The following is a 144,179-nucleotide window of genomic DNA, read 5'->3' on the forward strand; positions in this document are numbered from 1 at the left end:
GAAGAGCCTTGGCTTCGTGATGTCTAAGGTCTCTTATAGGCCACATCAAAGTTTTAATGGCTTCTTGTTCTTTTATCCTTTCTTAAAGAATGTAGCCATTCTGTAATGTTTGGGGGAGAAGTGTGCAGATAGTTGAGGTCATAATGGAATTTCAAACCAGCAGATATTTTTGGAGCAGGGAATTTTACTTAAATAACACAAAAGTGAGTAAAACACGGACCCTTGCTTTCTGCAAGTCTAATACGTGAGATCAGTTAAGCAGTATGTTACAGCACATGTGTGCATAAAATTTCTTGGAGAAGTAAAGTTCAGTTTCAAAAATCACTTCCTGTGGGTGGCCCTCCATGATTGTTATGTTAGTCTAAGGCCCTGTTATACTATGATAATATGTATGAAAATAGTAATACCTATTATTTACTGAATACTAGAAACCATTCTAAGTGCTTTATATCTACTAATTTATTTAGTTCTTATAAAAGCCCTACAAAATTTTGTTACCATTATCATTAGCAAAAATGGACAATGTGAGGCTCAAAGAATTTAAGTTTTCCCCCCAAATCCACACAGCTGCTAAGAGTCAGAGTCAGGACTAAAGCTTAAGACCTTGATTCTCACACATTTTTCTCCCAAGTACATTTCACTGTGATTTTTATTTTTATTTATTTATTTTTAATGTTTATTTATTTTTGAGAGAGAGAGAGAGACAGAGCATGAGTGTGGCAGGAGCAGAGAAAGGGAGACACAGAATCCAAAGCAGGCTCCAGGCTCTGAGCTGTCAGTACAGAGCCCGACAAGGGGCTCAAACTTACGAACCGTGAGATCATCGCCTGAGCCTAAGTCAGATGCTTAACCTACTGAGCCACTCCAGTGCCCCTTCACTGTGAATTTGTAAAAACAAAAAAAAAAAACAAAAAAAAAAACATACACACTGCTCTCAGTTTCATAATTCAAGGAAACACTAATATAAATAGATTAGAGTTTTTGTTCTTTGCCTGACTATTGCCTCCAAATTTTAGAATTCTATTTGTAAAATTTGAAATATATAGAAATGTAGGGTGTACTATAAAATAACTTTTACTTTTATGAAACTCATCAATTATAGTTTTGCTACCCAAATTCTAGAGTAATTTTAATTCAGTATCCACTACTTACATATTTTTAATGAAAATAAATCTTTCTACACAAGAGACCCAATCTTCTATTTTAAAATGTTTTCTTCCTTGGTTAATTAACTTTTACTGTACACTGTTCTTTCAAACAGAAGATGAATTGTTGACAGCGGTGGGCATTTTGTTTTCCTGAAACTTGGATGTTTATTATAATGGAAACAAAACGTCTGTCTATGTCTTTCGTTTTCTGCTTCCTCTACCTCCGTGCCCTCAGATGGGGACATTCTCTTCCTTAAGGTGATCCTTTGGAAGTAGCACAAAGGTTTTTAGAATTGTTATTCTAACACATTTTGAAGTTTGAGAACACAGCTCTAGTCTACATTATCTTTATTCGGAAACTTTTAAATGAATATTGTTACTTTTTTGTTAGAATAAGCTATCATTTGAATTAATTAACTTTGTAAAAATCATAAATTCTTGGGATTGTTTTCAGTTGAAAGGAAAACAGAAGCAGACATTGTATGATGATCACTGTCATTTAGTAAACTGATCACAAAAATCAATTATATTAAAAATTAACACTTTTCTTATAGTAAGTTTTTAAAAAAGATAATTTCATTAAAGGACTAAATAATTTTACATTTTATATCATAATTAAGGAGTCTATTTACCAGGAAGATCTAACAATTGTAAACATTTATGCTCCAAACGTGAAAGAACCCAAATATATAAATCAATTAATCACAAACAACAAGAAATTCATTGATAACAATATGGTAATAGTTGAGGATTCAACACCCTACTTACAGCAATGGACAGATCATCTGAAACAGAAAATCAACACGGAAACAATGTCTTTGAATGACACATTGTACCGGGTGGACTTAACAGACATACACAGAACATTTCATCCTAAAGCAGCGGAATATACATTCTTCTCCAGTGCATATGGAACATCCTCCAGAATAGACTACATACTGGGACACAAATCAGCCCTCAGCAAGTACAAAAAGATCAAGATCATACGATGAATATTTTCAGACCACAATGCTATGAAACTTGAAATCAACCACAATAAAAAATTTGGAAAGAGAACAAATACTTGGAGACTAAAGAACATCCTACTAAAGGATGAATGGTTTAACCAAGAAGTTAAAGAGGAAATTAAAAAGTACATGGAAGCCAATGAAAATGGTAATACCACAGCCCAAAACTGCTGGGATGTGGCAAAAGGGGTCATAAGAGAGAAGTATATAGCAATTCAGGCCTCCCTAAATAAGGAGGAAAGTTCTCAGATATACAATCTAACCTTACACCTTACAGAGCTGGAAAAAGAAAAGCAAATAAAACCCCAAAACAGCAGAAGTCAGGAAATAAAGGATAGAGCAGAAATCAATGCTACCAAAACCAAAAAAACCAGTAGAACAGATCGATGAAACCAGAAGCTGGTTCTTTGAAAGAATTAACAAAATTGATAAACCCCCAGCCAGTTTGATCAAAAAGAAAAAGGAAAGGGCCCAAATAAATAAAATCAAGAATGAAAGAGGAGAGATCACAACCAACACAGCAGAGAGACAAGCCACAGTTCTTTATCAAATTACTCTACTACTCCCTTTCTCTTACAAATCTCCCTTCCCTTTCAATCTTCTTTCTTTGGGTATGTCTGCAGGGATTTTTTAAAACAGTATCTGGGTATTTTTTATTATATCTGAAAAGTGGTGTATCCTGAGAAAATACTTTTTATCCCTCAGAAAATAATTCAATAACCTGTAGGTAACTGAATGAAATTCAGGGGAAAAAAGTACAAAGTGGTTAAGATGACATTTCCTTTTCTTTATGTTGCATTATGGATGAATTAAACAATTTAAAAATAATATCAAATGACAGATGCATTGCTAATACTTAAAGATACGAGAATCATGAAGTAAGGCTTTATTATAAGTCTTCAGGTAATGCAATAAGAGCATCTAGGCTCTTAAAGCTTAAGTATATTGAAATAATTGTCACGGGAATTTACTACTATGTAGCAGCTGTAAAACTGTGCCACATTAGTTCCACTGTTTACCAGTACATATTTATCTTCTGGGTTTGTGTTTCAAAATATTTTGTTTTCCCCAAGTCATAGCTATTATTAATTAACTACATGAATCCAACACCTGCATTCTGAATTCTCATAGTGCAAACAGAAAACCACTAATTATGATGGCAAGAAGAAATTTGGGACGATATGCAAATAAAGTCCATGAATAATGATCGTCAAGGAAACATATTGCCGGAAAGCTCAAAAAGATGAATGAGCTGAGACATTTTCCATGTTGAAACAGAAGATCTTATTCTATAACTTGAATTCTAATATTGAGCACCATTTATGCAACCTTGGTCACTACATAAAATGAGATATAGACCATTAACTTTAGGGTCTAATTTGTTGATTGGGTGTTAAGTAGGAAGCTTCGAGAGAACAGGACAGAACCCATTGAAGTGGGCTACAGTGTAGCTAATAAGATCATTTTTGTTCATGCTGACACATACTTCCAGTAAGGGCAATGCTTATACCTAAGAAGGACAGAGACTCAATGGGAATGAGGCCATTAAATAGCTGGTGAGGTCATCAGTAATTTCTCGTGCTGATAAACACTTCCAAAAAAACAAAAACAAAAACCAAACCACCTTATACACAGAAGAGCAGATAGTTCACAGCAATGTGCTCTTTGGAATGACAACAAGGTCTCCAGCAATAATCATGCTCTTCACAGTTGATTATGGTGTTGAAATTTCCACTGTATGTATATGTATTTATTTATTAAATTGAGGCACAAAACTTATCTAGAAAAACCTTTACAATTTTTTCTGGACAAATTGAACCTTTGGAAAGAGTAATGTATTGAACTTTCTCTAATTTGGTGGACACTAATCTAAGAGAATGGTCAGTCTTCCACAGAACTTGGATGAAGGCAGATTCTTGTGGCAAACGAGTTGGTAAAATTCATACTCCATCCAGAGCATTGGGCGATGACATGGGATAGGTACTATTCGTGAGGAGATCCTACCAAGTATGATAGAACGTGGATCTAAGTGGCTGAAGAATATGAAAGGGAACTATAAAATGTAAATATACATATTACTCTACTTACATAAAATATACAGAATAGGTAAATTCATAGAGACAGAACTTAGGTTAGAGGTTACCAAGGGTTAGGGGGAGGGGAAATGGGGAGTTAGTGCCTGGTGGGTACAAAGTTTCTACTTGGGGTGATAAAAATTTTGGAAATAGAGATGACAATTGCACAACATTCTGAATGTAATTAATGCCATGAATTTTACACTTAAAAATGTATTAAAATGGTGCATTTTATGCTGCATTTTATGCTTACCACTATAAAAGAAAAATAGAGGTAGCAAGAGAATTGAAGATAATCTATGTGTCCAGCATAATTTGGCCTAGGGTCAATCTGAGCTGATCTCGTCTTGGGGTTCTATTCTAAACACCCATATCAACATGTATTGTTCAAGCTCTCTTTTCTTTCTAGGCAAGGGCAATAACAGGTATATCCTGTTCTTGCTTTTAGGGATCTCATAGTCATGAAGGTTATTAAGTTATATAAAACAAACCTAACCTGTAATTTGGTGTTTGAAATATTGCCTTAAATTGTAATGTCTACACATTATTTGATTTAATAGACAAAGAATATAACACACTTCAAACAGATCTGTGCCGGTATAAATTAACTATTAAGCCTATACCAAATCTTACTATTCCTCTGCCGTCAACAATTCATATATTTCTATTTTCACTATTATTAAAATATTATTTTTATAGCCTATTAAGTGTGATATAACTTATTCACATAATCTGAGGAAATCATTTGTATGTGATACTTCTTTCAGTATTTGATTACTGAAATACTTCCCTCAAATTCCACTCTATTTCTCAGATATAGATACAGATTTTGCATACCCACACCAGAATATACACTTCAAGGAGACAATCATGGCTTAGAAGAAATTTAATTTGTATGTTATCTACACGTGGAAACTGAGAGAGAAAATTGAAGCCACTGTCTGTGTAATTTAATGGTCACTAAAAATACACAGATATTTGATTTTAAAGTCAAGGTTTGTATGACTTAAGTTTTGTTTTAATAAATTTATCATTATTTTAGAAATCATTGCATTCTCAAGACATACCTATATATGATATAGTCCAAATTAATCAATGTCCTGGCATATTGAGATTTTATTTTGAATATTTTGTGAATTATGAAAAATAAGAAATGAAACAGAATATATGCATATTTCCTTGCCCTCAATATATAAGTAACATCTATCAGGGAATTTAGCTATGGTTCCAGATTTAATTCAAGATATATACGCAGACCTAGTAGATGACGATCTGTAAGTTACTTCATTATTTCTTATTGTTATTGAAAAATTAGATTGGAAAAATTCAATTCTGTTCCCTTTTGAGATGTGAATTCTTTATCACATGTTTAAGCTGTGAAGAAGAGGAATTGATGGTAGAAAGCTATTGAGCTAATTATTCAGATGATTCAGTCTCTCGAATACTTTTTAAAAATACCTGGATAATTGAGACAAAAAGATCAGGATCTGTATGCTTGCCTCATTTCTGCTTTAATGAAAACTATAGCTCACTCAATTTTTAAAAATCTTCCCCTGAATCCCATGTAGACTAAAATACAGGAAACAAAATAAGCCACTGGTGAAGCAGAAGCGCAGGTCTCCATGCTTATGGGAATGATGAATTGTTATTCCAACTCAACATTGTACTAAAAAATCCCCCAAGGCCCATCATGTCTGCATCATTACTCTGCTGCTGCAGGCCGGGTTGACACGCACCTTCATTAGTTCGCCAAAGGTTCGTGGATCTGTGAATACAGAGAGGTTTTTCCCTGAGGCTCAGAGTAGGATGACCTCAAGTGGAAAAGGGGAACATCCATGTGACCTCTTTATACCTGAGAGGTGCTCCTCATCCCTTGCATGGGCAAACCTTTCCCTTCTTCTGGGCATTCACAGCTGTATCTCTATAAATGAGCTCCATGACATATATACCCACATTATAAAGGCTCTGGTGAGATGAACTAAGATACAGTTTATTTCATTCTGCCCTGTTGTTGCTTAACATTTCAGCTGCAGCATGATCTCGGGAGGATCAACGTCAAATGATTACATTTGCATTCTTTAGATTAAAATAGTCAAAAACCTCAGAGACCTCTCTCAACAGTGAAATACACACACACACACACACACACACACACACACACTCACCCTTATTTATCTTTGAACACAGTGTTCTAATTCATCTTAATTTAGCTTCTCAGAAACTAGCCTGAGCTAACTCAAATCCACAATCAGCACCTGTGATGGCCCATTTTATGTGTCAGCTTGACTGGGCTGAAGGATGCCCTGATCGCTGGTAAAGTATTTCTGGATGAGTCAGTGAGGGTGTCTCAGGAAGAGATTAGCACCTGAGTCAGTAGTCCAAGTAAAGAAGATTCCTCTCACCAGAGCTGGTGGGCATCATCCAATCCTGTGAGGGCTTGATTAGAACAACAAGGTGAGGGAACGGTGAAATCCCTTTTTCTGTTGGAGCTGAGACATTTACCTTCCCCTTGCCCTCAGACATAGGTGCATCTGGTTCTGGAGTTTTCAGACTCAGACCAGGACTTAACATCATTGGTCCCCAGATTCTTAGGAATTTGGATTCAGACTGAAATATACCATTGGCTTTTCTGGTTCTACAACTTGCAGATCGCCTCCACAGTGGCATGAGCAAATTCTTAAATCTTCTGATATGTGTGTGTGTGTGTGTATATATATATATCTCCATATCCATCCATCCCGTTGGTTGGTTTTTTCCAGGAAACCCTGACTAATGTAGCATCCATCCAATAACATTGGAAGGGATTATTTAATTTTTTAAGGCTAATAATAGCAGCAGGAATACCAACAGGGCATGTCTTCCTGAGTCTGGGCTGTTATAACAAAATGCCATAAACTAGTCGCATACACAATTCAGTTCTGAAGATTGGAAAACCTAAGATGAAGGTGTTGGGAGATTCAGTTCTTGATGATCAGGACATCATCCTGGTTTACAGACACCACTTTCTCATTGTGCACTTGGAGGGCCTTTTCTTGGCCTGTGTCTCTTCCTCTCCTTATAAGGGCACTAATCCCATCATCCTCATACACCTAATCTAAACCGAATTACCTCCCAGAGGCCCCATATCTAAATGCCATCACATTAGAGATTAAGACTTAACATGTGAATTTTGGAGGGACACAAACATTCAGCTCATAACAGGGCATAAACCTACCTTCTATGCCCTTCACTTCCTTCCTTCCTTCCTTCCTTCCTTCCTTCCTTCCTTCCTTCCTTCCTTCCTTATTCTTTCTTTTCTTTCTTTTTTCTTCCTTCCTTCCTTCCTTCCTTCCTTCCTTCCTTCCTTCCTTCCTTTCTTTCTTTCCTTTTCTCTCACAAATAACATACCTGGAGGAAATTTTAAGAATCACTGAAAAATGATGGAACAAACTTTGAGAACCACTAATATAAATAAATTAAAGCTTGGCAATGATGTTAAGCACCCCACCCTCATTTCTTACAATTGCACTACAGTTTTGAGATATGAGAATTCAGACTTTATTTCAGACTGTTGGGTCTCAGTTCATAAATACCATTATTGTAATACCATTGAGGTTATCAGTATAGATCATGCTGATGATAATTCGGTGATGTGCAGTCATGGTGATTGTAATCCAAATTGAAATCACAATCTCATTTCTTAAAAGAAACATAAATATAGGTTAATGTGTTATACTCATTAACCATCATCACCCCAGAGTTATTTTAGGCTTCCAAGCAAAGCGATCATCAAAATAATTATGCTTTGCAGTTTAGTGCTAGATTAAGGTCAACTGGCTGATTTTTGAAAAGAAAAAGGAAGTTTTTTACTTTTGGGAACAGTATCATGATTATACGTAGGGAATTGAAGCTTCCAGTATAAACTTAGCAAATATTATTGTATTTGCCAAAATGGAAAAATCCTTATAAATGTAGTAGAATTCTCATGGAAACTAAGGCACAGATCAAAAAACATTTGCCCATATTTAGTAATGTCCACCTTTCTTTGAATTGATAATAAAATATAACACATCTTTGGACTTACCATTCCATAGCAATAAAGAAAACTCATCAAAACAAATTGTCGTTCTGTTTGAAAAAATGGATTTAGCTGTGTTCAAATCTTTTGAATATTCTATGCAAATAAAAATAGTACTTTTATTTCAGTTTTTATGCTCATATTTTTCAAGACCTCAGTATGGCTTTTTTTTTACATTTCTCAAAGCAAAGAGAAGACAGTAATGCAAAATATTGCATTTAAATGCAAATATTAGATTGAATGTAACAGAAGGGATTTGGTGGAATGACTTGCCACAGATTCTTTGAATAAGGTCATTAATGCTGAAAAAGTACTGGTCCCATCATTTATGAATTCATTTTAAGAAATTACAACAAATGGGAATGTTCAGGTAGTTCATTAAATTCGATCTTACATATCTATTTATAGTCAAAGTATAGGCATAATGCCTTTACAAAAATACAACACCAGTCAGAGTGAATATTTCATCGTTAACATTTATATTCCAATTGCACAATATAAAGCTCAGAAGATTGAAAATAAAGATGAAAATTTGCATCATTTTGCAATTCCAGAAGCTAATATTTAATTTTATTAAAATCTTTCCAGAAATGAGCTGTGAGTGTTATATACCTAGAGAATTATGTTGGCCCTCAGTTGATGCGTTCTTTGCTTTTAGGACTAATACTCTTTTTCTCAAGTAAGAGATGAAGTTAGCAGACATATCCTTGTATATTTGTCTTTTTTCAGCCATATTAATGCCAAAAATTCCTGGAATTCTCAGTTTCACTCTAATGGGAACAAAATTCCCAATTCCATCTGGCAACATGCCTAGGACAGCAGCAGGTATATGATTCAGAAATTGATGTGCAGAAACCCACAGTGATGAATGTTCCCTCTAATGTTCTTAAACTTAGGAGGAACAATTCCTTTATTTGTTTTACCCAAAGCCTCTGTATATTCTTTGAAATTCTCCCAATTATTCCAGTACACAATAGTCTCATAAATCAAAACCCTGGAGTAGTCCAAGATATTCCATTTAATCTGACACACAATCCCCCCAAGACAATGAGATGGGGCAGCTTTTTGTATCTACTTAGAACAAAGTTTCTCATTGTCATTTCACAAGAGTATAATCCTTCTAAACATTTTCAATAGCTTCTGGCCCTGATAACAAATCATGCCAGTGTTTTGCCTTTATGGCTGCTTTGTAAAAGTCAGACTCAATAACCTTGGGAGTCCCTGTCTTTTGCCCATTTTGTTCTAGTTGTCTCCACTAAATCCTTCATCCAGCCATGAAGGTAAGAGCCTTTATCACACTAGGTGATTACTGTAGTTGTGGGGAGCAGGTAGGTAATCTGGGCACAAATTACATCACATGAATATTTATAGCAGGTTGAGTTTAATGATAACAGTTTTTTTCCCCATAGCTCTGTGCCTTCAATTGACATCAAACTTCCGGACTACAGAGACTTGAAACACTCATTAATCAGATAACAAGGAGACTTGTGCATAAAATAGGCTGCTCTTGTGATGTCAAATATTAAGGTCTTTTTCAATGACTCTAAGATGTTTTTATGTTGTCATTTTCTTCTGTAACTATTACATTCAATCACTGAGATGAACATGGAGCACAGTTTCCCTCAGATCGCCATGTTGTAAAGAATCATGGCTGCATATGCTGGAGTCACTAGCTACGTGGAAGAAAAAATTCAGTTATCTGGTGAGATGACCCTTCACTTTTGATACGCTGCCTGTCTATCCTTTAAATGGAAGCACTTCTTCTGCCAGTTATGCCCCTGGTGTCTCCTATTCCATACCTCCAAATGGTAACAGAACTGTATCTGTGCTGCCGCTGAACGAATTTTTCCTTCCCATGGGTCAGAACACGTAGCAAATGAAATGAACAAGGGGGCAAATCACAGTGATGTCATCTAAAGGATGAATGTTCCAATTAAATTTCAGGTGTTTGTGGCATAAGTCTCAAGAATCAACTGGCAAAAAATGACATTTTCTAGAATAAAGTACAGGCCAGTTCTCTCTCTCTCTAATTAGCAAAGGAGACAATGCAGTCATTTGCTGCTGAATAATAAAACTAAGAGTGGAGCAGAGATTTGTGTGAAACTGTGTATGACTGAGAATGACCTTTAAATGTAGAGCAAAAGTTCCAATCAGTCTCACTGAAGGCATATGCATATGAGTCCGAAGTCCTGAATGATGTTAAAGAATCACAATGTATTTGATTTTCATTTCTTTCTGGTATCCTCCCAGATTTTAGAAATCATCTTCAAGCATTAGCTTCCCTTAAAAATCTTCAGAACAGAAAAAAAAAACCCTTATTGGTGAATAGCTGTAATTTATTATTTTAAGTTATTCAAAAATATAAAATCCCTGTTGTACTCAAGTTACTATTTTGTGACAATTATAAATTTCATCTTGGTTTTTCACTGGGCAAATATACCATATTAATTTCAAAAAAAGAAAATTCAATATATGGACATACAGGTGTAGAAATAGAAATTTAAAATTAAAATTTATGCCTGTGATCACCTAGTAGGATATCCCCATTTTACAGTAGGAAAAGAGAATCCCTAAGGAATGAAGTGTCTTGTCCGATTGAGCTCTTACAGTCAGAGGACATCAGATTTCAAATCAAGAGATTGTGGAAGCCCAAGATTTGATATAGAAGTGCTACAATTTAATGAGTCCCTCTAGTTCTCTTCTACTAACTTTTAACAGTAATGAACATATAACCTATAAAACATTTCTGAATATCAGTTGTTACTTGTTCTGTGCCACACAATGCTCTTCTATTTAGAAGTCTACCTTCTGGAAACTTTACCACCATCGTTAGCATTATTATTGTCATTAATACAGATGCTATCATGTACGTGTTAGTCAAAGTTTCTATTTTCTTTTCTACAATCATGTGTGAAAATTTGGGGTTAAGTTTCAAAGTGCTTTTCATATGAACTGTTCAACTTCCATAACAAACCTCTACTTCCTTAGTATTCTTTATAATGGAGTTTCCTTTTAACCATCACAGAATTATAAAGTGCAATCATATTGTATTTAATTTTTTACTCAGCAGTAGGACTTTACAATTCATTCAGGTTGTTTCCTGTAGTTATATTACATTTATTATCGTGGCTACGTTATATTTCATCATATGGGTACACCACAAATTGTCCATTTTATATTTTATGGATCTTTTGGTTTGTTCTCGTTGGTGCTACGATTAAAATGATGCTCCAAAATTGTTATTACATGTTTCCTTGTGCACATTTTTTTACTTTGCAACCATAAAGTGTGATGAGAATAATATTTTATTGAATAAACATTCCATAGTATAGCCATTCTACTAAGTATGAACCACTGGGTCATTTCTAATTTTGGCTATTACAATTAGTGATGCTTGAGTATTGTATATTTCTTTTGTTGAAAAACCATATTCATTTTTGTGGAGTTGATACATAAGAGTGCTGGGACGTAGGATATGCATGTGTTTGGCATGATTTTTTTTCCAAAATGATTGTACCTGTTTGCCCTCTTATCTGCAGAGCATGATTCTTTGGGAGGCAGAGGGAGAGAAAGAATTTTTTTTTATTCCAAGATTTCATTTAAATTCAAGTTAGTTCACATATAATATTTATTTCAGGAGTGGAATTTAGTGAGAGAGGGAGAGAGAGAGAGAGAGAGAGAGAGAGAGAGGGAGAGAGAATCTTAAGCAGGCTCCATGCTCAGCACGGAGCCTGATGTGGGGCTCGATCCCACAATGTTGAGATCATGACCTGAGCTGAAATCAAGAGTTGGATGTTTAGCTGATTGTTAATGAGAAGAATTGCTTTTGGAAAGATGTACTCATCATTTTGACTTACCTATATTTTAAAGTGTCTATTTTTCTTACCTACTTTCCTTTTGTGTTGTCTTTCTTTTACTTAATGGTTTGTACAATATTCAGCTGTATTTTGCATGTGAACTTTTTGTTACTTATGTGTGTTGCAAGTAACTGTTCTCGTTCTATGACTTGAAATTCTCTCTTTATTAATGATGTCTTTTGATGAACTTTTCATAAACCTCAAATTTAAATTTTAAATGGAATGTAGTCTTTTATTTATGGCAATATTTTGTGCTTAAATCTGCCTACTCCAAAGTCATAAACATACGCTACTTTACATTCTAGAAGCTTTAGTGTTTTGCCTTTTAAATTTTTTTTTTTTAACGTTTATTTTTGAGACAGAGAGAGACAAAGCATGAACGGGGGAGGGTCAGAGAGAGGGAGACACAGAGTCTGAAACAGGCTCCAGGCTCTGAGCTGTCAGCACAGAGCCCGACGCGGGGCTCGAACTCACGGACTGTGAGATCATGACCTGAGCCGAAGTCGGCCGCTTAACCAACTGAGCCACCCAGGCACCCCATAGTGTTTTGCCTTTTATATTAAAATGTTATTGCACTTTATGTTGAGCAATCTTCATGTATCATGTGATTAAAGTCAAGATTCATTTTCTCCCATTGGATATCCATTTGACTCAGAACCTTTGTCGAAAATAGTATCTTTCTGTATTTATTTGCATTCTTTTTCTCCTAAATCAAGTGTCCACATATCTGTGTGTCTATTTCTGAGATATCTCTTCTCCAGTCCATCTATCTATCTATCTTCTACACTGGCTTAATTACTGCAGATTTACGATACATATTCATATAGAGTCAAACAACTCATATTTTGACATTCTTCTTCAAAAGTTGCTTGGCTATGCTTGATCCTCTGTGTTTCCAATGCAATTAACTTTCTTTTAAAAATTTTTTTTTAATGTTTATTTATTTTTGAGACAGAGAGAGACAGAGCATGAACGGGGGAGGGTCAGACAGAGAGGGAGACACAGAATCTGAAGCAGGCTCCAGGCTCTGAGCTGCCAGCACAGAGCCTGACACGGGGCTGGAACTCACGGACCGTGAGATCATGACCTGAGCCGAAGTCAGATGCTTAACCGACTGAGCCACCCAGGTGCCCCACAATTAACTTTCTACATCATATCCATTCTCTCCCTCTCTGCCTGGTGCACACACTCACACACACACACATACACAAACATACATACAGTTTGGATTTTGATTATAATTGTTTTGACTCCATAGATCTTTTAATAATGATAAATTTTACATTCTCACACTTAATTGGGATATAGAAATTCATAATATTGTGTATTTGTTTTTTTTTTTTTTAATTTGTCAACCTTGCTAAATTCTCTTATAAATGTTAGTAATTTTTCGGTAGATATTTTGTGTTTTTAATACACAATCCTGATTTTTAATATACAATCTGTTATACCTGTTCCTAATTAGACATTTCCCCCAATCTATCTGCTTGTATATGTGTGTGTGTGTTTCTTATGTTATTTGTCTTTATTCAATATTGAATAACAGGATAAGAAACATTTTTGAATCATTTCTAGATCTTAAAGAAAAATATTTCGTGGTTCACTACTTGACATGAAATTTGCTCTAATATTTTTGAGGATACCCTTTATCAGATCTTTGTATTCCTACTTTTTAAAATATTTCTTTGTAAAATTGTTATTAAATATGGATACCAAATGTTAAGTTCTTTTTCTGGATCCACTGAGGTGATATCATTTTTCCCTGTTATCTGTGCATATGTTTGTATGAGTCAGAGTCTCTCAGAAAACAGATGGCATGTTCACCTAGGGTAATTGAAGAGTTTAAAAAAGGGATTATTTGCAATAGAGTAGGCACAGTGTAGGGAACCCTAGAAGAGATGTCGAATCACTACAGACTAAAAACAGTTAGGATCCATTAACACTCTTACTTCTGAAGGGACAGTGAAAGGGACAACAAAATTAGCAGAATGTGGAAGAATACCGATGCTGTACGTGACAACCAACACACCTAAGCTTCAGGTTTCAGTAACAAAAAACAGCCCCCCGCCAAAGCCTACAATGAAGGAAGGGAATATAAGACTACGACATCATGTTTTTCCAGTCCTACAATTGCACTACCCATAGCCATGCCATCTATAAAAGTTAGCCTCCTAGGACACTTAATTGAGTGAAGAAAAATGGAGCATGGATCTAGAGAGACAAAAAGAGTGTGGTGGATGGATTCTCAGATATATCCCAAATATTCCTGCTTGCTAGTACTCACACCCTTGCATAGTCTCTCATTCAATGTGGGGAGGACAATTACGTTCCAAAATATTGTAAAGTCAGTCTTACTAGGAGACTCTCTCCTGTATTGGTTTAAATAAAACAGGAGGCCATGTTGGGAGAGCTCACAGGGGCAAATTGCAGAGGGCAGTCCTTTGCCAACAATCAACTAGGAACTAAGGGTGGCCTACAGCTAAAAGCTAGCAAGAAACTGAAGCCCTCAGTTCAACAGGCTGTGTGAAACTGAATCTTACCAACAACCATGTGGTTTGGAGGTAGCTTTTCCCAGGGTGAGGTGAGACGGTAGCCTGGACCAACACCTTGATTGCAACCTATGGATTCTGGAACAGAGGGCCCAGCTAAGTGGAGTCCAGAGTCCAGACCTACAGAAACTGTAATGTAATAAATGTGTATTCTTTTTTTTAATGTACGTGTGTATGTAGGTTTGTTTGTTTGTTTAGAGAAACCGTGCACAAGCAGGACAGGGGCAGAGAGAGGAGAGAGAGAGAGAGAGAGAGAGAGAGAATCCCAATCCAGAGAGAGAGAATCCCACAGTGGCTCAGTGTTGCCAGCACAGAGCCCAGCGTGGGGCTTGAGCTCATGAACTCTGAGATCATGACCTGAGCTAAAATTAAGAGTCGCTAGGGCGCCTGGGTGGCTCAGTCAGTTAAGCGTCTGACTCTTGGTCTCTGCTCCAGTCATGATCTCCTGGTTTCCTGAGTTTGAGCCCAGTATTGGACTCTGGGCTCTGGCTCCTGGACTCGGCTCCGGCTCTGTGCTGACAGGATGGACCCTGCTTGAGATTTTCTGTCTCCACTTTCTCTGCCCCTCTCTGCCCTTCCCCCACTTGCATTGCCTCTCTCTCTCTCTGTCTCTCAAAAATAAATACACTTAAAAAAATTAAAAAGAATTAAAAAAAGAGTCGGATGGCAAACTGACTGAGCCACCAAAGTGCCCCAAAATGTGCGTTCTTTTAAACCACTATTCATGGTAACATTGTTAGGCAGCAACAGATAAATAATAAAAGGGGAATATCTAGAACACTGGTGAATTATATGATTGAGATGATATTAATCTATTGATTTTTCAAAAACCTTTGTTTTTCTAATATTTGCAGTTTGGGTTACACTTTTTACTTAAAATGCTTTAAGATACAACCCACTATTTCTGTCATTCAGATAAAAAAAAAACCCTCTAATTTTTATTTTTTTAAAAAATTTTTTTTCTAATGTTTATTTTTGAGAGAGATACAGACAGAGCACAAGCAGGGGAGAGGCAGAGAGAGAGGGAGATACAGAATCTGAGGCAGACTCCAGGCTCCAAGCTGTTAACACAGAGCCCGATGTGGGGTTTGAACCCACGAACCGTGAGATCATGATCTAAGCTGAAGTCCCATGCTCAACCAATTGAGCCACCCAGGAGCCCCCAAACCCTCTAATTTTTAAAATGTTCTCTTTAATCATGGACTATTTACATACCATATTTGATGTCCTTAAGGTTTACATTGCAGTAAGAAAATATATTTTTTATCATTTTAGTTAGGCTTGTTGGTTTTTATTTATAATAAAGGCTACTTTATGTCCAGAATTTGGTTAATGTTTATTACACTATTTGTATATTTGAAACAGGTATATTCCACAGTTGTGGAGTACATACTTCCATAGTTGTCCTTGAGGATCAAATTATTAATTATGTTTTTAAAAACACCTATATCTTTACAGATTTTCTTTGATACAATAATCTTCTTCTTATTTGAGATTTCTTCTCCTATATTTTCCATTTCTAATTTTTAGAGTTTCCATACCTCTTTTGTTAGTCTAAATCTCTACCTAGTATTCCCATTAATTTTTGGAAGGTTCATTAACATATTAATCATAGTTTGTTTATAACACTCACCTGATAATTTCAAAATCTTGAAATTAATTTTGGTCTGTTTTAATTAATTATTAATATTAATAATTTATTAATATTAATATTGGTCTGTTTCCATTGATTGAATTTTGTTTTGACTCTAGAGATCACATTTTTCTGTCTTTTCTCCCAATATGTCTTTGATTTTATTTATTGTTTTATTGCATACTGGAAATTGTGGATGATACATTTACAGACATTTGTTAACTTTTGAGAGTTCTTGAGTTTTATCCTAGAAGATAATTCAACTACAAATGATCATGTTGATTTTGTGGGGTTAGCCTTTATGTTTTATTAAAGTGGGTTTATTTCCATTATGATAAATTATTTTACTGTGGCAAGGAGGATCAGACATTTATATTTTAAAAGCTTTTTATATGGTTTTTATATGTACTTTATGTCCACTCATAGTCCAACCAAATATTAATGACTTGATAAAAATAAGAATTTCCCTAAACAAAGATAGATTTTTCTATGTTTGATGTTTGATGTTATTTTCTGGATATGCTACAGTATTTATTTTTAGTTCAGTAACCTTTAGTCTTCTCAATTTTCTTTCATGAAGTAATGGAATCAGATAGAACCAGTGATATAATGTGGAACTATAAATATTTAGTTTACTAAGTAGCAAACCACATACAAAGTCAGAGTTAAAAGTTATACAGTTCAGAGAAAATTTCAGAGCACAAAGACCAAAATTACAGTTTATAAAATATTCAAGTTCATCTTTCCACCTCCACGTATGTCATTCTTTGTCCATTGAAAAAACCCATTCTGAAACATTGTACAGATATGCCTCAAGCTGGGAGTCTTTACATGACCTTTAAATGTGGATTTTCCAATTTTAAAATCATCAAATTAAGAATACTTATTTTGCACATGTAATACAAATTATTGCAGCCAATGTGGAAAATAATACAGAGGCTCCTCAAAAAATTAAAAATAAAATTACCATATGAGCCAGAAATTCCATTACTATTTACCCCCCAAAAAATGAAAACACTAATTCAAAACACTACATGCACCCCTATGTTCGTTGCAGCATTATTTACTATAGACAAAACATGTAAGCTACTCAATTGTCCATTGATAGATGAATGGATAAAAAAGATTATATATATATATATATATATATATATATATATATATATATTACCACATGATAAATAAAAAAATAGCCTCTTCTCTTAAATACAGAGAACAGGCTGGGATTGCCAGAGTGGAGGTGGGTGGGAAGATGGGTGAAATAGATTACAGGAATTAAGAATACACTTAGCAACTGGGCACCTGGGTGGCTCAGTCGGTTAAGCGTCTGACTTTGACTCAGGTCATGATCTCTTGGTTCTGTGGCTTCAAGCCCCACATCAGAACCCAGAGCCTGCTTCAGATTCTATGTCTCCCTCTCTCTCTGCCTTCCCCCCACTTGTACTCTGTCTCTCTCTACCAAAAATGAATAAACATTAAAAAAAAAATACACTTAGCATGACGAACACTGAGAATTGTAGAGAATTGTTGAATCATTGTATTATACACCTGAAACTATTACAACACTATATGTTAACTATACTTCGAGAAAAAAAAAATAATACTTACTATAACTGATCGAACTCCAGCTCTGATCCCAGCTTCACTATTGTGTTGGCAAGTAAAAAACTATTCGGAAGATTCTCTCTCTCTCTCTCTTTTTTTTTTTTTTTTTTGGTTTCTTTACAAAGTACTTCTGAGAATGTGCTTCTGTCTGCATTTACTAAATTAACTTCTTTCACTTAACACCAACTAGTTTTAATATTCTTTAGCCCTCTATTCTAACACTCAGTACTACTCATTCAACATTTACTTTCTGCTTTCTGTTCTTGAGTCAAGGATGGTCTATTTTGGCCCTTAGTCAATAAAAACACTATCTAATTTTATCCCAAAGATTCCTGCAGTTAGTCCATGACCTTTCACCATAACTTTGTGACCATGTTCAGTTCTTGACTAGAATTTTCTGTACCTCTGGAAACTCTACTCTCACTCCCCTCATCCACTTCTTGTTCTCCTGTTTAAATTTTGCAACTCTTGGGGTGCCTGGGTGGCTCCATCGGTCAAGCATCTGACTCTTGATTTGACTCAGGTCATGATCACAGGGTCATGGGATTGAGCCCCATGTCATGCTCCACACTGAGGGTGGAGACGGCCTAAGATTCTCTCTCTCTTTCTGCCCTTCTTCCCAGTTTGTGCTCTCTCTCTGTCTCTCTCTCTCTAAAAAAATTTTTTAAATAAAATTTATGAATTAAATCTATTAGCTAGTTTGTGTTATTTCTACTCTTTAGTGAAATTTAGCTTCTTGACCTGGACTTATAATAGACTTCGTTAGGGCTGAAAATAATGAAAAGATTACTTACATTAGAGAGTAGTCAAGTGTCCTTTATCCCAGGTTGTTACAAATATATGTGTAGGTAGCCGGAATGTGAAACCCCATCTTTATTGAAATCTCATCCATGCCATGTCATTTTCTTCCAATTTTCAAAAGTGGAGATTTCTTTTCAATTCTTATTTCAAAACAATTTTAGCATTTTGATTCTTTAGTAAAGGTGAATAGGGAAAAATACATACTTTGTACACCCGCACATAATTTTATGGTTTAATTAGTTCGAGAGAATATTGTGCTGGGTTGACAAATGCCTGATATTTTGACTTTTATCAGGAACACATTTTGCTCCTGGGGGATTTCTTAATCATTAGTCTACATACTCCTAAATATTAAAGCCAGGGAGAAAATCTGCCAGATTGAAGGCATAGATTTTTACTGAAAAATACATTTAAATTTTGTATTTATGTCCTGAACGTACAATACTACTAACAAAATATGACAAAATTAAAACTGGAAAATTGTCACAAAATAAGTATAGATTGGGTTTATGATATAAAGAGACGAATGAAAATAATGATAATGACAATAAGACACAACAGCAACCTTGGTGAACTCATTCTTCAGAAAGCAAGGGTATACTTAAGTACATTTCAGAAACCCATCTTTTTCTCAGTTGAAAATTGAAGTAACTATTTTGCTGGGGTTTTTTTGGAGAAAGTTTATTTCCAAACTATGGCATAGTCGGTAAAGAATCAAACTCTTATAACTTCCTTTTTTCCTGAGACATCATTAGGGCAAGTAAATGGAGAATGCCAGTGATGTCTGGACTAAAGGCTACAGAGTGAAGTCTAGAATTTAGGAATTCTAATCTCTGATGAGTGATTGCTTTTATGATCGTAGACTTGTCACTTCTGTCTTTTTTATCTTTTATCCTCACAGTGAGCTATTCACGATTCCAATCACACTTGCCTATTTCACTGTAGCACCAGAAGATTAATTGCTAAATGTCTGCCTAGAGCTCAGGGGAGGGAAAAAAAGCTAATAAAAAGAAGCTGCCAAAAATGTTGCACTGTCAATTTTTTAAAATATCAGAATATCTAGTAGGCTTTTCCACACATTTTCATCTGTCAAAATCTTACTCATTTTCCAAGGCTGTAGAAGATGTGACTTTACCTTTTTTTGGTGTGTGAACTTTTCCCTTGTCTTTAGTCAGAATAAATCAATATCTTCTCCTTAATATGCCCCAAAACTTTGTTTTCAACTTTTTTACATAACTGCTCACAGTCTTTTAGTCCCACAGTTGTATACGTGCCTGCATGTAAACACTTTCCTTCCATTTCAAATACCTTTCAAGGTGTGCTATTGAACACAAAATAAATACCAAAACATTCTAGGTCACCTTTAGAAGAACTCCAGTTTTACTTATTGTTGTATAAATTCCATAAACTGACTTAATTTAGGTTCTCTTATTATACCATTATCAAAGGTACATCTTTTACTTGAATGTACACCAAAGTGGAGAGTGCTGGTTGAGGAAAACATCTGGCAGAACACAAAGAAACAAAACAAGGGAGGAACAGAAGCAAACTGCACTTCTGATTGAGCTGACAAAGATGGCCTTTTGTAGACATCACCTGGGGAGTGATGATCTTCTACCAAATCCATTCTTTATTTCACTACTGGTCCTAGGAGGATTGAGTTTAGCAACAGGAAAATTAAACTTTTAGAGTATAAATATAAGCATGTATAAATGACTATTCAAAGTAATACCCAGGACTTACTCTGCACTGTTATTATAAAAATACTTTATGAAACAGATAGTATTTATCCTCCCTAATGCTAAGATTTATTGCCCCACCAAATCTCTGCTTGAGACTGTGGACATTCTTTTTCTCCAAATAAGTCTCTTCCAAATCTACATAAACCTTTTACCTTTTTTTCAGGGATCTTTCCTGATTTAGTAAGAGATTAATGAATGTTGGATGGTGATAGGAATGCCATTTGTATTAAAGTGTAGATTTCCTTCATTACTCCTTTAGGATAAGAAGACTCTAGTAGAGAACTTAATAACTATCTAAAGTGTATCTTTTAAATACCCAGATTTAGGTACCAGCTTTTTCCATGTCCTATCTTTTGTTCAACATCAATGTCATAACATTGCAATTCATGCTAAATTAATAAGTTTATTCTGAATAAGAATAAAAGAAACTCAATGTAAGACGTAGATATTACATTAAGTACTAATAGCACTCTGATAGGACATTAAGAATGTGAAGTTCAAATTAAAGAGCAAGGAAGGCATAAAATTAATATTCAAAATTTTCATATACAGTTATTGGTAGAGAATCCTTTCCCTCCATGGAGAAACACTGTGATGCATCAATCTTGCCCAATTTGCTTTGATTGATCACCTAGCTTGATATAATCAACTCTTTATGTGGAAGAAAAAGCAGCATATAATAACTATGGAAAGTCATTTCTTCAAGAAGATGGAAACAGTTTAAGAGAATCTTATTCAGGCAGGAGTTAACAGCCAAAATTAGATACATTTATTAAATTCCATTAAGGCCAAGTAAAATATAATTATATATTGTATATTATCAATAACTAAAGTGGAAAATTTAATATAAATTATTATCAAATGAATGAATAGTGGAATGTTTAGTATAGAAAAGTGATGCCATAAAATTTGATTTATATATTGGGAGGAAACATGCTAATTGTGTTATTGTTTGTTTATTTCATATCCTACAAGTAACATTCCTTATTTTACTTTGACAAAATTTTAAAGTGTTCATCATTGGAATTCATAAAACCCTATAAAGCATGATTTCTGGGTGACTTAGCTCATACTTATTTAAGTAAAGCAAATGGAGAATTTATCTTTATTCATATAACTCAAGGAAAATTCCAGAATCAGTAGACTTAGCTTTTTGTTTGTTTGTTTCATACAGATTCAGTGTTTTTCTTTTTAATGTTTATTTATTTTGGAGAGGGGGAGAGAGAGAGAGAGAGAGAGCGCACATGCTCAGGAGACGGGCAAATAGAGGGGGTCAAAAGATCCTAAGTAGGCTCTGTGCTGACAGCAGAGAGCCCGATCAGGGCTCGAACTTGGGAACCCTGAGCTAATGACCTGAAACAAAGTTGGATGCTTAATTGACTGAGCCATCCAGGTGCCCTCAATGCTTTTTATATTTATACAGTATTCTATCTTATAATTGGTAGATATATAGTCCTATTTGTTTCACATAGTATTCTACCAGTGAATATTCCTTCTTTACTTTTGGTTTAAAAAACAGTTACATGTAAAACACATATAACATTAATTTTGGCTAACTTATATTTGCCCTAATAAAGCAAATGAAGAGTTAATGATTTTTCAAATAACTCAAGGAGAATCCTATAATTAATAGATAGTAAAGGTAGCAATCTCTCATAAGTCTGTTTTCCCTGTTTGCTCTGCACTGATCATTCTTTTTTATTTTTGAAGCTAGCCAATTGACATTAAAAAAAAAAGAATTGTTACTCATTCAACAATTATTTATTATTTTATGTAAATAATAAAAACATTTACTCAAGAGCACAATCTGTTCTGGACTGTATGTGTGTATGTGGGAGGTGGGGTTTGACAGCCTTTTAAACACCTTATTGTATTCTTTATCACACTTCTCTGCCTCTAAGGCACTCTTCCTCTTAGGCCTATCCTCACACCTCTTCATTTAGACAATTGGTGTGTTTGGGCATAAGCCCTGTCTTCAGTATTTTCTCACCCACCCCATTCCTTCCTACATAGAATACACACAACTGTGCTTTGGTACATTTTTTCCTACTGCTGCTGTGGCCATATTATTTCCAGAGTCACCGCCCTCCTAGTATGTACAAGCTCCTAGATTACCAAATCTGTCTCCTTTCCTTGTAATTGATATATAATCGCTGCCCTTTCTCATGGGAATTCAACTTGTTTTTCTATCCTTATCCATAGTGAAGACAGGTGGTCAGTTCTCTGGCATTGTCAAAAAGGTGACAGAATTGTGCAAAGATAAACAATGCAAGCACAGGGTAAATTTGATTTGCCACCATAGAAATCATATTTGTTTTTATAGCGTGTGTGTGTGTGTGTATGTGTGTGCGCGCACCCATGGCGATGTTGGTAAAATCTTACCCGAGAGTCACACAGCAGTATTATGTATTTACTAAATATACACATATTTGTGTGTATGTGTGTATCAAGAATGATCAGGGGAATAATATATTTTAGTAAATATAGAAATACAATAATCATAATGAAAAGAATTGTAACACAAATAAGTTTAAATTACTTTGAAAAAAAAATCACAGCAATTGTTTGCCAACATATATTCTCCAGAAATTAAGATGTTTGAAGGATATACCTAATGAAATGAGTTTGTAAATATTGAGTTAAACAAATTACATGTAAGATATTCAGATGTCATTCAGCTGAATTTCTTCAAGCCTTTAGTATACTGATTAGTGTGACTGACTCTCTAAGGCAAGGTACAAAATTGTATATTTACAAAGTTTATTTGCTCATGGGATCCTGTTCTCTGCAAAATATCCTATAGAATTTATGTCCCGTAATATAAATATTTTGGGGTTCTAGTTTCATTAATCAGTTTTAAGAGATTCTGTTTTTGTGTGCGTGTGTGTGTGTGTAGTTTTTTTGTTTGTTTTTTTTAGTTTATTTATTTATCTTGATAGTGAGAGTGAGAGAGCACCCAAAAGGGAAGGGGCAGATAGAGAATCCCAAGCAGGCTCTACACTGTACAAAGCCAGATGCACAGCTCGAACTCATGAACCGTGAGATCATGACCTGAGCCAAAACCAAGAGTTGGACACTTAACTGACTGAGTTAAGGGCCACCCAAGTGCCCCTCAAGAGATTCTTGTTTAACTTTGGGACGTCATTATAAATGCTGGCTTTCATTTTTAAAAATGTGACCACTTTTTATGACATAACTTCAGTACAGGTGTTGTGGCCTCCTCACCTTTAGTTTATTTGTCTGCTACTCTTGAAAAGAAAAATAAAGGAATACAATGGAAAGATAGGTTGTAAATATTGATTTGGAAGAACGAATTTTTTATTATAATGAATTAAGCTAAAATTATATACATACCAGCGATGGTTGAAATACTGGACAGAAAAGACACATCAAGGCCTGAATTTATAGCCAAAATATAGAGTAGAAAATTCACCATAAATCCTGCAATCTGACTTTGATCTCAAGCATATTGACCTCTCCTGTGTTTATGTAAGAGGTTTTTTTGTAAATCTGAGGAAAAGTCATTTTACTTTAAACATATATTCATGTAAAATTTACCTCATTGTCAATGTCTTCCTTATTCCATTTAAACACTATTTCCAGCTAAATGGCTTATTTCATACATCAATAGTGACACAGGCAATAACAGAAAGTAAGTCTTGAGACAAAGATGTTTCATGTGAATATAAATGAACGTGTATAAAACAAGAAAAACTCTCTGAGTTTTGTAGGTGAGAGGGACATGAAGTAAGAGCTGGGATTTCAAACCAAAATAATTTTGCAAATAATAAAAAAATAAAATGGGTAAATATATTTATGATAATTTGTTTTATTTTCAAAAATGATTTTACATTACTCCTAAGGTTTTATTAATATTAAAATCAAATTAATTTTATAAAATTCCATATTTATCCTAATTTACAATTCATTTATTTAAAAATTTTTAAATGTGGGGGTGCCCGGGGGCACCTGTGTGGCTCAGTCGGTTAAGCGTCTGACTTCCGCTCAGGTCATGATCTCACGGTTCATGGGTTCGAGCCCCGCATCGGGCTCTGACAGTTCAGAGCCTGGAGCCTGCTTCGGATTCTTTGTCTCCCTCTATCTCTGGCCCTTCCCCCCCCCCCACCTCTCTCTCTCTCTTTCAAAAATAAATAAACATTACAAAAAATTTTAATGTTGGGGTGGCTGGGTGGCTCAGTTGGTTAGGCATCCGACTTTGGCTTAGGTCATGATCTCGCAGTTCATGAGCTCGGGTCCCAGGTTGGGCTTTGTGCGGACAACTGGGAGCCTGGAGCCTGCTTTGGATTCTGTCTGTCGCTCTCTCTCTCTCTTTCTCTGCCCCTCCCCTGCTCACATTCTGTCTTTCACTGTGTCTCAAAAATAAATAAACATTAATTTTTTTTTATTTTAATGTTTATTTATTTTTGGGAGAGAGAGCACAAGCTGGGGAAGGGCAGAGAGAGAAGGAGACACAGAATCTGAAGCAGGCTCCAGGTTGAGCTGTCAGCATAGAGCCTGATGCAGGACTTGAATTCACCAACTGTGAGATCATGACCTGAGCCAAAGTCGAACACTTAACTGACTGAGCCACCCAGGCGTCCCTCTATTTTATAGTTTTAAATACATGGTACTTATCTTTCAGACATAGAATGTTATATATAACATCTTTCATTTCTTTGTCTTCATTAATAGTGTCTCTTTAATAATACCAAAATGACATTCATTCTGAGATGTATTTCCATTAAATAGTGAGGATATGTATTTATTTATCTGTAGTTGTAACTTGATTTTATTTGACTATTAATGAATTTTAATGTTGATGAATTAGATTTCAGTATTGAAACTGTTGATACTGATTGGTCCTCATAGAGACCTAACCAATAACCTTGGTCTTGCTAGAACAATGCTCTCTGTATTTAAATAATATTTATGTATTTATTTATTTAGTTAGTTAGTTAGTTAGTTAGTTATGATGCATTTATTCACCCACAATTGCTAAATACCTATGATATGCCAGTCAGTGAAGAGAGATAAGACTTTCTTTCAAATGTAGGTTGCTTTTGATTGGGTGTGAAAGTCTGTATTTATCAATAAATAAAAAATGAAATATAAAGTATGACTCAGTAAAGATGAAAGCAAGGCGATGGACTAAAGATTGACCAAGTGGCTACTTCAGACCGAGAGGTCTGGTAAGCACCTCTGAGGAAATGATTCATTCAAATGCAAGAAGATGTTAGCCCAACAGGGCCAGGTTGGCTGGGGGAAAATGCCTTAGGGACAGAGGGAAGAGCTGAGGAAGGATTGAGTTTATATCTTTTAAAAATAACAAAAAGACCCATTTACTCTTAAAGCTGTAGGTTGGGGGAGAATAATAAGGGGTAAGATTGGAGAGGTAGCTGGGACCAACTTAGATAAAGATTGATAGGTTAGTGTAAATGTGTAGAAATTATTCTGAGTCCTATGGGAAACTGCTGTGTATATTTAACTCAGAGATGGCGTGGCTTGGTTGCATCAATTCTATAACATTATTCAAAGATAAAAAGTCACTGAGTTTGATTTTCATCATAATATCCCAATAGGTATTTATTCGAATAACCTTTAGTATCTTTGGATATTTTCTCCTCTACTTAAGAATTACAGTGATAATCTATGTGTATATACCATTTTATATTTCATAGATATTTTCACATATAATTGCTGTGAAAATCTTCATAATATCCTTACACAGTTTGTTTAGAGGTAATAAATGATGAGGGAGCATAATGCAAGCTGACAGGGCAGACACCTGAACCTCCCCCCTTACCCCCTCCCCCGCAGTGGGATAGATGTGATATTCCTTGGCTGCCGAAGGACAAAGCAAAGGGGAAAAACAAATAATTAACTGATAGAGATCACAGTCCTGCAGGACCTAAGTCTCCATCACCCTTCCTTAGTGATGTGGGAAACAAAGGCAGAGGAAAATGGCAGCTAGAACTCAATTTCCTTATAACCTGCAGCCCATTGACAAATGCTTGAGGCAGGCAGAGTAAAACCTTTCTCCAGGATCTCCCTACTGTCTTAATGCTAATGCTTTGCTGGAGGGAAGAACAGCCCTAGCTTGACTATAGCTAGGCCTCCACTATCCTGTGAGTCTTTAGCATATGAACGTCTCACTGGAAACTTCCCCTGGACCTTCCCCAACCCCATAGTATATAACCAGTGTCTCTTCATGGTTCCAGGGCTGCTCTTCCTGCCCACAAGTCGTGTTCCTGTGCTCTAATAAAATTACCACTTTGCACCAAAGATGTCTTCAAGAATTCTTTCTTGGCCACCGGCTCAGGACCCCATAAATCCCATTGTCACCCCCCAAAAAAACCTCATTAATAAATATGGCACTGTTTGACAGTGGGACTCTGGGACCAAATTAACATCTAAGTTCTACCACTTAATAACTATGTGACCTCGGACAAATTACTTTACATCTCTGTGTTTCTTATGCTTCATCCATATAAAACTCATTTTTTTGAGTACTCAGTGAGTTAATTTACTGACAGACCCCTAGGAGTGTGCTTTGTACCTTTTAATCATATTAGCTATTTTAAAAAAATATTTTAAAATAAGTATTTTTGAGAGAGAGAGAGAGCAGGGGAGGAGTAGAGAGACAGGGTGATAGAGAATCTGAAGCAGGCTCTCAGAGCCCGATGCGATCTCACGAACCATGAGATCAGGACCTGAGCTAAAGTTGGAGGCTTAACCTGTTGGGAAAATGAATAAAGTTTTACACCATTAAGACGGACAATGGGACTAAAACAAGCTCTGGTCTCTAGCTTAGAGACGCTTCTTCCTGGTTCTTCTTGCCCTGTTTGAGGCACCTGCAAATACCCACCACAGATATGGAAGCTGACAACTATAAATTACTTTCCCCCCTTCATTTGGGGCTCAGATCTTTGGAGAAACGGTCTCCTCTGAGCCGCCGGTGTTAAATAAATGTCCGCTCCACGAAGATCTCCAAGTGCTGCTTGGTTTTTCCGCCAGCGTTCCAGCCTGGTTCCATAACAAACTGACTGAGCCATCCAAGTGCCCTCATATTAGCTATTTTTATACCATACCTTCACATGGTATTATGAGTTTAGTGACATCCCTAAAATATGTTTCTAACAGGGTAACTGTGGTTCCTGGTCAATAAGTTTGGTTACTTCCTTTTCCCTGTTTAAATGGCAAAGCTAAATTTAGAGAAATGTAATGAATTCCCAAACTTTGTCTTGGGAACAAATAAGAGGTAAATTCACCCAGCACTTTAAATTTGACTTTTTTGGTTCCCTCAGCTGACAGGGAACACCACAATGTCAGTATTTAGTCGTGCATTAGTACAGAAATAGATCTCAGCTTTGAGACAATAACCAAGCTGAATAAATTAGACTGCAATAGATTTTATTTTCTATTAACATTTGTTGTTATTTTAGGATTTTCCCATTTCTTAGGCTATTCACAGTGTGCAAAAGGAAAATACACTGAAAAAAAAGGTCTACTGATTATTGCATCTACCTTTATTAGCAGGCACACAAATATTTAATTACCAACCAGGCTCTAGGGTGTTCTAACATAAGACTGTCTCAAATCATCAACATATCCTTACTGCATAAATACAAGTAGTTTTCTTTTTTTTCCTTTTGTAATATTTAGCAGTACCTGGATTTCTGCAGGACATTTAATTTTGCTTTCAAGTTAAATAAGGAGCTGAGTTTTAATAAATGAAATCAACTTTCCCCCCTAATTTAATCATGCTATTTATTTATGGCAATAGCATTTAGAGAAAATGAAGAAACCATGGGCCTGGTAATCATGGGATATTAATTTGGGGATATTACAAAGAACATGCCTCTGGGTGTATCTGAACACACACTCCCCGGTTCTCCTGTAATAGCGCTTCAGGAAGTCAATATTATATTATAATTTATTTCCTTCTACTCGCACTGTACGTGCTCTGCCTGTTTACTCTCAGATCCAGTTTTCTCTCTTAACCAACTATTTTCTTGGCAACTAGCCAATGATAGGCACTTGGCGGGGGCGGATCTAGAGTCAGAAGAAGGGAGAAGAAACACCTCTTTTTCTGCTGCAGGGCGTATTTTTAAATGTAACTGGATCGCATCTGTGGTTCTTCCCTCCAGTAGCTCTGCATCCAAGCTTTGCAGAATGTCACCTCCTCCCTAAGGCTTCATGGCACTGCTGATTACTACATTGCCTCACCATTTCCAGGCTTGACTCTTACCCCTCTCCATACTTCCAGCTTTTTGAGTCCTTAGAAACTATTTCATTCCATTGAGATGTTTGACTCTGGCTCTGTTTTTTGTTTTGTTTTGTTTTTTCCGACTGATACAGTGACCCCCTAGAATTAATATTGTGTGGGCACCATCTTTGCCTTCGTCGTGATACAAACCTGAAACCCTATTGGTTTGGAGTATTTATAATTCAAACAAAAAAAAATGTACTAAACCTATTGTTCAAGAAAAATTTCACAGTGTAAATGCACACCACAAAATTATCAAGTTGAAATAAGCATAAAAATGCCTGAGCACTTAAGGAAGGCTGGAAATTAGTTTCCTTACTTTGTTCTGCAAGAATCTAAGCCTACTTAAATTTGCATTGTTTTTAAAATTGAGATTGTTGTTTTAACTGGTTTCTTTGAAGTGTTTCATCGGCATTCTTTAGCAGACAAAGGATGTTGAATTCAGTGTCCTCAGGAGAGTAAAACTATGTCTGTTGAATATGAAGGAACAGGATTACCTTCTAGAAAATCAATGCAATACGAATCTCTGTCTTATAGAGACAAACAGCCCACGTATCAATGAATTATGGGCCTGTTATTCATCTCAGGGCTTTAGAATTGATGACCATGAAAAGAACCCCTAACCTAAGCCTTCAGGAGAGGTTAAACTACAGTCACTTATTCTAATCAATAAGTTAGGAAGTTATGCAAAAAAATCTTTAAATTATAGTACAAAATGTTTTGATGCTAAAATAACCTTTCAGTTTTTCAGAAACTCATCTGACAAATATGTTTTCTTAGAAAAAAAATAATAGCTTGCATTTATTATATTATGGAGTGGACAATGTTATGAGCATAGCAATACATTTTAGACATCTCAACATCCCTAAAAGGTAAGCACAATTATTATCCATGTTACTGATGAGAAACTGAGGCTCACAGTTAAGTGGCTTGCTCAAATTCACTTAGCTTACCCCAGAGACCATGCTTTTAACTTATCCAGAGTGTTCCTTCTCAATGTCCTGGTAAGTTGTTTAGAGGCACAGCTAAAGCTGGACAAACTCAGCCCATGCTAAATACCAGAAAAGAAAGTGTAACTAATACCAAATTAGTTCAAGACTAATTTAGGGGTAACCTCTCACCTCTAGTGCCTTTATTTTCATGAATAAAATCTTAGCATGTGTAATTGGCTCCATTGTCAATGGTTTGCCTGTTTATTCCTACATATAAATGAGTACCAGATTCACTGAGAGTAATTTTTCCTATAGTTTCCCCACCATCTCCTTTCATTTATGGGATCCGTTGGCTTTATGTGTTTAAAATGCCTGTGGAAAGCCAAGGAGTCTATAGTTTGACTTGTTATATATTGTCCAGATTTAGAACGAGTGCCGTGTACTTTGAGTTTCTTGAGGGTGAAGACCGTGTCTAAAGTGGTCCTGGTATAATAAGCTTTCAGTAAATGCTTGTTGGATACAGGAAGTGAGCAGGTCATCAGGATATATTCAATGATTGGGCATCGTAAAATATGAGGCAAGAAGGAGAATTCTGGAACTATTTTCTTTAGGAATCCATATCAGCTCTAGCAAAGGGGCTCCATTCAAAGGTCTCCTATCAGGACATTGGTAACATTGGGTATAACTCACTAGCACTCCCAGGAACATAGAGGAGAAACCATTGGGGCAGGAGTAAATTTCATGAGCTAGGAGTGAATTCGAGTTCACAACAAAGCTGACATCAGTGGATAAGGAAATGGGTAAATGTTACCACTTAGTGGCATACTAGAGAAGATGACCAAAGGCCAAGGCAAGGAGGGACTACGTGTCTGGGGAAACAGAACCAAGGCCAACACAGCTGGCCATGCACATCTTTCGTACTTGTGAATTGTAAGTTCTCCTTCTAAATTCATCTAAGATCTGTGGATATGGTAACGGCCTCTTTCAGAATCACTCATTAAGTTCTAGAGGTGCACGAGAACAGATGAGCATTAGCTCCTAGGAAGTGGATAGAAGAGACAATGTAGGAAAATTGAGAATCATTTACTTAGACCAAGGGCAGATGTGTCCTTGTGGTAGAGCCCCTCCCTCAGGAATGCAGTGGAGGCCTTCTCAGAACAAAGGAAGGCAATGTGCAACATGGCACAATCAACTTCTATACATGTATGAATGGTTCTGACATGACTGTGATGACTGTGTAATTTGGACTGTGTCCAATCAGGCTATATATATATATATATGGGAAACAAAGAAGTAGAAATTGCATCAAAGGCTACACCTTCCTGTGCTCGGGGCTCAGCCTTTTTGGGGTCTTAGCCTGCTGAGCCCGTGCCTGCACAAATAAAACTGCTTCTTGGAACCAACAGCCTAAGTGTCCCATCTCTCTGTGTGAGAATCCAGCTACATTTCTTGGGGGCTTGCTTCCAGGATTCAGACACGGTGCGTTTCCACTTCGTTTGTCACCAGGGTATGAACCTTGGGGCCCTGGGAGAGGTGATGTTGCCTGGTGCCAGCGAACCACTTGATCAGTAGGAGACTAACCCCTCCCAGCACGCCAGGGTCAGAACATCAGATGCACAACAGAACCCGGTGAGGCCCAGGAATCAGCTCAGGGAGTGCCACCCATCAGACTGGTAAGAACTCAGGTTCGTATGGGTAGACCTGCCCCTAAGAGGCAAAAGGGGACCCTGATCACCTCCCAGAGTTGTCCAACTAGTTCCATAAGGAATAAGGAATGAAACCACAACTCTAAGGTGCTGGGTGCTGGGTGGCGGGTTGGAGTCGCTGGGTGACTACGTGTGAATGTGACAGACGGCAGGAAGGTTCCGACCTGACCAAGGGCCCAAGTATAAAAAAATATATTATTTCAACCAAAAGGGCAGACAGCAGAATAATACACCCTTTTGAGTTGTTTTACCCAAGCCTTGGTTGAAATTGCCCCTCCTTTGATCCAAAGGCTGAGGAGACAGTGACAATGCCCTTGCTGCCAGCTTCCAAATGTTCCACATTTGTGTTATTTCTGTTTAACCAAGGAATGGATGCCTGTGCCATACAAAGGATAAATGACTATGATACATAAAGGGCTTTTACTGGAATACATAGGAGCCATTTTCCTACACTTAGCCCCATGTATGCCAATTAGCAACAACCTAGATACTCTAAAATGGATATCCACATGACTGGAACGTATTTCTGTGGGTACTGCTGAAAAAGGCAAGGGAATAGACCTCGGCTTTGGCCCTTTTAGCCCCCTTGACAGCCAGTTTTACCCTCACAAAAATTGGTTTTCGCCAGCCTTTTGAAATATATTTGTAAACAGGATTACTGTTTACAAATTTGGGGCCAAAATAAAATTAGTACATCCTCTACAACCAGGGAAGTCTTGCTTGGTCATAGTCAATATCACCAAAGTCCCACAGGCAGAAAACGGAGGGGCAGGAGGAATCAGAGAAGACAAGGTCAGCTCTCAGAGGTAGGGTCAAGCCTGGATAAGAGTGACTGCTCCTAGCACCTCGTGAGACTGACAAAGCTTTTGGCTGCCAGTCGGATAGCCAGACAAAATGCAGGGCCAGAAGATGAGGCTTCCCCTGACCAGCTATGGCAAATTAAGATAAAAGATGCCTCTTCTTCCTTTTTCCTATAGATGGGCAATTCCCCAACCAAGGCTAATACTCCTTTGGGATGTATTCTGAAAAACTGGGATGATTTTGATCCATAAACTCTGAGAAAAAAAAAATTATCATGGGGCTGGAGGTCCTATAGGGGACTTCCAGGTTCCTACTGGGGCCCAGGTAATTCCATTTTAAGATCCTAATTGGGAGTATGACCATCCCATTAAGAAATGGTATTGCCACCATTTCCAAGCTTGTGCTTTAGAAAAATTAAGGAGGTCTAAGGTTACGCCCTCAAATTATGCTAAATTAGCCACTATTTTACAAACACAGAATGAGAGCCAGATGGCCTTCCTGGAGAGGTTGAGGGAGGCTGTCATTAAATATATGGCTATTTCCCCTAATACCCTTCAGGCTGAGATGAATTTAAAGGACAAATTTTTCACTCAATCACCCCTAGATATTCAAAGGAAATGCAAAAATTGGCTGTTGGCCTGGAAGGGACCCTGGAGGAGCTCTTACAAGCTGACAATCGAGTATATTACAACCGAGATCAAAATAAAACAAGTAAACAAACAATCAAGAGAGGAGGCTTAAGAAAAATCTGAGGCCTTAGTTGTGGCCTTATGCACTATGTCACATCAGACTTCCTGAGGTCCTGGCACCAAATGCCACTTATGTGGGCAGTCAGGGCACGGGAAACAAGACTGCCTGCAGAAGGGACAACAGAAGTCAAAGCCCCACAAGCCATGCCCCTTGTGTGGAGACAGCCACTGGAGGTCTGAATGCTCTCGGGGACCTCCATCTGCAAATGCTCAGATAACCTGTGTTCCCGAAAGGGACTGATGGGGCCTGGGGCCCCAACTGTCTATCCGAAGCCCGGAGCCTCAAGCCTCGGGTAACTCTGGAAAACTCTGGTAACTAAAAGGCCAGTTCACTTCCTTGTTGATACTGGAGCCACCTTGTCTGTCCTCCTTTCCACTCCAGGCCAACTATCCAAACACAACATAATGATTGGAGGCATCTCCGGAAAACTTATAACTAAATTTTTCTCTCATCCCCTGGGATGCGTATGAGAAAAACTAATTTTTTCTCCTTTTCCTTGAGAATACCAGAGACTCTTACGCCTTTGCTAGTAAAGGACATTATAACTGAATTAAAGACTATAGTGCTACTAACTCCAGGACAGATAAACAATTGTGTGAGTTTTTGGATATTGTAGGCTGTAGATACCAGGGTTCAGGAAAATAGCTTGCCCGCTGTACCAATTATTAAAGGCGACTCAATCCCACCTACTCTCCCAAGGAAATAAACTGGGGTCTGACTCATGGACACTGTCTCTAGCCCTCGGATGGTTACAAACTGAGCAGGGGCAATTACTATTACTGAGCTCACAGTTAAAGATTGTTAGAGCACTGCACCAGGCCTTTTATTTAGGGAGGGATAAAACTTATCAAATGGCCCAAAGGATGTTTACTGGGAAAAATTTGTCAAGGACAGTTCAGCAAGTAGTATCAGCTTGTGAAGTACGTCTTAGAAACAATCTTCTTAACCACAAACTTGCTCTCCCAGATAATCAAGGAACTGGAAGCTATCCGGGGAAGACTGACCATTAGGTTTCACTCATATGCCAAGGTCGAAGGAATTCCAACATCTGTTGCTATGGGTTGGCACTTTTACTAATTCGGTAGAGGCCTTGCCCTAAAAAAAATGGAGAAGGCACAAAAAAATAATAAAAGCTCTGCTTTATAAAATAATATCCAGGTTCAGCTTACCTAAAAGTTTGCAAATTAATAATTGTAAATGGTGCCTTGACTCTTTCTCTGGTAGGACGCCCAGCTCTTGAAAACATTTTATACCTCGAAATAAAGCAAGCTGTCTGCTTATACTCAGCAAAACTGTAAAAAAGACACCTCACAAGCATTAGATGCTTTAAATGAAAACAATTAAAGTTACCGCAGATTCTGGGAGAATAGAGCCACCATTGATTACTCACTGCTCGTCCATCACCTGGGTTATGAGAGATTCCCTGACATGTGTTGGTTTCATATAACTGATAATTCTCACAGAGTTTTAGAACTGATAGATGATCTTCGGGCATAATTGGATAAAGTCAGGGTCTCTCCTGGATTGTGTGACTCATTTGGGAACTGGACACATTATCTTAAGATGCCATCTTGTTGGTCAGTATAATATTTATGTTTTTCTCTTTGTGTCTGCTAATGTTTGTGCCACCAAATGGCTGACAGCCTTCCTGTAGAATCATACCATGGGCCACTCAACTGACCACTGGGTAGACTAACTGCTGTCCCCCGACACCGTCCCTTTTCAGCTTGAAGAAGCCAGAACCGTCATCTTCCCTGTTCCCTAACAGAAGTTAAGGGCCCTATTCCAGGGGGAGGAATAAATAGGGAAAGGGTGAACTTTAGGCAGGGAGAGATAAGGGACCTTCAGGGAGGCAGACTGCAGCTGCAAATGGGACGCTGAAGAAGCAGATGGGGTTCTCCCCTTATGAAATCCTTTATGGGTGCCCTACCTCATTATCCTGGGCATAAGGGGGTATCTAAATGAGACAGGCAATCTAATCTTAAGGCAACAGATGCAGGCCCTTGGCTGTACTTAACCACCTGACATCACTGGGTTAGGGAGCAACTATCTGTGATTCTGACCACAGACGCTCACCCTTTAAACCAGGATATGCAGTATGGGTGAAGGAATGGAATGCCTAACCCCTAACACCCATCTAGAGGGGCCCATTCACTGTCATTTTGTCCACCCCTACTGCAGTAAAGGTAGACGAGGTGTATCCCTGGACTCATCACAGCAGAGTGAAGCCGGCATCTCAAAACCGCAGTGTGTTCCCGATTCATCAATGCCTTGCAAGCTGAGCAAACGGAAGAAGCAATCTGCAACCCCAGAGGCTCCGGGAGACTGCAGCCCTGCTTCAGTCACTCTGGAAGCTGACTAATGTACACACAGCAGGAGCCTGAGGAATCGATGGTCCGGTGGAACAAACAGACTGTCCTTACTTTCTATGTCTGTTTCCGTACCGTGATGCACTGTCACCCCTTGTTTCTCACTGTTATTGCGATTCTTGTTCCACTTTTGGCCATAGGGTTATCAGAGGCCGCCCCAGCTGGCCGGGAGTGTGGTGAGACATCTCTGCTAGCACTCGCCTTCCTTTTGTGGCTAGGACGCTTCGTTGGTATTAGTTGCTTCTAATCCGGACCCCGTCTGTAGACCTAGATTCCTCATCATGCGACCCATGTATTTGCATAACCAGGTCGGGCCAAGGAGTCACTTGGAACTTACTAAACCACACCCACTTCTGATGGCAGGGAAAGGTCCTGGGGACCTGCAGATACAATGAGACCACCTATTCTATCTGGCAACGGGAGAGTCAATACACTTGTTTCGACCCACAGTGCCCCCCAGCGGAGGAATGGCCAGAGGTCCGGAATCACCCCAAGACCGGCAACAGCAGTGTGTGCCGACTAATTAACAAAACTCAAATTACCAATCCAAATAGGCCGGTGTCTATATTCTTTGATATATGTACAGCCGTAGGTGACACATTGCCATATGGTTTGCCATGGGGAGGCCTGACATGGGAAGGAGAGTACCAACTCAATGACAAATAAATGTGTGACAGGTCTGGTGTGTGTGGCTCCTGGCCCCAGGCACCTGAATTCTTCTGTCGGTATTGGAGCTGTGTCATGTGGGCCACCTGACAGACTAAAAACAAAACAGCCCTCCTCCAAAAGGGTGTGGCTGAGTCAAACTGCCAATCAGGACTCTATAACCCTGTTAATGTTACCATCCTTAACCCAGGAGACTCAAAATAGAAAACCAACTGCCAGATTAGTATACTTATCTATGGGCAGAGCACAGACCCAGGAACCTTGTTATATTTTAATAGAGTTACAGTCACACATAAGGCCACGACCCACCAAGTCTTTCATTCCTTTACAAAGAAATGGAAGAGGGCCCTTCTCCTGTCTCTGTCACAATGAAAAATACGTTTCTAGCCCTAGCAGAGACTATAGCCAGACTCCAAAGGTCTCTTCTTGTTATGTATGAGGGGGAGCTAAAATGGGGGATCAATGGCCATGAGAAGCTAGAGAATTAGATCCCCGTGAACCTTGTAATGAACACAATACCCCAGTCCTACTACCAGGGTCTGGCTCCTCAAAACCTCAATTATTGGGAAAAACTGTCTTGCCTGGTGGGGAAGAAAGCTCACCGTCTCTGTTGGAAAGTTAATGTGCCTAGGCCAAATATTTTATAACTCAACTGCCTAGGAAACCCAATGGTGGGGGTCCCCAGATCACCTTGAGTCAGATCCCCCTCCCCTTGTCTACTTCTCTCATCTCTGAGAGGCCTGGGACAATGTTGATGCAGCCATCGAGTGGCAGGCCTCAGGTGGACTATACTGGATATGTGGAAGGACAGCCTGTACCGTACTTCCCTCAGGCTGGTCAGGGTCATGTGTGCTGGGAAGTATTTGTCCATCTTTCTTCCTGATCCCACCTGCCAGAGAGGAACATTTGGGAGTCCAAGTGTATGGGGACAGGGAGACTCGAAAGAAATGCCCTACAAATTGGCAATTGGAAAGATGATAAATGGCCTCCCAAGGGTAAAATTCAATATTATGGCCCTGCCAGCTGGGCAGAGGGTGGGTTCTGGGGGTAGCACACTCCCAGTCACATGCTAAACTGCATAATCAGACTACAAGCAATTGTCAAAATTATAACCAATGAAACTGCCAGAGCTCTTAACTTACTAGCCAAGCAGCAAACCAAATGTGCAATGCAATCTATCAAAATTGCTTGGCCTTAGATTACTTGCTTGCTTCTGAGTGAGGAGTTTGTGGAAAGTTTAACCTGAGCAACTGCTGCCTCCAGATAGATGATGAAGGAAAAGTCATAAAAGAGATCACAGATCAAATAAGAAATGTTTCTCATGTCCCAGTCCAGACCTTAAAAAGTTAGGACACAGGGGAGTTATTGGGAGGATGGTTTTCAACTCTTGGGGCATTCAAAACCTTCATGGGTATTATTCTCTTGATTTGGGGAGCTTGCTTAATCCTGCCTTGCTCAGCTCCCTGGTCTGTCTCCAACCTCACTGAGGCAATGGTCAAAAGGAAAATGGCCACACATGTGATGTCATCATGGAATTATAAACCTCTAAATCAAGATGATGCTCTTTGACCCAAAATAGGGGCTGTGAGCATCAAAGACGGGAATGTGGTGGAGCCCCTCCCTAAGGAACGTGGAGGAAGCCTTCTCAGAACAAAGAAAGCAATGTGCAACATGGCCCAATCAACTCCTATACACGTATGCATAACTGACACAACTCTAACTTATTATCAGACTATATGTGTCACCACATACGGCAGACAAAGAAGTAGAAATTGCATAAAGGGCTACACCCTGCTGTGCTCAGGGGCTCAGCCTTTTTTGGGTCTTAGCCCACTGAGCCCTTGCCTGCAGAAATAAAACTGCTTCCTGGAACAAAGAACCTCGCTGTCCCATCTCTCTGTGCGAGAATTCAGCTACATCCTCAGTATCTTTTATTGAACAATGCTCTGAATTTGGTAATAATCTTCCAAACACAAGCAGATGTTCTTTGCTTTGTTCTATTTGATCCGGTCCCTACTGACATATAATAAAATTGTTTAAAGAAGGTGCCAGCTGTGGGTCATAGAGTTGGGAAAAGTTACATTTCTTCAACTTTCATTTTGGGTACTGCAAATTATAGAGGTTTGGTGGAGTTCTGATTCTTCTCTGTAAGCTCAACATAATTAATTATATATTACACACATTAGTAGCTCAGAGTGTAAGTTGAGCTTCCGGTTTCATGAGCTGTGGGAATAGTTGCTTTTATAGAGAAAATATGTGAATGGATAATAAAAATATCCATCTCAAAAATGGCAAATGGTGCTTTTCTACCCTCTCAGTGTGCATTTTGTAGATTAATCTAAAATTCTTGCATTTTCAAAATAATGACATAAAACTCAGTTACATTGCTGGAAACGAAAGCGTAGTTAACAAGCGTCCAGCTATAGTTTATTTTATTGGAGAAAAATTTGGATATATTTTTTTAAAGTTTTCCCATGGCAATAATTATCTTAAATATAACTGTAGATAGAGTCTTTTCTAACTGAGAGAATGCTATATTTTATTTTTGTTCTTGGAACCGGGGGTATTCATTCATTGGTTCCCGAGTCTGAGAAAATTTGTTCAGAATATCATCAGCAGAAGATTCAGTCTGAATTCACTGATACAATTAATTTGACCTTCATTATTAGAGTCTAGGGGCTGCTCTTTGTTTCTTTATACTCATCTCCTGATTCATCTAGTAATAGTATATGTTTTCTCATGTCAATTTTTAATTTTTTCCATTATATACAGAATATGGAAAATTTTGAATTCTCAACAATGTGGGATAAAATTCAAAAATATACGACTACAAAATCTTGTTTCCAATTTGTTTAATAACTTCTTGGAAGATTATGTAACACTTTGGGTAACACAATAAAAAAACTGAGTGATCATAACTTCTTTTAGAATTTTATTATTCTTTTAGGTTATTCCATACTTTTAAATTTTACTGATTCTTCTAGTCTTTTATACCATAGTTAGAAACAATTATGAGTCATAATTAGTAATAATGAAGTAACATTTTAAAATATAGGAAAATGTCACTGATGACTCACAATGAATTTAAGATTTATAAAAATAAGTGTAATGAATTTGTATTGTGTTTTCAAGGTAAAAGGACTTTAATTTTATTTAAAAACATAATTTTTTATTTCTCTTTTAAATTACTTCTGATGACAAAGAATGAAGGACTCTAATTATCAGTATGCACAAATAATTGGAAGTTCTCAAAGAAACTCTCAACAACTAAAATTGATACCAATAGATTCTCATAGCATTCAAAGGATTAATGAGGCCACCAGGAGTTTCCTCCTTCAATGTTACCTTCATGTTTCCCTGATTCTTTGATGCCACTTTTGATTAGAGTGGAGATAGGGTTTTTTTTTCCTTGCAAGTTGTGATTTAAAACTCTATCGATTTTTCCTGCAATTTATAAAAGAACCATGGTTGACTGTTGAATAATTGTATTCCAGTAATTAAATGCAAATTTTAATTGTCACAATATAGACCTGAACGGCCTTCCTATTCTGCAGAAAAAGCAAGAGAAAAAGCAGGGTTCTTAGTCTTTCATATAAGAAGTTTCCCAAAAAACATCACCATACTAAGGGAAAATAGTAAAATAGTTCTATTCATCCTCTGTTCCCTCTTGCAATGATTTGTAAGGAATATTGTCCTTGAGAGAAGAAAAAAAAATCTTCAAAGCACATGTCCACAAATGGTTTTGCACGTTTGCATCACAGATTCATACATAGGTAATATGAAACAGATGAGAGCCAAAATTTAATTTAAAGTGTGTCCAGTAATGCCTCTAAATGGCTGACAGAGCAAAAACAAACTTTCTCTGGAGAAACTCAATTTCAAACCTGACCTCAAATAATTCCCATGAAAAACTTCCACAAATATAAACTCACAACCACAAATCACAAAACACACAGGGGTAAAAGTGGCATTATTCAGGACCAGCAGATAAAGTAGAAAACAGAATGAGTTCCGTAACGATATCAGATATTAGAATTAGCAAATGAATTATCAAAAATATTAAAATATTTAAAGAAATACAAGTTATTGAAAATGTATTTATAACAAGAACTACATAAAAACAAATAGGTTTGAAAGGAAACTGAAGAAAAAAATCAATAAGGTAATTGAAATCAATAGTAGGTGGAAAGGTTTATTTGCACATTAGGAGCATCTGAAGACAACATGGGTGAGTTTAAAGATAAATCTAAAGAAATTATATAGAATACAATGCAGAGAGGTGAAGAGATTTTCAAAAATGGTTTCAAGAAAATTGAAAGTCATGGTGAGAAGGACTATCACGTATGTAATCACTGTTCTCGAAGAAATGGAGAGAGAGGGGAAGAGATGAAGTTAGAAGAGGTGACAAGATATTCCAAAACTGATGATACGAAACAGTATACAGAGTTTTGGAAACTCAAGAATAACAAGCAGGATAAGTAAAGAGAATATTTTACCTAAATATATCACAGCAAAAGTTCAGATCATCAGCTGGAGAATTATGTTTCCAAAAGCTTCTAGAGCAAAAAGATAGATTATCTTCAGAGGCATGAGAATTATTCTTACAGCTGACTTACTTCTCAACCACAAAAATAGAATCCAGTAGACAGTGAAAAAAAAATATCTTAAAGTGCTTAGGGGAGGGGAAAAAAACCCCAGAACTCAGACAGATAAAAATATCTGTCATAAATGAGAGTAATATAAAGACATTTTCAGACAAAATTTTGAGTGTTTACCATCCAAGACCTTCTGTATGGCAAATAATAATGGATTTTCTTAAGGCAGAAATGAAAGGGATGCTACATGGGATACCTGAAATTAAAAGAATTCAGAGAAGAGAATAAAGTAGCAAATACGTTGGTAAATCGAAATGGATAAGTTGAAAAACATATCAGGCAAATACTAATGGGTAACACACCAGAAGAAAGCTGATGAAATTGTATCAAATGATAACAAATGACTCTGGGGGCAAAAAGCATCATTGGAGACAAAAGAATTCAATGCACAATAATAAGTTTCACCTTATCAGAAACATGTAACAAGTTGATGCACCTGAGGACATAGCTTATATTTATATAGGAAACTCTGGGAGTAGGACAAGTAGAAATAAACCATCCACCATCATGGTGGGGGATTTGTCCTTATTGTCTTAATAATCAGTTGAGCAAAGGAGCCCAAAACTATCAGTAGAATCAAAGAAGATTTGAACAAACCACTAAACAAACTAGATCTGTTGTATAAACATACAACATGAAATATGTCTGAGAATGGACTACATCCAAGGACATGAAGCAAGTCTCAAATATTTTCAAAGGAACGAAGTGCTCTGTGATTACAATGCATCTAAGTTGAAAAACAAATAAAGGTAACTGAAAATATATCATTCTTTGACATTTAGAAAAAAAATAAGTGAATGATCAATAACTCCACAAACAAATAAGAAATTATATTGTTAATTAGTAAATGTTTAGATATCGATGACATAATTTCCCTTGTCCAAACCTTGTGGGGTGCAACTAAAATGGGTAGTCTTCAGTGACCAAACTAGAGAAGAAGAAAGGTTGAAAATTGGTAAGCAAAGCCCTTAACTTTACGTGTTATTAAAATCAGTAAAAAAAATAAATCCAAATGAATTAGAAGTAAATCAGTAACAATGAACTACTTATGTAGGGCTACAGCCTGTGTAAATGTTAAGTATTCAATCTTTTAAACATTGCTGTGAGGTAGTCTCTATTCCCCACACTTGTGAACGTGAGCAGACTAGCTTCAGAGACTCCGATTTAGCTACTATTCCATACCCTCTCTTGACAACGGAGATCTAACTAAATCTTAACAAAGTAGAAAGCAAGATGAAAATTGAACCACATTTAGCACTGACTATTCTAAGATCAGGCTTATATTCTGCTTCGCAGGGTTTAATACACAAGTTTAGCCAAGTGATCCCTGGATGACGGGATCGTCTACACCTTGAAGAACTATCCAGTGTGGACTTTCAGATAGCAGAATCTGGGGAAAGACATAAAAGGTTGATATCCTCATCTGTAAAACTGGGATAATGATGACAGAAACGACCTTATTTTGTTATTTTGGGGATTAAATGGGATGAGCTGTACAGAATTCCTGATAATGTCTGGAATGTTAATGTACTACCTAAAGATAAGATGCCATTTCAACTGGCAATCATGTGCTCGCCACATATGAATTATTGGTGAACAGTAGCTATTGGTGGTTTGGCAATTCTAATTCTAACTGCTTTTCTTTGTTTCTCTTCTATTATTCCATTTTAATTTTAAACATTTCTTTGATTTCAGTTGTAATCAAAATTATTAGATTTTTATCTAATAAATGAATTCATTTTCTAAGAGGTTGGACTGATAAATTATTAACCTCTTAGGTCCAATAATGTAACTTTCTTCATTTTTCTCATAATAACAATCATAGCAGAGTTTATGTTCCTTTCAAGCAAATCCTCTGATCTAATTAACTCTATGAGATTCCTGCCCCTTTAACGTGCTTTTGAATTTTAAATAATACTCTGAGCTCATTCTTCCTTTTGACTGATGGGATTGTAATTCTATTTCTCATGCAATTTTGAATTGCATAAATTAGCAAGCCATTATTAAATATTTTATACCTTGATTGTGCATCTTTATTTTCAAGGGCTTAAACATCTCTGATGTGTTTTTAAATTCAACAAATATTATTTGTTCTTTTGCTCATGACAGGAAAATATTTCATAAGAGCTTGCAAACAAATTGTAATATATTTTTGGGTTGGGGCAATATTCTTGTAGATTTTAATAGAATATATTGAGAGGAGCTATTCATTTTTCTAGCAAAAGTGAATTTATGCAGGAAGTTGAGTTGGGACACTTCATCTTTTACATGAACAATATTATTATCTTGTGGTAGCCATGACAAATGTTGTAAGTCGCCATTCTGTTACTGCCTCTTGGCTTTTCATGATGCTTCTTCATTCTTAATCCCCTTCTCTAGTGCTTTGTCCTCAGCACTGATGAAAAAGTGTGGTCTGACAAATCCCTTCAAGTGGTCTCACAATAAGATTCTTATCATTAACTTGGTAAATAAGTTACAGCATTCACTTAGGGAGTTTGCCCAGCACATGCCATCCTGTTTTTTTAGGATTTAAAAAAAAAAAATTTTTTTTTTTTCTTAATGCTTATTTATTTTTGAGACAGAGAGAGACAAAGCATGAACGGGGGAGGGTCAGAGAGAGGGAGACACAGAATCTGAAACAGGCTCCAGGCTCTGAGCTGTCGGCACAGAGCCCGATGCGGGGCTCGAACTCACGGACCGCGAGATCATGACCTGAGCTGAAGTCGGCCGCTTAACCGACTGAGCGATACAGGCGCCCCTGTTTTTTTAGGATTTAATGACCCCAAGAGTCAAAATCCTTCCCGAAATTTGCCCCTGTCCAGTTGTCATGGCTCTCCTCTATTAAGTCTCCCTAAATGTTTGACTAATAATACTTTAATCCTTTCATGTTATTATTCAAAAGATAACCACACATCATAATACTCAAAGTGACACATTATGTTGTGACTCACTTTTCTGCTTTTTTTTATTGATGTAATTTATATAAAGTAAAATTCATCCTTTGTAATGAATATTTTTGTGATTTTTTTTAATGTATTAGTTATATAACCATGACCACAATCAAACTATAAAACAGTTCTGATAACCAAAGTTTCCATACCCTCTTATTTGTAAAATTCTCATCCCTACTTCCTGGTAACTACTAATCTGTTTTCTGTCCTGATAATTCTGTCTCTACAAGAATGATAAACAAATGGAAACACATGAGGTAGCGTTTCAGATCTGTCCTTTTTCTATAAGCATAGTGCATTTGATTTGTCAGTAGCTCATTTCTTGTGATTTCTGAGTACTATTTCACTATATGAATTACCACTTCATCAGTTTCCATGTTGAAGTCCCATTCGGGCTCTTTCAAGTGTGTGCCAATTACAACTAAAGCCACTGTAAGCATTCTCATTTAGATTGCTTTGTGTAGACATAGACCGCCATTATATGTTTAAGGTTTTTTGATTTTTTTCGGTATAATTTTTATTTTAAATCAGTTTTATTTAGATCAGTTTTAGACTAACAAAAAATTGCAAAGATAGTAGAGATACCTCAAACTCGTTTTCCCTTTAAGATCTTACTTTAGAATGGCATGTTTGTTACAATTAATAAACCAATATATATTGACATCTTATTATTACCTAGGTTACCTAATATATTTAGATTTCTTATATTTTTCTTAGTGTACTTTTTTTAAACGTATTTTTTATGTGACAGGTTCCCATTCAGGTATGCCACATTACATTGAGTTTATATGGCTTTTTAAACTCCACTTAGCTGTGACAGTGTCTCCAACTTTCCTTGTTTTTAATGATCTTGACAATTTTGGGGAGTAATGGACAGAAATTATGTAGACTGTCTCTCATTTGGGGTAGATCCGATGTCTCTCATGATTAGATGAGGTTTATGTGGGGTTTTTTTTTTTTTTTTTTTTTTTTTTTTTGGTGGGGGAAAGATCACAGGGGTCAAGTGCCATTTTTATCATATCATGTAAAGGATACCTACTGTTAGGATAACTCATCACAAATGCATTAGATGAAATATATTTTCTAAGACATTTCTTTCTTTTTTTTCTCAGGAAACTATGACATACCATAATTTTTAAGGACAATAATCAACTTAAACCACTTTTGTTCACATGGAATTATAATATTAGGTCTTAAATAGCAACTCTTGAAGGTTTTAATCTCTTCATATTAACCGACCATGGAATTTCTTTCATCTTCTGTTTTATTTATTGACACTATATCATTGTGAAATGAGCTAAGATCATTGGATTCTTAGCTCTTGCAAGTGTTAGATACCCAAACTTGCATTAGTAACCTAATCTTTCTGAGACTCAGCTTTTAATCTGCAAAATTTAGTTAATTTAGTTTTTAAAAATGCAAGTTGTCACTTTACTATGTAATAGTATTGAGGATTTAATGAAGAAAATGGCTGGGAAGATGCTGTATAAAATATGTAGCACTGAAAAAAAAAATATGCTATGATAATGTTCACCAGAATGTTTTGAAACTCCAGACTGAAACATGGCATTCACACAGAAACTGTAATGACTGCAGTCATATCTGATGGGTTAAAGTCCCTGTGAAATATGCCTGGGTTTATACATCTCTTCAAAGTTACTTTTCTAGCCGTGATGCTGATTTGATAGAGAAGTTAGATGCACCAGGTACTTGACATTCACTTCAAGAGTTAGTGGGGAAACGTGAGTTCACAAAGGATACTAGAAGCTGTAACCTAGAGGTAGGAGGGACCCCAAGAAAGTTTATTGTCACATAGGCTGGGAGATGGGAGTATCACTTGGAGGCAGTCAACAGTGTTACAGCAGAGACAGAGAGAGATCACATGAGAAATATGGAAAGGGCACAGTGCTGCTAAGTTAGATCACTTCTTTTGAAGCTCCGGCTAGATATCCTACAGCAGTAAGAAGAGAGAGGAGTGAATGGAAAATGATAAACTGATGACTACATTTTTCAGTGTAGGCATGGGTACTCAGAAAATAGTACTCATTGCATATTTTGTTATTATTATTATTATTATTGCTATGATTATATTATTGAAATGCAACAACCACATTTTCTCAAGCCCTTTAATAAATTCTTCCAATCCTAACTCTTCTAGTAAAATGCTGCTCATTCTCCAAAAGGTGGGTATTATCAAACAAATGAAAACTGCCCAGGAAAATGGGACTCTTCACCTGACAGGGCCAGAGTGTATAAGTTCAGACTGCCAGGGGTTCTTGCTGCCCACTTCTTGAAAACCCACTTGACCTGAAACTTTTGGTTTCTTCAAAACGGATTTCCAGTATGCTGGCCAGTATTCTTCACAGTGCAAACAACACTGAAGAAGCAGTTTAACTTTTGACTCTTTCATGCTAAGCTGTTGGACTTATCCTTTAACAATTAGGAAATGCAGGATAAGCAGGATCTTATTTAGTCAAGGAATCCACAGTTGGAACTGGAAAGTCAAATGTGAAATTGCTGAAACGAGATGAATTTGCATGATCATAAAATGGGATACATCTGTTCATAGCGTTCAAGGACAAGCCAGCACTTGCAATTCTCTGTCTAGGTATAGTTAGCGTATTTCTTGCCCTGTCTGTTTTGATGCACAATTTCTATTATTTTTAGATGGACTAAGAGAAGATTCTCTACTCTCAAAAAATGCTATTAAAATCCTGATATTACATTCTAAGAATGAAAAAAATTATATTGTTACCGAAGGCACCTGTTAGCTGGAAAATATGAGAAGACACAACAAAACCAAAACAGAAAGTCGAAGCAAATCCTCCAAAAGAAACATTATCTCTGCCAATTTTCTTTTGCTTTATTGATATCAGTTTGAGAGTGTTTTAAGAACAGGATATGAGCAGATAAATAGTGACCGGTAGTTTGGTGTGACTATAATGAGGTCAGTACTAGGTGGACCCTGGGGAGAGAATAAAATTGTTTTGGCACACATTTCCCCTTTAAAGAACCCTTGGGTTCATGCATAAGAAAATATTCTTTGAGAGTATCTGTAACTGTCATCATCTTACACAATGAAGTCGAATTTAACAACGATGATATTTCATGTGACATAGTGGGCCTAAGTGTTGCTTTTCATATTTAAGGAATTGTTGGTTAGACAACAGAGAGTGAATCGAGGGCACTTGCTCACTTGTTTACTTTAAGCTTCTATAATTTCCGCATATGCAGAGAGCCTTGTATATCATTTTTGAATCTATAGTCAGAGGGATTGTTGTTTTTCCTAGTTTAAGATTAAGTCACAATAGCAAGAACATCAAACATTCACATAGTTTGCCTCATCTGAAGTTCTAATATTTTACTTTTTGTGGGATGATGCAAATCAGCATGTATCAGGGGGTGAGGTAGTGAAAGGGAAGTGGAGTAAGTTATCCAAAAGTCAAGAGAAACACTCCAAATTTTAACCCCCAAAACATTTCAGATTTTCTCCTAGGATAATTCTCTAAGTCTTTTTTTTTAAGCTTATTATTATTTTTTTTTTTATTTTGAGAGATAGAGACAGAGAGAAAGTGCATGCACATGGGAGCAGGGGAGAGTCAGAGAGAGGGAGAGAGAGAATCCCAAGCAGCTTCTGAGCCAACATGGGGCTCGAACCCACGCACCTTGAGATCATGACCTGAGCCGAAATCAAGAACCGGGAACTTAACTGACTGAGCCACCTAGTCATCCCAGGTCTCTAAATCTTCCTCAGTGATTTATTGTTCACAGGAGAGATTTGTAAGTTTCTGAAACTTGATAATTGTTTTCCGGAGATTTATCTAAGAAGTTAGGTTTGTTTCTAACATGTGATTAAGTTTCCCTAATCACTGAATTTATCCAATAACTTTTGCTAGAAATAGAAATAGTTACTTGGCTTCTCTCAGAGGTCATTGTATTTTTTTCCAATCCTAAACTGTGATAGCCACAGACATATAGGATTGTTTTTCCTCCTCCGGTGATACAACATGCAAAATTGTCCCTTTCACTACCTCACCCGTAAAACAACAACGAAACAAAAACTGAACCAAAAATGGACAAAAACATTGAATGGAAGAGAAAATTAACTGGTCCTTTTACAAAGGGAAGTCAGGTCCTCCAATCATACCAAACAATTGGATTCACAAAGTAACATGGACTATGACTTTATAGACATTTTATCATGGTGAGAGGCTAAGAGAAAAATTACCAGGTGTACTCACAACTGCAAAGAAATGATCTTTCCTTCCCTCCCCCCCGCCCCCGCCTCCGTTTCTGAAACCAGCCAGAGCGCAAAGGCGGGAACCAATCAAGCTCTGCTGAATGGTTTGAAATAAAGGTGGGAACCAATCAAGTTCTGCTGAGCATTCAAATTTAAATGTCAACCTATAACAGCTCTGTAACCTCAAAAAAATCCCTAACTTGTTTGTGCCTGTCTATAAAAGAAGCTGTAAGATCCTTGCTCGGGGCCTCTTGCGTCACCGGCAACGAGTGCTCCGAGGACCGGGTTCGAACCTGCAATAAACGACCCCTTGCCGCTTGGCTTTGACTCTGGACTCTGATGGTTTGTTTTCGGGGGGGTCTCTCGAATGGGGGCATATCAATGGGAAGTTTTGCCTGTCCTTCTTTCCCTACATTTTCTTTCCTAAACTTTGAAGATTTTACAATCTATTACCATGTTCTTTATCTTCTAAAAATGGATATGGTTTCCTATAACTTATTTATAATTAGAAGTATTAATATTGACTATTAAGGTATCATCTCCTGTATTTACAGACATTAAAACATTTAAGAATTTGAACACAAAATATGTCAGAAAGCAAAGTTTCTAGAAATAAATCCTGGTCAGGCTGTCATGGAAATAGAAGCACCTTGGAAATCAGAGCATTCAGGAAGGAATACATCTTTTAATTTTTTGATCTTCCTAGCCTGCTGACAATGCCTTAGAAGGAATCTGAGGCTTCCATTCTGCTATCTGCATTCTTTTAACTTATTCAGCCTCCAGGAAGGAAGAAAGGAGATTTTGCATTAATTACTCTACATTGTGATAGTCAAAACAAATCTCAGCAGGAAAAGGAAGGATAATGTATAAATAGATTTGGTGAGGTGAGTGAGCACAGAGATGGCTTGTCCCTCTCTCTCTTTGACTTATAGGGTTCCAAATTTTATCACACCACTGTGAGATATTAGGAGAGATTTTTCCATGTAATATACGTAGGTTTATCATCATGATTATTAGAGTATGATTTTCATGAGGAAGCTTCAGTCAACAAGTGTTCTGATATTTATCAGTATGTGAAAATCCTGCCTCTAATTTTTAAACTGTAACATGGGCTAATGAGTGACTTACAAACATTTTTAACATTTGTGGGAGTTTGTGTTCTTGGTTTGTTTGATATTTGCGCTTAGAATCTCTACAGTATGTAGATTTACACAACTACTTTCAGTAGGTTAGCAAAACTACTTCTTTCTCTAATATAGTCACTTTTTCATGTGTTAACTCTTTGGGGGGGGGTGTTTTAAAAGGGCCAGAGAGTGATAATTCTGAAAAATAGGAATTAAACATTAGAAGAGGATCACACCATTTTGATCCACATACAAAAAACTTGTCCCTCCTATGCATTGTCATATACGAGGTGTTCCTGGTGATCTAAATGCAGACATAAATGAATGGATGGAAGGTGTCAACCATTTATTAATCTCCTTTACTATAGGTGAGAATGTTATGTGGGCCATTGACATTGAAACCACAGCAAATAAAGGCAGCTTTTTTTTTTAAAGGCAGCTTTTCCCACTGCCAACAATATAAAAAATACTTTTAGATGTCTTCCTGTGTCTTTAATTTTAACTTTAATTTTATTGACTCCAGGCCTATGGAAATGTAATTAAAATGTCAGCCAAAATTTGTATATTTCTGGTTTTTTTCAACTGTCTTCTACACCTGTGACCAGACTGCCATGCTTGTCAGAAACAATAAAAGGAAACTCTCCTAACCACTGGGAACAGATCTGCCCACAAGACCACAGGGAACCCTGCTCAGCCAGCAAGGGCTCTTTTAAAATCTGTTTGGCACTACAAGCTTTATGCAGGAGGTTCTCTTGAAGGTTGTGCTTATATCATTTATTTTCAAACAAATTTCTTCTGTTGGATTATGAAATCGCAGTGCAATATTTCCAATTCAAAATTTTCCATCAAAGTTAGAGAAGCTATGAATTTGCAATCACAAGCTCCAAGCATTAAGAGAGAGAGGCTGTGATCTCAGCTCTACGTTCATTCTTTCCCAGAAATGAATGTTTCCCCTTATCCTAAAAAATGAAGAGACGTTCATTGATGACAAAAAAGTGAAGGTCCTATCTCTTTGGCAGGAGGTTTGATCCTGACCCAAATATCAGTCCAGATTAAAATGAATTCAATTTTTTTTTTTTTGTGAGTGTGCATCCCAAATATCAATTGAAATTCAAATGCTATTCACTCTAGGTAGAATTTAAATATGTTCAATTGACATGATTGATTAATGTTAGCATTTGAATAGAAAGTAGAGAAAAGCAAAATTGGTCAATTGTTTTCCCTGATAAAGGTGGGGAGATGTTGGAAGACCCAGGAAGGATACTGGCAAATTACTTTCACAATTATCATTTCATGTAATTTGGCTGCAAAGAAGAGGGAGATAAATTCAAATCTGAATGTTCTCGATATGTCTTTTCATTTTTATTCTAAATATTTACACATTTGGATTTTACATATTTTTGCATTCATAAGAAAGAAAAAAGAAAGAAAGAGAGAGGGAGGGAGGAAGGGAGGGAGGGCGGGAGGAAGGAAGGAAGGAAGGAAGGAAGGAAGGAAGGAAGGAAGGAAGGAAGGAAGAGGGAGAGAAAAAGAATAGAAAGCTAAAAGGAAACTTGTTTTGTGTTTTATTTTAATGTCATCCTTCTGGGTATTGAACCAAAGAGAATTTTGTATATGCAGGATGATTTTATAAATTATTTTCGTACTCACATATCTCTTGGCAATTTAATATATATTAATAAGATCTCTTCATTGTTAACTTGTAAATGTATAAATTTATCTTAAACATGTAACAGAATGTCTCATGTTGTTCTGTGTTCTTTAAATCTCAGTGTTAAGATAGAGGGAAAAAAGCTACATTATTTGGAAAAATAAACAAAATATGGTCCTATTAAGAATGCAGAATTAATCATAGAAATTTCTAAGTTATTATTTCTATAGTCTTATTCACTTATATCCTTTCAGGTTTATTAACAAATGATAGTCAAATGCTTTACAAATGCTAACAGATGGGTTGAAAACAGTATTTGATTGTATGTCTTTATGTATGTCAGTAAGTTTTTAGAATTGAAATAAAACTTTACGGCACATGACTTTGCTTACTTAGATTCCATGCATTGGATTTGTGGAAAAAAAACCCAATATGCTAAGGAAGTTAATAAATTAAGTAAGCTTTTCAGGTGCAAGTTACTTGTAAAATAGATTTTAAAATAAAGTTAAATTTATTAAATTAAAAATAAGTCTATAAGACTGCTATCTTTTAAAATACACGTACAATAAAATGCAGTAAAGCCAATAGTACATGCAAGCCAAATATTCTATCTTAAGTTAAATCATTTTCACTTATAAATAGAACATAAGAACAAGGCCCTTTCTTTTAATGTGAGTCTATTTGAGTCTGATTATAAAAGTCTTATTTTTCATGCAACTTGCACAAATAGTTATAATGCATCCATTTAGGATTATGTGCTTTTTAAAAAAGGCTTAATGAAAAGTTAAAATCATTCACAATCCGTTTAAATCCGTTTAGTGCCTTTTGCTTATTTTTATTTACTTGTTTTATGTAAATCTTACACTTAATTGGATACTATACTTTTTTCATCAAGTAGCCTTCAGCAAGTTATTCCAACATGGTCATGTTTTGCTAGCTATATTTCAATTTTTTCACTCTTCTTTAATATGTTTCTTAAAATTTGATCAAACTACACAATTGATGAAGGAGGTTGGGGTAAGCTGAGGGCAAAATACAGGCTCACACACACACACACACACACACACACCCAACACACACACCCAGGTAGAATTTGTGTGGTATTCCTCGGACACTCCTGGCTACCCAACAACAAAGGAAAGGGGTTTAGGTGCTTGCCATGGTAATGTGGGACACTAAGGCAAATGAAAAATTGAATTCCCTTACTACCTATAGCCCATTGACAGGTCCTTGAGACCAGAAGAGTGACCTCCCTCTAGAAGCTCAGCTGCCTCAAGGATGACACTTTGCTGGGGACAAAAGAGAACCTTAGCTTAACATTATCCCAAACTCAAGGATCCTGTAAGTCAACTTCCTTTATCTCAACTGCCCCAAGATATATGCTGGCAATCATCCTCCAAGCTTAGCCACCCCCACCCCCCACCCCCCCCGCCATGTATCTGAAGGGTCTCGTGACTGGGGTTTTGTTAAACAGTAGTTAAGTGGTGTTTCCCTAATAACAGCTAGCCCCTCAAGGTCATGGAAACCTTGCTTCCAAAATACCTTAGAGACTTACCCCCTGAACCCCTCCCAACCTAAGGGTATATTATGAGTTATCTGTCACAACCCCAGTGCAGCTCTTCCTGCCCATGGATCTTGTCCCCATGCTTTAATAAGATCACCCTTTTGCACCAAAGACATCTTCAAGAATTCTTTCTTGGCACTGGCCCTGGACCAACCCGCCATCACCCCAAAACGTCATTACAATGATACTAGAAGGAACATTTAATGCTCACCAAATATCCATGTATCCCCCCGCACAGCACAACCTATCCTACAGTCTGTTTGGTACAATGTAATAGACTAGCTTTGGATTATGTGTTGTGGGAGACTGTGTGTAAACTCCTGCATGAAGCCTGGAAGGTCTGTTTGTTCTCCTTGTTCTCTTTCCACGCACCAGGAAATCACACACAGACATTGAAAAGAAAACACAAATGACAGGATGTCTTGTGGTATCTTGATGAAATCAGTCCAGGTGTTTGATGGAGGATAGCTACCTGTCATGCAACATACAGCAGACTTTCCATAAGTAAGCTTTTGGGGAAAGCCATGAGACTTTGGGGTTGTTTCCACAACCTTCCCCAGGTTACCCTGACTGATATAAATGGATTAAGACCTAATGCAGTTGACTCTTGGAAACTGTAATAAGTCACCAGGTGGGAATAGTTGTACATTGTTGTACTTCAGAGTAGCACATTAACAGAAAGTTCTTAGCCTGCCCTGGACATTAGTCAGCATGTTTTGTGGAAAGGAATAAACTACATGGATTAAAAAAGTTCTATTGTATGCCTGAGTATATATGTCACTAATTTAAACGCTTTCCCAAGCATTGTACATTTATAAGATTTAATCTTTTGAATACAGAATATTTTAAACAGATTCAATTGAGCTTCCTAGGATAAACCCCCCACATATTTTGCAAATGAAGTTGCCTTATTCATTTGATATAATACATTTTTAAATTATGGTTTTCCACATGTTGAGAAAAAAATAATAATATTAAGCAGCAAGAGGTGAAAGGAAGGATTCTACATTTTAAAATCCAACTCTGCTGTGTGAGGTTTTGATGATTTGGAAAGCCCTAATGGTTTTTCTATATCCCCTACAGCAATGAATTAAGTACTGAGAATGAATAAAGGCAACAATAACACAATTTAATAAAGTACATTAATTAACATATGTTGAATGTTAACTAATCTCTTATTCTGGCAGCAAGTTTTACCAGCCAGAGGGCAGTACATATAAAGTGAGTACATCCTACCCTCCTCCTAAGAGAAATTGGAGAAGACTGACAGTGACTCACAGGCCATGTTAACACATTCATTTCTAAATTGAAATTATTCAAGCAGAGTAAGCTTTCATTTATTTATTTTAGGGGTGTTTCTCACCTAAATAAAATATAACGTGTAATCTGTAAGAGCAGAATTATAACTGCGATATATCAACAATCTCTGTAGAGTTCTACTTTATTAATGTGATTTGTAATTCCGTACAACTTAGCTCATGATATTCAGGCACCATAGTATAATACCTGCTGATTAATATTTGCTCTGGAAATGGTAATGTGCTAATACGACTTGGGTAAGGAATGAGCATTGCTGATTGACTGCACAAGGGGAGTAAATAACAATTCTACCCAGTAACTCATCAAAATGACAGGTGATTCCATGGAGATTTTGCTAGTGAAAATTAATCACCATTGAATGAGAAAGTATTTTCAAAGTTCTAAAGACAAAGATGTTAAAATTATGAGATTTCTCTATTCTTTTCAAATTTTATTATCCTTGAGAAATTTTTGCCCTCTGTTTTGTATTTGTTCCTCTTGTGTTCTCATACTATCACGTATTACACAGTACTCAGCAAACAGTGTAAATAACTAATTGATTAATGTAAATACACGGGTTATGGATTATTTTCTATTTTCAAGGAACTGCGTTAAAAGTGGTAAAAGAGGGTGTTCCTGGGTGGCTCGGTTGGTTAAGCGTCCAACTTCTGCTCAGGTCATGATCTCATTATGAGTTTGAGCCCTGCGCCAGGCCCTGTGCTGACAGTGCGAGCCTGGAGCCTGGTTCAGATTCTGTCTCCCTCTCTCTCTGCCCTTCCTCCATGCGCGTGAGCACGTGCGCGCGCGCTCTCTCTCTCTCAAAACTAAACATAAAAAAAAAACACGGTAAAAGAATAATAAATTTGGTATTATCTCCAGATGTCCCATAATGTAGTCAGAGGTGGTTTTATAAATATATAATTTTGACATACCTAAATGCTTGCTAAGTGCATGTTTGGTACGTGCAGATATTACTACAGCTGTGAAGACGAAAAAAGTTTGAAGTTAATAATTATGATCAAACATACCAGAAAAGATTAAGCAATTGTTGGTACAATTCTAGTTGCTGAATAGTGAAAAACACTATTTTACTTTTACTTTTACTCTCCTAAAATATGTTATCTTCTTTTACTCTCCTAAAATATGTTTTGGCATCAAAATCTATTGTTCTCATGGTTATTGCAGTAATGCTCTATTTAGGAGATGAAGACGATAGCTCATTTCTTCACTAAGTTTTTCTATGATAGCTAAACTTAGGCCCCATGACAGATGACCCTGTGAACTCTATATTCTTCTATGGGAGTAATTATCACAGTAATTTCACTTTTATTACAAGTATTTGTCTCATATCTCTTTAAACTCTATGACCTAACTTAAGCTTTATGATGAAGAGTATTCATCTTATTGATTCTTCTGGATTTCATATGAAATCAACGATTCTGATTGATCTTCTTATGTCCTTTTATGAGCCATGTTAGTTTCGTGTTTCTAAGTGTTAGGCTAGGTCTGGTCTTATTTGCAATGTGAGTTTTTATATACAGATATGTCTGATTCTATAGCTAAAGATCGTTTTCTTAACAACAGGTGTTCATAAAAATCTTTGGAGACTGGGAAAATAAAGACCCAGAGCACTGAATGTGAAAGACAATTTAATATTATTCATGCAATAGATAGAGAACTAAACAGCAGGGTAGGTGTATAATACGTATGTACGGATTGCAGGACACATGAAAGAATAAAAGAAAACATATCCAAGCAAAGATCCAGGAATTTACTTTTTCTTCCAAAGTCCTGCTACAACTTGGGATCTCCATTTAATACTACTCTGAAGGTTCTCCTGTGTCTGTAGAAGGAAGTGGATTCTATTACTATGAGAATTTTCAGCATGGATTGTTGCATACAATGCTTCTTGTTCAACACACACCAAGTTTTTGCTCATTTCAGTTCTTCAATTAAACATTAAACATTTGGCTCATTTCATTTCTTCAGTTTGTATTTGTTTTTTGTAAGTTTAAAATTAAATTCCTGAATACATATGTAATTTTAATTCTTTACTACAGTTTATATGATTTAAAGCAATTTCTAGATGAAAACCCTAAGGCAACTACAACTATTCTGAAAAATACAGTTCAAAACAGCTTCTCCTTCGTATCTTATTCATCGGATTACTGATTCTGAGACACTAACTTCCTATGTAGACGACCAATGTGTGCTTATGTCCACACATATTATTAAAAGATATCAATAATATATTTTAGTTCTTGCTTCTATTCTCCTCCATTGCAGATTATATGTCATTTTAAAAGTAAAGCTTTACTTCTAAGACATGCATAAATAAAAAGATGTTAATTTTGTGCAGCTATGTGACAACTGAGAATTAATTGTTTGGATTGACATCCTAGGCATGCTATGTTTGTCTAACCTGTTACAGGACTCTAATCTCTTCAAGTCTAGAAACTACTAAAGTATACTTTGACTAGAGGGGCTTGGATGGAGACCATGACTGTTGATTTGGATCAAATTAAGGAGATTGTGCAGATATCAACCGTACTAAAAATTGACAGAAACATGCATCGACAGCGTTGTAATCAAATTGTACTTAGGAAGATATAAGGTTGCTCTCTGGCAGTAGGTTGGACATGGTGAGGGTTGTTGGGCTTTGAGCTGAACACAGTCGTAACAGCATCTGAAATTCTAATAACGGTGTCCCCAAGAAAGGACCCAATGGAATAACTTGGATAATAGGGCAAGTCTGTTTCATTATATTAAAGGCAGGAAAAGCATATTAGTTTTATTCTAAAATTCTACATGTGGACGGTCACAGGATCTCCTGTTTAGAGTTAGCTTAGTTCCTAAAATCACTTGAGCAGTTTACACAGTTCTATATTCTACAGGTGGAACAAATAAATGCTTGACAAAATTAAAACAAATGGGAAATAAACATAGGAACTATTGGTCAAGCCTGGGATAAGACTGACTTGGGGAAAAGCTTATTTCTTAAGTTTTTCCTTATTTCTTAGACGTTGGCCACAATTTAGCAATAAAGATATCTAGGATCAAAAAAAAAAAAAAAGTAAAGCCTATGGTATTTAGATGGAATGTAAACTGTTAGTTCTGACACAGGAGTTTTATTTTTCTTATGGATACTACTCAGTGAGAAGCATGCACTATGGGTTGTTGGAAAAGATGTTTAGTCATGTGTAAGTAATGACTGTAAATATTGAAATATGTTTCCTTGTGGTCATTTCTTAGGTTTTATACCTGTGTTGAGGTAGTATAATCACAAAATGCAATTCAATAAAAGCAATTCTTTAAAGGGCCTAAATACCAAAATCAAAATATATGGCATGAAGTAAGATGAAAAAATCTATTATCTGGAAAAATAGTGTATTTTTCTTGCTTTTAGTCATATGTGGCAATGGATTTCAGACTAATTATCAAATGGAAGACTACATAGCCTGAGGAACCTTGAGGAAAGGTTAGTAAAATTGGGAAGGACCCCAAGCATGATAGTAAAAGTATCAGATCATGGAGATGGCCATCAGGAAGGAACTGAAAGGAAATTAGGAGAATGTAAACTGCAAACTGGAGAAAAGAAGACCCTTGTTATTTAGTAGCGGTAATGGGGCAACACTGTAACCTGCAAGGCATGAAAAATAGGGTATGTACCTAATGACTTGGTAATGTAGTTAAGTAGATATCCAGACAGAACTGGTTTCTTTCTGACATGTAGGAAAGATACAGACAGAGGAAGATGGACTAAAGATAAAAAAGCAGGGCCTCCTGGATGGAAATATAAAACCCTTTCTCATTCTCCCTCTCTCCAAACGACACATAATTCTCAAACTAAATAATAGCTTCTAAAGCAAAGGTATGATCCAGGTTGCTATCAGGTAAATAAGATAGAAATATAGCCAATGATATGATGTAAAACTCTTTGTTAAGACTTCAGAAAGATCTGGGCATGTTGGATGGCTCAGTCAGTTAAGCCTTGGACCCTCAGTCTCAGGTCAGGTCTTGATCTCAGGGTCCTGAGTTCAGGTCTCATGTTGGACTCTGCACTGGCCATGGGGCCTACTTTAAAAAAAATGACTTCAGAAAGGTCTAAGGAATTTCTTTGAATTCATGAGCTATTTTTATGGAAAGGAAAGATGACTCAGAAGGGAGTTCCAAGAGGCAGAAAGAACAACTACCAAGAAGAAAGTCTGAGCCCTAATGGCTTGATTTGATTTGAGGTTGTTTACTAGTATGTGAAAACAAACATGAAATCAAACAAAAAATGTTCTTTTACTTTAAGTCTTCTGCAAGTTTTGCTTCTGCATGGAATTCTGGGTTGATGGTTCCATTGTTCTAGACCATGTACTACTCTTGATGAAATCTACATCCTGAACTTTGGATCTCTCTACCCTGTGGATAGCACAGAGCTTGCAACTTCCTATGCCGTCAAATATTTCTCTACCTAATTTCTCCCCTTCCTCTACCCACAGATTTGGCTTTCCTACTGTTTTCCTTGACTAATGGACAGTTTTTCTAGACCTATCAATTTTCTAAGGAAAATCTCCAATGGAACACCCTCATTTTGGATTTGAATCTCAGCTTCAGTGCTTAATGAATTGGGTGACTTACTTAAGCCCTCTGTGTATTTTTATTTGTAAAATATTGACTTTTGTAACATCTACTTTAAATTTTTTTACTTAAATGAATTAAGTGTAAATTAAGTGTAAACCAAGTAAGTGTTTAGAGAAGTGAATAGAATTCATTATCACTGAAGATATTTAATTATTATTTATTACCTTGCCAGAATTGTTATCACATCGCCACTGTTTGAAGTGACCTGCTAAATGCCTATACCCACGAAGCCAACATGTTATTTCAGACTAGACTGCCACTTACAAAGACTCTGGCAGGAGGTACCAAGGAAAATTCTTAAAAGCAATGACCTCATAGTCCTGGGCACTGGCTTATGGAGTTAGCTTTTGCAAACTTTCTATGTTGTAGATAAAGTCTTCAGTTTTCCTAAAATGTTTTCCACTTAGAAGGGCTATAAAAGGGAGAACGTTGGCTAAACTTCATTAATTTGTAATTTAACATTTCTATCACATCAGTTTTGTCAGTTAAAATCTAAATGTCTACATGGAAAAATAATGCTATTTAATAAAAATATTAAGTAAAGGTTTCAAAATGTCCCCTGTTGTCGTTTATTCATTCTCTGGGAGTTGTTTTAGAAAGAGAGAAGGCAGACAAGAAAATGGATCTTTGACATATTTTTATGTTTTCTTCATCAGTAGTGGTCTCCGAAGGGAGGACATTCTGCTCTGGGGGCATTGCATGGCTCGCTTTTAAGACCTTAACTTCTTTTTTTTTTTTTAATTTTTAAAAATTTTTTTTTATTTTTTTATTTTTTATTTTTTAATATATGAAATTTACTGTCAAATTGGTTTCCATACAACACCCAGTGCTCATCCCAAAAGGTGCCCTCCTCAATACCCATCACCCACCCTGCCCTCCCTCCCACCCTGCCCTCCCTCCCACCCCCCATCAACCCTCAATTTGTTCTCAGTTTTTAACAGTCTCTTATGCTTTGGCTCTCTCCCACTCTAACCTCTTTTTTTTTTTTTTTTTTTCTTCCCCTCCCCCATGGGTTTCTGTTATGTTTCTCAGGATCCACATAAGAGTGAAACCATATGGTATCTGTCTTTCTCTGTATGGCTTATTTCACTTAGCATCACACTCTCCAGTTCCATCCATGTGGCTACAAAAGGCCATATTTCATTTTTTCTCATTGCCACGTAGTATTCCATTGTGTATATAAACCACAATTTCTTTATCCATTCATCAGTTGATGGACATTTAGGCTCTTTCCATAATTTGGCTATTGTTGAGAGTGCCGCTATAAACATTGGGGTACAGGTGCCCCTATGCATCAGTACTCCTGTATCCCTTGGATAAATTCCTAGCAGTGCTATTGCTGGGTCATAGGGTAGGTTAAGACCTTAACTTCTAAAGCAATATCAGAGAGAGAAAAAGAAACAAAAATGGCTTTAAAACAAAGCCCAGAAATAACAGATATTCAAGAAGAAAAAGAAATATGGTATGATATAATAAAATATTTTATTTGGCAATACTCCATTAGTACCGTTTCGAGTGGCTGCCTAGTAGATGGGCTACAGTAAGTGCTCTAATATCTTGACACAGTCTCTTTAATCGCTTGAGGAGCAAGGGGGATTTAATACGATTCTAGAGATTTTCTCCATGTTGAGATTATGATGAGGTATGTCACTGTGAGTACATGTCTGTGCATGGGGATCAGTGTGTATTTGGAAACAAAGAGCATTCATTTTCTTGTGGATGCTTTACGCAAGTGGTTGCATAGCTTTGTGAATAATAGCCCAGCTCCTAAAGGAACAGGGCAGGGGCTAAATTATCATGTAGCCAATTTCAAACAACCCGGAAGTGTCACTGTGTAAAGTTGTATGACACAGCCTTACTACTGTCACTAGAATGCGTGCCATTAAAATTTGCAAATTATCAGAACACCACATTGAAAAAACAGAAAAACACATATAGGTGATCACAAATCCAGAGACTATGAGAACACAGTGTGTTTATTATAAGGGATTGAATGAATCGTCCCTGTGGGACCTGGGAAAAACTAGAAGATGCCTTTATGATAAAATTCCATGAAGTTCTGTCTCAGTAGGTCTCATTGGATAATCACTGATAGAATGGACGAGAGAAAGGAAAGATACCCGTTGTTGTGGTAAGGCTCTTGATGAGGATGCTCTGAGCACCCTTCTGAAGCCTCTTTTCCAGCCCATGCTCCATTCACTAGGGGGCCTGGAGAATTGGATGCTGAGCATTCACAGCTGTCTTTTCCCAGAGCGGTGCCTAAGCCAACCAAGATCCTCGCTCCAGCTCCAGCAGGGAAAGACTCTGTGCATCCCTAATGCTCACCCCCAACAGAGCTCGGCTGAAGACACAGGGTTAAAGGGACAGGTGCTTGACTCAAAGGAGAGACCTATTTTGTGGTGAAATTCAAGCTCTAGAGCTTTCTCTGGATCAGGCCCATTCTTGCTTTGATGATTTATCCTTCTTTGGATTTTCTCTCTCTAGTTCTAAGAACACTCACACAAAGGCCCCTGTTCTTTACAGAAAACGATAATCATAATTTGGACAATGCACTTTGCAACTCTGTTTTGCTGACCAAAGCCACTAGGTATTGCTTATTTCCTTGTAAGAACTTATTATTACTATTTTTTGTAACATGGAGTTAGTGATCTCAGTAGAGAACTACTTAGATTAATACTATGAATCTCACATAATTTTTCATTTGGTTTTCTTTATAGGCACAAAAGTCTTCATTAGATCACTTTGTGAATCTTTTTTGTTTGTTTATTTTGAGAGAGAGAGAGAGAGAGAGAGAGCTTGAGCTGGGGAGGGGCAGAGAGACAGGGAGAGAGACAATCCCAAGCAGGCTCTGCACTATCAGAGCAGAGCCCCAATGTGAGGCTTGATCATGATCACAACCCCAAGATCATGACCTGAGGTGAAATCAAGAGTCGGTTGCTTAACCGACTGAAACACCCAGGTGCCCCTGTGAATCTTTTCATTGTTTAAATAATCTGTTGGTATCTTTCACATTTCTGTTATTAACTTATACATTTTCTCTTTCTTTTGTTTAATATCACCAGGGATTTAGCAGATTCTTGTTTGTTCAAAAAAAAAAAAAACAACTATAAAAAATCAACTAACTTCCTTTGTTCATGTTCTTTAGTCTGTTTTTTCTATTTCATTAATTTCTATATTGACATTTATTATTTTCTCCTTTCTTTATCATCTGGGTTTAATTTCATAGTCTCTCTCCATGGCTTTATGCTTAGGTATTGATTTTATGCCTCTCACCTTTTATAAACAACTAATATTTTACATTCCGTACTGAGCATAAGTTTATTTCCCCTTCCTACGTGTTGACATTTCACATTTTCATTACTAATCAACTAAACTATCTTTTAATTTGTATCATAGATTTTTAGGTAACTGTGAGACACTTAGAGATATGTTTTCTAATTTCCGAGCATATGATAATTTTCTCATTATCTTTATTTATTTTTTTAATTTTTAAAAAAAGTTTATTTATTTATTCATTTAGAGAAAGAACACAATCAGGGAAGGGGGAGAGAGAGGTAGTGAGAGAGCATCCCAAGCGGTCTCCCCACTGTTGATGCAGGGCTCAAACTCATGCACCATGAACCGTGAGATCATGACATGAGCTGAAACCGAAAGTCAGACACTTAACCAACAGAGCTACCCAGGGGCCCCTCATTATCTTTATTTTTAATTGATTTCTTGCCTAATAGCAACATAGAGAACATTTTTTTTTTATTATTTGAAATTTTTGAGACTCATTTTTCATCACAAAAGACATGATTTTTTTTCATATCAATATTACATTTGGGCTTGAAAAATATTCTGAATTTTTGAATTTAATGCTTTATGATGTCAAGTTTTTTTTAATGTTGTAGTTCTTTGCTATTTGTTTTCCAATAATCTCACCCTAAGATTTTGAAATGGTTTATTTCTCCTCTCAGTTCTATTGATTTTTATTTTATATATTTTGGAACTGTGTTATTAAGTAACTAAAAATATTAATTTTTAATTGCATTTATATGTAATTAATTATACATTAATTTTATATTATTTCTTTGTTCTGGCTACTAGTTATTTCTCCTTATCATTCAGTTCTCTTTATCTCTTTGCTTTTAATCTCTTTTGCTACTTTAATTCAAATAAAAATTTTTCATTACCCCATATTGCTCGCAGAAAATATATGGTGGGTGTTTTATCTTACCCTCTTTGTACAAAATGTAAGCACCTTAGAATACTTTGTCTACTCATTTTCTCCTGCATTTGTGATAATTTTCTATGAGTTTTAATTCTTCATATTTTTAATGACACATTATTAAGATTATTGTTTTAGACATTCAATATTAATTTTGACTTATATAAATTCATACCGACTTTGCTTCTATTCCATTGCCACATGGATCACTTCCCTATTTTTTAATTTTTAAAAAATTTTGTAAAGTTTATTTATTTATTTTGAGAGAGAGAGAGAGAGAGTGCATGAGCAGGGGAGGGGAAGAAAGACAGAGAGAATCCCAAGCACAGAGTCTAACTGGGGGCTCAAACCCACAAACCGTGAGCTCATTACCTAAGTAGAAATCAAGAGTCAGAGGTGTAGCTGATGGAGCCACCTAGGCGCCCCTGGATCACTTCCCTATGAAGTCTCACTCCAACAGTGAGAAATCTGCTGTCCATCATCAGCTACCCTTTTAACTAGCTGTTCAATCCCAGTAGACGTGCACAGCGGTACCAGAATTGTTAAACAGCACCCCCACGGAAAACAGCCTTATTCAATGAGACCGACACCATTTTATTTTCCCTTTATTCTTACACTGAACTCATTTCCAAACTTGCTTAGGTCAGGACATCTTGAACTCATTTCCAAACTTGCTTAAGTCAGCACATTTTTCCCTAACCCACTTCAGTGAGGTCGTTCATGCATTTGCAATACACTTTGTTGTGCCACGTTCTGGATTCCATCCTGGAAAGTTCTGTGGTTACTGACAAATGCATAGTGTTGTGTATGCAAAACTATAGTATGGTACAAAATAGTTTTGCTACTCTCAAAAAATTTCCTCTGCTTCATCTATTCAATTTTTACCTCTCTATAATTTCTGGCAACCATGCATTATTTATTGTCTCTCTAATTTTGCCTTTTCAAGAATGCAGTGTAATTATAGTCATATAGCATGTAGCATTTCAGATTAGCTTCTTTCATTTAGAAGTATGCATTCGATTCATCCACGTCTTTTTTGTGGCTCAAGAGCTCACTTCTCTTTACTGCTGACTACTGTTGCATTGTATGGATGTACCACAGCTTAATTCATTTTTCTATTATAGAACTTCCATAACACCAGTATACGGGTTTTTTTTGTTTGTTTGTTTGTTTTTGTGGCAATTTAAATGTTAAATTAGCTGGGCAACTACCTAGATGCAAGAGTTTTGGAATGCATGATAGAACTTTAGCTTTGAGGAAACCAAAACAAAATTATAGAAAACTGCCAAACTGTCTTGCAGGGTGTCTGTGCCATGATGGATCCCCCAACTCCCCCGCCTCCGCCCGCCCCAGCAATGAAGGAAAATTCCTGTTGCTCGCCTGTGAGTGGTATTTTTAGTTATTGAGTTTTAGCTTTTCTAAGTGTGTAGTTATTTTTACCATCTCCTTATTTTGATCTAATTTAATTCTTCTTGTCACTTGTATATTTTCATGTGTGTGTGTGTCTGTGTGTGTGTGTGTGAGGCTTCTCTGTTTAGATCATTTGCTCACTGTTTAATTGGGTTGTTTGCTTTCTTATTACATTTTTAAGAGTTCTCTGTGTACTTTGTAATATAATTTCTTTACCAGATCGGTGTTTGTAAATATTTTCCCTAATCTGTATCTTGTCTTTTCATTTTCCTAATAATGTTTTGCTCAAAGAAGTTTTTAATTTTAATAAAGTCCAATTTACCCAATTTTTCTTCCATTTACTAACGTTTTGATGTTGTATCTAAAAACTCATCACTGAACCTATAGGATTTTCTCCTTTGCTGCTTTTTAGAAGTTGTGTATTTCTGTATTTTACATCTATAGTCCCTTTGATCTTATCTTTATAAATGATGTAAAGTCTGTGTCTAGGTCTGTGTTTATGTATATGGAAATCCAATTTTTCCAAGTCCAGTTGTTCTAAAAGTTTCTTCCATTAATTACCCTTCTTCCTTTCTCAAAGATCAATGGATTGCATTTGTTTGGCTCTTTCTGGGCTCTCCCTGCTGTTTCATTGACTATGTCTATTCTTTCAACAACATCACACTGCTTTGACTACTGCAGTTTACAGGAAGTCTTGAAATTGGGCAGCATGAGTCTTCCAAATTTGTCCTTTTTCTTTAGTATTGTGTTAGTTTTTTGTCTCTCCATATACACTTAAGAACCAGTTTGCCACTGTCTTTGAACTAGCTTTTGGGAATTTTGAATGGGGTTATGTTGGATCGATAGATCAAGTTGTGAGCAATTCATATCATACTGTTGAGTCTTAAAATCCATGAAAACTAACTATGCATTTATTTAGATCATCTTTGATTTCTCCCAGCAGAGTATTACAGTTTTCTGCATATAAACATTTTTCATTTGTGTTAGAGTTATACGTAGGTATATCACTTTATTGGGTGCTATTGTAAATGTCATTACCTAAATTTCAGATTCCAATTGTTCATTTGTGATATATAAAAAAGCAATTGAAATTTGAAAATTAACTATTAAACTCATTAAAACTTAAACTATAACCTTGTTAATACTCCTATTATTTCAGTATTTCTTTTGGGTAGGAATTTTTAAATCTTGCCATCCTATAAATTAAAACAGCTTTAAGAAATCCATATATTTATTTTTTTAACCATAAAAATATGTTCTGTTCAAATTTCCTCTTTTCCTTGAATCAAAGTATGTTTTCTTGCTTTTCCCATGATTGTTCATTATAATTTATTTACCGAGAAAAATTAAATATTTATATAACATTTATTATTAAATTTATATTAATTTAATGGTTATAAATATTTGTTTAACTTAATATTCATCCTTCTTAACCTTCAATGATCATTAGGTAATTATTTCTTTGGAATAAATTTGTAAAATAACTCCTAGTGAAAATGAAGGGAAATTTGTTAAAGTACCAATGATTTTAAAATTTTAATTTAGGAAGAAACAAAAATTAATATATTTTTGATCAGTTAAATTTCTGTTTTCTTTAATTTGAATCAATACATCAATTGAGTTATATTTTACTATTTTGCATAATCATATTAATGAAAATTCAATTTGTTGAAACGTCTAACAAGAACTCCCTTACTTTTGACTGTGTCTGTAGTTAAGAAATAAACCCTTTGTAGTTTTTGCAAGTATCAACCGACAAAGTGTTATTATTCAAGTTCTGTTCTCAAAAACCACTGTATAGGGTATCACATACTTGCCAGATTTGGAAGAAAGAGAATGTAAAAGAACATTGGCAAGACCAGGGAAGTCGATCTCCAAGCAGAAACTTAAATATTGGTCTTTTCTAGATCTTATCTTCATGCTTTATGACAGTCCATGAAGGATGAAACTCATGAGCATTTATTTTAATTCACAAGTCCCATTTTTGTCTGAAGAGCTTCTTGATAAGTTGACATATCAGATGCAAATAAAGAGATAAACAGATTGAAACAAGAATGCATGTGCTACACATTTTCTATTTAAATCAAATGTCTACATTTCAAAATGTGACTTACAGCACATCAGGATGCAGAGTTGATTTCTCTGAGGAAAAAAAAAAAACATAGATAGGACTCACTTTTCTTTATATTGTTTTCTATTCCCTTAATTTTGATAAGAAAAACTATTATCACTGTTTTATATCAAAATAATACAAGCATCCCTTGCTTTCCAAAAGTGAGCACCCCTTTTCACTAATACAGGTCTTTTGTAAAAGCAAAGTGGTGTAAGGCAAACTTTCAGAAAAAGGGGGATACCTGTACTTGGACATACTCCACATCCATCAGCAAAGTGTACAATGTGTTAATTTGGCACATTTTTATATTGCAATATGATTACTCATGAGCATTAGCTAACACGTGTATCGTGTTCTGTAATGGCCATTTCTTTTTTTTTGTGTGTGAGAACATTTAAAGTCTAGTCTCTTAGCAACTTTAAAGTTTATGATACAATATTGTTCAATAGATTTCAATCTTTCTCTGTGCTTTGATTATGGCCACTTCAGTACTGTTCCGGTTGTCACCTTTACTTATGTCTTTAACACTCGGAGTGGTGGATTTCTGATGACCTGTCGTCCATGGTGAGAATGTATAGTGACAAACATCTGTATCAGCATCCCTGTGGGCATTGTCAATAGCATCATATGTCCTCAAGGGTCTATCTCCGAGGATAAGTCATTGAGGACAAAATAGTTTTCTTCTCAATACTATATTTCTCCTACTAAGAAAGTAAGGTACATCAGGAATCCAAAACAGTCAAGTTCAGAGAAGCAGAGAGTAGAATGGTAGTGATCAGGGGCTGATGGGAGGAGGAAATGGGGAGATGTTGGTCAAGGGGTATGGTGTTTCTCTGAAGGTGTAATGTACAATAACGTGATTATAGTTAACAGTATTTTATTGTATTCTTAAAGTTTACTAAGAGGGATGATCCTAAGTGTTATCACCACAAAAGAAAAAGAAGAAAAGCAAATGGTGGAGTGCCCGAGTGGCTTAATAGGTTGAGCAACTGACTCTTGGTTTCAACTCAGGTCATGATCCCATGATCGTGGGAGCTCTGCACTGGGAGTGGATCCCGCTTGGGATTCTCTGTCTCCCTTTCTTTCTGCTCCTGCCTAGTTCATGCAAGTTTTCTCTCACTCTCTCTCTCTCTCTTCTCTCTCTCTCAAAGTAAATAAATAAGCATTTAAAAAAAATAAAATGGTAACTATCTGAAGTGATACAGGTATTAATTAGCTTGGTTATAGTGACTACATCACAATATATGTGTATATAAAATAATTAAATTGTCTACCTTAAATATACACAAGTTTTAAATGTCAAATGAATACTTAATACTGATCTAAGAAAAGAAAATAAAGTACAGACAGTAATAAATTTTGAATCTGACCAGCTATTATGACAAAATGATACATTACTAACCATTATAAAATTGATAAAAGAAATATATTCAGAAAGTAAGTGTGTTTTGGGCCACCTGGGTGGCTTAGTGGGTTAAGTGTCTGACTTCAGTTCAGGTATGATCTCACAGTTCGTGAGTTTGAGCCCTGCGATGGGCTAGGTGCTGACAGTTTAGAGCCTGGAGCCTGCTTTGGATTCTGTGTCTCCCTCTCTCTGCCTGCTCATGCTCTGTCTTTCTCTGTCTGTCAAAAATAAAGAAAAAAAAAAAAAGAAAGTAAGTGTGTTTCGTATTATAAAATATAATTGAGATAAAATATTTTAAATAAAATAATGGTTAATGCGACCATTTGGAATTTTTCTGCACTGTCAAAACAGTGAAACACTACTTGCATATGTATATACATATTTAAATTTTTAATATGACCAGGGTTGAGGATTGGAACAAAGATTTGCAAAGCCTTGGCGAAATCCCCGAGGCAGAGGGGTGTAGGATCATATGTTGTGGTTGAGATGAGATCTTTGCGGTGAGTCTGACCTCACACAAGACTGCCCATCGTAGCTCTGTGTGGGCCACCAATGCAAAGGGGGGATAAGATGATGAGAAGAAGAGCTCCAAGAGTATCTGCTTTGGGTTACACACACACACACACACACACACACACACTAAAAGTTGCTTGCATGTCTTCTGTCTACAGTGACTTAGATAAAAGAATATATACTCTGTATCACCTTGAAATATGCTGTATATTTGTCCTTTAGTTACATAAGAAAGCACACCATTCTTTGATTGTCCCAATTATTATTCAGTGTGAGGTGATTCTTATGTAGCCAGTGAGTTTGAGCATGAGGGTTTAGGTACACAGATTAATGACCTCAGAGCCATTTGCATGGTTGGTGCTGTGATCAGTTTACTTCTTTTGTTTGTTTGTTTGTTCAGCAGAGAATGCTTTGGAGGAAAAAAAAAATGAGACATGTACTAAGTAGAAAAATGGTCAAATAGAAAAAAAAATATGCTGTTTAACTGAGACATACAACACTGCTGTCTCTTTTAATCCGAAGTGCCAGTCTAGGCTTCTTCCCAGGGTGAGATTGGGCCAGGGAAGAGGACTGACATAAATAAAGAGCACGTGCACCTCTGGACTGAAGACTGGAACATTTTGGAAATTCTGTATGGAGATGATGTCAAACAACTTTTTTAAGCCAAGAGTTAACTATCTGGCTCCACACTTAAATTCACTTCAGCTCAACCCATTTCTCCTTCACTCCACTTCTCCCTTTTTGAGAAATGTTCAAAAGTGCTTAGCTAGGGATATTTTTTAACTCCTCTCAATTCTTGAGGAACTTGTTGTAAATGGCTTTTCTAATATTATGGTTAAGTTTTGTTAGTAGATACTATTATTTACATTTGTATATATTTATTTTAGATCTCCAAATAACTAATTAATCTCTTGAAGTTGGTGCTTTATGCCACTTTAAGCTCTAAACTAGAGTTTATCTAATGACTCTTCAATAATAGAAACCAAAAAAATATTAGAGTGAGACATTATTTTCTGTGTTTTAGGGGAGACCAAGCTTTTTTAAAATAAGAAATGTTTAAAAATAAGGAAACCGTAGGGATGCCTGTGTGCTCAGTTGGTTGAGCATCAACTCTTGATCTCACCTCAGGTCTTGATCTCATGGTCTTGAGATCTAGCCCTGGGATATCAGGCCCCACGTTGGGTGCGGAGCCTGCTTGAGATTCTTTCCCTCTCTCTCCCTCTGCCCTCCATCTCTGTCTCAAAAAGAAAAAAAAAAATAACAGGTGTTAAGGTGAGTTGCCTTTTATAATTTATAAAATTTAAATTATATATATGTATATATATACATATATATGTATATGTATGTATGTATATGTATGTATATGTATATTAATATATATATTAAATTATATATGTATATATATATATAAATAAATATATATAATATATTTAAAGTCAGAGTTTAGGAAACAGTGTTTTCCCAGAAAGTGATCCAAATAACTTGTGTAGTTTTAGCTATGAAATGTGACAAAATGTGGTTCAATAAATCTATCCAAGGGATAAATGAGAACACAACTGAGTCTACAGTCAGCAAGGAATTTGTAATTAAGCCATACTTACTTGTCAGACAATACATCTTTTCTGTCTTTTATATTTCATTTTTGAAGATGCTCATTAAGACAGTTTAGCTGTCCATTGTTGCAAAAATTGCTGAACTGAACATTGCCCTTTCTGCAACATCTAAACACAAATACAATAATTTCTACATGTCTATGGACAGCATTTTCAAAGCCTGTCACTGAATTCTCTCTCTTCACTTCACAGATTTCACCAGCTGCTGACCTTGGTTTGACTAGTTGTGCTAAATGTTCTGGATCTAACAGCTGTTCACTTAGGTCTTGATTTCATGGTCATTCCACCGTTGCCATGGGTACTCATCCAGTTTCTTTGCTTCCAGAGACAACACTTCTGTTCTTTTAACTATGCATGAGAGTTTTTGTGAAAGTAAGTTTATTATTTGAAAACAGCTCTGATTTGCGCATGAGTATAGTATTATTGCTGATTTCCAAGGAACGAAACAAAAATAAGACAAAATCTAGAATTTCCAGTGTTTCTTCAGAGTAATCACCAAGAAATCCTCATGTTATTAAGTGTACTTCTATTTGGAAAGAATATAAATTACATTTTTAATTTGGGCCACAACTAAAAAGTAAACCATGGAACTTCCTGATTCCTAGCCTCTGTGCTCCTTTTTCTCAACTAGGTGAGTAGCAAAACTGAACCATTAAATCTCTTTTACAAATCTACCGTTTATCTACTTCTTGGAAGATATTTGGAGAAATTTAAGAAGCTCTGATTTAAGATTCCATGATTATGAATCAATTTTATTATTGTTGCTCAGGTTTTATATTCTATTTCTCAGATTTTATCCAGTTCATCTAAGACTGGTTCAATAAATACATTATTATTCTCTCTTTTCTTAGCAACTAAGTAATAAAGATCTGACATTAAATTCTAGTTTGACATGTGGGCAGCCAAAATCTGGATAAATATTTCTATGATACCACCAATCTACCTGCTTAGATCTGTGTGGTAGATCATTGCTTCGTTGACCCCCCAATGAGTCGTATCTCCTAGAATCCATGATCTTGTGAAGTGGCCTCCTACACTGACTCTAGGCTTGGCCAATAGAACATTTGCAAGCATGATGCAAACAAAGCTTGACAAATGCTTACACATTAAGGATTTTTCTTTCAGAGTATTCCTTTCTGAAATCCAGCTGCCATGTTGTGAAAAAGCCCAAGCCAGCCACTTTGAGTCCCTGAACTCTGTAAATAAACTAACTCAAAACATACATATTTAGGCATACATATAGTACAATAAATCTATAAAGATAAACAAGGGGATGATTATCAGAAAATATTTAAAAAGTGCTAAATTTTTGGATTTTGAAGTGTGTGAGGAATTTTTACCAAGAAGGGCAAAGAGATGTTAAAAGTGTAGGTAATATTTTATCTTGACATGGTTTGAAAAATTTTATCATCTTTCAAAATATACACCTATCTCGGGGTGTTTGGATGGCTCAGTCGGTCAAGCATCCAACTCTTGATTTCTGCGTGGGTCATGATCTCACGATTTGTGGGATTGAACCCTGTGTCCATCTCTGTGCTGACAGTGCGAGCCTGCTTGGGATTCTCTCTTTCCATCTTTCTCTGCCCCTCCCTCAAAATAAGTAACATAAACTTAAAAAATATATACATCCATCTCATACACATTTTCTTATACAAAACATTTCACAATGAAAAAGAAATTTAATGACTTACTGTCACATATCAACAGCATAATTACTGTTAGAAACAGAATTATTGTAACTAAATTTTGCACAAGTATGTTGCAGTTGGCCGAGCATTTTCCCATGTATAATCTCTTTTACTTCTGCAATAGAATATCCTAAGGATGAAGATTTTATTTTTATCATACTTGTAGACAATTTTATGCATTTGTATAGATGGATTTGATAAATTGCCCAAGTGATTGAAAAGTAATTAATGGAGGAGAACTCAAATTCCCTCTCTCTCTCTCTCTCTCTCTGTGTGTGTGTGTGTGTGTGTGTGTGTGTGTGTGTGTGTATATATATATATATATATATATATATATAGTGAAGACAGATTCTTCCATGATACCAGGTTTATTCTGATGCTCCTCTGACCGTGCTATTTCTAATACATTTTAATTGGGCACCTCAATGATTATAAGAAAAATAATTCTCACTTTTTATTAAACATTCCAAGTGTGTTTAAGTATTTTTATAATATTACAGTTAAAAGTAAACAATAAAAATATGATATTTTTCCTAGTCATTACTAAAAAGCTTTATTGATTCTTATGACTTTCTAAAAGGGACATTTTTAAGTGGAGTCAGTTTTCAAGGGTGGATACATTGTTACGATTTCACTGGCCAGTAAAAGTCATGTATCTCATTTACTGAAGAGAGCTTATTTTGAAACATCATTCTGTTGTCTCCAACAGAGATTTATTCATAGAATAATGCTCTTAAGCTTACTGCTTTGTAAAAGTTTTAGAAACATTTTGAAACTACAAAGTGCATTCACTAATATTAAAACCTTGGAATGTCTTGAGCTACAGCCAATTTGTTTTAGAAGAAATTATGGCTTCTCAATCTTCAGGTGCTTCATTAAATTTTTCACTCCCATTTTTCACGAATCAGACCAATTCCACCGCATAGAAAGACATGTGGGGATGTTGTGAGCTATGGCAGATACTGTTGACATTTTGTCTATTTTCCTGCACCAAGCTGGCTAATGCTAACAGCAGATCATGAATTCTTGACAAACAGTAGGGGAAAAATACATTAAGACCAAGAGTGATAGTGCTATGTCACTGCTGAAGCGCTGCACTCCATTCAAAATGTTAAGGCTGATTTTTCTCCTGGGCTTTATTTTCTGAATGGATGTTTATAGCCATCTTTGTGGTCTCTAACAAAATGAGAAAAGGACATGTCCCCTAATTCCTGCTGTGCTTTCATTTTTCCATCTAAATTCTTCTCAAATCCTACTTTTGATAATTATGTATTTCCTCCGCACCCTAAATCGTCAATATTCCTGTTTCCTTAAAGTCCATGGAGTTTATACCACACCACTTTGCCTTGATCCCGTTCAAAATGGCATTGATTTTGAATAATTTTGGGGAGTAAGAATAAGAGGGAATGCGGAACTGAAATCATTTAAAAATAATCTTTTGGGTGAGTTGATAAAGGATTTTAGGGGAAGGGAATATAAGATGATTTCACTATAGGAATCTGTATGATGGGATAATGGAGGTGCCAGCCATAGTCCCTGGGAATGATGAAGCAATTAGCTTGGTAGTGTAAGAAAACTCTGATTTCAAAGCAGGTGAAATTTAATAATTCATAGGGTTATGTGTGTGAGATTTCCAATTAAAAAGATAGGCATAAAATGACAGGCATAGATGGGAAATAATTTTAGATACAGAATCCAGTTATAAGCAGTTATATAAATCAAACAATATCATTGTTGGTATATTTAAAATATAATTTTTTCATATATAATTTTTCATATATAATTCTCAACTATATGAATTTTTATATAATATATATATTTCATATATATAATTTCATATATAATTTTTCACATATAATTTTTCATATATAATTCTCAACTATATGAAGCAAATATGAAGCAAAAACTGAAGCAATTGTGATGTTCAACATGTATATAATATGCATCCTGAAATAAAGGGTATGAACTACTATAACTTGAACTTAAAAAAAAAGACTTGATTTTTTATAGAAATTTCAAGTTTATAGCAAAATAATGCAGGAAATAGGGATTTCCTATCTACCCTCTGCCCCTACACATGCGTAACTTCTCCCATTATCAACATCGCCCACTAGGGTGGTACATTTATTATAATTGATGAACCTACACTGACACATCATTATGAGGAGTCCACAGTTTACATTAGGGTTCACTCTTGGTGCTGCACATTCCATGGGTTTGGACAAATGCATAATGACATGTGTGATATAAGAAATATATATTTGTTCATTCAGATGACCAAAATATACTCCTCATATGTATTTGGTCTTTGTCCACAATTCTTACCTCACAGCTCCCCAAACCCTTGGAATTTCTTAAGTGTTGAGAATGATAAAGGTGTCTTTTGTTACATTAATGAAGGTGAGTTTTGGATCCCACCAAAGGGTGGAGGCTAATTGCCAGGAGGACCAACCATGTGACTAGACAGTTGGAACTTTCAGCCCCTTCCCCACTCCCCCGCCACCACCTGAGATCTCTGAGGAGGAGATAGGGGCCAGAGGTTGAATCAGCCAATAGCCAATGACTTATCAATTTTGGCTATGCACTGAAGACTCCATGAGAATCCAAGAGAACTGGGATCAGAGAGCTTCTGAATTGATGAACATGTGGAGATCTGGGGAGAGTGGTGCCTTGGACAGGGCAAGGAACCTCCCTTTCCCCATAGCTCACCCTATGCATCTTTTCATCTGTTTGTTGATTCTTATCCTTTATCATATCCTTTAATAAACTGGTATACATAAGTAAGTGAATTCTGTGAGCCACTCTAGCAAATTAAAACAACCTAAGGAGGAAGTCGTTGGACCCTCCAGTCTGTAGTCAGTTGGTCAGAAGGACAAGTAGTAGCCTGGGGCTCGCCACTGGCATCTAAAGTGGGAGGTAGAGAACAGTCTCCAGGACTGAGCCCTTAACCCATGGATCTAATGCTATCTCCAGGTAGTGTCAGAATTGAGTTGAATTCTCAGACACACTCCTGGTATCCGAGAATTACTTGGTGTTGTGTGGGAAGGAATCCATCCCCTCACTGGAATTGGGTCCAGGAATGCAAAAGGAACCTGTATTCACGATTATAGCATCTTACAGAATAGTTTCCGTGTCCTCAAAATCCTCTCTGTTCCACTTATTCATCATCCCTCCCCCTTCCCCACCGACCTCTGGCAATCATTGATCTTTTTATTATTTCCAGTTTTTCCCTTTCCAGAATGTCATGAAGTTGCAATGATATAGTATGCAACCTTCTCGGATTCACTTCTTTTTCTTATTAATATGCTTTTAAGATTATTCCATGTCTTTGCATGGCTTATTAGCTCATGCCTTTTTATCTACTTTTTATCTACTCTTTATCTACTCTATACACGCTTTTTCCCTAAACAATCAAAACCACCTGTGTCAACACCCTGCTTGAAAAGTACAGCTATGGGGGCACCTGGGTGGCTCAGTCGGTTAAGCACCCAACTCTTGGTTTCTGCTCAGTCATGATCTCATGGTTTATGGGTTCAAGTCCCCCATCAGGCTCTGTGCTGACAGTGCAGAACCTGCTTGGGATCCTCTCTTTTTCTCTCTCTCTATGCCCCTCCTCTGTTTGCTTCCCCTCCCCCCAAATAAATCGATAAACTTAAAAAAAGAAAAAAATAACATTAAAAAAGTATAGCTATTAATTTTAGTGTAAAAGAATAATAACTGGGGAGAACTGTGATTGGAGAGAAAGGGATTTTTCTTTTCCTCTTTAAACTGAAATAAGTTGTTAGCCTTTGGCTACTGGTGTTTACAAATCAAAAAGCTGATTGTCATTGAAGTGTAAAATTTTGTCCGCCTCTCAATACAAGTATTGTCAAAGCTAACCTAGAGTCTGAAATTCTTAATGAGAAGTTAAGGCAGAACAATTTGGAAACATAATACGAAGGTAAAATTTTATTAAAAGTTACAGAAGAAAGCTTTTCTTCAATGATTACAACATGTATCTTTTCTACTAAAAGACTCAGGGAAAGTAATCATGGTTTTATATCTATTCTCTCTATCTTAGAGACATCAAAATGACATGTTTGGAGAATAAATTAATAGATATTGAAGAGGTCTTTTTTTGTGTGAACTTATAGTATATAAGTGTATATTTGGATGATCCTAGATGATATTTTGAAATAAAGCATTATGATAATTGATAGCTAGAGCTGTGTGGTCTCTTATGGATTGTGTCTGTTTGCTCTTTTCTCACTGAGCAGTGAGAATTGACAAGCTGCCAGTTCTGCCTCGAAGATTTTTGACAGTTTGGGTTTTTTTGGTGATACATTATTAAAGGATGTAATAAACAACAAAAAGCTAGCTTTGTTTCCCCCCAAGAAATTGTGAGCATTTCTCCATTTTAAAACGTGCTGCAAGATAGAAGATGACAAGCCTACATTTATTTTGCATTTGATGATTTTCATTGTATCGCATTTAAAATGATGTCAATACATCAAAAACTCTGTAATACAAACACCAAGAACTTCTAATTTCTCTAGGTGAGGTCAGAAGTATTGTTTTGTTGTATTATCCATCTCCAAATCCCAGAAAAAAAAATCTCTTTGCTCTTACTGGTATATGCTCGTACTACGTGAACATCTGTTAACTTCCTGAATTATTTCAATCAACCTGATTAAAATCTGTTTACAAATCTTCAATAATTTGATGTGAACACAAACATTTCAGATCTAAGTCAACATAATTTAGTAAATAAATCTTGGCACATCTGGTATAATTAGTAAAGATAGTTCATACTTTTAATTAATTTGACTGGTTTCTGAGCCAAAATGGATATTTGAAATTACGACTCTTAAAATTCTTGGAAGTAACTCTGGTAACAAAAACTTTCACAATGACTTTTCCCAGCATCAAAGTTTACCTACTGTTTACAAATCAGTCATGACTTCATATTATAGAGTGACCTGATCAAGTAATTTATATGACAATATTTTTTAAATATCTATTTATTTATTTTGAGGGAGAGCACATTCAAGTGGGGGAGGGGCAGAGAGCGAGAGAGAAAGAGAGAGAATCCCAAGCAGGCCCCATGCTCAGTGTGGAGCCCCATGTGAGTCTCGATCTCCTGACCCTGTGATCAGGCCCAGAGCTGAGTTCAAGAGTCAGATGCTTAATTGACTGAACCACCCGGGCCCCCATATGACTCAGTTTAAGAGAGAATATTTTTATTCCATAATTGCACAGAATTAAAGTAGACATACTCAAGGTTGAAATGGACCTCAGTGAAATAGCTATGTCCCGCATATGATATACACAGTTATTATCGAATTATTTTCCAAGAGGAGGAGGACATTACACTAGAAGAGAGAGTAAGATGATTTGAGGAGGTTGTTAGAATCCATTCATATAACAAAGGAAATGTGACCAATTGACAGTGCTGAAGAGACAGGAAGTAGACTCAAAATCAAATTTAAATACGGAATTTGAGAACAAGATGTTAAAAACAAGAGCAACCAATAGAATTTAAGCTATAAGTAGTTAGTGAGAAGTCCACACTGTTGACTATTTTCTTAGGTCTACTCCATCCATAGCAGTTGAGTATTACTTCTGGAGATGGGAGAGGTATGCCTATGCTCAAGTTTGCTTATGTTTGAAATTGAAAAAAAATATTATATTTCTAGTGTTCTTAACTGACTTGTTATTCCAAGACAATAAGTGGTTCTATTCAAAATTAATTGTCATAGAGGAACATTCTTCTCTTTATCTTGCTTGGGCTTCTTGATCACAGTACATATAATGACCATTGTTGAGGTAACATCAGACAAATAGAATAAAGCTCTCAAATTAGTGAAATAATGTTTGACAAAGTTTTAAATTAATGCTGATATCAGGGCGCCTGGGTGGCCTCGTCAGTTTTGCGCCTGACTCTTGGTTTAAGTTCAGGTCATGTTCCTCCAGCTTCGTGGGTTTGAGCCCCACACTGGGCTCTGCAGCGACAGCATGGAGCCTGCTTGGGATTCTCTCTCTCCCTTTCCCTGCCTTCCCCCGCTCATGCTGTCTCTGTCTCTCTCAAAATAAATAAATAAAACTTTTTCAGAAAAACAAACAAACATAAGTTAATACTGATATCTTGTAAAGGTAATTTAAAAATTTAAATAATTAAAAATTTTTTTTTAAGTTTTCATTTTAATCACCTGGTGCTCATCACGACAAGTCTACACCCTAATCCTTATCACTTATTTCATCCATCTCCTGCCCACCTGAAAATTCTGAAAAGAAAAGAAAAGAAAAGAAAAGAAAAGAAAAGAAAAGAAAAGAAAGAAAGGTTTATGGAGAAACAGGTTAAGTCTAAAAACTCAACAGACTGTTTCCAGCTTGTTCCCACACATCTTTACCTCAACAGCAAATATTCTGTTTTGCATTAAATACTGATGTTGTGATAGTTGACCTGTAGACTATATTCATTTAGGTGAAGTCCTTTTCTAAAGGTTCATAGTATAAAGGTGGACACTTGCTTTTTTTTATGTAGGGAACTATATCTGGTTATTCTTATCTACGTTCTATCTGTCATTAGAGCTTCAAGATAATTATGTAGTATTATTATTATTATTATTATTATTATTATTCAGGCATTCTCTTGTGAGAAGCAACCACCATTCATGTAAGTTCTTCTAGTTTTAGGCTAGGGTACCAACCATGGGCTGACCTGAACCGTCTACTCCATTTTCTTTGCTTTCCTCTTACTGCCATGAACATGACTGTCTTTGTATATCTTGTCTGGGCCTTTCTACCCTCTTGCCTCTCTGGAGGTTGGATTTAGCTCCTGGTCAATCGAGGGGAGTCTATGTTAATGTATTCCTACATTCTCAATTGCATGTTTGTAGGCTTTGAAAAGAATTTCAGGAGGGAGTTGCAGCTTCTGCCAGAACTCTGTCCAGAGTAACAGTCTGAATCTCAGTCTTAAGCACTGTCCATCCAGGATGCCTCTCCTCAGTATGCTGATGGCTTTGAGTTTATTAAATTTTGTGTCATGCCCTGTGTGCCATAATTAAATACAGGCCACAACAAATGCTTTATTAGAATTAAGATTACTGCATTTTAATGCAGGATATCAAAAAATAGGTGACCTGAACTAAATTATTTCACTGTTCGCATTCCTTCGCAGAAAGACATATATACTGCTGAGTTCGTGGTGACTATAGAAATAAAGAGGGGTTCAAAAGAGAGATGAATGACAAAGAAAAGAAAGGACAATATTGATCTAAAAGTAACAATTTTATGAAAAGTAAATTCAATCAAAAATTGTGTTGTGCACAAAAATTGAATACAATAATATTCTGCCATCATTCTTGTAAATGAAGTATAAGTGTGATAAGATGAAAATTGTATATAAAAATCAGTGACTGACTCTGGTCAAAGCAGCAGGATATATAAATATTTACAAGGAAACTTAAAAACATTGCCTTTGCACTAACTTAATGAGGTTGCAAAGAATGACTGCTGGCGTTTGTTTCGTAATCATGTGCCAGATCTCAAATGTTAAGGTGATAATTGCTGAAGACTACAACTATTATTGTAATTAGCTCATCTTTAAGGTCTCATGCCTATGACAGACATTTTTGATGTGCTGCTTATTCTGGCCAGAGCCTAGGACCAAAGCTAATCCAGGCTTCACTTACTATTTATATTTTCATATATTTTTGAATAAAAAAGTTGTTGGGTGATCTAAATATCATTAAGTTAAATTAAAAGTTAGACAATCAAGTTTGCCTATCTACTTATATGATTGACTTAGGTAAATGATATTTATAAAACATGTACATAATAATTTAAAGACTGCCATATGTTGCTTGAGTCAAATTATTAAAATAAAGAAATCAATAAAATAGATATATTGAAGATAGGATTTTAAAATTACGACTGGGAAAAGAGAGGGAGACAAGCCACAAGAGACTCTTAATGATAGAGAGCAAACAGGGTTGATGGTAGGAGGTGAGTCAGGAGAGGGACTAGATGGGTGATGGCTATTAAGAAGGGCACTATTTGGCTATTGTTGAGAGTGCTGCTATAAACATTGGGGTACAAGTGCCCCTATGCATCAGTACTCCTGTATCCCTTGGATAAATTCCTAGCAGTGCTACTGCTGGGTCATAGGGTAGGTCTATTTTTAATTTTCTGAGGAACCTCCACACTGCTTTCCAGAGCGGCTGCACCAATTTGCATTCCCACCAACAGTGCAAGAGGGTTCCCGTTTCTCCACATCTTCTCCAGCATCTATAGTCTCCTGATTTGTTCATTTTGGCCACTCTGACTGGCGTGAGGTGATATCTGAGTGTGGTTTTGATTTGTATTTCCCTGATAAGGAGCGACATTGAGCATCTTTTCATGTGCCTGTTGGCCATCCGGATGTCTTCTTTAATAAGCCATACAGAGAAAGACAGATACCATATGTTTTCACTCTTATGTGGATCCTGAGAAACTTAACAGAAACCCATGGGGGAGGGGAAGGAAAAAAAAAAAGAGGTTAGGGTGGGAGAGAGCCAAGCAGAAGAGACTCTTAAAAACTGAGAACAAACTGAGGGTTGATGGGGGGTAGGAGGGAGGGGAGGGTGAGGATGGGTATTGAGGAGGGCATCTTTTGGGATGAGCACTGGGTGTTGTATGGAAACCAATTTGACAATAAATTTCATATATTGAAAAAAAAAAAAAAAAAGAAGGGCACTAGTTGAGATGAGCACTGAGTGGTGATGAGTCACTGAATTCTACTCCTGAAGCCAAGATTGCACTGTATGTTAACTAACTAAAATTTAAATAAAATAGTAAACAGGACTGCCCTATGACACATACATACATACATATAAATAAATAAAATTACAACCTGAAACATTTGAGGCCATATCTTAATTAACCGCTCAGATATTTTGTTAGGTAGTTTTTTGGTCAGTATCGACACTTCATCATAAATACATTATTATGTGAAAAACTTTGAAAGTATGTATTCTCCTTCTTAGTTTTAAATAAAAATGCCATACTCAAATGGCCTTATATGTGAAAGCATGTTTCTGATACTATTTATAAATCCTCCATGAGGTGAATTGCTATGCTTCTGTTCATTAGTCTCCAAGAAAAGGGAAAACCTATTTTAAGGTACACATCTGGGAACACTGGAATTCTACATATGCAGTGTTTTCCTAAATGTTTAATACTACCAATTGAAAATTCATATGCTGTCTCTTTATTTGAGTAACCCTGACATCAATAATGCAAGTTGGGCTTTTCATTTTTATAAAACAGTATAAGAATGCTTCCTCACTCTGACATCAACCAAAATAAATACCACTCTACCTAATCAAATAGGGAACTCTTGCCAGGATTTTAATGTAGTAGGTAGTTAGGCATAATGTTATAATGTCATTTTCAGTGTAGAGTATCATTCAGGATTTACTAACAATGAAGCATAGTAAAACATATAACCCTCCATAGTAAAGGAGGATTGAAAATACCTGGGTGTAAACAATAGCTCAACTAATTCTACTGATGGAAAATTATGAGAATGAACACCTGCAGGTGTCATTGTCCCCATATGTGATATCATAGTAACAGTAAGATTTTTATAATTGCTCTGAAAATTATAAATATCATAAAAATGCAAAAAATAATGGTATACAAATAGTTAAAACTAATAGTTTTAATTAAGTTTCAAAAGTACATAATTAAGATGGCGAGAGGGGTGCCTGGGTGGCTCAATCAGTTGAACAGCTGACCTTGGCTAAGATCATGATCTTGAGGTTCACAAGTTTGAGCCCCTCATTGAGCTCTGTGCTGACCTCTCAGCGCCTGGAGCCTGTTTTAGATTCTGTGTCTCCCTTTCTCTCTGCTCCTCCTCTGCTCATGCTCTGTTTCTCTCTCTTTCAAAAAATAAACAAACATTGAAAATAATAATAAAAAAAATGATGAGATTAAAAAGTAAAAAAAAAATAGGGGTGCTGGGTGGCTTGGTCAGTTGAGCATTAGGTCATGATCACAGAATTTGTGGGACTGAGCCCTGCCATCTGTGTGCAGCCTTCCTGAGATTCTCTCTCCTCTCTCTCAGCCTCACCCCTGCTCACATGTGTACACATGTGTGATCTCTCTCTCAAAATAAATAAATAAACATTTAAAATAAAATAAAATGAAAAGTAAAAATAAAGACAGATTTTAGGATAGGAGCAATAAAGGGAAAGAGGAAATAAACAGAAAATAACGAAAATATGAGAAATCAGACTTTATATGGACACAAATAAAAAACAGAGATAAGATACAAGACAAAACAATATTTTTAAAAAAGAATGGGGGTGCCTGGTTGGCTCAGTCTGTTGAGCATCTGACTTTGGCTCAGGTCATGATCTCATGGTTTGTGGGTTTGAACCCTGCATAGGGCTCTGTGCTGACAGTGTGGAGCCTGCTTCAGATCCCCTGTTGTCCTCTCTGCACCTCCCCTGCTCACCCTATCTCTCTCTCAAAAATAAAATAAACATTAAAAAAAAAAAAAGAATGTGGAGCAGAAAGAAAATTAAAAAAAAATAAAAAGAGTAGAGGATAAAGAAAGCGACAAAAGAAAGAAAAGGAATTGAAAGAAGAAAAAATAGAACAAGTAAGGAAAGAAAATGTTCCATTTCTTACATTCCCCTTTACAAAAATCCTCCAACCTCACCCTAGGTTAACAGGCTAGTTTTACTTGAAATTCTATTCATATGTGATCCCGAACACGGCACTCTACCTTTTGGATATTCTGTTGAACTTCTTGTTCCGTTTTATTTTGCATTTAATTTTAATAGATGGGGAAAAACTGTTGTATCCCATTCATTTCTGAAGCCATATCTTCTACTTGGATTCTAATTAGATGCCAGAAAATGTGTTAAAATTAAAATTAAATATTACATTTAATGAAAATATATTGTTTTCACCACTTTCTAGGGTGATAATTGTATAATAAACTGCATTTATTTAATGTGTGCTATTTGCTGAGTTTTGACCTATCTAGATACTGGGAAACCATCAGTATGATCAAAATAAGGTACATTTTGCTCATCCTCAAAAGTATTCTTGTGCCCATCTGTAATATGTCTTTCCTTCCATTCTTCTTTCTAGAAAATCATTGATCTGTTTTCTTTTAATATAGATTAGATTTTATATTCTAGAAGTTTATCAAAATGAGTTTACACAGTATATACTCTATATTATATTATCCAACTTCTTTCACTCAGAGTAATTATTTTGAGAGCTCTCTATACTGTTGCATATAACAGTTTTACATTTTAACCATTTTAATGAATAGAAGGTGGTTTCAAGTTGTGACTTTAATTTTAAATGACCTTAAATGTGTAGAACATTTCATTGTGTTTACTGGCAATTCATATATCTTCTTAGGTGACCTGTCTGCCCAGATCTTTTTGACCATTTATATCAGATTGTTTTATTATTATCACTGTTTCAAGAGTTCTTTATATTTCAAGAAAGTTGCTCCCTGTGTGTGGTCCACCTTTTAATTTCTTGAATTTTAGTTATAAAAAATCCAATTTATGTTTTTGTTTATTCTTATGATTTGCTTATCTCGTGTTTTAGCAAAGAAATCTTTCCATGTTCAAATGTTTTCACTCATGTTTTTACAATTTTCTATTTTTAGGTTTTACATTTAGGTGTGTGATTCATTCCAACTTGTGTGTGTGTGTGTGTGTGTGTATGTGTGTGTGCATGTGTTAATGCTTGATGATTATTGTTTTCCATAGGAACAATCAGTTGAATTTACACAATTTTTGAAAAAAACATTTATTTCCTGAATGGCGTTGACACTTGTTGAAAATCAAGTGGGCCCATACATTAGGTTAGTCTAGAACTCTTTATGATTTTCAGTAAACTCTTTGTAATTTTTAGCATAAAATCCAGCTGGAATTTGATTTAGATTGTGTTTAACCTATATACGAATTTATGAGTAATTGGCATCTTAAAAAAATACTGGTTCTTCTGATATATTAACAAGTATATATCATAATTATCCATGCCTTTTTTCATTTGTCCTTGTACTGTTTTGTAAATTTCACTGTAAAGATACTGGACATGGTATGTTAGATTCACTCTACAGTATCCCATAGATTTTTGAGCATAGCTTTTTGAGCAAATGGAATTTTTAGAATTTATTTTTTGCTAATTATCCAGTACTAATATACAAGAACAAAATTGATTTTTGTACAACTTTATATCCTTGCTAAATTATTTTCTTTCTAGAACTGATTTGCAGATTTCTGGAGTATTCTATGTAATAATATTATATCAAATTAGAGAAAGTTCTATTTCATCATGAATTGTATGGATTTTATTTTAATTTCTTTCATTATAATGGCTAGAATGACCAATAAAATCCTGTATAGAAATGGTTACATTTGGCAAATGTGCCTTTTTTTTAGATATATTAGAAGGAAACAATTTAATGTTTCATCATTATACATTGTTAGTGGTTGAATTTTCATAAATGTTTTTTATCAGCTTGAGTTTATTTCTTATTATCTTAGTTTGCTTAGCGTTTAAAAAAATCATGAATGGGTATTAAATTAAACTTTTATTGTTCTGTTAATATGATAAATGCATTTATTGATTTTTGAACATTAAGTAACTTTGCATTCCTGAGGGTCAATCTCTGGCAGTAAAAGAAACGTCCTAGTGAATTATATGATTTTGGACCTTAAGGGCAAATGAAGGTTGCAATGAAGAAACACCTACTCAAGGAAATCTATGAAAATTCAGTAGGAGGGGCGCCTGGGTGGCTCAGTGGGTTAAGTGGCAGACTTTGGCTGAGGTCATGCTGCCACGGTCCATGGATTCGAGCCCCGCGTTTGGCTCTGTGTTGACAGCTCAGAGCCTGCGTGGGATTCTGTGTCTCCCTCTTTCTCTGCACCTCCCCCATTCACACTCTGTCTCTTTTTCTCTCTCAAAAATAAATAAATATTAAAAACATTTTAAAAAAAGACAAATTTGTTTATAAAAAAAGAAAAGATAATTCAGTAGGAAAGGTTAGGGAACAGAAGAGTTGGGAGGGGCCCACATAGAGTCCAGAAATATCGAACACAGACTTTACACACAATTCCTTCAAAGAAACCAATTTAGGGCCTAGCTCAAAACAAAGAACAATCGGCAGGCCACTGGTGCAGTGTCACAGCTTTGTAGAGTCAAGAGGAGAGGGAGACCTGTACCACTGTCATCCCAGGGTGACTATGCCAACAAAGTCCTGCTTCCCTGAGGAACAACATCCAAGGCTTCACATGCAGCGTGGAGTCACAGAAATAATCCAAACAGTCATTAAAAACTACAAAAAGGAAATAACCATAAGCCCTGGAAGAAAGGGTACCTGTACCCAGATTTTCCATAAAGCGTTGCCTAAAATGTCAGGTTCCTGTTAAAAAAAAAGCCAAAAAACCCCACAAAAACAAAAACAACAACAAAAACAACAACCAAACCAAAACAAACCAAAACAAAACGACAACAACAAAAAGCTGTCATGGGGCCTTCAAAGAAATAGGAAAGTGTGGCCCACACGCCAGAAAAAAAGGGGCAGGAGATACAAACTCTCTATGAGAGTGCCCGGATGTTAGATTTAAAAATATTAACTCTAAGTAGGCTCTGAAAAGTTAGGCATGTATATTGTAATCTTGGGCACAATTACTGAAAACTAATAGAAAGAATTTTGGCCAAAAAACAAGTTGTAGGTGATATAAAATAGCCTATTAATATATTAAAATAATGACAAAAAAAGGAAGGAAAGAAAAACAATGGAATAAAAATGAGAACATGATACATAGTAAAAGTAAAAGATTGACTCCATCTTTTCCGTAGTTTATTAAAGGTTAATATTATAAGCCTCTGTTTACAAGGCACCTGGCGACATAAGTGACTCAAAAAGTGAAGCTCAGCTACATGGCGTCAACAGAGGGTACAGTTTTAATGTAAATGTAGCTATGAAAGTAAGTGAATAAAAAAGATAACACATTCAAATAGTATGTATGATATTAGTCAAACAGAACTTAAAAGAGAGCGTATCACTAGAGAGATAAAGGGATGTCCTATAATGATCGAAGGGACTGATTTTAGACCAGACTGATACATGCGGTTCAGTTCAGGTATTTAACATTTGTGGTACAGGTTTGGGTCTGCGTGCCCATGTAGAAGCCAAGTTGAGAACTGTGTCTGTTCACATCAGAATTACTGGATTTCCTTCTTGGGCTCTCTTCTCTCCAAAATTCCCTGCTCACCTATCTGTCACTGTGCCTTCTTTCCCTAGTTTCTATGTCCAGAAAGAAGGCAAGTTTCTATCAAAGTTGTAACAGCTCATCTGGTGCCCTCCTCCATACCCAGAGTCCATTCTTGGGGGCAAAGTCCGAAGAGCAAAAAGGCACAAAGGAGAAATAAAAGGTGACCCTCATTTCCTTGTTAGTCTTTCCTCTAAGTGTTGGTCATCTTCCAAATGTTTCCTACATTCATTTGATTTTCAGAGTCACCAGTACTTTGCTTTTCTGCAGATATGAGAGTGATAGCCAGCACTGCAGATAAACTGCAGAGGTTAATGCCAGCAAAGCGGAAATGGAACTCATGAGTTTTGCTTTATAAATGCAACTTGGAGTTTATTTAGAGATGAAAATTAGATTCATTGTCCCATTTGCTAAATTAGACAGGGATAAAGGGATCAATTTTAGTTACTGAATTTTGAATGCAAGTATGGAATTGTCAGATTATTCTAGGTAAATTTAAACTTGATGTCATTATTCCTAGTTGTGATACATTGAGTCTAATTCATATTGATGTCATATTGTGGGTATATTCAGTATTAGTATAAGCCAAACAAAAAATAGAACGCAGTGAGCAGCTCATGATAGAATAATAAAGACGGATATTTGGGAACATGATTTCTTACGAAGCCACAGTGATGCAGTGCAATTTTCCTATCAACAGAGCTCACGATCTTTGGGAAAACCTGGCATAAAACCAAACTGCTCTATAATCAAAATGCTTTTTTCAAAAGTTTCCAAAGAGACTCAGACTTGAAATAACTTGCCTTTCTGAATGATAAAGTTGTTTTTAATATTAGTGACATTGCCTTCACCTTAAATTTCTGCCCTTGGAAGAAAACTCAATCATTAAATTGTCAATAAAATGCGTCCAGGTGACACTAATTTCTCAAAAGCTGTCTAAGTTAAAAGCTCAGATAAGAGCTTCCCCTCCCCCCCATTTAAATCTGACAGCACATTAAACTTTGCTTTTTAATATGGCACATGATTTACATATGACAATTTTGAATACTTTGAATACTTCGCTCCAACTGGGGGATGAAAACTTTCTTTGCTTTTATATCTAAGACTCTGGTCACTTTTGACCTGATGAGAATTCAGACTTCAGTGATAAGGTGGTAAATCAATCAAGTCTGCTTTAGGTTTTCATTATTACACTGCACCCTTAGCAAATATTCTTAAAAAAATAAAATAAAATAGTAAGAATGAGCATCACAAGTCTTGAGAGACAGAAGTCACCCCAAAGGAGCTGGTCTTTCCTCCGTTATGATCTTTTCCACGTACATCCCACATCAAAAACAAGAGAGAAAAAAAAAAAACACTCAGGAGGGGCACCTGGGTGGCTGGGTCGGTTAAGCTGTCTACTGTTGACTTCTGCTGGGGTTCATGAGATCAAGCTCCATGTCAGGCTCTGTACTAACAGCCCCGAGCCTACTTGGGATTTTCTTTTTTCCTCTCTCCTTGCCTCTCACCCCTGCTTGTGCCCATGTGTACACACGTGCACTCGCTCTCTCTCACTCGTTCTAAATAAATAAATTAATTAATTAAAAAAAAACACTCAGGGGAAAAATGTCTGTGAACATCTGGACTTCAAATCAGTGATTCCACAAATCTTGACCTTCTGTCTCCCACTTTTTAATTGTCGCCTCCTTGGTTTTCCCTGCTGTTTGGCTCTATACTTGATCTTTCCTCTTTGTCTAGACCACTTCTACCAGAAACAAGATCCAGATACTTTATTTCTACTCTTACATTACACCCCTTGAGGCAGGTTTTATATCCATGGTTTTGCACATTATGGCTGTGGTTAAAATATATTCGTCCCCTATGTGATGTCCATTGTTCCGTAAATGGACATTGTCCTGGATTGGAATGATGTATTGGCACAGCTAGGTTAATAGTATTAATGTTTGGATTTCTAAGTTCAGCTTCAACTGTAAACAGCTTGTAACTCTTCACTCCCATGATTACAATAAGCAAAGTTTGGACAAATGCAAACGCAATAACTTAGATCCATCAAAAAACTCAGTTTGGGGGAAACTGCTACCTGTTACTCTGGAGAGACAGGCTTATATAGGGAGACATCATGAGGTCTGTTCGACGGCAAGAGAAGCTACTGAATCCATTAACTGAAGAAAAAAGGAAATGGTAACTTTGATAAGCAGCTTGAGAGAGAGTGTGGATTAACATGAATGTGAGAAATGCCTGGGAACAGCATTCTTTTTTTTAAGTTTATTTTTATTTTGAGAGCGAGAGAGAGGGAGCATGACAGGGGAGGGGCAGAGAAAGAGGGAGACTGAAAGATAATCCAAAGCATGCTCTGCACTGTCAGCACAGAGTCCCATGTGGGACTTGAACTCACGAAATGTGAGATCATGACCTGAGCCAAAATCAAGAGTCAGGCGCTTAACTGACTGAGCCCTCCAGGAGCCCCATGGGAACTGCCTTATTAAGGGGGGGGGGGCACAGCTCTGCGGACTTTCCCTGCAGGGAGCTTGTAAGTTTCTCACTGACAATATCTGAGAACAATCCCTTCGTGTACCTGGAAGGGGCAGGAGAAGAGAAAAATTGTGAAATAGCTTCGGAGCCTTCTCCATAATTGAGGTCTAAACTCAGAAGGGAAAGATTTGATAGGGTTTTATTTTACTTGTAAGAAGGGATTCCTCTTTCTCTAGCCCTATCTAGCATTTTTGTCTTACCTAAGGCAGGGGGAAAACACTGCCACCACCCTCAAGAAAAATCAAAGCAAATTTAACAGGTGAAAGAGCTTCAAAGAGATAGATTGGGAATGATGATATCAGGGAAAGAAATGGAGGGTAGGAGCCCCTGTGCTCAGTTGGTTGAGCCCCTGGCTTCAGCTCAGGTCATGATCTCACAGTTTGTGAGTTTGAGCCCCGCATCAGGCTCATTGCTGTCAGTGCAGAGCCTGCTTCAGATCCTCTGCCTACCCTTCTCTCCCTCCCCTTCTCATGCTCTCTCTCTCAAAAATGAATAAACCTGTAAAAAAAAAAAAAAAAAAAAGAAATAGAGGGAAGAAGAAGGGGCTATAATACTGGAAGACACATAAGAAGGAAGGTCACCACTCTAAGACACCAGTCCACTAAAAGTCCACACCAGCCCTCCACAGCAGGTCAGATACAAGTTATTGGCCAAGCCACGGGCCAAAAACTCTTGGGTGAGCTGCTGTCACCAGTTCATGATAGATATCTGATGAGACAGTCATGTGGTACATAACATGGCTGCCTAAGGGATGCTTGCTCAATAGGGGAAGTTAGCATGTCCTATCTGCTGTTGAAGATAGGGACAGTGCTTTGTTTATCACAGTATGTCAAGTAATGCTCACAGTACGTGCTCATTAAATACTTCTTGAGTGAAGGAATAAAGGACAATGTAATAAAATTGCAAACTGCATCAGAAGTCAAGAGGAGCTGGTAAATCCACCATGATACCCTATTGATACCTGGGTGAGGAAGAGGAATGAGATTCATACTCAACCACTTGCTCTATGGCTTTAAATGGTGGGGACTGCCATAAATGCCATGATCTCAAGGAGATACCCAAGGTAACTGTATTCAAGTTGCAGTTCCTGGTTTTCTAAAATACCATTTATTAGTAGATGACTAACACAAATTATAGGAAGGAATAAGCAGTAACAAGTTATGAAGACCGTCACCCCACCACTGGGCCCCCACCACCAACAGCTAAAACCACAGCTATTATAGTAACATTTACATGGCATATTTATTTCTACCCAGAGTAGCCGTAAAACCTCGCACATAAATGTTATACAAATGTTCACATTCATGTGTGTGCTGTTTGAATGGCTATTACTTTCTTTATTCTCCCTGTGTGAACTGAGGATAAGTAATATAAAACTAGCCACTTTTATTTCTTTTATCAAATCTTGGTAACAAATACGTAATTATGATATCATAGGGAATAAGTAGCCTCTTCTTCCTGGACTTTTTTTTTTCTAAAAATGTCAACAGCCTGAATAAGCAACAGAGCCATCTGCACGTTTTCGTAGTATAATATCGTAGAAAGCATAGTATCTAATTAACGAATCTTCAATATGTGCAATATTCCTGAGATACGCAAAATGCACAGAAAGGTTATAGCCTATGTATCACCTGATACTTGAAAAGATAAAATTAAATAAAGTGAGTGGAGGAGGAGGGGTGTATTTCTAGTTTCCGTGATCCACCATTTTTCTGGTTGTATCTTTATTCTTGTGCTTCTGTCTCAGATTTCTTCATTTAGAACCCTCTCTCGACTCTGTGGGCTGCACTTGTGCCGTTTTTGAAGTTCTGATCAAAAGTTTTATTCTCAATGCACACCTACATGTAGTTTTTTTCTGGGAACACGCTAGGACTTAGCAGGGCAAGACTGCCTCATCTACCTAGTGATTCCACAAGTCTGCAGGACTATTGGGAATAAGAAGAAAAATAAAACAAAAAGACTGCCCCCCACCCCCCCCAGAAAACTCACCACTCAATGCACCCTCCGCTCAGCCGGCACCGAAGTTTCATTCTGCATTCTCCAGGGACTTAGCATTTCATGTTCCTTAGGAAAGCATTTTCCGCACTCTCTACAATTCGTTGTCCAAATTTCCAGAACAAAAACTCAGAAGACACAGAGATGCTCCAAAGATTTAGGGAGCTACAGCGAAATATAAATTTACAACAACTCTCTTCATAAATAATTAAATTCATGACTTATTTACTTTGTGTGCAGATAATGGTTTAATGTATTTTGACAGTTTAAAATTAAACCTTCTCATTCATTTTGATTTCAAAGATGAAAAGAAAATTCCCCCACCCCACTTTTTCGCCGACCATATACAATACATCTTCTTTCCGGCTATTTCTTCCATGTGCCAGTATGATTTCCTCTGTATTTTTCATTCTTTAATTTGGTCTACTTAGCAGCCATCATTCCCTGTGTCTATTTTCCTGGTTTCTTGGAAGACTGCACTCGTTTCTAGCAAGTCGTGTTTGTCAAACCCTAAATGCATTTACTCTTTCATTCTCTTAAACCTTTTCCTTCTTCCCAATATCCCCTGTTACTCAATTCTTTGTTTCCCTTTTTTTTTTCTGCAACCCATCAGTCCCATTGTTATCAACTCTGTCCACAGAGTACAAGATCCAGAAATGACAAGTTGCATTGCAGTTTGCATGAGCTGCTTTCAAGACTCGCTAAAAACATGACAGGTTGCCTTGTGCTGTCACAAGTATTGTATTAATATTTCTTCTCATTAACTTCGCATTGGTTTGCAGAAGAGTTTCTCTTCATCTGGGGACCGAGTCCATGTTTATATCCTATAGTCAAACCATGGAAATTACCAACGGTCCTGGTTCAACAGTTAATTAGGTCCTGAGTATATTAGTCCATAATGGTTAGTCTTGCAGTCTGGATCCCCACACAAATAACTCAGAAAAGTGACAAGTTATTTTTTCAAGCTGTGCAATAATTCCATCAGGATTCCTAAGCATTTTAAAGCTATAGGTAAGGTCAACTGATTATTGTCAGTCTCTCTCTCCCTCCACCCTAACTCAGGAATTTGTACATAGAACATATAGGAGATGGCAATTTTATCACATGGTTTCCTTTAGCTCCTGCTTGAAGACAAAATGCATACCAAGTTGTTTTTCTGGGGTGTATCTACAGAAGGATCTTTTGATAGCATAGCATAGGATAGGACGGAATAGGATACACTTGCTAATGTTTGTAACCGGGATTATGTAAGAGCTTGAACATTGACACTTCATAATGAGTAAATTGGAAAAACCAACGAACAGTCTTGCAGGATTAGGTTGATAGTTAAGTCAGGGATGATGCTGATGGTAGCAGAGGGAATAATATTACACATCTTGAAGCATTGAGGAGACCTCGGTCTAATTCAGGCATCCTCACTGCTACAGAGTTGGGAGCACTGGCTGCTGCAGCAACTGACCATGAAGCCTCTTCTGGAAGTGGGGAAATACTCTTCAAGTGCTCTTAAAATTACCGTGGGCCCCAGACTCCAAATCAGTGCAACAACTTTTCATTCTCACCCGCGAAGCCAAGAAAGTTGCCCTCAAAGGCTGATAATACATCTGACCTTATTTTATATGCTGTAAAATTATACAACTTTTGGAGAAATTTTCAAAGTAAATTGATTTACATTCCGTAGCCAATTATAGATACCCTATTGTGTTCGTTGTCACTTTATTTTGCGTCTAATTGCTTCCTATCTGGTTCCTCCTCTTGGTTCTGAACTAAAGGCAAGAATCTGGAACAGGATTTGGTAACTGGTACTTGTACAATAGCTATTTGCTAAATGTAATCATATTTATTTTTAATGCAATTCTGGGTTTTTTAATGTTCAATTGCAAAGGCTTTTAGTGTAGAATTCTTTTAGAAAAGAGATTTTTTTAGACCACTATTGTTTCCATGAGAAGCATGTATTTATTGGAACATCAAAATTGATTTATAGATTAAGGGCTGCTTTGGATCCTCTATGCCCCCAGGATTTGTGTTTATGAAATTCATTTAGAATGCTGTGTGAAGTTCATACCTCCTGGTCCCAAAGTTACTGCAACATGGGTACAAAATGTCAGCCTGTAAATGTATTATTTTGAGGCAGAAGCAATAAAAGCCACAGAAGTCCAAAACCCTTTTATAATGTTCTAATGGTATCAGAATACTGTTAATATATCTAGGCCTGTTCACTTTTAAAATGCAAGACTGCCGCTACAGACATGTTCTATTAAATGTTAAAATCCAGGGTTCCTTTCTCATCACTCACAAATTTCATTTTTGCAGTTTTTATTTCTCCTTTAAAAGCATAAGTTATAATTTTCTTCATTTTTGTGTTTCAAAGACATCTTAACAGGGGCATCTGCTGTTTTTGTACAGGCCATTTGCCATGAAATTTGGAGAGAACAAAATAAATTGGTCATTTTTTTTTTCCCTTAGAGCACCAACTGGCTTGTGGTTCCTACTGTGCCAAACTAGAAAACATCTTCCCTCGGTTGTGTTCCTGGGTTGTGTTCCCTGGGTTGTGTTCTCCACCCCCTGGTGTTAGTGAAGATATATTTTGACTCAGAAGATCAATAATGAAGTAAATTCCTTTTTACAATAGAATTATATAGATTGTTAGAACACTGGGGGCCATGCCTATTTTAAAATAAAATGTTTATTTTCAGAATTTGAAAAGTTCATTGATTTCTTTAAGACTGCATCTCAAATTCACAAGACAAGCTGCTACTTGAAGGTTTTCTTGTAGAACCTTCATAACTGTTCAACAGTGCCCCTTGTCACAGCTCTAACAGCAAGATCATCAGTGAACTTAATTGCTAAGTGCAGTCAATTTTTTTATACCTGTATTACATGTCACTTTGGATGGCTTTTGCACCTCTAGCCCACCATTCTCTTGTTCTGGAGAAATTCAGTTCTCCTGGATATTCTGGCCTTCTACTCCCTGGTTACCATTCTTCCTTTCTGGTGGGTCCATTTCTATTCCATTCCCAGTCTCCTCTTTTTCTGCCAATATTTTTTCCCAGCTCTGTTAAAATATAATTTACATGTAACAATGTGTAAGTTTAAGATGTGTAATGTGATTATATATGTATATATATGTTTATTTATATATTTTGCATATTATATAAAACTATAAAGATATTCTATCATCTATCTATCTTCTATCTATATATTTTATACAGTGAAATATTCACCTCAATAAGGTTAGTTAATGCATGCATCACCTCACATAATTACTTTTTTTTGTACTGAGAACATTTAGGATCTACTCTTTAGCAACTTTCAAGTATACGGTGCATTATTGTTAATTATGTTTATCATGCTATACATTGAATCCTTAGAATGTTGTCATCCTTTAAATGGAAGTTTGTGTACTTTGACCAACATGTCATTTTCCCCACCCCGTAGTCCCTGGAATTAACACTATCCTTTCTCTTTCTGTTAGTTTGGTTTTTCTAACCGTTCATTTTCCATCCAGGTTTGAATCTCAGGCCATTTTATTGTTATTCCAGGGCTTATCTCTGATTGATATCACCTATTCTCATGATTCAATTACTGTCTCTTAAGGAGCAGTATATAATGCTGTGTTTCAGATCTTAGGCCCTGCTACAAAGTGCCTGAGTTCAAATCTTAGCACCACTAATTATGGGATTTGTGGGCTTAGGCAATGAACTTAACTCTTTGTGTCTCGGTTTAATCCTCTGACATGAGAATCCAATATTAATCCACCTCATTTTGCTGTCACAGGGATTAAATTGTACATATGACAATGCACATATATGGGGCACTTAGAACAGTACTTGGTATGTAGCAATTGTTCCTTGTAGGCATTTATATCATAGCTATGCTTCTAACTCCATGAACTCCATATTTAGCTCAAATAATTTTCTAGGAGTCCAGACCATTATATATAGCTACTTACAAATGTTCATTCTGTAATGTTATATGGGAATATCAAGTTCAGTGTGTCCATATATTTAATTCATCAGTGTCCTTTACATTTTTCCCCTCATATCTATCTCTACAAGTAAAAATATTATTTTCTCTTCCTTTCTCTTCTTTTCTTTTTTGTTCTTTACTTTCTCTCTTTTCTTCCTTTCTTCCTTCCTACCTTTCTTCTTTCTTTCTTTCTTTCTTTCTTTCTTTCTTTCTTTCTTTCTTTCTTTCTTTCTTTCTTTTTCTTTCTTTCTTGTCTTGTGTTTCCTCCCCTTGTTTCTAATTACCAAATAATGAAAGTCATTTGATACAAATGCCCTAGTACTTCTTAAGGTCTCTATTTTTAATCATCCCTTCAGCTACCACCATCATTTATGTCACCATTAAAACTCAACTTTATTATGTGAGGACTCTTCTAACTTTCTCATTTGCCTCCATTCTTTTCCCTTTTCCATCTATCACCTAAAACAGAATGATTTTTCTCAGCTGTAAAAGAATTCCTGTCACTCTTATGGTTCATGCTAGCAAAACTCTAATGATAAAGAATAAACTTCTTCATCTGGAGAGGACACTGAAATGCAAATAAATTCTTATTGTGGTTTATTTTATTCTTCCCAGTTATACACATTCATTGATTCAAGACTTTATTTTATTATTCTTTTATAATAGACATTCTGCTTATTTTTTTTTTCTGCTATTGCATTGTCTAGAAATTCTGCAACATGTTACATAATGATGACAATGGCCTGGGGAAGTGTTTCTTATCTCTTTTGTTACTTATATTAAAAATAATCAAAAGAATGACAAGACAAGCCACAGACTTGGAGAAAATATTTGCAAAAGATACATCTGATATAAAAAAAAAGCTGTTGTGCAAAATATACAAATAACAGCTAAAAAAAAAAAGAAAACAAACATCTGATTGAAAAATGGGCCAAAGCCTTTAACAGACAACTCACCAAAGAAACTATACTGACGACAAATGAACATATGAAAAACTGTTCCATATCATATGTCATCGGAGAAATGCAAATTAAAACAACAATGAACTCACCTCTTAGCCAAATCTGGCACACTGACATCACCCCATGCTGGCAAGATATGGAACACCAGAAACTCTCATTCATTGCTGTTGGGAACGCAAATGATATGGCCATTTCAGAAGATATTTTGCCAGTTTCTTATAAGACTACATATACTCTTAACCTATGATTAAGCAATTTTGTATTGACTTAAAAGAATTGAAAAATTATGTTCATGTGAAAACTCCACACAGATATTTGTAGCAGCTTTATTCATAATTGTCAAAACTTGGAAGCCACCGGGATGTCCTTCAGTAGACGAATGGATGAACTGTAGCACACACAGACAATATGTTATTCAGAGCTAAAAAGACATGAGCTGTCAAGCCATGAAAAAAGACATTAAGGGTCTTAAAATGCATATCATTAAGTGAAAGAAACCGCTCTGAAAAGGCTCTGATTCCAACTTCATGATATTCTGGAAAAGGCCACACTATGGAGACAGCAAAAAGATAAGTATTTTCCAGGGATTGGGGAGGAAGGGATGAACAGGTGGGGTACAGAGGACATTTGGGGAAATCGAACTACCGTGTATGATATTCTGTGGGTGAATGCATACCATTTTACATTGGTCCACACTCACAGTATGCACAACACCAAGAGTGAATGTGAATGTCACCTATGGACTTTGGGTGATAATGATGTGGCAATGTAGGTTTGTTCCTCGTGACAGATATACTGCTCTGGTGGGAGATCTTGATAATGGAGGAAGCCATGTGTGAGTCGGGCAGCCAATAGCATTAGAGGATATAAAAGTGATCTCCAACTGCCATAGCACTAGTCTCGCTTCCTAACTAGATCCCATGGGGATTCTGTAGTACTTTTCTTTAGATTTGTCTTGGTCCTGTTGAAATTTCAGAGAAAAACAAAAGAACTGAATGGCTGATCTTTCATTAATATAATCCTTTCTGTAATATATTTGGATAAAAGCTAAGATCTCTAATATGTTCAAAGCATCTTTTGATAATTTAATTGGAAATCAGGAGGAGAGAGGAGTTTTTAGAGATAAAATCCTATATCATTATCTTGTTATAATTCCTGATTTGGGATGATAATATTCAGGACACTATACAGAGGGCAGAGGTGACAGGTATATAGGTAATGATGAGAAGAATCTGAAGTAAGAGCCAGCAAAGAAAGAAGGGACATTAAAATTGAGATGTGCCTTAATTTTTATTATAACATTGTTCCAGTATTTTTTTTTTTTGATGTGTTTAGGGCGTGATGCAGTAAATGAGTAGAAATTAACTGCAATAGCCACTATGAGGAACAAGCCATTAAGGTACATAACAGAAGGATATTCATTTCAGGTAGAAGAAAAGTAAATCCAATATGGTTTTCAATTTTTTTTTAATGTTTATTCATTTTTTTTTTGAGAAAGAGAGAGAGAGAGAGACAGAGCATGAGCAGGAGAGGGGTAGAGTGAGAGGGAGACACAGAATCCAAAGCAAGCTCCAGGCTCTGAGCTGTCAGCACAGAACCCAATGTGGGGCTTGAACTCATGAACCGTGAGATCATGACCTGAGCTGAAGTTGGACCCTTAACCGGCCGTGCCACCCAGGTGCTTCTACAATATGTTTTTCAATATGTAAAAATGCCTTAACAACAAATGGCTTTTTCACTGGAAAGTTAAAATGATTACAAATGCAAATATAAAAATGTACTAATGTTCAGCATTAATCAACTAAGTTAAAAGATTTTAAATTACATTTCTAAGCGATAATATTACAAATATTTTAAATGAACTCAGTAATGCCCATTGTTGGGAAGTTTTCAGGGAAATAAAAATTTCAAATGGTATTTGTGAGTGTATACATGAATAAAGTCCTTTTCTAAGAAAACTTGGAAATGTTTATTAAAATTATAAATGTATAAATATTTTCAACCAGAAATTCCAATTCCAGAAATCCATCTTTCAAAATACTTACGTATGTATAAATTATATGCTCAAGGATGGGCAATATTACTGGAAATCACTTGTTGTCCATTCACAGGTAAGTGAAAATTCTAATAAAAGCATATTTTTTAAGAACATGTAATGGTTAATAAAAGATGAGAAAGGAGTAAAAATATACTGGGTTAAGCAACCTCTAAAATTCTAAAAACCTCTGAGAGAAGTTTTTCTTTACACATGTTTCTTGTCTCAGAAGCAACAGATGCTGCCTGCACATTACAATTATTGCTGTATTTCATTTTCCCTTGTTGTCAGAGAAGAAATATGTGGCTGTTCATATTTGTGAGCAAGTAGAGATGTTTGTAAAGGTGAATAAAGTTCAATGCCATTTCAAGATGAGACATGACTAATCCATCTTTACATCATAAATTCCGGTTGCCGGGTACTATTGCCAAACTTCCTGTTCTTGAATTAAAGATGGAGGAGTCGGGGGCACCCGGGTGGCTCAGTGGATTAAGTGTCCAACTTCAGCTCAGGTCATGATCGCGCTGCTCATGGGTTCAAACCCTGGGTCGGGCTCTGTGCTGACAGCTCGGAGCCTGGAGCCCGCTTCGGATTCTGTGTCTCCCTCTCTCTCTGCCCCTCCCCCACTCACAATCTGTCTTTCAAAAATGAATAAATGTTAATTTTTTAAAAAAAATAGGGATGAATTAGGGCCCTTGTGTGATATCACAAACATTATACACACACACACATATACACATGCACATACACACACACACACACACACACACACACACACACACCACACTCAACTGGAAATTCCATGTGTTTAACAATGAGCTGAAAATAGACATTATTGATAAGACCTTTAAAAGGTAATTCTGTGTGTGCCTAAAATGAGATTAATGAATGAGAATATTTGGCATTTTAGCTAGTGATGTGAAATTAAAGACCAAATCAAACAGGATGGTGACTTGCATATTTCAGTAAATTTGCCTGATTGGACTATATCTATCATAATAATTCTTCAAAATTTTGTGTGGGGGAAGGTAGGGCATAATGTTAAAATTAATGTTAAACTTTAATGACATCATTTTTTCTTCTTTAATTCTGTTACTAATTTAGATATGAATTTTTGAATGTAAACACTAGTTTAGATGATACTTTTAAAACACTAGATGATACCTTTAAAACTTCTGCTGTGGTTTAAAATATTGCTTACCAGAGGGGTGCCTGGGTGGTTCAGTTGGTTAAGCATTGACTCTCGGTTTCAGCTCAGGTCATGATCTCGTGGTTCATAGGTTCAAGCCCAGCATCGGGCTCCACACTGACAGAGTAGAGCCTGCTTGGGATTCTGTTTCTCTCCCTCTCTCTCTGCCCCTCCCACTCTCTCAGCCCCTCCCACTCTCTCTCTCCCTCCAAATAAATAAATAAGCTTTAAATAAAAAAATAAATTAGGGGCGCCTAGTGGCTCAGTCAAAGATCCAACTCTTGGTTTTAGCTCAGGTTATGATCTCACGGTTCGTGAGTTTGAGACCCGTGTCAAGCTCTGTGCTGACAGTATGGAGCCAACTTGGGATTCTTTCCTTCTCTCTCTCTCTCTCCCCCTCCCCACTCTCATACAGTCTCTCTCTTTCAAAGTAAATAAACGTTAAATTAAAAAAAAAATAAATCATAAAATATAGCTCACATGAGACACCAAGTCTCTTAATGCAGAATTATCTCTAATCTTCTAGATAGAGTCAATATTCTATACTCATGTATCCATAGTTACAGGACAAAGTAATTTATTTTAAAGCTCTATTGCTTGATTATGTGGAAAACATCCAAATTTTACTATTAATAACAGGTAGCATTTTGGTGACTGTATCATGTTAAATACTTCACTTTTCATTCAGCACCATGAAATGTAATTTGTGGGAGGAGAAATGAATTTTGAGTAAATAAATGTCAAGGCTAGTCCCTAAGCTTCATTTCATCAGACTCACACATCTGTGCTCTCTCCAACGTACTGGCAGGATGAAAAATGTCATCTGGGATAAACTAGTGAAATTTATCACATCATTGCTAACTTTTCAATTAATAAAGTATTTACCTTAAGGAGAGGTTACACTTGATCTTTTAATAATCTCAGTAACATAACATTTCATGGAATGTACCAACAGAAGTCATATACTTATTCACAAAATTAATAAATTCATTCAGTCATAATTCAATACATCTTAATTGAAGACCTACCATTTGCCAAACCTTATAGTACTTGCCGGGTATAACACCGAACATGATAAAGACAATCTCTGTTCATGAAGCTTGTAGTCAAGGGAGGAGACAAAGCAAATATATATCCCAAAAAATACTTTTGATGAGCCATGCCAGTGCCATTGGCAGACCAGTTTTTAGGGCAGCCCCATTGAAAATTTGTTTACTTTGCTAGTTTTTACACAAAGCATGGGCCATCTTGTTTTATCTCCTGGACCTATTTCCAAATCCATAGGTAGCTGGACAGCCAGGCACATGCATAAGTCAGAAGTACAGGGATTTTATGTTCTCAGGTATAACTCTGAATCAATGAGGTGCAGGTGTCAGTGGATAAGTATCCATTAGAAGGAACCCCCCAGACAGAATAATGGAAAGGCTCATTTAATTCTCACCAAAAAGGACAGTTGGGGCCAACACACTGCAATGGCTGAAGCTCTACTCTTTGCGATGCTGACAGCAAACACCTAACATGTAGTACTGTGTTGCCGAAAAGCAGCTCTAGGACCTAAGTTGAGGGGAGGGGATTAGACCTGCTCACCATCACTCAGTTACCCACTTGCGTAATATGCGCTGCTGGTTCTAAAACTGAAGCTCTGGCTCTTGTTCTAGTTGCTGAGGGTGGTGTGGGAGCATGTCTATCAGGGAAATACAATAAGTGTTCTTCATATGTTCAAGTCCAGATCACTACCTTTTCATTTTGGGCTTCTTATGCCCAAACAATAGAAAATAGGACAAATAGACTTGAATAAACATTGTAAAAAAAACAGGCATCTAATTGAACAATAAACCATGAAATCTTGCTCAGTTTTACAAAACATCAAGAAATGCAAATTAAAACTACAATGTGATACCATTATACTCCCACCACAGTGGCTAAAATGAAAAACTAAGGAAATGCAAATGTTAGCAAAAACAATGTGGAGTCCGTGGCCCTCTCATGGAGTGCTGGTAAGAAGGGAAATTGGGATAGTCAATTTGGAAAATAATATTTCTTCTAAATCTGACCTTGTGAATACCATACACTCACAATTCCATTACTACGAAACTAACAGATCTGTGTCTACGAAAAGCCATATGCTTTAACGTAATGGCAGTCATTCTTATTTGCCGAAATCTGGAAATTACCTATATACCCCTCGAAAGGAGAATGGATACAGTAGTGGTGATATATTTAGAGAATGGATTACTATTCTGCAATGAGATTAGACACCATTAGTATAATTAGATACAATTAGTAGATACAATTATCTACATCTATGCATAACCATATGGATGACTCTCACAAACAGAATGTTGAGGGTGGTTTCCACACACAGAAAACGGGCACACAGAAAACGGGCAAAACTAATATCTGTTGTTAGGCATCTATATAGTGGTTGTCCTTGGGGGATGTGCTTGGAAAGGTGCACACATGGTAAAGTTTCTGCAGTGCTGGTAATGACCTCTCTCTAGCTGTGGATGCTGGATACATATGTGTGTTCCCTGTAATATGCTTTAGTAATGTGTGTGTGTGTGTGTGTGTGTGTGTGTGTGTGTGTGTGTAACTCAGGCTAAGCCAACGTCAACTGAATCAGTATATCACCTGATCACATTTTGGCTCTAGGCATCTGAATTATTTTTAAACTCTTCAGGATTCCTGATGCAGACAAAAGGCAACAATCTCTTCTCTATTCTGGGTAGAGATTAATGAGAATAAAACAACTGTGTGTTTGTATCTTGCATAGCTACCATTTGAGAGTGTGGTCCGTGTGCTTTATCTTCATGATTACCTTTAGTACTCAATTTAATCCAGAAAGACAGACATTATTGCTCCTATTAATAATGAGAAAACCAAAGTGCAGATTCTATCAAGGACTTGTCTCAAGGTTCAGTAGCTAGTAATTGTCAACGTCAGATTTGAAGTCCGAGGCCATCTTAGGCTAAATTTTGTTTTCTTTTCCTACTATCACTGCCTGTTAACTTTATATTTAAAACCGGCATCAAAGAAACAAAACATGAAATTTAGAATTACGAAAACTTGTTTGTTTCTTTTCAGGCTTTGTTTTTGAAAATGTACCAGTCAATGTAAAATCAACTTCCTTTTTGACATAAGAGTTGAAGAGTGTGTTACAAACCTTTTAGAACAATAAAACATTTCTTTTCATCTTCATCCACTCTGCATTTATTCATTTGTGGTGCTTTTTGGGCCTCTTCCACTTTTTTTCAACAAATATGAAAGGAAACAAATATGAGAAATGTCAACAAAATTCTCAACAGCAGAGAGAAATTGAGGCGATATACAAAGGTAGCATTTTTTCCTTGGCAATCCTTATCAATATGCCTCTGCACACATCTTTATTTATAAAACTGCTCTTTTAATTCAAAATGCTAAACTTTGTCGGGGAGCCTGGGTGGCTCAGTTGGTTAAGCGTCCGACTTCGGCTCAGGTCATGATCTCATGGTCCACGAGTTTAAGCCCTGCATGGGGCTCTGTGCTGACAGCTCAGAGCCTGGAGCCTGTTTCAGATTCTGTGTCTCCCTCTCTCTCTCTGCCCCTCCCCTATTCATGCTCTGTCCCACTGTGTCTCAAAAATAAATAAATGTTAAAAAAAATTAAAAAAAAAACAAAAAAACAAAATGCTAAACTTTGTTAAGTTACCCTGGCAAATTCTTTCTTTACAAATAGACATAGCTTAATGGATCATAGCTCAATTTCCTGATTTTTCTTTATTTTTGTATACTGCCATACTTGTAGCAAAATATATTATACTTTTGAGCATTCAATCTTCATGTATCATGCAAGAGTTTAGGAAGGTCAAGGCTTATGGGGAGTGAAAAAGTGGAAGTTTATGTTATTTATCAATTGACCTTCATTTATGACTGCAAAATCTCCACAACAGTCATACACACACACACACACACACACACACACACACACGCAGACACACACACTGAAAATAGGGACCATGTCCTTGTGTTTTAATTATTATTTTATGTACCTTTCAATTATACTAGATTATTGACAACTTATCAGCATAAATCATTAGATATAAAGTATTCTAGAAGGGACAAAATCATTTGGTTAATGAATTGAAACCGTTTTCACAAAAGATAACACATCCCAGCATCCAGATTCTGGGATCCTAATATAGTCATAATTATTTTTTTAAAAAGTTACTTAAATCTTTGAAAGAACCAAAAGCCTAGAAATAATTCACTCCTGTATCCACAATAGGCATTGAATTATACTTCTACATGAATACAGAAAAGCACAGTGTTTATCTTCATAAGAGAACAAAAACTATCTCTTGAATGCTTTTCCCTTTCATTCTTTTTTGTTTTTTACCCAAATAATCACATCCTCTTTCTGACAAAATAATTATCCCATTATGTTCTTCCAGAGACTGGTTAAAAGAAAATACAGTCCAAGAATATTAAGACACAACAAAGAACTTTTTCTTTCAATGTTATTTTAAAATATCTCAAAGGACTGACCTTTTTCCGTTAGTGAAAATGTTAGTGGCTTTGTAAGCTGTTTGAGCTGATTCACAACACAGGTTTGTCAGACAAAGTATTAGAGATTAAAGTTCTCATCCACATCTTTTATTTTCTACTTGTAATTAAAATTATTTGAATCTGTCTCATCTTCATTAACTATATCATGTCCTGAAATGGCACACAGATAGTCTAGAATTTATAATTTTATCCCCAGGAAAGTTACAGAACAGCATTCCCTTTAAAAACAATTGTAGGGGCGTCTGGGTGGTTCAGTCGGTTAAGTGACCAACTTCAGCTCAGGTCATGATGTCATGATTTGTGGGTTTCTAGCCCTGCGTCCAGCTCAGTGCTGACAGCTTAGAGCCTGAAACCTGCTTCAGATTCTTTGTCTCCCTCTCTCTCTTCTGTCCCCGCCCCCCCGCTCATTCTCTCTCTCAAAAATAAATAAACATTAAAAATAAAAAAATAAATGCAATTATAGTGTAATGACCAATACTCACACTATGCTCACACATACAAAGAGATGTCACTGTCAGTATCTAATTACTTATGTCTCTGACATCTCACATCCCCATTCTGCTAGATATGGAGCAGAAAAATACCTAGTTTAGCAAACTCAGTCTGTTCCACTAATTTACTCCATCTGGTTCAGAGGGCTCCATTTTGGATTTCCTTTTCCCTCTGTGGCTTGCCACTGGAGCAGTTAGCATTACTGGATTTGGACACATTCCTAACTTCTGGTCTCGTTACCCTAGCTACAAGGTCACTCACATGCAGCCACCGTGACCTCGCTGGTAAGCTGAACAGTCAACATCATCAGCAAACTTAAGGTTCCTTTAAAGAAGCGTGGGGAAGGGACACTCCTGGATGTCATCCTACTCACTGGGAACCCAGGAAAATTTCTAGAAGTCCAAATCAGGAGCATCTTTGATTGAATTAGGCCAGGCTACTGACCACTTCGACTTCCTGTAACTGTTTCGGGTGGCCAGAAAACAACACAGTACATAAGTGAGTGAGAGATGGGAAAAGGGAATAGAGGACTCTCAGGCTCTCATCTCCTCAATTTTTGATTTTTCTCTCAACCTAATCCCCTACACCATCTCAGACCACAGCTTGAAGAGCTTTGTTGGCCTGCCTGCTTTTGTACTGCCGCTGTGATTATCTCCCTGGTACCATGTTCTCTTTTGCTTTGGCATGTTGTGTCTTCCACATCTGCAAAGAGGCATTTTCTCTCCCTCTTCCCTGGTGTATAATGTAGAATGGCTGCCCAGGTACCTGGCACACAATGAATAGAAATAGATACATTGGTTTCACGTTTTCAAAAAGTTGCCTTCCAACCACAGTTTTGAATCAAATCTCATTTACACCATGGAGTGAGCCTCAAATTCTCTTCTTAGAGTACCAACCATGATGTGGGATACCAAGACAGCTGTTCAGGATAAGATTCTATAATTCTGATCTTATTTTCCAAATTTCTAGCATAGAGAGAATTATTAAAAACAACTGTTTTGCTATCTTAAACTGTGTGACCATAGGAGTGAATCTCAGCCTCGTTAGGAGGTATTCTCTTTCCATGAAGAGAAAGAGTACTTACCCTCCCCAGCTCAACCCCTGGTCAGTCTCACCAAATCTTACCGATTTTAGCACTTTTCCAAAATGTAGGAGCAGAACATCAATGAGTCATGTTACCTGGGAGCCGAGAGATGTCTGTTCTGAGTCTGACAGGCATCTGGTCAAGGTAGAAACAAAACAAACAAAAACAAAAACAAAAACAAAAAAAACAAAGATGGGATCAAAGAAGGCTTTCTTTACTTAGATCACTAGTATTTTATAACATATCAAAACCAGAAATGATTAATTGACTCAGCCCTGTGAAGTTACACTTCTGATACATCCTTTGTTTATATAACTCTACCTTTTAAAAAAATTTCCCATTTTATCTGTTCCTTGCCTTGTTGCATTAAGATGAAATGCATCATTTTCTCCTTTCCTTCAATGAGCACATATAGGTGGATGTTAATTTCAAAAAAAAAAAAAAAACCCAACAACTAAAATATTGCATAATGTAAATAAATGAAATTCCTAAATGTATACTCTTAGAAAATTAAAACTCAGTGGGCTAAATAAAGAACACTTTAACCACTCCATATTATTGGAAAGGGATGTTTTCCTTTCCCAGTGAAATCCTGTTAACTTAGAAGTATCTGCTGTGAAGGTGACAACTTGTTAATAAAGCTTGACTTTTCCCCAGATTAAAAGCACCTTCAAGTTTGTAAAACCAATAAAACAAGCAAGCTGCTATTACGATCCTTTAAATTTAGGGAAATAGGCCAACAGATGGAATAAAAAATGGCATTTACGTACAGAATCACAGAGGCAGGGGCTAATTCTATTTGTCACTGGACATGCCAGATATTTAGATGACAAGAATAGTAAACTTTTTTTTTTTTTTGGAAATCAAAACTTTTCTTCAAAGAAATTATAGGGGCGCCTGGATGGCTCCAGTGGTCAGGCATCCGACTTTGGCTCAGGTCATAATCTCACAAGTTTGTGGGTTCCTCCAGGAACTCACAATTGTCTTTAGGTTCAGTGACTTACTAGAGGGGAAAACAACCTTAGTTTGACAATAGCAAGACCTCTGGTATCTTAGGAATCTTCTCTTTCTTGGCCTTCAGCTCTGGAGCTGTCACTCCAAACCTCAGTCCATACACATTAAATATGATTTAGTCTAGCACTTGACAAACAATATCTCAGGCAAGAAGGAATTTACTCAGAATGAATTTTACAAAGAAATCGAAGAACTAGAATTGGAGACTTGAAGAATGGAATGTGAAATAAGGTAAATAGAGGGGATGAAGTAATTGCTATATGTTCATAGAATTTATAAGGAAAGTATTATGTGCTTAAAATCATCATGCACCAGGAGGCATATGTCCTAAAGCTATTCAAAAAGGTAATAAGACAAAGGTGACATATTATGGGTAAAGACCTAGAAAATTAAAAACACATTCTTTTACTAAGCAAATAAAGGGATGCTTGGATTGCTCAGTCGGTTAAGCATCTGACATCAGCTCAGGTCGTGATTTCATGGTTCGTGAGTTCGAGTCCCGCATCGGGCTCTGTGCTGACAGCTCAGAACCTGGAGTCTGCTTCAGATTCTGTGTCTCCCTCTCTTTCTGCTCCTGCCTCACTCAAGCTCTCTCTCTTGGAAAAAAAAACATTAATAAAAGAAGAAATTATATTCAGTATTGGGTTATACTGGGTGGAGTAGTCTAGTCACTGGACTAGTTGCTTACTCTCAGCCTCATCCAGCTAAGGCAGCTAGATGAGTCAACCAGATCTTCAGGACTCCAGGCTCAGTTAGAAATCACTGAGAAGAGAACCAGGGCTTGCCATTCTTATCCAGCTATATTATTGGCCCAGGTCTTGAGTTATTTATTATTTTCCTTACAGCACTGAGTTAGCTTTTAATTAGAAAAACGTCATCACCGCAACGGAAACAAACCATAAGAGGCTCTTAATGACAGAAAACAAACTGAGGACTGATGGAGGGAGGTGGGTAGGGGATGGGCTGGGTGGTGATGAGTGTGAAGGAGGGCACTTGTGATGAGCAGTGGGTGCTGCATGTAAGTGATGAATCACTGAATTCTACTCCTGAAACCAATAGTGCACTGTATGTTAACTAAAATGTAAATAAAAAGAGAAAAATATCATCACACGATTTTGAGAGTTGAAACAACTTTTTAAATTTTAAATGTAAAATAATTGTTGAAAATATAAGAAACGTAGAAAACCATAAAAAAAATAAAGCTCCCTTTGATTGTCACTCTACAGTGTTTTGATTTTTGGCATTTTGTTAAATTTCTTATTGCCATTGTTTACCTATGCATGTTTCCTTTTCTTCAGCCTTTACTTCCTTCCTTCCTTCCTTCCTCTTTACTTCCTTCACTTCCTTCCACTGTTTGCTTACAAACTTAAGATCATACTCAAAATGTGTTACTATTTTTGTCATCATTTAACATTAAATAAAAAACATTTCATTCATTCATTCATTCATTCATTCAACAAATACATATTGCATAGTGCCTATGGAAAGGGCTCTGTTACACACTACGGGATTAAATAAATCAATCTTCACATTTTGTTTTGACTTTTTAAAATATGTGTTCTGTTTGGCATGCCATTTTTCTGACTTTTGAATGTATATGTTGTAACCTTAGTTTTATTCAAGTTATTTTGGGGGGTCAGGATTACTCACTCTTTATTTTAAGTTTTGTGCATTTCAGCTCCTATATCATCATAGGAATTTTTGCTGGAAATGGGACAGACTGTATTTTGGATTACTAAGAAAGATGAGACACATTATTTAACCTATCACATATTATACCCTGTAATTGAAACTATGCATACACATTATTTCACTCTAATTAGAGTACATGATTAGGAGACCCCTTTAACTTCATGGATGCTGCTTTGGAAGCTGAGGGCATCAGTGAGCCACCTTCACTCCTTCCAAATGCACACGAAGGGCTTCTAACCCGAAGGTTAACCTGAGGGTTGATATTTTGTAGGGAACTTTTATTCTTAACTTTTTATTTTTAAACTTTTTACTTTTTAAACTTTTAAACTTTTATTTTTAAATTTTTAATATTTATTTAGTTTTGGGAGAGAGAGTGTGTGAGATGGGAAGGGGTAGAAAGAGAGGGGAACAGAGGATCCAAAATGGGCTCTGCGTTGACAGCGGCTCAAACTTACAAACTATGAGATCATGACCTGCATCGAAGTTGGATGCTCAACTGACTTAGCCACCCAGGCAGCCAACGGGAAACTTTTAAAGTTGTATTTTAATATCAGTGGATCATTTTGCAAATCTCCCAAATTATATCCAGGCCCGCAAAGAAGCAGATCGGGATTATAGAGGACTCAGGTCAGAACACTAGCATTCAAGTATCGCAGAAGACATGGGTTGGAAAATCAGCTCTGCTCCTTGCTAGATTTATGATTTTCAAGCTTTGTGTATCTGATTTGGATTCCTTAAATACTGGGATAATAACACTGCTTTGACTAACTCACAGGATGATTACAAGAAAATAGTTAAAACATGCTTTAAACAGCTTTTAATATTATGTAAGTATAATAAAGCACATAACCCTGGATTAGTCCGGGTTAAGCGTTCCAAGTCTCCGTTTTGTCACTTAAAAATTAGTTCATTGGATTATCTAATGAGTGAAATGTTTATTATTGTCATATTCTGTCCATGTCAGATGGCACTACCCTTTAAACTATACTCTGAATGCCAAGGAACCAGAACATCATTCTTTCTCAAAAAGCATTCTGTCTGAACAAATCTGTGTTTCAAAAATTTGTTCTGAAATTTGGACTTTTGATTCGGTCTATAACAAGGAATATTTTTCTAGCAAAATGGAAGGGTCACATTAGGCTAGTTTCTTTTAAGAGCTGGAAATTGTAGAGAGTTAAAGTGAAGCTAACATGTTGGGTTGTGGATTGAAGAAAGGTTTTACAAAAAGTTAAGGAATAAAAATAAATGAGTAGAGTTAGTGATAACTAACTACATCATTGGATAATATACCTAAGATTTGCACAAAATTCATTTAAATAGAACCTAATTATGTCTATTTTCATGTAAAGTAACTCCAACAATAACATGGCTCTGATTATATGTATGACTGAAGTGATTGACTTTTGTGCATCCAATATGATCACTGGAGTTACTTTAGTGTTTTGAGCAGAGATGTACCGAATTATGATGACTGGTGCTAGTAAGAGTGTTATAAATATTTAATCTATGCAACTGCTTGGTGACAAAATGTAGCTGTAACTTTAATACGTTGTTTAGTAATAGGCTCTAGGAACATGCCATAGAACAGGGGACTGCAAAGTTGTAGCCTAGGAGCTAAATCTCACCTGCTACCTGCTTTTTGTGAGTAGTTTATTGGCAAATAGACATAATTGCTTACGGTCTGTGGCTCCTTTCACACTACCATAGCACAGTTGTGTTGTTGCAACAGAGATCATATGACTGGAACTAAAATACTTACTATTGGGCCTTACAGAAAAAAAAATTGTCAATTCTGCTTCTATGTAGATCCTTTTTTGTGCCAAGAAAAGTTGTAAAAGACTGAAACGGGCAAAAGGTCACGGGGTTTCCTTTCAGAAGACTGTTGATTTTTTAAAGAGATCCTTCCAGGTTACCTTAAAAAGAGAAAGATAAGTTTTCTTTTTTCTTTTTCTTTCTTTTTTTTTTTTTTGAACTTGATTTATCTTTTTATGGGTGAAGTTTAAAATATTTTATAGGATGTTGAGCCTTTTATTTTTCCTTTTCTGCAAACACTCTCTTAATATCTTTTGCTCACTTTTTTCATTGGTTTTTGGATAATTTTCTCTTCAGCTTGTAGATTCCCTTTGTGTATGAGAGAAATTAATTACTTGCAATATAAAATCCAAATATATTCCCCATTGGCAAATAAACTCAATGCTTGACAAAAATTAGAAAGTTCATATTTTTCTAAGGTATAACGTAAGAGTTTATTTTTCTTTATAAGCTAACTGCCTTCCCAGCATGAAGTTAATTTAAATATATATTTTTCATTTATACATAGTTTTATGCTATAGATCTGTCTGTGTTTTGCATTTTCTGTTCAACAGCATGACTTTCATATTGAACCATGTTGCTGTAGGTCATGGTGTCATTGTTCCTTCTGCCAAAGGTGCATGTTCTCTGCCACGTTTTTCTTTTTCTTTCAATTAAAAAATGTTTTTTTATTTTTTTGAGAGAAAGACAGCCCAAGCAGGGGAGGGGCAGAGACAGAGAGAGAGAGAGAGAGAGAGAGAGAGAGAGAGAGAGAATCCCAAGCAAGCTCCATGCTATCAGCGCAAAGCCCAATACGGGGCTCGAACCCACAAACTGTGAGATCCTGACATGAGCGGGAGTCAGATGCTCAACCGACTGAGCCACCCCAGGGACCCCTCCCACATTTTTCTTATCCATTCTCCAGGCACCTCTGTTTCTCCAAATCTATTGCTATTACAAGCAACATTGCCTTCCTTATAGGTTTGTGCAAGAAAGTGCAATAACGGGTCCTAAAATATGTGCCCTGCCATGCAGTCAAGTAATGTGGGTGGCCTCTAAAATCGGACAGCTGCCCCACCTGGCAGTAAGCATGCAAGCAAGGGCCTCGATTTTGAGGAAGTGAATTCTGTCAAAAAACAGAATAATAACCTTAGAAGGAGTTTCTTCCCCAGAGCCTGCATACAAAAACTCAATCTGGCTGACACCTTAGTTTCAGCTTTGAAATATTCTTACTAGAGAAACTAAGCCACACAGTGCTGAACTTCTGATACAAAACTATAAACTGGTACAGATGTTTCAAATCCGTAATTTTGTGGTAATCTCTTCCACAACAGCAGAACACTAATGCAACTCTTATAGATGAGTCGGTATCTAATAATAAAGCTTCAAATGAGAAAGCAAAAATTGATGGAATTCAGATGTTGTCTCTCTGTATATCATGTTTAATCTTACGTATCTATACATAGATTAATATAGCTATAGGTTAGCTATATATTTAAATATCTATCTACACGATAGATTATTAAGGAGTAACATTAATAAAAGTAGATAATTCTACAACTATTGTGACAATTTTTAATGTGCCTCTCTTAGAAAGTGATAAGAAAATAAGAAAAAATAACACTAAAGCTAGGAAGATCTGAACAGCACAATCAACCATAAGCTCATAGTTTTGGATAAAGCTTCCAGTGATAGCATCATATTTACATTTGACCTGTTATCTTCAAAATAGGCTCTAGTGGGGTGCTATCAGCATGTCGGGGTGAGGGCACATTCAAAAAGTGTGAATACCAATTAATTCATAAACTGTGAGGGTAGAAAATATTTCTGAATCAATGCATTATTTTATAAAGCTTAATTTTAACGTGTACATATATCCATTAATTAATTATATATCATAAATAGACCTTGAATGGGGTGACTGAGTGGCTTAGTCAATTAAGCATCTGACTTCGGCTCAGGGCATGATCTCGCGGTCCAAGAGTTGGAGCCCCGCGTCGGGCTCTGTGCCGACAGCTCAGAGCCTGGAGCCCGTTTCAGATTCTGTGTCTCCGTCTCTCTCTGCCCCTCCTCCACTAATGCTCCATTTCTCTCTCTGTCTCTCTCTGTCTCTCTCTCTCAAAAATGAATAAACATTAGAAAAATTTTTAGAAAAGAGGAGTGTTAAAATTAAAAATAATAGATCTTGAATTGTTTTACATATCACTCTCAAAATTTATATTTACAAGTAAGCCAAATATAATGTTGAGATTTCCTTATCATGAAAGGGAAGAGGGCTTAATATGTGGAATACCCTAATATTTTTTCAGCATTAAAAATTCCTTAATAATATATTACTTAAAAGAATTCAGTAGAACATTGAATTTTTCATACAATAAAAAACAAATTGCAGTGTTTCATGAATACATGGATGTTTAATATAAGCAAATCTATTAATAAAGTAAATCATTAAGAATAATACCATCAATTCCCTATTATGATTAAACAGTTATTTCTAACACATTCATTTAGCAACCCTGTTGTATTAGTTCTAGGGGTACTGCCACAAAATATCACACGATGAGTGGCTTAAACAACATAAGTTCACTTTCTCATGGTTCTAGAAGCTGGAGATCTAAGGCTTAGGAATCCCCAGATTTGTTTCTTCTGAGGCTTCTCTCCTTGGTCCATACAAGGACATCCTCTTTTTTTTTTTTTAAACTTTTTCAGTTTATTTATTTTGAAAGAGTGGGGGGGAGGGACAGAGAGAGGGAGAGAGAATCCCAAGCAGCTTCCACACTGTCAGCACAGAGCCTAATGTGGGGCTCAAATTCACTAAACATGAGATCATGACCTGAGCTGAAACCAAGAGTTAGATACTTAACCGAGTCACCCCAAAGGCTGTTTTCTCCCTATATTTTCAAACTATCTTCCCTCTGTGTGTATCTGTATCCCAATTTCCTCTTATAAGGACATCTGTCAAATTGCATTAGGTCCCCCACTTTAATGACCTTATTTAACCTTAACTACCTCTTTTAGGATCCTATCTGAGAGGCATTCTGAGGCACTGGAGGTTAGGACTTCAATAAATGAATTTGGGAGGACACACTTGAGCTTATAACAACTGTCCATATGAACACCCCTATGTAATTGGAACCTAGAGGACATTTACACGGAGATGGGAAAGAAGGTAAAATAAACCCCTCTAGAAGAGGATCTTAGGTCTACTTTCTGTTTTCAATACAAATGTTACATTAGCACAATACCAATCACCATTAGTTTTAACTGTCTCTTTTCAGATTGATTTTTTTAATGTGTATTTATTTTTGAGAGAGAGCGGGAGAGGTGCAGAGAGAGAGGGAGACAGAGGATCTGAGGAGGTCTTGTCCTCGACAGCAGAGAGCCTGATGCAGGGCTCGAACTTATGAACCATGAGATCTTGACCTGAGCTGAAGTCATTTAACCTACTGAGCCAGGCAGGTGCCGCCAGATGGATTTCTTTATCCGTGTTGAATAAAGTGGGAAGTGAGCAAGCTCCCAACAGTGAAGGAACCATTGAAATACATTCTTGAATCTGTAGTAATAACCACAACACAGACATTATGCTTGAAATAAAATGGGACAAAATGGAAACCAAATCAAAATGGAGGCAATTTAGATTTTGAATCGATGTCTTTAAGCAGGCGTTCCGAAGATGAGACTGTTTGTCACTTTGGTTGATGGAATGATCAAGGTTACACTACCTGAAATCTGAAATGTCTCTTGTCATCATTTTTGAGCCTGGAAATATGGTTTGATTTCTAAAATTATTTTGCAGTGTTTTTGACTCAGCCCATTTAGAATGATTATTTGTGTCATTTCTAGGAACACTTAAGTGAATATTTTGTTTTTGAATATAGTAACTTCAGAAATTTTCAAGTGGAATTTAACATCTACTCTTTTGGAGTTAAATTTTATTTTACTCAGATGTTTCTGAAGTCACAGCTTGTTAAATCTGTGTTTTTCAGTGAGAATAACTCAAGGTTCTAATCTGAACTATTTTATAGGATTCTTAGGCTTTAGTGAAGCATTTTCTTTCTTACTAAGACCCTTGTTGTAGGGTACATAGTCAGCTAGAAGTTTTTGATGTCTAAAAAATTCCTTTTGATTTCAGAGATGTATTTTAGCTTATCCTATTGTCCACTGTTTCATTGGATTCTTGTAATATCCTAAAGCATTATTATAATTTAGTTGTTTTAGTACAAGATAGCTTTATTTTCTGATAGAATTTTACAAAGACATAATTTAGGGTAAGAAAAAAAATAGAGATAATATGGTCAGCTTGGTTAAAGGAAAATTAAGCAATTGTTATATACTTTTTAATTACATCTTCCAAAATAAATGGCAATGCATTGAAAGCCAAGTAGCATTTCTATTTAATATTCATGGCAGAGGATAAGAGTGACAACCTTGTGTTGTTTCCATGCCATTGTGAAGGAATTATGGTATAAATCAGTAGGTCCACAGGGGGCATGATTAGACAGAATCCTAGGGATAGTGGAATATTTTTAAAGCATCTTACTGTGAATTTTGTGTAAAAGCAGCTTTCTATGTTATATTGTTGTTTGGTTTTGATGTGGGACCAATATTTTTTCCCCTAGATTTTGTGGCTTATGTGCACAGTTATTTTTGAAAACTTATAAAACAAATTTTTCTTTAATATATATTATGTTCGAAAGCATAGGGTGGGTTGAATTTCCTTCTTTATTATGCAAAAGCAGTATATCATTGCATATTCCAAATGATCATTCCTCCAGAATTTCCAGCAGTCTCTTTGCACTCTGAACATAAACAATAAAATACATCTCTATTTACGTGTGAGTCTATAGGTTAAAAAACAAACAAACAACAAAATTCCAATGGAGGAAGCAAGCAGAAATAAAAGACATAAATATGAAATACAGTTCATTGGGGGCTGGTTGTAAAAAAGAAATTGCTGGAGAGGTGAATATCAAAAACAATTTCAATAGTAGAGAAAAGAAGGCATTGTTAACATTATTTTAATATCTTGGTTTCTGAGGGGAAATAATATGATGACTAGTGAAGATATCAAATACAGTTTGCTAATGTAAACAGAGTTGAAATAAAATATTTTAGATCATGGTCATGTATACTTTTACTGTAAGCACTTACAAAATTATAGATTTGAGATCTACTTTCTTAGCAGTTCTCAAGTATATAAAACAGGATTATTAAGTATAAACACCATGCTGGACAGTAGATCCCCAGAACTTATTCATCTTAAAACTGGAAGTTTCTATTCTTTGGCCAACATCTCCTCTTTGCCCCATGCCAACCCCCACTCACTGGTAACCACCGTTTTACTCTCTGTTTCTATGAGTTTGGCTTTTTTAGATTCCACATGTAGGTGATTTCATGCAGTATTTTTCTTTGTCTTTATTGTGGTTTTTAAGGTACATAATGTTTCAAAGTATTATTGACTTTAAAAGTTGTCTAAATTGTTTAGGGTCTCCTGGGTGTCTCAGTTGGTTAAATGTCTGACTCTTGATTTTGGCTCAGGCATTATCTCAGTTAATGGGTTTGAGCCCCACATTGGGCTTGACACCGACAGTGTGGAACCTGCTTGGGATTCTCTCTCTTCTCTCTGCCCCTTCCTGCCCCCCCCCCCCACTTACACACACTTTCTCTCAAAATAAATAAATACTTTTTTTAACGTTTATTTATTTTTGAGAGAGATAGAGACAGAGTATGAGTGGAGGAGAGGCAGAGAGAGAGAGAGAAGGAGAGACAGACACAGAGTCTGAAACAGGCTCAAGACTCCGAGCTGTCAGCACAGATCCCGACGTGGGGTTTGAACTGTGAACTGCGAGATCAAACTGGGCCAAAAGTCAAACACTTAACCAACTGAGCCACCCAGGTGTTCCAAAATAATTAATAAACTGAAATTTACATATATATATATATATATATCAAATAAACTTAAAATGTATATATACATATATACATATATAAAATAAACTTAAAATGTATATATACATATATATTTTTTTTTTTTTTTTGAGTAATCTTTGCACCCAACATGAGGCTTGAATTTACAACCCTGAGATCAACAGTCACACGCTCTACCGAATGAGCCAGCCAGGTGCCCCTCTAATAACAATCTTTAAATAATAGAATAATAGGTGAAAGGGTTTGTATAGTAGAAATGAAAGTCACTGGAACAATCTCTTTCATGTTCCTTACAATTTCAGTGGCCACTAGAACATTTATTCTCCATATTTCCAAAGAAAAAGAGCTCTTCTATAAAGACTTAGACTATTGAAAGAGATTATTAAAAATAACTCAGTACAAACCCCAGTGATGTGTGTCCCGAAGAAAAATCAACTATTATAAAAACTGTATGTCCACTACTCTTTTTTTTATTTAAAAAATTTTTTTAACGTTTATTTATTTTTGAGACAGGGAGAGACAGAGCATGAACGGGGGAGGGTCAGAGAGAAAGGGAGACACAGAATCCGAAGCAGGCTCCAGGCTCTGAGCTGTCAGCACAGAGCCCAACGCGGGGCTCGAACTCACAGACTGCGAGATCATGACCTGAGCCGAAGTCGGATGCTTAACCGACTGAGCCACCCAGGCACCCCTGTCCACTACTCTTAAACCAGGAACTAATCTTACACTTCTATAGTAAACAACAAAATGATAAATATAAGACATCAGAGAAGACTTGTAATCTAATCATCTCAATCACAGTTGAATATACTGTCTCTAATGTGTGTGTGTGGGGGGGGGGTTGTTTGTTTTTGAGAGGGGGGTACAGGCAGAGAGAGGGAGAGAAGGAATCCTAAGCTGGCTTTGTACTGTCAGTGCAGAGCCAGATGAGGAGCTCGATCTCACAAACCTTAAGATCATGACCTGAGCTGAAAATGAGAATCAGAGGCTCAACCAAGTAGGCCATCCAGGCACCCCTCTAATGTGTGTCTACAGTAGCCTCCTTATTTTCTGGAATCTTTATTCCAAAGCTCCACATTGTGAACTGAAGGTGCTCTGTTTTCTGTCTCCCCTATCTGAACAATCAAGTCTAATGGTTTTATATATGACATTTGCAAGCATATATCTTAGCATGGTAAATTTCTCTTCTCTTTGGCACAAAAGTACCTGAATTTCTTCATCTAAAGTACCATTCCATGAATACACATCACAGTACTTTGCCCTTTTTTTCTAAGTGTGTTGTCCCAGTGTCTATTGTCTCCCTTCTTTATAGTAACAGACCTCTAATTTTATTTGGAACATCATGGTATACAATGAAAAGACTATTTTCTAAGGTGTCTTCAACTGGCAGTACCCACTGACATGTATTTGAAAGGCATTGCCTCAGCTGTTTACGAGGAATGTCTTGAAATGGGGCTGATCAGTTGGAGATTCCCCTTTTTCCCTGGCACACTTCTCCCTCCTGCCATCAGGTATATGAACATGGGAGCCACCTGCCACTAGTCATGAGCAACCTGGACTGGTGCCAAAACAGATTGATTTTTGTGTGCGAATTGAAGAAACGCTTCTATACGGTTGACCCACTTCTCTTTTACAATTCTCTGATTAGCAACAAAATGCAGTTCTTAAATGATACAATTCCACAGTACTTTAATTAGCACCAACCAGGACAAGTGAGAGGAGCTTTGTGAATGTTTGGTTTACAGAACGGCACATCAGTCAATGCAGATTACAGTCACCTCGTTACAGTCACCAGATTGTTATGTCTTGTGGGCGATACAGGAGAGAAGCAGCAAAGGAAAAGACTGCAAAAGGGAAGGTCTGGAGAAAATGAAAGGCCTTAGGACATGCTTACATAGCTGAACTCGGCTGGGGCTGGTAAGGAACGCCTAGAGCCATTAACATTGTCCAGGGCCATATCCTCCTTCACACCGACCCTTCCTAGTGTTATAGGAACCAGTTAACTCGAAATTCAACCTTGAAAAACTAAACCATTAGATTGATTAACACACTTGCTTAGCTGACTTTATGCACATAGTCTTTAGCAGTTATCCTAATAAAAAGAAGCTTCATTCCGGAGTCGGGGCCTCATTCCTACTCTAGTATGAGGACCTTCACTTAACTGCACTTTGCAGGCTCATCTGTTGCGACTCCAGCCATACTCCCTGCAACAATGTCTGAAAGGTGTCGTTAGTTAATGACGTTGAGTATATTTTTGATACATTTTTTTCTCGTTCATCCAACTTTATTTAAAAATTCTGTAAATGAACAAAAGCCTGGTCTTTCATTTTTTTCAATGGAGGCCATAGTTTAGCTGATCCTCTCTGCCTATTTGCAAAATATGTGAATGCGTTTTATTATCACTCCATTGCATCACATATTATTGATTAGGTATATTTTAAGTATTTACTTGGATCTTTTTAGAATAATAATTTTGGAATGCTATTATTTTAATATAGAAGTGGAAGAATTGGCTCATCATTAATAAAAATATTATTGCATCTATTTTAACATAATATAACACTAGAGAATTGCTCAGGTAAAACCTCTGTTAAATATAAATTTAAGATATAGTGTTGAAGTATTAATATATTTTAATAATACCAATGAATAACTGGTACAAAATAGTTTATTTTATCAGAAAACATCTTGATGGATGACATTTGTATTTCTCCCACAAGGGCAATATTAATAAATTCTTGCTCTGTTTTACCCTGCAGATAAAAAGGTTAGTTGCCCAAGTAAGAAGCATGTGAAGAACCATTTAGTGCCTGTTTATCAGATACTTTTCCTGTGCCATTTATAAATAACCATGTAAAACAAAATTCCCCAGGAGCATCCAGATGTGTGAAAGTAAAGGAAGATTTTGAAAAAAATCAAGTGGTCCCTGGTTGCTTTCTTCTTCTTGCTTATTCACCGCAATGGGTACACTGGTCCAGATTCAATGTTTGTTTCCTTTATGACTGGATTCTTGGTGTTACTGTGCAAATAAAGATGCCTTAAGCTCTGGGTGTCTTGAATGGTCCAAAATGGCATAACCATGGTGAAAGCATCTTTGGCAGACATTATGGCTGGATATCCCAATTTTATTCTCAAGCTCCTTCTCTTTTGGCCTGGCTCCACGTTAGAGATTAAATTACCTAAATATGTGCTTTCTCATTCTTCTTCGTAGATAAGGAGAGCATACAACAAAGTCATAGACAAAGACTCATAACATGCATTTTACTGAAATTTTCTGAGAAAATGCTGAATTTTAGATGGAAGAGATAATTATGGTTTGTGTCAATATCACCTCCATCTGCCCTGACGGCCAGCTCTGCACCATCAACAGTCTCACTGTCTCAACACTAAAGTAGGTAGAGTATACAAAAAGGTCTCTTGACCTTGGGTTGCCTGGCTGGCTCAATCCGCTGAGCGTCCGACTCTTGATCTCTGCTCAGGTCGTGAGATTGAGGCCTGCATTGGACTCTGTGCCTCTGCGCTTACAGCATGAAGCCTGTTTGGGATTCTCTCTCTATCTCTCTTTCTCTGCCCCTCCCCTGCTCTCTCTTTCTCTTTCAAAATAAATAAATAAACTTTAAAAAGGGGAGTATTTTGACCTTTGATTCCTTCAGTGAGTTACTGCACAGAAATTAGTAACTGTCATCCTCCAAATATTTTTTTAAGTCAGCAAAGTAGATTTAAACCATTTGCATTTAGATACTTGTGGGAGATACAGGAGAGAAGCCAAAAGGTATTTTAAACTACTACGTTACAATTTTTCTTCTCAGAGGCGAGTTTCCTGACTCACGTAACAAAGTACCACACAGGGGGTGGCTTAGACAACAGACCTCTATTGTCTTGCAGTGCTGGTGGACAGAAGTCTGAGAGAGCTGTCATCAGGACTGGTTTCTTTTAAGGGCCGTGATGGAGAATCTGTTCCTTGTTTGTCCCTTAGCTTCTGGTAGCCTTGGGCATTCCTTGCCTTACAGATAGTGTTCTCCCTCCGTCTTCCATTGTGTCTATCTAAATGTCCCCTTTTTATAAGGACACTGGCTGTACAGGTTAGGGTTCACCCTAGTGATCTCATCGTAACATGACCATCTGCAAAGCTCTTATTTTCAAATAAGATCACATCTGGGGCTGAAGGACTTCAACATCTTTTGTAGTGGGGACAATTCAACCCATAGCATCAGGGTTCAAAACTGTAAACTATTTTACATTGTGAATGAGATTTAAGTAAATCCAATTTCTTCATATGTATTTCCCTCTCTGCATTAACTTAAGCCTCAGGGTTTATTTAGCTGCTCTGGAAGGTGATGACCTATGTCAATGGTGTTCAAAGATTTTGCTTTTTGGACATTATTTTTATCTTATCTTGGAAGTTTCTCTCCCTTAATTGGCCATTAAATAGCTTTATTTTTCAGATTGACATTTGGATTCTCTCAGAATTGTCTTCTGTGTTAGGTCTTGCTAACATTGAAGTAATTTTTCCAGACTGACCTTTTTTTCTGGTATAATTTCTTATGTATATGTCTGCAAAAATAAAATTAAATGATATGGAAAAAATAATGAACATTCATACCTGGACCATTATTCTCATCAATAAATTTAGGATCATATTAAAATAATTTGGACTGATAACAAGGAATATTTCAAAAATGTGTCATATTATTCAATATGAAAGAGGACAATTTTAGTTGTTCCCTTAGTGACACATAAGGTGACTGGGTACTCCAATATCACTTTGAGTCAAATCATTCAAATACAAAACCATATTTAGTGAATATATAGCCAGATCTTCTGTGTAATATGAGGAAATAAAGCAAATTTTTAAAAAAAATTTTAATGTTTATTTATTTTTGAGAGAGAGAGAGAGAGAGAGAGAGAGAGAGAGGCTGCAAGCCAGCAGGGTAGGGGCAGAGAGAGAGACACAGAATCTGAAGCAGGCTCCAGGCTCTGAGCTGTCAGCACAGAGCCCAATGTGGGGATTGAACTCACAAACCGTGAGATCATGACCTGAGCTGAAATCGGACACTTAACCGACTGAGCCACGCAGGCGCCCCAAAGAAAGCAAATTTTTTTAAAAACAATTTGAAACTATTATATTTTTTCCATGTGCACAGCTAGTAAAATATCTCACATGATATATGGTGTATGTGCCTTGTTGATTTCTATTAATTAACACTGTTAAGTTTTCTCTTCTTATATGTATTCCACTGATTCAGGTTATGAGCCATTCAATATGATTAAAATATCAACAGTTGTCTAATTTTCTCTAATTTTGAGGCTCATAACCTTTGTTTGACCTAGTCACAGGGGAACTTTTTGTTTTTTGAATGAATGAGACCAAGGATCAATCTAGGTTCATATCATTAATTACCTCATTTTACACAAAATTAACAAATCAATTAGCAGAATGGAGGAGTAAACAGCTTTTAAAAAAATATATGCACCAACATCTAATTTATTTGTTACAGTTTATCACTGAAGTCGGATTTCCATTTGCCAAACCTAGGTTTGTATTGTTTTTAATACGCATTAAGGAGGACTGTTGATGACAGACCATTTATTTTCTTCCAAGGACCTGACCATTTATTTGCTAATGTCAAAGGTCACTGTGGGTCAGACTGTTCTAATTAGCAGTCTGGACCTCCTGCCTATTATAGTGGTCTCTTTCATTTTGCCTCTGGCAAATCCTCTTAAAATTTGACCTCTTCCACCCTGGAATTACAATTATTTTCATTGAAATAGGGAGCCCATTTCAAAGCCAGCACCTCTAAACCATATTTTTGGTTGAAAACAGAATAACCATCCCAAGAACTTTTCAATGTACTGGTCCTGCCCTCACCAATGTATTTCTCAATTTTTCATTGAGAAAATTTCCAGGACCCCATAAATGAAATGGAATGGATAGTGAGCAAGTAATCATGCATTAAGTTATGTGCAAAATTCTCACCTTTCTACTTGGATGTTGCTCCATTATATTAGTCCACTACTTTTTTCTACATTATGCCAGGAATTTTCCTCATTCCACCTTGATCTAGGAAGCTAACCCTTATTTTTAGGTGTTAGGCAACTCACCTAAGGAATATAACTACTTGTATCAAGCTTATACAAGTAGCTAGTGGGTGGACAGATGTGGGTGGGCAGGGAAGGCTCAGAGAGAGACAGAGACACGGAATCCGAAGCAGGCTCCAAGCTCTGAGTTGTCAGCACAGAACCTGATGCGGGGCTTGAACCTACAAGCTGTGAGATCCTGACCTGAGCCGAAGTCAGACGCTTAACCCATGGAGCCACCCATGTGCCCCAAGACAGAGGAATCTTAAATACACATTACTGAGAGAAGCCAGTCTGAAAGGCTACATAGTGTATGATTCCAATTATATGAAGTTCTAACAAAGGCCAAACTATGGAGGCAATAAAAAGTCAGTGGTAGCCAGGGTTTATGGGATGGGGAGACATAAATAAGCAGAGCACAGAGGGTTTTTAGGGCAGTGAAACTCTTGTAATATGATACTCTAATAGGATACCTGTCGTTACAAATTTATTAAAACCCATGGAGTATACAACTCTAAGAACGAATCCTAAGTAAACTATGGACTTGGGGTCATAGTGATACTTCCATTTGGGTTCATAGACTATAACACTCTGTTGGCGGATATTGATAGAGGGGAATATTATGCATGTGTGGGACATGCATAACAGGCGATATGCTAGATCTCTGTATATTTTCTGGTTGATATTGCTGTGAACCTAAAATTGCTCTAAACATGTCTAATTTCAAAATAATACATTAAAAAAAGGCTGAGAGTAAACACACACAGTCTCTTTCTCTGTTCTCTCTTGAAAATTTTGGAGTTCGGAGGAAAGAGAGGAGAGTTATAGTAGGTATTCCGGAAATCATGACCTTTTAATTCTTAAGTAATATGTAGGCTACAGCTCTAATTTTATTGATCATATATTAGGTATTCAATATTTCACACGGGAGATTCATAAACCTTATGTGCTTATAAATTGTGATACATATCGATATATATTCTCTTCTTTATTATTATGGTAAAAACAAAATACTACTACATTTTGAAAGGATTGATGTCCATGCATGATATTTTTGGATATATATAATAAATCATGTATGATATCGAATCATGTGATTCCACTGGTGGTAATTCATAATTACTACTGCTGTCACTTTGATTAGCTGCTTGCATTCAAGACAGAAGTAGATGCTAAATTTTAGTTGGAAATAAATGGACATACTGCATTTTCTTTATCCATTCATCTCTTGATGAACATTGAGTTGTTTCCATATTTTGGCTATTGTGAATAATGTTGCAACATGGGGGCAGAGATCTTTTCTGAGATCCTGAATTCAATTCTTTTGGATGTATACCCAGGATTGGGATTCTTGGATTATATGAATGATCTATTTTTAATTTTTTGAGGACCCTCCATACGTTTTTCCTTAGCTGCAGCACTATTTTGCCTCCCCAACAATAGTGTACAAAAGGTCCAATCTCTCTGCATCATTGCCACAGATACCTTTTTGATTGTGCATTTGTTAATAGCCACCCTATAGGCTAGGGTGGCTATATATATATCTCATTATAGTATTGGTTTGCATTGCTCTGGTAACTAATAAGGTTGAGTGTCTTTTCATATACCTAGTGCCATTTGTATGTTTTCTTTGGAGAAATACCTATTTAAGTCCTTTGCCCATTTTTACTTAGATTACTTGGGGTTTTGTTTTTGGTTTTTTGCTATTGAGTTGTTGGAGTTCCTTATATATTTCGGAAATTACACTTTCGTAGAATATATAGTTTGCAAATATTTTCTCATTTCACAGGTTGCCTTTAAAAAAAATCAAAGGATAAGGACTTTTTTATTTAAAAAAAATAACGTTTTTATTTATTATTGAGAGACAGAGTGTGAGCAGAGGAGGGACAGAGAGGGAGACACAGAATCTGAAGCAGGCTCCAGGCACTGAGCTGTCAGCACAGAGTCAGACGCAGGGCTTGAACGCACAAACTGCAAGATCATGACCTCAGCCAAAGTCGGACACTTAGCCAACCGAGCCACCCTGGCGCTCCCCAAAATTATTTTTAAATGTTTATTTATTTTTGAGAGAGACAGAGAGACAGAGCATGAGTGGGGGAGGGGCAGAGAGAGAGGGAGACAGAATCTGACACGGGCTCCAGGCCCCGAGCTGTCAGCACAGAGCCCAACGCGCGGGGCTGGAATTCAAGAAATGTGAGATAGTGACCTGGGCCGAAGTCCGAGACTTAACCGACTGAGCCACCCAGGTGCCCCACAGGTCACCTTTTCATTGTTGCCTTTTTCCCTTGTGCAGAAACTTTTCAGTTTGATGTAGTCCCACTTATCTATTTTTGCTTTGTTGCCCGTGCTCTGGTTCATATTCATGAAATCATTGCCAAGATCAACGTAAAGACACTTTTTCTCTCTGTTTTCCCCTAGTACCTTTATGGTTTCAGGTCTTACATTTAGGTCTCTAATCCAGTTTGACTGAGGTAAGATAGGTGACCAATTTCATGTTTTCATTTCATTATGCTAAGTGGAAAAGATAAATCTTGCATGATTCCATTTATATGAGATGTCGTAGAAGCAGAGAGAATAGCAGTTACCAGGGGCTGGGGTACAGGGAGGATGGAGTATTACTGTTCAATGGATATAAAGGCTCAGTTATGCTACATGAAATAAGTGCTAGAGATCTGCTAAAGAACATAGCGCCTCTGGTGAACAGTACAGTATTATGCCCTTCAAAATTTATTAAGAGATTAAATCTCTTGTTCAATATTCTTACCCCACCCAAAAAAATAAAATAAGAAAACATAAAGGGGACACAAGAAAACTGTGGATTTCATTATGGAGTTGGTATCATGGGTATTTACACATGCCCAAGCCATCAATTTATACACAGTAAATGTAGTTCTTTGTATATCAATTATATCTCAATAAAGCTGCTAAAAATAAAATAATACTAAAGAAAACAGAAAATGGAAATAAAATTGTATTTTTTTCTCTTTATAGTCTAAGAGCCCCCTGAATTCTATCCATGAATACTTTGGGGGAGTCCCTGGACCCCAGGCTCAGAACCCTGGCTTCATAATTAAGTTTATTATGCTTACGACATTCTGAACTTTGCACTGAATACTTTACAAACCATGAGCGGTGACATTTACCTTATAGAGCTGTTGCTTCTATTAGTGATAATTCACTGGTTTGATTTATAACAGATAAACATGGGAAACGTTTATTGGATAAAAATAATGAGACTTTCTGTTCTTATCAAATATTCTTGGCGACATGTATCCTATATTGATTAACTCCTGTTGTAAAATGTCAATATCTGCTAATGAATACTTTCCCTCTTTTAAAAACAAAGATTTATTAAGGTATTGTCCAAAATCAGATATTGAGCAAGATTGAAGGTAACAGAGGCATCCCCTTTCTGACAGTGCCCTCTCGAACAACCACCAGGCTAGAGGATGTATTATTATAGATTATCTGATATTCTGATTTATTTCAAAGCAATTGCACATAATTTTTTAAAAGTGTTTATTTTATTTATTTTGAGAGAGAATGTGAGTGGGGAAAGGGTGGATAATGAGGGAGAGAAAGAATCCCAAGCATGCTCCGTGCAGAGCCAGACATGGGGCTTGAACCCATGAACTATGAGGTCATGATCTGAGCTGAAATCAAGAGTTGGTCACTCAACCAATGGAACCACCCAGGCACCCAGCAATGGTACACAATTTTTATTAAAATCTCACAATTACTCTATAGAAACACAAAGAAAATTGAAGAATTACTTCATCAGATCTTGCCTATCATATTATATTAAATTCTGAATAATGTATCTTATAATAGATGTTTATAAATTATGGGGGGGGGAACTTCAGAATGACAATAGTGGTCCATAATCAAACTCATTTAAGAAATTGATCATGGAGGGTGCCTGGGTGGCTCAGTCGGTTAAGCGTCCGACTTCAGCTCAGGTCATGATCTCACGGTTCATGAGTTTGAGTCCTGTGGTGGGCTTTGCCCCGAAAGTGCAGAGTTTGGAGTCTGCTTCACATTCTGTGTCTGTCTCTCTGCCCCTCCTCTACTCGTGCTCTCTGTGTCTCTCTCTCAAAAATAAATAAATGAACATATTAAACATTTAAAAAAGGAAATAAATTGATCATGGAAATTAAAACATTTATTCAGAAAAAAATTTATGAAGTTTGACATAATTATTTTAATTTAATTTAATTTGATGTAATCTGATTTGATTTGATTTAATTTAATTTTTATTTTAAATCCAAGTTACTTAACATATAGTGTAATGATGGTTTCAGGAACAGAATTTAGTGATTCATCACTTACACAGATCACCCAGTGCTCATCCCAAGTGCCATCACACCTTTAGCTCATCCCCCCTCCCAGCTCCCCTCCAACAACCCTCAGTTTGTTCTGTGTATTTAAGAGTCTCTTATGGTTTGCCTCCCTCTCTGTTTTATCTTCTTATTCCTTCCCTTCCACTATATATTTTTCACAGTTAATTCAAGTAATAAGAAATACGGTGCCTTTTGAGCTACCGTAGTTTTCATATTAAAAAAAGAAGTATTTTCACCACCTCCTGTGGCATAGACTGAATCCTAGACCCACTTGTCCAATTTAAATACAGTACATGACATTAGCCTTTATGAACAATAAATTTATTAGCTTTCATGAAAAAAATAAACTAGCATCTGCCATTTCCTTACACACGGACAGAGTGTGAGTATTTTACAAAGCTTTAAGGCATTATACTATCATTATAACTATTAATATTACTGTCATATTTACTCATTAGGATTTACTTTTATTATTAGCAGAGTCTGACACAAAGGTGCAAGGACTAGAAAACCAATAGCTCCAGAAAGAACACCATTTGATAGGTTTTTTGAAAGCAGGTCTTGTAATATAATGATTGTAAACATTTTATTTTTTCAGACTTATTTAAAAGAAGTTGATAAGTTTAATAGGTTTTTAAATAGATGAAGGGAATTTCCATATATGTATATATATACATGTATATATACATATATATACACATGTATATATATTCCTAAAAGTTTAAAGAGTGCACAAATTTGTGTCAATCATAGAAAACTAATTTACACTGCAAAGTTTTCCATAGTCATGGAGTAGGTCTTTTTTTTTTCATTTTTTTAAATATGAAATTTATTGTCAAATTGGTTTCCATACAACACCCAGTGCTCATCCCAACAGGTGCCGTCCTCAGTACCCATCACCCACCCTCCTCTCCCTCAGATTGTTCTCCGTTTTTAAGAGTCTTTTTTTTTTTTTTTTTTTTTTTTCAACATTTATTTATTTTTGGGACAGAGAGAGACAGAGCATGAACGGGGGAGGGGCAGAGAGAGAGGGAGACACAGAATCGGAAACAGGCTCCAGGCTCTGGGCTGATGGCTCAGAGCCTGACGCGGGGCTCGAACTCACGGACCGCGAGATCGTGACCTGGCTGAAGTTGGACGCCCAACCGACTGCGCCACCCAGGCGCCCCTGTTTTTAAGAGTCTTTTATGGTTTGGCTCTCTCCCTCTCTTTTTTTTTTCCTTCCCCTCCCCCATGGTCTTCTGTTACGTTTCTCAGGATCTACATAAGAGTGAAAACATATGGTATCTGTCTTTCTCTGGATGACTTACTTCACTTAGCATAACACTCAGTCATGGAGTAGGTCTTAAAGAGACTATTCTACCAACCAAAGTATCAACGGCTAAAATACATTCAGTCTACAATATTACTCATGTGATTTATATTGATTTTTATTTTGTGTATACTTTGTTTCTTTTCTGATGATGTACATAGTTATGGATCTCAATATGTTACAGAGAAATGTTCATAGCATATCAATAAAAAAGTGTCTCTATCAGGTCATTGAAAGTAATAAAATCAAGCATGTGAAAAGTTAATTGATTGTTAAGGGTAAATAAACACATATTCCCTGTATTCTATGTATGCTTTATCTGAAAAATTTAGCTTCTTTCTATTTTCATGGATGCATAATAACTACAATTAGTAAAATTCAATCAATCCAAATTTCAAAATATACTTTAATTAAAATGCATATTTGACTTCAAGTGTTGAATCAAAATTTGTTGCAATCGATCTCTTATAAGGTAAAAGTTTCTAAATGTATTTTGAAGCTGAATTGAAAAGATTTTAAATAACAGCAAAATTCCTTCTTTAATTCAACAGATTAATTGTTAAATTTTCATTAGTTAACCTCAACTATGTATGTGAAGCAATACAATAATATATAAAACCAACAAATTAAAAAAAAACACCAAATTAATAAGAAATAATAGGGGAATTGTAATGTTGGGTAGAAATCCCAGAAGTTGTTATTAATCAGTGTATTTTGTAAAAATATATACCACAGAAGTAACAGATTGCCTTCAAACACATCAAATTTTTAAACTCTGGAATGGACCAACAAAAGTATTTTTGGAGCAGGGAAATAACAATAGTAAGTTATGTTGATAAAATATAAAATGTGTGATACAGATTCAGCATTATAGTCATTTCTTTTCCCTAGAATACCTAGCATGAGCTTCCCTACTCTTTTCTCTACACATGCAAATTGCTCCTTCAAGCTGGAGCCAAAATTAGACTTTGATTATGATACCTTTACTAGGTTTCACAATAAGGCCCTTTTCCCATATTTTGCAAACTTCTACTCTATACTAGTTTGCACACAAGTGTTGATTTATATTTTTTTCTTTTTTGTCCTTTTTTTTTTTTTTTAAAAAATAGAAGAATAAACTATAAAGAGTGAACAAAATGTCAAAGTGTAAGGTTTCACTTTTTCCACTTCTGCACTGCTGTAGGCATGGCTGCTTTGAATCCTTACCAAGGCATACACAAGGGGACCATCCTCTAATTGTTTTCTGCTCTTTTTTGTAGTTAACCGGATGGAGTCAACACAACTTTACGTCTATATATACAGACACCTTTATTCCTTCTTTGCTTCTTAGTATTTCAGCATATGGAAATTTAACATTTCTTTGTGAGTATTTACGTTTTTCTTGTATCCATTACAATTATAAAATAATGCAGAAATGGTCATCTCTGTATATATAAATAATCCTGTGGAAATATTTCTGTAAGATAACCAGGTAGAAGCTGCATCACTGGATAGACGGTAATATATGTTGAAAGTTAGTTTTCTCCGTAACTTCATTCAAACTGTCTCTCCTGTGGGAGTGTATGAGAATATTGAATTCCCCAAAGCTTTGCCAAAATCTAACAATCTGAATAACTGAAAACTTTTCAGTATTCGTTACATTTGCATTTACCTGATTACTAGTGAAGCTGAACTACGTAATATGAACGACTTATTTCTATTCTACGTCGAACCTTGAATTCACTGCCTATTTTGCTATTGATTGGCTTATCTGGTTTCCCTTTTTTTGTTGATTTCTTGCTAGTTTCTTCATTTTTGTGACAGTAATATTACATACATTGTAAATATTTTCACTCTGGTATCAATGTTCTTTTTTTAATTTTTAAAACGATTTTTAATCTTTCTGAGGTGTTGATGTTGGTATAGTGTTCAATACACAATATTTAGTTATTTTTGTTTACTGCCATTAAATATTATATATTTACTACTCTTATGTCTGATTTTAATCAATCTGATATTTATTTAGTATCTGTACCATTAATATTATGTTTTCCATATGTTCCTCATAGATGTCATACATTTTACTTGTCAGATTCTATTTTTACACTGGTTTAGCATCTTTTCTATCACCAATAAAGTATTTTAAAAGCATTTTAACATTAGGGGCACCTGGGTGGCTCAGTCAGTTGAGCGTCTGACTCTTGATTTCCACTCAGGTCACGATCTCACAGTTTGTGGGTTTGCATCAGGTTCCATGCTGATAGTGCAGAATTCTGTTTGGGATTCTCTCTCACTTTCTCTCTGCCCCTCCCCTGCTCATGTGCACTTTCTCTCTCAAAACAAATAAATAAATAAACTTAAAAAAAACCACTGTAACTTTAGGATGTTTTGACATTGGGTAGCCATTGTGGGTAGAACCTCAAGATTGCCTGCTACAGGTCACACATACTTTCTCCTGGCGATTCAACTAAACACAATTGTGAAGAGATTTTTCATGGCAACTATGGTCCCAAATCATTTTACCTTAAGATTATTTCACTGGATCTTTTCTAACCATATGGCCTCTTTAAATCTGAATCTGTCGGTCAGATAGAGAGTCAGGGATTCTAACCACAGGAAAGATTCACCCTGCAGTTGCTGGCTTGGAAATGAGGTGAGATTGGAAAGGCTTATGGAAGCCTCCTGGGAACTGAGAACAATTTCCTGCCGACAGCTAGCGAGGAAATCGGCACCTCAGTCCTACAGTCACATGGAACTGAATTTTGCCAATATAAGAATGAGCCTGGAAGTGAATTCTTTCTGAAAACCCCTGGTGAGCACTCGGCCTGGCTGATACGTTGATTTCAGTCTTGGGATATCCTGCGCACAGAAACAGGGTGTGTTATGCTCAAAGTCTGACCTCTACAGCTGTGAGAGAATGAAGGGTTGTTTTCAAATTGTTAAGTTTGGGCAACTTTTGGTAATTTTTGGTAATCTGTTGTGCAATACTCAAAAATGAACATGGGGATGCGTGGGTGGCTCAGTTGGTTAAGCATCCAGCTCTTGATTGCAACTCAGGTCATGATCTCAAGGTTCATGAGTTTGAGCACCACATTGGTCTTTGCAGTGACAGCACAGAGCCTGCCTGGGATTCTCTCTCTTCTCTCTCTCTCTCTCTCTCTCTCTCTCAAAATAAATAAATAAACTTTAAAAAATGAACATAGTATATCAGCTTCCAGTTTTGTTACTCTGTTTAGATTTCTTTCAGAAATTTATGGGCTATTTTCATTTATTTTATCTATAACTTTCTTTATGCTATGGTAAAAGTTCTATTTAGATTATGTATTTTTCTAATTTCATATTCAGGTTATTTACATTTCTTTAAAATCATCCTTTTTCTCAGTTGGCATATTGATTTCCATAGACTGGAGGGCATTTTTCAAATTTTTATACACCATCCCTATTTCTGCTTTTCATATTTTGTTTTATTTTGCTTCTTCCTATGTATTCTCCCATCCAAGTACTAACCAGGCCTGACCCTGCTTAGTTTCTGAGATCAGACGAAATCAGGCCCGTTCCAGGGTGGTATGGCTGTAGACTCCTCCTGTGTATTCTAAACTTTGTTATCTAATCAGATTTGTTTGATTGTTGTTTTGTTTGTGCAAATATTATTTATTATATTTAGTTTTTGTCTTCATTTTTCTTTTTTATAATTTATCAATTTTTGATTTTACCTTTATTATTTTACTCTTTTCATAGTTTGATAGGTTTATTTGTACTTTTGCATGTAATTTTTTTTCCAGAGAGAGAGAGAGAGAGAGCAAGCAGGGGAGAGAGGCAGAGGAAGAGAGAGAGAGAATCCCAAGCACGCTCTGTGTTCAGCACAAAGACCGACTTGGGGCTTGATGCCAGGGTCATGGGATCACCATCTGGGCCGAAATCAAGTCAGATTTTCAGCCGACTGAGCCACCCAGGCACCCCACATGTAGTTTTAAGATATTTACAAGAAAAAAGTGGGGGGCGCCTGGGTGGCTCATTATATAAGCATCCGACTTCAGCTCAGGTCATGATCTCTTGGTCCCTGATTTCAAGTCCCGCATCGGGCTCTGCGCTGACAGCTCAGAGCCTGGAGCCTGCTTCAGATTCTGTGTCTCCCTCTCTCTCTCTGCACCTCCCCCGCTTGCACGCTGTCTCTCTTTCTCATAAATATTAAAAATAAACATTACAAATAAAATAAAATAAAATAAAAAATCTTATTTCATTCAGTTTTATTCTGTCATCAATAAGAACATTTATGGGTGTATTTGTATCACATAATTTGTTCCATTTATGCTGATATACAGTCATTTCATAACTATTTTCAAAATATTGTGCATTTCAATTTTTATTTTATTCTTCTTGTTTGAATATTGTTTTATGAAGGAACTAGCTTTTGAATGTGTGTATGGATGTGCTTTTTAAATATTAAAAAATATTAGCATGCTAATAGAGGGGGAGACGGATAGAGACTTTCAAGCATGCTCAGGGAGGTGCCCAACTCAGGGCTCGATCTTGACCATGAAATCTTGACCTGAGTGGAAATCAAGAGTTGGGCACTTAACTGACTGAGCTACCCAGGCACCCTGAGACTGTTTTTCTAATAATAGATGTGTTAGGATTGGTATGAGAAACACATTCAGTTTCACAACTAATTTTAAAATATTTCAATATTTTAAATTTAATAATTTATGTAAGACTTATTGTTTAAATATATTTCACTATATGAGCTATTTTTACTTATACAGATAGATACTTTACAAGCTTGTATTGTTTTCCTTTGCCTCAAGTTTATATCTTAGCTTATTTTTTTTTGAGTATGTAGAAAGTCTATTATTTTTCTTCACAGAGTTACAATGCCATATCTGTTGTGTTTAGTTGTTTTTTATCATTCTACTTTGCTACTTCCTCTGTGGCATTGATTTTGGCTATGGCTTTATTAACTTTAATATCTTACTTTACAGCAGCCATTTAATTCTTTTGTATTTTTGGCTTGATATTTCTTCATTAATTCTTATTTTTATTTGATATCCACATTCAGAGAGCACAGTATTTGGACATTTTTAATGCATACTTTAAAATCCTTTTGAGTCACAATTTTATCTACTTAGAGGCCAAATATATCTCTTGTGTTTGTTATTTGTTTTCAGTATTTCTTCCCTTTTTATTTTTTCAATATTTTTGAATGGTGATCCAATTTTCCTCATATCTATGTGCCTACATGTCTTCCTGAATCATCTATTTGTAGGAAGGCAATTTAGATAGGAGATAGTGAGTGATTCAGGTTATTTAGACATCATATTGACTTATCTGACGCTCTTTTGACAAGGAGTGTGTATGTGTGTGTATATGCGTGTGTGGGTATCCTTAGCAACTCACTGGCAGTTGTTTTTCTATTTTTTCTTTACCTATCATTGATGCACAATGTTACATTAGTTTAGGCTTGCAACATAGTGTATCCATAAGTTTCTACATTATGCTCTAATGGAAGAGTAGACTGAAGCTTGCAAAATAATCTCACTGGTCATCTCCAGGAATGGTCCCTGCTACTGTTCCACGTTTTCAGATGTCACTCAGGGAGGCACCTAGAGTCAGTACAATTGTATTTTAAGCATAGATTTTGCTTCCCAGCATGTGCTTCTTAATTTGGAAGATCCTGTTTCTGCAAGCTCTGTGGAGGTTGTGGGTGCTCTTGTTCTGACCATTCTCAGCCAGATCTAATACTCATTGAAATTGGCAGCCCATCTTAATTTATACTGTGTTTGGAAAATAAAGGAGTTTTTAAAATCATTAAAAACTGTAATTATCATTTCTGTTCTTCATTTGCTTCATTTTCCTTGCCTTTCATATTGGTTTAGAGAGCAGAATGAAGGAGAGACACATTTCCTAGGTTATAGCATCAAAGAAAGAATTTTCTAAAAATGATTGACATACAACACATAGTTGTATGTCCTCTTTTGGAACAAAAACATCATAAACTTGTTTTATAAAACCCTATTCATGTCTTTTAATTGTGCATGCAGTCATAAGTAATATATAATTACAGGATATATATTGAAATAGTGAATAAATTATTTCATGAAATATATATTTTGCAACTTGCATTTTATTCAATATTTTATACTTTAATTTATTAGTTAAAATTTATAGGTTGCAAAAAAAATCCACTGATGGACCGTTTTTTACAATTTTGCTACATTTCCTTTTTCATTTATTCTTTTCTACAGATACACGAACATATATAATTTATTTTCTGAATAATTTGGTATACAGATAAAGATACTTTGACAGTTTTCTCTAAATAATTCAGTATACATATCCTAAGAACAAGGGTATTTCTTGCATACCACAGTTCAATTGTCAAAATTAAGAAAGTCTATATTGATGCAAGATAATGATCTCATCCACAATACATAGTCCAATTTTTCCCATGTTCTCTCTAATGTCCCATAAAGCAGTATTCCTTATTCTATTATTCACTACATGACTGAGTTGCGTTTAATGATCAGATAACTTAAAAAATACTTTGAAGGGTGCCTGGGAGGCTGAGTAGGTTAAGTGGCCAACTTCGGCTCAGGTCATGATCTCCCGGTTTGTGAGTTCGAGCCCCGCATGGGGCCTGCACTGACAGCTTTGAGCCTGGAATCTGCTTCAGATTCTGTGTCTCCCTCTCTCTCTGCCATCTCCCCAATCATGTTCTTTCTCTCTCTCTCTCAAAAATAAATAAACATTAAAAAAAAAAAAAAACTTTGACAATCTATTTTGATCTATGTTGTTAATTTCATTTTACTAACTTTGTTAATTCCCATTATTAGATTTTAACAAAAGGTATTGTAATTTTGTTTTCATGTTTTTGGTAGTATTACCATGAAAATATTCCTGAAAAGATCTTTTATTTTAATGCATAACATCACATGGAATATCATGAATTTGAAGTGCTCATAGTATATACACGTAGTCAGATTTTTATATATCACATAGTTCCCTCTGAAGTTTTGATACCCACTATAAGTTGTTTGACATTCATCTTTCTCCATTTTCTTTGTAATTCTTTATGCTTACAGATTTTTAAATTTTTGCTAATATTATGTTGTGAAATAGTCTCTTCATTTCCTTAATTATTGGATCTGTGCTGTTTTGCTCTGTTTTTAAATTTTTTCCTATTTGTTTTTGGTTCCTTCCCATATATTCATCTGTTTTGTTTCTTAAATTCCACATATGAATGAAATCATATGGTAGCTGTATCTTGCTAATTTATATTGTATTTTTTTTTATGGATTGGAGTATTGGATTGAAAAAATTCTAGTAGAGGTTAGATATTAACTCTAATGTATATTGAAGACCATTTTTTAAAAAAATTCTGGACATCTTACATCACTTTTTATGACACATTTGTCATGTAAATTTGTTGTATAATGTATATATAGTCAAACTTAATGAGAGATGTTTTCCAGTTCAAAGAATGTTAACCTAAATATTCGTGATTTATTGTAAAGATTTCAGTTTTTCTGTTGATGTCTACATCTTTGATTCTGGAAATTTATGTTGTATATGGGAGGAAGTAAGGATTTAATTTTTTTTTTCCAAGTGGATAAAAAATTGATAATGCTCATTGTTTTATCCATATTTCTCCATAGATTTGGTAATTCTGTTTGTATCGAATATAAAATATTCACATCTACAAGTCTGTTATCGTCACACTATTCTGTGTTAATGCTATATTTGTATATTCTATGTAAAAATATTTTTAAAAAGTGGTGCCTGGGTGGCTTATTAGGTTAAGTGGTGGACTTTGGCTCAGGTCATGATCTCTCAAGGCTCATGAATTTGAAACCAGTGCTGGACTCTGTGCTAATGGTGTAGTGTCTGCTTGGAATTCTCACTCTGTCCTCCTTCTGCCCCTCCCCGACTCATACTTTCTTTCTCTCTCTCTCAAAATAAATAAATAAACTTAAAGTCTTTTAAATAAAAGCAACAAGAGCATATATATGTATATGTACACACATATATATATATATATATATATATGTATGTATATATGCATTATCTGAGAATTTTACAATTGGTATTATTTTTCAATGAGTAATTTCAAATTTAATTTTGCATATGTATTATCTGAAAAAAATAAATTTAAATATCCCCTAGCTGTCTCCATCACTACACTAGTTGCTTTAGCATTGATAAGTTGCCTCATGATTAATTCCAATGAATCTGCTCCCTCAAAGGCAAACAATGCCTTATTTTCATCGTCCAAGATTAGCTTTACCTCCTGTTGAATACTATACGGACAGATTCATCCAGTATGCATTCATTTGTGTCTAGGGTTGGTTCTCAGCATAACACTTTGAGAATCACCCATAGTTTATGTCTATAAGTGCTTCATTTCTTCCCATACTGAGTAGTGTAGACACACAATAGCTTATTTATGCATTCACCTGTTGATGGACACAGGATGTTAGCATTGTTAACAATGCTGTTTCTATAAGTCTTTTTGTTAGAAGATGTTTTCACTTATCTTGATAAAATACCAAGGAATGGGATTGCCTTCCATAGAGTAGTTGTTGGCTTTACTATTACCTGCCAGATAGTTCCATGAAGTGTTGGCAATATTTAAACTTCCGTTAGACACATGATCCATCCCTAGGGGCTCCTGTTTTACATCAACATTTCAAACCATCAGTAGTTTTGAATTTGGCAATTCTAATATCTATACAATGATATCAAGTACCAAAAAGAATGTAGAAGTTTCCAAGTATAATTGTGAGTTTGTCTATTCTTTTGGTTCTCTTCTTTTGGTATTTGCATCAGATATTTTGAAGATTGTTTTTCAGTATATACACATATGTAATCATCATGTCTTGTTTAATTATCCTCCTTATTATTATGTCATGCCCTTCTTTGTCCTTGATAATATTACTTGTTCTGAAATCTACATTTTTAGGATCACTATGGTCACTTCAACATTTTTTGGGTGAGTGTTTGCATGGTATATAGTTTGCCAACCTTTCACTTTTAATCTATCTTTTCCTTTGAATGTAAATTAAGTTTCTTATAGACACCTTTTACTAGGTCTTTTTTAATGAAATTAAGAAGTCTGTTTTTTAAAAGTGATTTGCTCAGCACATTTTCATTTAATGTAATTATGTATATGATTGGACAAAATTTACCATCTTGATAGTTGTTTTATTTTTCTTACATCTGTTCTTATGTCATGTTCTCCTTTTATTTTGCCTGCTTCATTATTATTTATGTTTGTAGTTCCCTCATATCTGCACTACTGGCTTATAATTATACTTACTTTTCTATACTTTTGGGTGGCTGCTCTAGAATTTACAATATACATGTGTAATAAACCACAGCCTAACTTCAAATACCGTTATACCATTTGATGTATGTATGGCTTAAAACTTTTTTTTAAGTCTATTTATTATTCCTCCTTCCCATCTTCTGTCCTGTTGCTATCAAATACTTTATTTTTATACATGCCATATGTCTTAGTCAGTTTGGGCTGCTGACACAAATCGCCATCACCTGGATGGCTTAAACCACAAAACATTTGTTTCTCACAGTTTGGGAGGCTGGGAAGTGTAAGATCAAGGGGTCAGCAGACTTGATGTTTAGTGAAAACTCATTTCCTGGCTTGTAGGTAGCTGTCTTATAGCCCTCATGTGGAGAGCAGAGAGAAGAAGGGCACCGATCCCATGCATGAGGGTTCCACTGACATGTCCTAATTACCTCCCAAAGGCTCTATCTCCTAATACCATTGGAATAGGGCTGAGCATTTCAGTATATGAATCGGGGGGAACGTGCTCAGTCCACACAAAATTGCTACTGCTTTTACACTGGACAGACAAGCCTATTTTAGGGCAATTAAAAATGAGACAAAAAGGGGCGCCTGGGTGGCGCAGTCGGTTAAGCGTCCGACTTCAGCCAGGTCACGATCTCACGGTCCGTGAGTTCGAGCCCCGCGTCAGGCTCTGGGCTGATGGCTCAGAGCCTGGAGCCTGTTTCCGATTCTGTGTCTCCCTCTCTCTCTGTCCCTCCCCCGTTCATGCTCTGTCTCTCTCTGTCCCAAAAATAAATAAACGTTGAAAAAAAAAAAAAATTAAAAAAAAAAAAAAGAGACAAAAAATATCTTATATTTCCAATTATTTTTAACCATTTCAGGATGTCTTCTTTGGTTTATGTGGATGCCCGCTTCCACCTTAAATTCATTCTTCACGAGGAACACTTTTTACAATTTTTTGTTGAGAACGTCAACTCGCAATGAATTCTCTCAGATAGTTTTATGAAAAATATCATGTATCCTTATTTTGAAAGATGGTTGTGCTATACTCAGACTTGTAAGTGGGCAGTGTTTACCTTTTAAAATTTTAAAGACCTCATCTCATTGTCTTCTGAGTCACCTAGTGGCAGGAAATCTGCTCACAGTCTCAGCTTTATTCCTCTGCATGTAGAATGTCTTCATTCTCGGATACATTTGCGATTTTTGTTAATCGCTTTGGCTTTGAGGAGTTTAAGTTTTTTTTTAATGTTTATTTTTGAGAGAGACACACACAGAGTGTGAGTGGGGGAGGGGCGGGGAGAGATGGAGACACAGAATCCAAGCAGGCTCCAGGCTCTGAGCTGTCAGTACAGAGCCTGACGTGGGACTCGAACCTACAAATGGTGGGATCAGACCTGAGCTGAAGTTGGACACTTAACTGCCTGAGCCATCTGGGCATCCCGGTTTTGAGGAGTTTAAAAATTATGTGTACAGATTTTTTCTCTCTGGGTTTTCATTATTTTTTTGTTTTTAATTTTTCCTGCTTGGGTTTTCTGAGAATCTTTATTTGTGGCTTGTTATTTTCCAATGTTTTGAAGAATTATCAGCAATTATCTCTTGGTCTTATTTCTTTGAAACTCTTTATTTCTTCTTTTTCTGGAAGTAGCTTTATGTATGTTAGAAAGTTTGGCATTGTCTTACATCTGTTGTAGTGTCTGTTTTAAATCTTTATATAATTTTTATGTAATTTATATAATTTTTAACTTTTTGCAGCATTTTCTTTTGGGTCATTTTCATTGACCTATTTTCATCTCCACTGATGCTTTCCTCAGATATAAGGTCAACTGATGAGCCCCCCAAAGCATTGATCACCTCTATTAAAGGTTGGGGTTTGTTTTGTTTTTTAGAGGCATGCTCAGTTAATTATTCCTTGTAATTTTGATCACTCTGATGAAATCCTTCACATTTTCATACATATTTCCCTTTATGACTCGAGTCTTTAATACATTAATTATAATGATTTTAAATTCTCTGTGTGAGAATGGCATTTCCAAGCCATCTCTGGGTCTACTTCTATTGATTTTTTTGTCTCTTCACCATGGCTTCATTGTTAGTTGTTTTTCCATGCTTTTTTTAGGTGTTTCGTAATTTTTTATTGAAGGCTAGACATTGCGTATAAGAGTAGAGATTCATGTAAATGATATTTATGCCCTGAATAGTATTTATCTTCATTCAGAGTTTCTCTTGTACTGGGTGGCAGGCCCTGAATATGGGAGGTTGACTCAGTCTAGTCAGGACAACTGGATTTGGGTTTTGCAGTTGCTTTTGTCATGTTGAACGTTCCTCCAGGGGCACAATTCTCCAGCCTTACCTTGCATGGACTGTGGCAGCCTGAAGTACCTGAGGAAATTTCTCAGTACTCCTGCTCTCCCTGCAGCTGTCAGACTTTACTGCACACCTATAGATCAAAAGGAATCTCTATTCATGCATTTGTTCCTCCTTTAATGGCAAACTGTTGTTTGTTACTCAGTATTTTCTGCATTGGTCCCTCCTTACAAGGCCCTTTCTTTCCTTAGATTTTATACAATTTGAAATGGACTCTTTGGTAACCTAACAAATACTATGATTATTTAGATTATCTGACTTTTTCTTGTTGTCACATGGGTAGCAATGCTTTTTTCCAGTTTTTTTTTCATTCAAAGTATAAATAGGATCCCACATAATTGAAATAAAATAATATACTGCATAGATTAATAAAAGCAAAATTATATCACAAGTAGTGTATTTAGGATTGACTTTTATAAGTAAACTTGTGAAAGAACATGAAGGTAAAAATGATACATTTTCCCCTGGCTCATTGAAGAGTGTAAGTTCCCAACAGGATGAACGTATATGGATAATTGTCCTTTCAGTAGGTGAGGAAAGGAAAAACAATGCACATTTCTAAAGAATCAGCAAACTTGCACACATCCCTCACACTGTCCTGTTTTCAACCAAGTGATCTAAATGTTAAATGGGAATTTAACTTCAGTAATAAAGAAACATATTTTGAAAGTTTAGATTAAGTATCCACAGTTAAAATTATTCTTTTCCTCTGGGGAGGGCTTTTTACTAAAAATCTCCAGATGACATATGTATAATAGAAAGATGTTCAAGCTATAGCTACATCTACTTTCTTTAAAAATCATCAAATATAGGAGCATCTGGGTGACTCAGTGGGTTGAGCATTTGATTTTGGCTCAGGATCTTGCAGTTTGTGAGTTTGAGCCCCACATTGGCTCACTGCTGTCAGCCTGTCAGCACAGAGCCCACTTTGGACCCTCTGTCCCCTTCTTTCTGCCCCTCCCCTGCTTGTGCTCTCCCCAAAATAAATAAATATTTAAAAAATCATCAAATATAGTCTCAACATAGCTCTCTAGGATCTGAAATCCCAGAAGAAAAAGAGACACCATGATATCCTCTTAGGTATTCATGTAATACTCCATTCTAAATAAATATTCTGTGGATTTGTTGGAGGTTATTTACCAACTCTTAAAATATAACCTTTGGAAAAAAGGGAGAAAACTTCTATTTGCTAGTCGTTATGGCACAGGAAAATGGCCAAAAGACTTTTGGACTTTTGGCCATATTTGGTCGTTACATTTATTATGATTGGAAATTTACATCAATGATATTCACTAATGAGGAGGGAGACAAGGATGTACCTCTAAGATGGAGGTAACCATCTCTCAGATCACCCGGTCCGTGTAATAATTACTTGGGAAATTACATCATAAAGATGAAGATTCCACATAGAAATACAGCCCAGTAAGTATCAGAAATTGGAAGTTTTTAGACAAAATTCTCCAAACGTGATTTGCAATCGAACTGTTTCTTTCAAGGTCATGTCTATAAAGAGTGTTTTAGGTATGTAGACATAATGAAAAAATGGATAAAGATGCTCAGATATTGCTCGCTTGAACATTTGTAGGCTAGTTCATGTAGTCAGTTGTGTAGGAGTTTTACAAGAAATAGAAAACAAGCAAAAGTGAGTTTGGGATATTTGTCTTTATGGATACCTTCTCCATTTTTCCTCTGTTCACTTAACTTCCACCTAAGTAACCTCACTTCTGCTGTACTTGGAAGAACAATCGTTTCTTTTGTAATTCACAAATATTGAGGGCAGACATATTGAAATGCTGGTTGTCGTCACTTTCTGAAAAATATCCTGCCACAACAGCAAATATAAAAGATAAACCCAATCACAAGGGTCAGATTTGTTGATTGTAAATAGAATGTTTGCATCTGTGTAAAAATATACCTCTTTTAAATTTTCTTTAACGTTTATTCATTTTTGAGAGACAAAGAGACAGAGCATGAGTCGGGGAGGGGCAGAAAGAGAGCGAGACACAGAATCTGAAGCAGGCTCCAGGCTTCGAGCTGTCAGCACAGAGCTCAACACGGGGCTTGAACTCACTGACTGCAAGATCATGACCTGAACTGAAGTCGAACACTTAACTGGCTGAGCCACGCAGGTGCCCCTAAAAATATATCTCTTGGTTCTGTTCAATGATTGTGACATTGACAAATAATACTTATACCCCTTTCTAAATGCCACTTAAATGTGAATTTAAAACTAAATTTTATTATATTATGTTTTACTATAAGAAGAACAGTGTAAATAATATAAGGGTGAACACAAATCACAAGTAAGAAAAAAAAATTATACCTGAACCAAGAAAGGGATAGCCTCTTTGAAAGCATTTACTTTAGAAAAACTTATAATTGTGAATTCTTTTTTCTGTCCCTTTATGATGTATATAAACCTTTTAAAAGCTAAAAAAAAAAAACACACAATTGCTAGTTTATTAACCCTGGAATGTTATTTTTAAGGACCTGGAAGCCATCTCTTTGAAATGAGTGGGAGATAAAGCCCCTATTTTCTAACTTCCAGATGAGGGTAAGAAGCTAACTTCTGGGTGCCTGACTCCAAGCTGCAAACCTACATATTTTCACAAATATATTGGAAATATGTTTTTTTCCTTCCTGTAAAGGCAATTAGCAAGTGCAAATGGTCATCTGATTACTGGGTGAATTTAGAAAGAACTGTGAGACAGATGATGCTGTCAAGTTCTCTCCTACTTGCAGACTAATTATTGTTTATCCTGAGAACATGTATGTCATGGGCTGCTCTGGCTGGCTGTAGAACCACGAGCTTTCTCTCTGTCTTTGTGTCTTTAGCCAACTGCCTATGATAAGCATCATGTTCTGGTTGACTGATTTCTCAGTAATAAAGCCTTTTTGTTCTCTTCTGGTTTTGTGGAGAAATTTCCTGAGTTGGTAGGAGATTTTGTTTTTAATTACATTGTCTCAACAACAATGCTCCATTAGTAAGGAATAGTTATGAATAGAAAGTAACAATATTCAAAGCTATGCTTTCTTCCCAAGTCCCCTCCCCATGTTTAGCTCCCTGTTTCTAATAATACACCTGCTTCTTTACCACTACATTTCCCATTTGGAAAGGTATATTATGGCTCCTGACTAGAAATGATGAGGAATCTATGACATTTACACTCCCTTCAATCCTACCTCCGACCTGTATAATTCACTGTATTTGCCTGTTTTATTTTTTACTCTTAACATTTCCATTTTAATTCAGAATTTAAGCTACAATGGACTTATCTTAATAAATCTTCTGCCTCTTCACTATGTCAAACAAGGGAGCTGGTGGTATTACATTACTTTCTAACCCTCGCTGCCAACATCCACACCTCTTGACTTCTGTCCAATGATGTTCTACTATTATCTTTACCTTGTTAACTGTGACCAAATCTTCACAGCTCTCACATTGGTTTATTCTTGAAAAAATATGAAGGCGCGTGGTATATTTAGGATCCCTTGGTGGTGCAGTGGTGACACGGCACACGTTCCATATGTTTCTGTGTGCCAATGTGCTTTCCGTGATTTACCCACCTGATCTTTACGGTAATTATATCCAATCAAGGGTACACACTTCCCGTGTTTATTTGGCTCCAACTTCCTCTGAGCCATCAGACATTTGCACAAAGGAAAGTGAAGCCACCCTATACTCTATTGTCCGAATACTGACAAGATCTCAGCCTTTCCAAGTTGGGTTCCGGCCTGGCCTCCACTGGGCACACCTGACAGAAAACCTGGACACTGCTGACCAGACTCCAGCAGGCTATGGTCACTTCCACCACGTCAGGACTAAGAGGTACATGACTGATACCACCAGACTTTTTCAACTACTGCTCAGAAGAGCCTGGGGGCAGTGCAGCAGTTTGGGAACATTCATGTTCTATGGGAAATATTTTGACAAGAGACAGGAGATGAGAAGGAGCTGACCGAATACAGTCTTTTCTTTCCCCATCCCTACCAACTATTCCAAAGCAAGAAGTTTCCATGGAACTTTTCTGCAAGTTCTTTCGCACTGGCAGGATAAGTAAAGGGACAAGAAGGCACCTAGCTGAATTTGAATTTCAGATAACACATTATGTTTTACATATATTTTAACTATTTACTTATTTTTATTAGCAGTCACCCTAGCATTTGCAATATACATCTATAATTAATCCAAGTCCCCTTTTACATACACTGTACCATTTAATGGGTAGGGCAAGTACCTTATAATAATAACATATTCTTAATTCTTCCCTCCTGTGTCGTGTACCATAGTTCCATCCCTTTAACTTATGCATAATCATTATACGTGTGCACACACACATGTGTATGCACAACCACATGCATAACCAAATACATTATTGCTATTACTCTTTTGAAATGTTATCTATTAAATCAATTATGAATAACAAATTAAAAATTTTAGTTTACCTTTCCATAATTTATCTCAAATGATCTTCCTTCCTTCATGTAGAATCATGTTTCTAATGTACATTATTTTCCTTCTTTTTCTAAATGTTTGTTTATTCATTTTGAGGGAGAGAGAGAGAGAGAGCATGTGCAAGTGGGGGAGGAAAAGAGAGAGAGAAAGACAGAGAATCCCAAGCAGGCTCCATGCTGTCAGTGCAGAGCCCAATGCAGAGCTTGAACCCGGAAACCATGAGATCATGACCTGAGCTGAAATCAAGAGTCAGATGCTTAACCAAATGAGCCACCCAGGTGCCCCTGTTTTCCTTCTTTTAAGAACCTTGTTAACATTTCTTGCTGGGCAAGTCTACTGGCATCTCTTAATTTCTGTTTGTCTGGGAAAGTTTTTCTTTTTCACTTTTGCAGTAAAATTTCACAGGATAAGAATTCTGGGTTGGGGAGGTTTTTCTTTCTATACTTTAAGTATTTCCCCTCACTGCGTTTGCTTGCCTGGCTTCTGAGAAGTCAGGTGTAATTCTTTACCGTTGACACTCTATAGGCAAGGTACTTTTTCCTCTGACTTTTTTGAAAAACTTTTTCCCTATTTTTGATTTTCTGCTGTTTGAATGTGGTATGCCTCGGTGTTTGTGTGTGTGCATGTTTGTATACATCTTCTATAATTGTATTTTGTACAATTTATTCTGCCTAGTGTTCTCTGGCTTCCTGTAGTTAGGTGTCTGACAGTAAATCGGGCAATTCTCAGTCACTCTTGATTCAATTGCTTCTGTCCTTTCTCTTCTCTTTCTGGTATTTCCGTGTGTATATGTTTCACCTTTTGCAGTTGTTCACAATGCTTGCATATTCTGTTCTGTTTTTTCCTTTCAATTTTTTTTCTTTGTTTTTCCATTTTGGAAGTTTTTGTTTAACATGTCCTGAAGCTCAGGGATTCTTTTCTCAGTTGTGGAAAGTTTATCAAAGGCATTCTTCATATGTGTGACAGTGTTTTCAATCTCTAGCATTTTTCTTTTTTCTTTTCTTTTCTTTTCTTTTCTTTTCTTTTCTTTTCTCTTCTCTTCTCTTTCCTTTTTTTTTTCTTTTCTTTCCTTTATTTCCTCTCCTCTCCACTTTTTTGAATGTAGTTAACACCCAATGTTAGATTAGTTTCAGGTGTACAACACAGTGATTCAGCTTCTCTGTATGTTATGTTTTGCTCATCACAAGTGTAACTGCCAGCCTTCACTACACAACACCATCACAATGCCATTGGCTGTATTCCCTATGTAACTTTTCTTTTATCTCTGCTTACATTACCCATCTGTTCTTGTATACTGTCTACTTTTTTCCATCACAGCTCTTAGCACATCAATCATAGTTGTTTTAAATCCTGGTCTGATAATTTCAGAATCCCTATGTCTGAGTCTGGTGCTGATGTTTGTTCTGTTTCTTTGAATCTTATTTATTGTCTTTTAGTATTCCTTCTAATGTTTTGTTGAGAGCTGGACAGGATGTACTAAGTAAATGCTGGTAAATAGGCCTTTAGTGATGTGATGGTAAGACGTGGGGAAAGAGAAAGTGTTCTATAGTCTTATGATTAGATCTCAGACTTTTAGTGAGCCTGTACCTTTAGTGAGACTATGAACTTCACATGTATCTCTCAGTACCTCTCCCAAAAATTAGGGGATTTGTCCTCAAAATAATTTGCTCTCAATCTTGAGAAAAAAAAATTGAATTTATTCTAAATTTCTGTGCTACTGATAAGAAATATTTGGCACGCCTGAGTGGCTCAGTCAGTTAAGCATTTGACTTTGTCTCAGGTCATGATCTCTTAGTCTGTGAGTTTGAGCCCCACATTGGGCT

This window comes from Panthera tigris, chromosome A1, assembly GCF_018350195.1.
Source record: "Panthera tigris isolate Pti1 chromosome A1, P.tigris_Pti1_mat1.1, whole genome shotgun sequence".
Taxonomy (NCBI): Eukaryota; Metazoa; Chordata; class Mammalia; order Carnivora; family Felidae; genus Panthera; species Panthera tigris.